This window comes from Onychomys torridus, chromosome 7 (genome assembly GCF_903995425.1).
Source record: "Onychomys torridus chromosome 7, mOncTor1.1, whole genome shotgun sequence".
NCBI classification, from domain to species: Eukaryota; Metazoa; Chordata; class Mammalia; order Rodentia; family Cricetidae; genus Onychomys; species Onychomys torridus.
Genome location: NC_050449.1, coordinates 78,896,419 through 79,040,597, shown reverse-complemented (window position 1 = coordinate 79,040,597; position 144,179 = coordinate 78,896,419). Strand labels below are relative to the sequence as shown.

At 39.1% G+C, this 144,179-nt stretch overlaps 1 protein-coding gene across 3 annotated transcripts; it reads left to right on the top strand.

Moving 5' to 3' along the window:
• The first annotated feature begins 56,990 nt into the window (after positions 1 to 56,990).
• On the top strand, positions 56,991 to 123,488 carry Ibtk (inhibitor of Bruton tyrosine kinase). Of its 3 annotated transcripts, none has more exons than XM_036192756.1 (29): positions 56,991 to 57,200; positions 62,494 to 63,182; positions 68,207 to 68,303; positions 69,811 to 69,935; positions 73,251 to 73,361; positions 74,977 to 75,147; positions 77,397 to 77,514; positions 77,604 to 77,784; positions 79,550 to 79,673; positions 81,794 to 81,971; positions 83,433 to 83,607; positions 84,563 to 85,165; positions 85,907 to 85,993; positions 86,771 to 86,853; positions 86,933 to 86,970; positions 87,419 to 87,515; positions 90,007 to 90,108; positions 92,375 to 92,492; positions 95,247 to 95,307; positions 95,863 to 95,984; positions 98,535 to 98,647; positions 101,850 to 101,998; positions 103,511 to 103,671; positions 104,809 to 104,901; positions 105,453 to 105,596; positions 113,679 to 113,825; positions 120,537 to 120,608; positions 121,003 to 121,135; positions 122,283 to 123,488. In XM_036192756.1, exons 2-29 carry the CDS (start codon positions 62,862 to 62,864, stop codon positions 122,412 to 122,414), a joined length of 4,056 nt encoding a protein of 1,351 aa, XP_036048649.1. In that variant the 5' UTR covers positions 56,991 to 57,200; positions 62,494 to 62,861; the 3' UTR covers positions 122,415 to 123,488. The 3 variants fall into 3 exon arrangements, with proteins under 3 accessions (XP_036048649.1, XP_036048648.1, XP_036048650.1); XM_036192755.1 differs by having other exon boundaries at positions 83,430 to 83,607; XM_036192757.1 differs by lacking the exon at positions 85,907 to 85,993 and having other exon boundaries at positions 83,430 to 83,607.
• Positions 123,489 to 144,179: the final 20,691 nt, after the last annotated feature.

The window sequence follows — 144,179 nt, the reverse complement described above, 5'->3', positions numbered from 1 at the left end:
CAGAGAAAGCATTTAGAAGAAAAGAAATCCCAAATTACACCAACACTTTTGACAGAATTTAAAAGGAAGAATCAGTAAAGCCAAGAGAATATTTTAAAATGTGGAAACACCAGTAGAGTACTAATGCCATGGAAATGACGGTTGGAAAAATTATCACTTGCTGCAAAATGGCAAATGATGTTGTGAGGTTGGATAGAATAAAGGCAAAACCAAAAAAAGCTCATATGTTATGGTTTGATAACAGTGAGAAAGAGCACACGCCCTACACACACTGGATAGCCAGGAGACATAGAGTAGAACCAAACATGACTGGTAAAACAAAACAAAACAAACCCAAAAGCCAACAAAATAATTCCTAATGATATTCTGCTATACCCACAAATCAAAGTCTGGAACAGTAGTCATCAGACAGGCTTCTTCTGATAGCAGACTGAAAGTAACACAGAGACCCACCAGACATTATGTGCAGAGAGAGTCTAAACTGGAGGTCTCCATTAGATCTCTACCCTATGAGAGGGGGAACCATGTGGAAAGGGGTAGAGAAGATTATAGGAGTCAGAAGGGTGGAGGACACCAGAAGAACATGTCCTACTGAGTCAACTAAGCAGGGCTAATATGGGCTCACAGAGACTGAACCAGCAAGCACGGGGCCTCATGGGTCAGTATTAGGTCTTCTGCATATATGTTGTGGCTGATAGGTTGGTATTTTTGTGGGACTCTTAACAGTGGAAGCAGATGTATCTCTGATTCTTCTTCCTGCGCTTGAGACTCTTCCTCCTATCGGGTTGCCTTGTCCAGCCTCGCTCAATATGAGGACTTTTGCCTTGTCTTATTGTACCTTGTTTTGTCATGTTTAATTGCTCTCTCTTGGAGGCCTGCTCTTTTCTGAAGGAAAACAGAGCAGGATTGGGTCAGGAAAAGAGGGAAGTTTTGAGGAACTGGGAAAAATGGAGGGAGGGGAAACTGGTCTGGGTGAATTATATGACAGAAGAATCTATTTTCAATTAAAAGAAGAAGAAATAATACATGGAGGACACAGTGTATCCTGCACAAATTCACTCGACAAATATGCTGCTATGGAAAAAAAAATTGTTACAGGAAGTTGAGGATAAATTGGTAAGTTAGGACAGATAAGCTTCTCAAGTAGGGAGGCTGAGATGACTCAGTCAGTAAAATATGAGTGTCTGAGCTTACTCCACAGTAGCTACATAAAAGCCAGGTGTAGTGGCATTTGCCTACAATATTAATGTTGGGAGGATCTCTGAGTCTAGCCTAGACCAATCCATAAGCCCCATGTCCTCGTGAGAGACTATGTCTCAAAAAGCAAGGTGAATGTGCCCAGTGTGGGGGCACAGCCTTTTATACCAGCACACATAAAACAGAGGCAGATAAATCTCTGTAAGTTTGAGGCCAGCCTGGTCTACATTGCAAGTTCCAGGCCAGACAAGGCTTTATAGTGATAGTCTATCTAAAAGGAAAAACACAATCAACCAAAACAACACACATGAAAACCCAAGGAGTGATACCTGAGGTTGACCTCTGGCTACACACCACACACACACACACACACACACACACACACACACACACACACACACTATAGTATTTAAGCCATGGAAGGAAAGACATAAAGCATTTGCTTTGTAGGAAACAGCATCCAAAGAGAATTTTTTTTCCTTTTTTCCCCTCCTAGGATAAAGACTTCCATAGTTTTTAGGCAGTGGCAAAGGGCCCGGTAATTGAATAAAAATAATACTATTATAAAAAGTGGAAACTTCTTTATTTAGAGAAGATTTTCTCATAAAGGATAAATTTCACAGAGAGATAATGTGACAAGTTCAATAAATCAATAACAGAAAGTAATATGTAGATTGAAACATCTCTGGATGAATCTTATTTATGAATCCACCTACAATTTTTTGGAAAGTAAATGTTTCCGCTGTGGGCTGCTTTCAATTCACAGTTCTTTCTCCTTCTAAAATGAACAAGAATTCTTGAAAGAAGTGAGCAGGAACCTAGGCAGTTTCACCTAGATTGGATTATCACCACTTCCCCGCAGGTTTTCTGATTCTATAAGAATTATAAAGAGGAGGAGAGGAAGAAAGAGGCAGACAGACAGACAAAGAGACAGACAGAGACAAAGCCTCTTCTAAAGTATGTGGAGATAAGTGGCCACACAAGGGTCACAGAATGGGAAACCGGGGAACAGAGGCTAGCTTGGATATAGCAGAGGCTAGTCTGGCCACTCCTAGTCCTGACCAGGGATTTAAAGAATGTGTTGACAGATTCTAAGTCAGATTTGAGCTTTGCCAGTTGTCCTTCTATTTGGTAACCTGGAAGCTTAGGAAAATTTAAAGGCCTTCTTGTGATTTTTAAGCACAGCTCACTCTGCAGGCAGGGGAAGGGGGCCATTAGCTGGTTCTCTGGTCTCTCCCTTGCTTTCTCAGATGAGCTCTGGATCTCAGGTCCTGGGAAGGAAGAAGCAGCTGAGGGAAATGTGGCCTAGGTGGAGTCAGAGAGCAGCATACCTTAATGAAAAGCTTCTCTTTTGAATTCTCACTTTCTTCTTGGTCAACTAATGTCACCAGGAAGGAAACCAATAGGCCAATTTCCCACTGTTTCGCTAATGACTGATAGTGGTTTATTATGCTATCCCTTCAAGCTACTTACATGTGAGGCAGAGAATTCACTATAGCACTGACTCTGAAGCTAAGAGTTTTAAGTGCCTTGGGATGCTCTAGGAAAAGATGTGCAAAGACTCAGAACTCCTCCTAATGCTTCCCCAGTTATACCATATAAACAGCAGCCTACACTTAACTTTGAGAACCCTTGGCAGGCTCCAAAGCTAAGGATGCTAAGAATCATGATCATGTGACCAAAGTCCTAATCTGAAACTCTGCCTTGTGGGAAAGTCTTCACGAACTAGGGAAACCAGAAAACGCTTCCTTCCTTTGGGTGGCCCCTGCGTTGGATTATCTTTGACAACTAAATGGATCATGTTCTCTTCTGACACCCATTAGCTAAAGTATATTGCCCCAACAATTTTTTTTAAAATATGAGAAAGAAAGAAAGATGAAGAGGTAGGGTGGAATTTGCATTCTATAAAGGTAAATCCTCAGCCCACTTTCAGGAAGTAAAGGAATTTCGTTGTTGAGAAATTTAGCCCACAAAAGCACTAAACAAATATGGGTTCACTGAGTGGTATTATTTGTAGAAAACACTCTGCTCACTATCGTGTGGTAATACAAAAGGGGAAATAATAGCAATTACCAAGGAAAGCACAGGCATGGGGGACACACACATGTGATCCTTGTGTGTGTCCACAGTAAAGTATGGACAGAGGCCCGGACAGTCCCACCTTGCTTTCAAGCAAAGGCACTACCAAGCTCTTGTCCTTGTCTTTGGGCAGTACAACTGCCTTCAAGAACAAGGCAAGGTGTTTGGTTTTGTTTTTTTATCCGATTCTTGCAGTCACTCTATGGTGGCATTGAGTATTTTCAGGGTAGGGGCTGGAGAGATGGCTCAGCAGCTAAGAGCAATGGCTGCTCTTCCGAAGGACCAGGGTCCAATTCCCAGCACCCACATGGCAGCTCACAACTGTTTGTAGTTCCAGTTCCAGGGAATCTGACACTCTCATACAGACATGTCAATAAGGCAAAACACCAATGCATATAAAATAAAAATAAATAAATCATTTTTAAAAAGAAAACTTAAAAACAAGTATTTCGCAGGGCGGTGGTGGCGCATGCCTGTAATCCCTCCCAGCACTTGGAAGGCAGAGGCAGGTGGATCTCTATGAGTTCGAGGCCAGCCTGATCTACAGAGCTAGTCCAGGACAGGCTCCAAAGCTACAGAGAAACCTTGTCTCAAAAAAACAAACAAAAAAAAAGTATTTCAGGGTAGCAGAGTTTCAGAGAAAAGAAACTCAAAGGTTATGTAGCAGATGGACAGTTAGGATGCAGGAGGGAGAAGAGCCAGGACAAAGCATCTCAGGTGGCAGCATAATTGGCTTGAGCACAATTCCATGACACCCTCTGTCTGTGGACACTCGGGTCCCTCAAGTCACAGTCATTTCTTACCTTTTTCATGTGAAAAGCATCTTCAGTTGAAGTGCCCACCACTCCCAATTACCTCACGTATGTGAAAACTACAGGTGGGTGTCATTAATTTCTACATTATTCTTCATAACGAAGATTGAGAATAGTGGGCAGAGCAAATGATGGGTGCCCCTGCTATATACAAAAGAAGACTGTGCAGTGCATAGGTGATGCTACTGGCGGCTGGTGTGGAACGATCTATGCATCCACTTCCTAGGACTGCTAAAAACAAAGAATCACCGACCGTATGCCTTAAAAATAACACGAACTCACTATCAGTTTTAAAGGCTAGCAGTCAAAAATCAAGACGTTGGCAGGGCCGTGTTCCTGCCAAAACCCGGAGCAGAGAATCCTTTCTTGTCTCTCGCTTGCTTCTGGCCGTTTGTCAGCAAGCCTCACGGTGTGTTTGCCTCTGTCATGTTTTCAGTCCTCATCTGCCACTCTCCCTGTACGTCTCTGCACCCACCGCCTACAAGGATAGCAGTAACACTGGACAGAGAACCCACTGTTCCAGTATAAACCAAGATTAATTAATTATATTTATAGCCAGCAGATTTCCACATGATGTCACTTTCTGAAGTACTGGGGCTTAGGATTGCCATGTACCTTTAAGGAGATACAGTTCAGCCTGTAACGATCACCAAGCTAACGTAGATGAAGATAGGAACCTTCAGGGCAGAAAACACACTACCTTTGTATAAAAAAATTAAAAAATACACACAGGCAAACCACACACATGTGGAAACCTGTTGAAATCTACCTACTGAAGGATAATTGGGGTGCTAGTGGCTTCCACACAATACATCTGCACAAATGCCAGAGATGACATGGAGGAATCAGGCTTTTTTTCAGTCGCTGCTTTTCTGTGCTATTTGAATTCTGTGTCATTTTTTTTTTCCAAAATGCTCTCTGTGCAGCTTTTCTTCAGCTAAATCTACTTAACATGCAGTTCCATCAAATATTTGGAAGAAGACTTCTATCTCCTTCTTCTTCTTCTTCTTCTTCTTCTTCTTCTTCTTCTTCTTCTTCTTCTTCTTCTTCTCCTCCTCCTCCTCCTCCTCCTCCTCCTCCTCCTCCTCCTCCTTCTCCTCCTCCTCCTCCTTCTTCTTCTGAGCTGTTTTGGCAAAATGAACCAGGGAATTCACTCAGTTTGATGCTATTCCAAACGGCTGAGTGCAAAGAGAGAAACCAGATTGAGGATGAGCATGAGCTCAGGTATTACATGGTCAGCATCAAAAGCTAAGCAGAGACAGGGACGATATGGAGTTAGAATTTTCCTACAGAACAAACAGGAGCATGAGGCCAAGTGGAAGTCAGGGTCAGGAGTGGGCAGCAAGCCTGCAGTGGTGGCTCTGACACAGCGTTTCTTAAACCTGCCAGGCCTGAGAATCAATTATCTTTTTAGCAACAAATGCCTAGGCCCTGGGGACTTGGGCTCAGTAAGCAAGCATTCTGTTCTTGGGTGAGGGCTGCTTTTTTAATGCGCAGAAAGAAATTTTGACAAACACTGAAGATAAGAAAAAGAATCCCAGTTGAGGACAGGACACTTGATGATTGCTTTGGTATTACCACTTTCTCTATTGAAATCAACCTTAAAGCTAACCTGGTCCTAAGGTGTGGGTGGTTCTGAATGCTGAGACGGCCCACCAAGCTGTCCCATGGGTATTCTGTCCACATTCCCGCTTCTTTCCAATTACTCTGATACAAAACCTTTTCTGATACAGGAGTCTACTTTTTGCCCTGCATCATTAGGTCAAGTTGGAAGATGGTCATTTTGATATTCTAAGGGATTTAAGAAAGTAATCCTCAAATACTAGATCTAGAGTATAATTTGCAGTGGGGAAAAAAAAAAAAAAAACTAGGTCTTTCAAAGATACAGAATTAGGAAGCATGCTGCTGATAAGAAAAATGCAAACTATATTTTAATGTAATTTGCTTTAAAATAACCCGTTGCTAATATGCTAGCTAAATAGAACTGGTAATGAAAATGAATTTATAAAATACTAATAGTTATTTTCTTCTAAGTGTTTGAAATTTGTCATAGTTAAGGATCTATAAACTCTTGATATAAAGAAATTTACTTAATACATTGAGCCCACAATTCATAAAGTGCATTTCACTTCGTGTATCTTTCTCATATTTTAATTATTGAAGTAGTCTTATATAGCTGGGATTCCAAGGAACTTCAGTCTGTCTTCCCCATGAGATACGGCTATTTCTAGATTCATTTGTTTATTGAAAAAGCATTTATTGAGCACTCAGTGGAAGAACACCTTAGACACATTTTTCCATAAAGTGGAACATTAAGGAAATCCATTTAATTGTAAGGATTTTATAAAAAAAAATATCAAAAGGGAAAAAAAAGAAATTATTAAAGAAATAGCACAGGCATGGTTTTCAGCTATGAAAAATAAGTTTCTAAATTGAAATAAATACCCACTACAATGAGTAATTAGTAACATGTAATAATAGTAATTACTAGCATATTTATAGTAATAATAGCTCATATTAATGGAGGGTTTGCTTGTTTCAGGCACAGGCTACCACACCTGACGACCTGTGTTTGGTCCCTGGTACCCACATGCTAGAAGAAGAGAACTGATCCCCACATGTCCCTCTGACTTCCATACATGTGCCATAGCTCCTAAGTACCCATACACTTACATGCACATGTAAGTAAATGCAGCAAAATGTTTATCAGTTGATGAGGTCACATCACGTCCATGCATGTAAGTGTTCGATAAATGTCTGTTAGGTTGACTTGAGTATTTGTGTATTCACAGTTGTACATGTGTATAGAGTAATCTAATTATTTCCAAGAGAAAAGTTTCCCAGAGTAAGACACAAAATTCAATCAACTGTTCTCAACTGTGGCAGCACATGAGGAATATGGGGGATTTTTTTTTTTTAAAGTTCTGGTATCATACACAATAAAGTATTTAGGAGTGCAGCTGAATCCTAAAAATCTTTCTTGATGCCAATGTGTATAAAGGAATGAGAATTATTCCTTTAGAACATCTGTAGCTTTAGTTCCTAAACCTCCTTGGAGATCAGCAGCGACTTGAGAGCTTCCTAAAATAAAACTCTATCCCTTCCAAACCCAAATGGAAGTCTGCATGGTACTCACACCACTGATGCTGATTTTTCTCAATGGATTAGACTTAATTCACAATGGTTCATAGCTTGTTGTAGGTGATCCTTCCTGCTAGAGGTAATCGTCTGTTTAAATGGTACTGATGAGCTGCCCTTCCACTCTGGTCATTTTCCTCTCCCTGCAACATCTCTTCCCTGCCCCCCACCACCTCCACAAGTCACAATTCCCCCCTGGAATGGAGACTTGGGAGTTTTTCACAAGATGACAGCTACAATCTGAGACCTGGCGATTCGAACTGAGTAACGCTGCTGAAATGCGGTAGGGAAGGTCACCACTGCAAACGGTGGTGTGGCTCTTTCACCAGAAACAGTTAATACTAAAAGGTAGCTTGACCCAGTACTTTAAATACTATTTTCGTCACAAGTAAGCACAGATCAGTTGCTAAATATAATTATAAGCTGAAAGAAGCTCTGCTGGCCGTGTTTCAGACTGGGGTATAATTCTGACTTCACTCACAAGCAAGTAGAAATTAAAGCTTGTTCAGAATGGTCAGCAGAGGCCCTGTCACCTGATTTCTATACCTGTGCTTTTTTTCAACTCGAATATGCTCAATTCTTTATGGAAACTTTTTTCTTTTTTCATATAAATAAAAATAAATCTTTATTTAAAAGTCATATTTGGATATAATTACTGTAATTCATTTTGAGCATGTACAGAACTTTTGGCAGTCAAGACTTAGGCCTATGAAGGAAGTTGACATCTGTGTCTGTAGGATTTTATGTCATGACTTCTGCAAAGAGAAACAGTGAGAAAAATAAATACATGAACACCTAGGTCTCTTATTTAATGGCCCTATTTCTTTTTGAAAAAGATGCCAGACTTCGTGTTTTAAGTGTACAATTTTTTTTCCCCAATGAATATTTCTCTTGCGGAACTAGAACATCTGGGGTAGTGATTATTCTAAGAAACCAGGCCAGTATAATTTGTGTAATAATTCCACATGTTACTCTTGTTTGTAATTTTCCCGCATGGAAATAAATGGCCATGTTTTTTAAAAAAAAATCTATAAATTTCCCACAAAACTGCCAGCAGTTCATCTTTGAAATGGATATTTTATATCTTATAAAAATGCCGAACAGTTGGGCGGACACAGAGGAAGCAGTTAGAGGTCTCCCTTCCAATGTGGCTATTTACCATGTGCATGTTGACATTCATGTGATGCCACAACAAGACCCAAGAGAACCTTGCTGGACAGAAAGCAAAGGTTTTAGGCAGAATAGCTAAAAGACCAGAGTTATTCTAAGATGTGATTGCAAGTAATTAAATGCATTAAAAAAAAAAAACCCTGTTCAAACCAGTAATTCTCAACCCATGGGTCACAACCCCTTTAGGGAAATGAAGGGCCAGATCATGCATATCAGATATTTACACTGTGATTCATAACAGTAGCAAAATTACAGTTATGATGAAGCAATGAAAATAATTTTGTGGCTGGGGGTCACCACAGCGTGAGGAACTGTATTCAAGGGTCACAGCATCAGGAAGATTGAGGACCACTGCTCTAGACTCCGCAGAGGAAACTCATCTTTCTCCAACTGTGTGTTCCACAGTCTCTTCTACCCTTGTGACCACCAACCCCTTCTGCTGTGTTTAAGTAGATGGAAGCTACATTTTGAGAGACAATTATAAATTCCAGAGTCCTACAAAAGGTAAAACCCAGGTAAGAACTTGTCTAATCAAGTCTTAAGATGTTCTTTTCTAGCCCTTTCTCCACCACAAACTTTACAAGACCTCGGGCACTTCTCAGAGCCTCTATTTCCTCATCTATGAAATGAAGGCATCAGTCAGAACTCTCCATGACTCTATGTTTCTACACTTCTCAGATTTAATATTCATTCAACATGGAAAATATCAGAAACATAAATTTTTATGTAGATCTTTGGAGAAGTCATTTTGCTGCCAGTAGCAGATTTTTTTTTTTCATTTTGCAATCTTCAAAACTCTTCATAGCACAGCTAGGATGCATACTTAAAAAGCAGAAAGTAGGACCCTGAGCATCCTACTGAATCAGAACCTTTAGAATGGAAGTAAGGGTTCCAGAATGCGTGCAGCCAAGGAGAGTTCCAAGAAGAAAACACATCTGTGGTCGAAGGACACCAGAAAGAATGCTCAGTCTCTCTAGGCTTGAGAGAAATGGACATTGAGGCCGCAATGAGATACAACTGCAGACTTAGGAGGTTGACTGTTATCAAAGAGAAGAGGGGACTGGGAAAATGACTGGGGTTGAGAACACTTGCTAGGCAAGTCTGAAGACCTGTGTTCACATTCCCAGAGCTGATGTAAAAAGCCAGGCTGCATGTGCTTGTCACCTCAGCACCATGGAAAGCACAGACTGAAGCTGGCTGCCTGCTAGCCTAGCTCCAAGCTCAGCAAGAGACCCCCCCTCTGAAGAGAATTAAATGCAAAGCATTGGAGCTGGATACCTGACCTCTTCCTCTGGTCTCTGTATACACACGAATACGTGCGTTTACACTCACGATGGACATACACGACACACAAAGATGAAAGCTTAGGGATTGGCAAGAAGGAAAACGTGTAAGACAGGAAAGTCTCATACACTGATGGTAGCAGTGAAAATTAATTCAGCCACTTTTTTTTTAAAAGATAGTATTGAGGTTTTCCCCCAGACCCCCAAAAAATATGAAAATAGAACTACCATATCCCCCAGAAATTCTACTTCTGAGTGTGTATTAAAAGGACCTGAAATCAGCATATCAAAGAAAAGATGTCTCGTGTTGCAGCCCTATCCACAATAGCTAGAATATGGAGACCTCTTGAATGTGCATCAACAAATGTGTTGACTTTTTAAAATGAGGGGCGCACTGTGGATTATATCCATGCTTTGAAAGACAGGGAATTCTGCCATTTCTGACAGCATGGATTAACTTAGAGAACATTATGCTAACAAAAATAAGTCAGGTGGAGAGAAACAAACACTGCAGGAACTCACCTATAGATGAAATCAAATCAAAAGCTCTTTATTGGCGTCTGGATGGGAGGGGATGGATGGAGAAAGGGGAGATGTTGGTCAAAGGGCACAAGGTTTCAATGAGAAAGGAGGAATGAGTTAATGGTGTTTTATGGTACAGCACTGTGATGGCAGCTACAGTAGCTAAATAATAGATTCTAATTCATCTCACAAAGAAATGGCAGCTGGCCATTGATTAGTTTGATCATTCTAGAATGCATATACACATCAAAATATTACAATGCCCCATAAGTACACACTATAATTTGTCAATTTTTGTAAAGTGTGTGTGTGTGTGTGTGTGTGTGTGTGTGTGTGTGTGTGTGTAATGAATTCCTTAGGGATACCTGTTTCCTCTGAGGTTTGAGAACAACTGAGAACCTGAAAATAAGTCTTTGAAGAGGGAAGGAGCCGGAGACAGTGGAATAGTAGAATCCATCTAGTTTCTTCTCTATTGCTGTGTTAAAATCCTCTGACCAAAGGCAACTAATGGGAGGAAAGAACTTATTTCAGCTTGCTGGCCACAGTCCATCATTGGGAGAAGGCAGGGCAGGAACTCAAGAAGGAACTAGCAAGCAGAGCTGTTTGCCATCTCGCACAACATTACCTCTGATGGAGGAACTTACAGAGAAAGTATACCAGAAACCATTGACGAACACGACTTGCTAGCTCACTCTCTTGTGCAACCTTACCTGGAAACGGTGCTTCACACAGGAGGCTGGCCCCTCCTCCCTCCAGCAACAAACAAGATAATTCCTTACAGATATGCCCTTGAGCCAGTCAGATCTATGTAATTCTTCAGGTGAGTCTCCCTTCTCAGGTGCTCTAAGCGGTGTCAGGTAAAGCTAACTAGAACTCCACCCCCTCATATTAAATGAGAAAGAAGCAAGTGGTGGAGAAACTGAGGTCACATAGGGAGAAGCTCCTGGAGAATGCCGCTCCTCATCAGCATCTCCCACCTGGGCTGCACTGTGTTACAGACTCGGTCTCTAGTGGCAGTGGGATTGCTGATGCAAACGTCCCTTGAAGTCACTGCATCACCTCACTGGATATGCTGGCTTTGGTTTTCTGTGATGTTGGGTCCCAGAAAAGCAGCTGAAGTTATGTCTCATGAGTGAGAAAATAGTGTTCCTAGAGAGACAGAGAGAAAACTGAAGAACACGGGGTAAACTTAAGATTTCTGAAGAGTTTTGGAAGCCTGGAAGTAAACCTGTTAGTGAATTCACATATGTTCATGCTATAGTTAGTGTTTTGCTCAAATTTACTTTGTTTTGCTTTTCATGTGTCTACAATTCTGGAATGTTTAGGCTAGTTCACTGATAAGCCTCCGTGAGAAAACACATTCTTTGTCACCAGGATTGTATGGCAATTTTATGTTTTTACGTGTGTGATCTTGGAAACTTATGCAGCATCATTGTTCTTTTTACACAAATGTGAATTTAAAATAGAAAAAGGGAAAAATTCCTCATCATTTGGTATCTAAACTTGTGATCAACCATCAGGTCTGTACTTTTTCAAAGGAATTTTGAAAGCAACAACAAGAAGTGTGGGCATTTACAAAACCAAATTAGTAATTCTGTATAAGGTTTTTAGAATAGGACCAGGCACAAAATAATTATGTGTCCATAGTGTTTTTACTGTCCAAATAGAAATAGCCATTAATAACTTGCTTCTTGGAAGGGGAAAATGGCTCAGTGAGTTCAACCCTTGTGTGCAAGGATGAGGATCTGAGTTCAGATTCTCAGCATCATCATACGAAGTCAGACCTAGTGGCATAAATAACCCCAGCGTTGGGGAGGCAGAGGTTTGCAGATCCAAAGGTTTGCAGGTATCAGCCTACCCAAACTGGTGAGCTCTAGGTTCAGTGAGAACTTCATGTATAACAAATGGAGAATGGTAGTGGAGGATATTGGATGTTGATTCTGTCCCTCTTCTATGTAGGTGAGTGAACTCCCACAAATGCACCTACATATGTATGACATGTATACATATATTCATTGCACACACATAGACAAATACCACACACACATATCCATGCACACACTATCTTCTTAATAGATAAAGGCATGCAATTTTGGTAGGATGGATGGATAAATAGATCTTTCTGGATTGTTTGAGGTGGTCTTGGTGATAGGTCTTGGTAAGGCTTAAGTCAAGGTTTTAAAATAACCATAGCTTTGGTTTTTAAAACCTACTTTATTTTGTGTTGTGATGCAGTTTACATATTAAACAACTATAGTAAAATTATTTGATATAGGATTTTGGAGAATAAAGAAGAGGAAGATCTCAGGTAGGGGAAAAAAATACCTTTCTCCCAGGATGAACAGGAAGAATCAGTCTTCTCTAGGGACAAGCCCCTGATAGATTATCCATCCCAAGGATTCAATCCCAAACACGCACACACGAGCAACACCATATCTTACATTGTTTCTTCTCCCAGCCTCGTGGCCTTTATAACTAAATTTAGGTTATTGTAGACTCTTTTCCTTTTATCACATGCATCTATCCTACCAATCTGATTTAGCGTAAAATAAAGGAGTATTTCTTGCCCAACATAACAGCTGAATGGGTAAAGGCTCTTGCTGCCTGCTGACAAGCCCACTGACCTGAGTTCAGTACTCAGGGTAAGAGAGGACTGACTCTTCAAAGTTGCCCCTTGTTTTCCCCATATGCACCATGACACATGTCCACTTCTCTCAGAATAAATGATAAATCAGTGGAACAAAGGTATATATATTAAAGAACATCACTGAATATACCTGTATTCCAAGCCTTTTCTTTCACATTATTGGTGTCCAGGGATGCTTGTAGAAGAAATGAAAAAAAATTGTATGAACGATATTTTTCTAGACCCTGAAAATCCATTAAGGGCTGAGCTAAATGTCTTACATGAAACATCTCAAAATAAACCTAAAGATGCAAACTACAATGCCCCTGTTTCACAGATGTGCCTAGAGAATATGACTCAGCTTACAATCACACAGCCTGTACTTAGCAGAGATGATAGCACAACTCCGTCTTGTCTGATGCCAAAGCCTTTGCTCCTAACAACCATCCTGGCCTGAGAAACTATGAGGGGGTGTCAGAATGAGGGCAGAGATATGGCAGATCATACAGATGTGAAATCCATTTCCATCATTAGGAATTCATATATGACAATGAATTTAACTAAGACAGGAATGTTGGATAGTAGCAAAAACTCAATTCCAACTAGCTTAAGTCTGGGAAGAAAATACTAATGGGTTGGCTTATTAACTGTAAAGGTTGTTAGCTTCCAGAAGAGAATCAGTCTACTTTGGTGTTTGCTTTATTATGTAGACTGGCTGTCTCCCTGATGAAGATGATAATTCCTGGCATCCTAGAGTTACTTAGTCTTTGTAGTTGAGGACTTCAACTAAGGAATCTTCTTCCCCAGGCATTCACATCAATTCCTTTGTTGTTGTTTTTGTTTCACATCAATTCTTAAAAGAGAGTCTGGTTGATCTTGGATCACATGCTCATTTTTGGATTAATTACTATTTAGGGTAACTTCAGTTCTCTTGTTAGCTAGCCCGAGAATACAAAGTTTTAAAAATGACCCTTTAAAGTAGACCACAATACTTGGACAAAGAAATATTTAGCTTATTCTTAAACTATAGATCAATACTCCTGGATAGTAACCTCTTTCCCTAAAGTTTTTGTTTTGTTTTGTTTTGTTTTGGTGTGTGTGTGTGTGTGTGTGTGTGTGTGTGTGTGTGTGTGTGTAAATCATGGATCTACAGAACCATTGCTTCATTCTGAAAAGAAAACTTACCTTAAGTTTAAGAGCCATTCGACTGGAGAAAAAAGTGGAATGAACTATTTTTATCTGAAATAAATAGGTCTGGTAGATTGAAAATGATCTTTAACTTGGAAACTCTCCTGACAAGTTACCTACTGACATGTCTGCCAAGAGGCTCATCTTTGTCTTCCACATCAAGATTCTTCTCTCCACCCTCCTCCCCCTGGCTAGTGCTGGGAGGATGTCTTGTATTAAGGACTTGAAGCTAGAGCTATAGACAAACTCACCCAGGGACTCCTTTTCCATTCTTCCCTCTCTCTAACTGCCTAGAAAAGCAAGCTTTTAATTCTCCCTGGAATTCTCTGCATTTCTTCTCATGGAGAACTCTTATTATGTTGCATCTTATGTATTTAAGTGTGTGTTTCCTCATTTTCTTTCTAACCTTTATCAGTAGCAATGTTCTTAAGCCTACATTTACTAATGTTTTGTGTGTTAATGGGAGCTACTATCTGTTTAACATATAGTGCTGATCAATAAATATTGGCTGACTGAATGAAAGCATTACTATTATTTGTAAAGTGGTAATTCTCTGGTTTGGTAAAAGACAAGAGAATAGAATTCAGAAAAGCATTTGGTAGGATGCAAAGCATTATGGACATGCCAAAGTTAATGTCTCACTATGTAATCATATACTTAAGTGCATTTCATACTAGATTTTGTTATGAAGTAACAGAATCAAATGTTTCAAGGGGCAGAGAATGCATACATTTAGTTGAGTTTGGCAGTCAAACACTCAGGTTCCACTGATAGCTATTCTGGTTGTTGTTACTACAATGAATGCCTGTAACATGTAGAGGTATGACACAGAAATGAGGTAGCATTCATAGAAATCTTTCACACTCTTGTCATACATAGAGAAATCAAGCTGGAACTGGACTGGAAGCTTCCTCCCTGACAGTTAGCTTCATGGTGCTGCAGAGTGATGTGGAAACTGCGGAAAGAGGAAACTCACTTGCAACACTTAATAGCAACCAAGTAGGCAACAGTTACCTACTAGGGCAACAATGGCATAACTTGTGTGGAAGTAACCAACCACTTTCTGATTATATTTGAGGCCCACTACACAGAAGGAATGCACACCTGGTACTGTAAACCTAGTCAAAGACCATGGCTTTGAGTATCAAAAACCCTCAAGGGGAACATACTACTTTTGTTTTGTTAATTGGAATGATGTCAAACTTCCTTCTAGATATTTATGTTTATATACCTAGATTAGTGCTATTCTCAGCCCTAGTCAGAGAAACTTCTGTTTCCTATAGGCAATAGTTGATGCATAGACCCATACCTGATCAATGAACTGAGAGTAAGTGGCTGTGGGTTACCCAGCCCTAAACGGAGCTCAAAAGCTCTTTCCCTCTCTCCAAGGCTCAGGAAACATCACAGAAGAGAGAACAGGAAGAGTTTAAGAGCTGGATGGAGTATGTGAAAGAATTCCATAAAACTGTTATTTTTAACACGGCATAGAACTTACATCCATGAACCTACAGCAGCAGTGTCTACCTGCACAAGACTGGTCCTACCAACATTTCATCTTGGATGGGGGAGGGCTCATAAAGCTCCATCCATGCCTGAAGAGCTATAGGCAGCTAATGATTGCGGAAGGAAAGGAAATCATTCCTCAGTTAGGTAGCCACTAGTATTCTTGTAAATAACCCCCCACTCATGCTCAGGCCGGAAATTCTTATTGAATTCTGTGGGCCATATATACACACATCCAAAAGGCATGAATATAAGATAGTCCATGTCTTACATGGGAGAGAAGAAAGGATTTGATGGAAGGGAGAAAGAAATGAGAACTATGATTAAAGAACATTAAAGCATAAATCTAACCAATCTTATCAATAAAAGCCAGGAGTCAGATATCAGGGTAAAACCTGAAAGATCAGAGAAGCAGAGGAGCAGCCACAGTCGCTTCCTTCCTCTTCTGTTCCTTCAGTCCAAAAGGGCTGAGATCCTGTCTCTGCCCTGCCTTATCACTTCCTGTCTCCGCCCTACCTTATCCAGTTCCTGTCTCCTCTCTGTATAGACCTCCAGACCTCTATGATTAACTAGTGACTAGCTCCTCCCTCTGACTCCAAGCAAGCTTTATTTGTCAGAACACAAACAAAATATCACACAATAGGACAGTGTGTGTGTGTGTGTTTGTGTGTGTGTGTGTGTGTGTGTGTGTGTGTGTGTTATCATGAAAGAGTAATTAAAAAGAAAAAAAAACAAAAGAAAAAATCTCTCATGCCATTGTAATCAGACATGAGGCTACAATATCTGATGGCTTCATATGCTGGATATTTAATTGCCTCACTCCCATAACTGATAACTGACACTGAAGTGTGGACCAGAGTGCTGACATGTGGCTTCCCTCAGATGAAGGTCTGAAGAAGATAAGATTTCCTATACACCCCTTGGTTGACACTAGGAAAAGCACCACAAAAGAGCAAGGTGGAAGCTGCATGACCTTTTCTGACCAAGCTTCAGGAGCCACTCCCAGTGGATTCTGTTAGCAAGAAGTGAGTCACTGAGGTCAGCTCAGTTTCAAGAGAAAGGAACATATTTGAAATTCACCACTCAAGTTCTACCACCTAGCATTTGAGTAGGCAGAGGAAAATTATCCTTTTGAATTTTTCTATCTGTAAAACGTGGCCCTTTGAGGATTAAAGGAGATTATGAATGCATTTATCTCAGTAAGCTTTCAAATTTTCTTCTATTATTGAGAAAAGATACATGGGGGAACCCTCATAACCAAGAAAATGGCATCCATGAATTCTATCACCCTATTAGAGAAGAACATCACTGTCTTGTATTTCTCTCTAATAATTCCTTGCAAACCTCCCATGTACTGTAGGAGTATATTTGAAAAACAACAAATTCTAAAACAATTTTTAGACATAATCATTGCCAGTTCCAATTAATTAACCCAAATGCGAGTTTGCTAAACCCAGTTCATGGGTGTGTAACTATCAAGTTCTTTCTCATATAACTATCTATCTATTATTAGCTATATGTATTATATGCAACATTGTGATTCTGTCAGGCATATATGAAAATATTTTACCAGAAAAAAAATCTGTTAGTTATTAAATGATAAGATGTTTTATTAGGCAAAGAGACAACACGAGAGACTGGGAGTTGATCTTCCTCTAATACAAAAGCAAAATCTTCAGAGATTATTATCAGAGTCTCGGCTAAAATGTCACACTGAGTCAATAACTAGACAGATAATTAGTGAAGAACAGCAAAATCAGCAACATGGGTGGGGACAATCATCCTTATTATTAATTATTATCTTTGATCAATTCCTTGTGGGCAATTAATTTTATCTAGCAGCACTCAGGGTTGGTCCTTTCTGGTTTTTTGCCTTTCACAGACCAAGAAATATTAGATCTTAGTACCGGAAAATTTCCCACAGAAATGTATTAAAAGGCTTAATCAATAGGAAACCCTGCGTAGTATTTCTGTCTAATACAGAAATGATTTTACACAGAGATCTCAAGAATCCCCAAGAAGCCTCTACCCTGGATAGCTCATAGCTGCAACCATTCTCTCACACATTACCGCTATCCCTGAGAATCTGTGACAGACCTCAGTGCAGTCATTCTCTCACACATTTCCACTATCCATGAGAATCTGTGACAGACCTGGCTTTGTCATGACTTTTGTATTCAGCATAAATTTTATATTCTAGAACTTTCCTCCATAGATGGATCTTGAAATTGACAAAGAATTTCCTCTTAACTCTCATTACATTTTTCTCATCTCTGGAACCCTTTGCTCTGTTTCTCAGGCACTGCCTTGCCTTCCAGAAGGCTTCTGCACTAGAAAATGTTTCCCATGTAATGCAAGCATCTGGAGCATGCTCTCTCTATCTCTGTCTCTTTCTCTGTCTCTGTCTCTGTCTCTCTCTCTCTCTCTCTCTCTCTCTCTCTCTCTCTCTCTCTCTCTCTGTCTGTCTCTCTCTCCTGCTGTGTTGCTAGGGGGAAGGGAAGTTAGATTCTTTAGCAGTGCATTAGCAGTGATAACCATCTGTTTCTGGGACAATATTCATATTTTGGGCACAGCTGTATCCCTTCCCATTGGGTCTTTCAATGGCCTTACTTCACTTTCCATTCTCCCAGTGACTCATGGTCACTGTCCATTGGGGAGACTATCCTAATCTCTGAAACTTCTTCTCGGTTGCCTTCTATCTACCCTGCCTCTTCTCTGAAATATGGGTGATGAATAAAGATCAATGTTCAGAAAAGAAGGTAAGGAAAGAAGGTAAATGTTTTCCGTGCTTCCACAAAGTTGGTGTTCACTCTTTATTACTCCCAGAGCCCCAAACAGGCTGATTGAAAGAAAGCATGGGAGATGGGAGACAGACACTGTCCTGTGTGTGTGTGTGTGTGTGTGTGTGTGTGTGTGTGTGTGTGTGTGTGTGATTTATTGTACAGTGACTGAGGTCAGGAAGAGACTTGAGAGGGTTCTGGGAAACTGGAGGTCTTTGCTATAATTTAGTTTGAAGTTGACAGGCAGCTACCACAAAATCCTCCTGGTTCTGAGAAAGATGGCCTGCCCAATCTCCTCATGGATGCTACCACTGCTTGAATAAAGACAGAACAAATGCATGATAAATAATAATCAGTGTGTAAATTATGGCAGCAGCAGAATAAATCAAAGCAACCAAGAAAACTGCATCTAAGGAAAGGTTTGAGTTAGGATGTTCTGTCTATTGTGGTTTAGTATCCCTGCAGATAGGCAGATCTCCATACGTTTAGTCATTTTACAATGAGTGACTTCTGTTGTATTATCTTACTTTTCCATATTAAGTGCCTTGTGGAGAATCACAAGTATAAATGTTTATGAATTTTTCTCGTGACATTAATGAAAATTAAACATATATGCCCAAAATATCAATACCCAACTAATCTTACTATTTAAAAACTCAACCATAATCCAGCTTAATTAAATTGATAGCTATCTTTAGTTCAGAATAATTCATTTCAGAACAGACAAAATAAAAAAGCAGATATTAAGCATGAAGGATTCCTTTACTACACTTATTAGGAACATGTCAATCATAAAATGGACAAGACCAGATTCTTAAGCCTTGAAACAGTGATTTCTTGTCATAGAAGCTTTTGTGGAAAGTATTCAAATCAAAACTCCACATGTAATTGACTATTGTTTTCTGAAACAAGCAAAACTTTCAAAATTATTCTAAAGGCTACCAAAGTAAGATGCCGCTTTCATCTTCCAAAGTTTTTCTATAAAAATAAATGCCATGCAGTCCATGGTAGTGAATCAAAGACTATAGACTAATTACAAGCTCCCATTGTTTCTCTGTTTCAAAAATAAATCATAATGAGATAAATCACCACGTTATTTCAAATCAAATTGTGTGTGCGTGCTTATGTGTGCATGTGTTCACATTGTGTGTATGTGTTGGTGTGTATGGTGTTGTAACCCACATTGGGATTTCCTCTTAAATACAATTCTGGGGTAGATAGTGAGCAAGAGATATACAGCAAACACACGGAAAGGATGCTTTAAATATCGAAATAAGTGAATTATTTGGGGTTTCAGATGTGATCTGGGATGAGAATTTTCTTTCCTGAGTCCCTACAGACCATATGATCATATTCACCCAAATATCACTAATGAATATAAACAGGAAATTAAGCCTGTGAACTAGTATGTTCTCTTTATGCATATTATACCGAGCACTGAGAAAGTGAGAGTTTGGGAGAAATGATTGGAAATGATTCTGATGACAGTTTTGGTAATAAGCAGTCCTTGCTCACTGCCTCACCATCTCAACACACTTAGACACAGTTCTCCAGGCTGCTCTTGTCTTCCCTGGAAGGGCTATCGCTGTCCAAGGTAAAATCCAGAGATTCAGCTGGGCCAAATGAAAGAAAATGTGCAACAGAACTGGTCTATATCTCATGTGAGCTACGTAACCTTGAGCAATATTTCATCTTTCTGACCTTTAATTTTCTGCTTCATAAGATGGAGATGATCAAACCTTGAAGAAGTTTGCTGGTAGGATTAAATAAAATAGTGAGCATAGAGTGGTGACTCTAAGTAAATACCCCCTGGACTTTCAACATGTTCCTTTATTCCCTTATTAATCACACATGATGGACCAGAGTAGAAATGCAGCTTCTGGTCATCCAAAAATGAGTGAGATGAGAACGTTCAAACTGCCCTCAGAGTAACTGAGAAGGTAAATGCTATGGAAACCCAGTAGCTATTTACTCCAAAATCCAAAATAAGGGTAAACAAAAGAAGCCTTCTTAGGAAGGAAGGAAGGAAGGAAGGAAGGAAGGAAGGAAGGAAGGAAGGAAGGAAGGAAGACTTGTAGAAAAAAAGTACTAGTCACCAGGTAGATGCCAGGAACACAGACAGACAGGAGAAGTGCAGTGGTTCTCAACCTTCCTAATGTTGTGACCTTTTAACACACTTCCTCATGTCATGGTGACCCCCAACCATAAAACCATTTCACTGCCACTTCATAACTACAATTTTGCTACTGTTAGGAGTTGTAATATGAATATCTGATATGGAAGATATCTGATATGTGACAGCCCCCCCCAAGGGGTCATGAACCATGAGTTGAGAACCACTGCTCTATTGAGAGAGATAAACAAGAAAATTGAAGACATGCCTAGGACAGCTCTGACAGCAGTGCAAGCATGGAGACTGGAAAAAGCTGTTGGGTTGACCGATGACCTTAGTTCACATGGTATGTAGCCCTGAAAATCCTTCCTTGGAAATTTCTCAGTTCTACAAAGACAGGACAATTGATCACCCTAGCTCTGGGACACAGAGCAGGCTAGCTAATGTAACCTGGGAGAGCATAAACTTATTGAGATCCTGGATGAAGGAAAACATTGGCAACACTCATTAAGTGGGGGCTTGGGTACACAGAAAGACTAGGAAGCACCGTGGCGCTCATGGAACATGGTTCCTAGAGCTCTGTGGAGAGGAACTGATACAGATATATCTGGACTTTTGTTATCTGGAGAGAGAAGGCTGACCAGATTACTGCCTATAAGGATCTTCTATTTCAGTAAGAAATATGACTGAATGCACACATCATTGTAAAATGAACCATAGAATGACCCGAGAGCAGTTCAGGTAAAACTGATTGGAGGATGTTATGGGGCAGGCCTGGAGTAGGTGTTCTTGACGATCTTGGGGTGACTTTATAGAGTAAATAACCTGGGAGAAAAAGTGGAGGAGAGCCGCAGGAGGGTGCAGAGAGAGAGGCGCCACTGGAAAGACAACCCTGCTCTGCGGGAGGGAAGCAGAAAATACACCTGGCACCTCGCGCTCCGGCAGAACAGCTGAAGTTATGATGAGGAGTGAGTCATTCCTCCAGTTTGACTCTTTCTCCTCAAAGTTTCACTCCCACCAAATATTTCCCGAGAATTCTGCAAAACAGACTCAGCTGGAGTTAGCTCCACTGCAGCTATACTTCTTCTTCTTAATTAGGCTCACTAGCTCTTTCTCCAGTTGCTCTTGGTCATCACAGTGTTAGCACGAGCTGAGCTGGCCATAAGCATGTCAGTAACCATCTTCTGGGTGTTTGTTCTCCACAACAATTACTTGAATACATGTGGTGGTTTGCAGGGGAATGGCCCCTATATGTAGATGTAACCATCTTGTTAAATAAGAAACACAGAACCAATTGCAGAGTTAAAAACCACGAGGTCAGAGCAAGAGCGGAAAACCTTACCCTTCACTGCTTCTGCTGTCCTTCCTCTCCGCAAGAGACCTACTTCTGTGTGTCCTGTCTTTTTTTTTTATAGACTTTCTGTTCTGTTTTCTCATTGTTAGTAAACCCAGCCACATGACCTCCTCGTCACTGCCTGTCTGTACAGACCTCCAGGTCTTCTATGGTTGGTATTGAGATTAAAGGTGTGTGTCTCCATGCTGGCTGTGTCCTTGAACACACAGAGATCTACCTAGCTCTGCCTCCCAAGTGCTGGGATTAAAGGCATGCACCACTACCGCCCAGCTTCTGCTCTGGCTTGCTCTGACCTCAAGGCAACTTTATTAACATACAAATAAAATCACATTTCAATACAAATAAAATATCACTATACCTATAAGCTCATATATTTGAAAATTAGCCCCCAGTTGGTGTAACTGTTTGGGAAGGATTAGGAGGTGTGGCCTTGTTGCAGGAGGATGTGTCACTGGAGGAGGGCATTGACATTTCAAAAGATTCTCATCATTCCCAATATTCCCTCTTTGCCTACTGCTTACCTTCAAATGTGAGTTCCTGGCTGTTCCTGAAGCCAGGCCTTTGCTTCACCATCATGGACTCTGACCCTCGGAAACTGTAAGCCCAACTAAACGCTTTCTTCTATGAGTTGCCTTGGTCATGGTGTTTTGTCTCAGCAACAGAAAAGTAACTGAGATAAGGAGCCGAATGGGAAGCGATAGCTAAGTTGAAATTGTGTGTTTTTCTAGTGATCTACTTCCTGTGTCACTCAAAACTCCCATAAATTGAGTCACACTGCTGAGCCACACTCCTCTCCCCACCTCCAACTCTCCCATAAAACACAGCCTTCACGTCTCATTTCTCAGCAAAATTATAAGACATGTTGGGTGTATTTTCACATTAATAATATTTTAGCTAACAACACTTTGAAGAGCCTACAGACCATTTACCGAGGAAACTAAATTATTTTAAAGACTTGTGTCAAAATTAATGAGCCAAAGCTTTTCTAAAGTAGTAAGCTAACATTTTATTGTGGGTAGAAGCGTAATTCCCCAGTATCTGAAATTCAGCAATCCGTGTTCTTTCTTAATTACTGAGAGTAAAAAAATGTCATGCTCTGTATTTTTCCATAGTTTTGGTGGTAGCCATGTCCTCTCTATAAAGTAATTCAGATGATTATGAAGCCCTTTTCTAGTGTAAATGTATCCTCAGAACATCATGGAATTATTGCAGATGGGAAATAGAATTTATGTACTTGTTATCAAAAAATAAATGTGGAGGTTAACCTATCCTTTCTTTTGGCTGTCTTTTTGCCTCTCCTAATAGGTGCTCTTGGCACCAAGGTATTCCCAGCTGCTGAGCAGCACACATTCTGTCTGAACAGCAGGCTGACCTTTTCAGAAAGGAGCCAGTGTTTGTAGGCTAAAACACAAAGGAAGAGGAAGGAGTCCACTGGGTGACTATGTGCAAGAAGGAAGGTCATTACATCCGCAACCCTGACCATTCTTCATGTTTCTCCATTCCCCCTGGCATTAGACTAGACCAGTCATACTGCTGCTGCAGACACTGAGATGGCCTTCTCAAGCTCTTTGACATCCTAAAATTCTCTCATTTCCTGGAGAAGGGTATGCAGAGAGGAAGCAGTAGATGGCACACCAGCTGTGTGGAATACAGCCCCACTGCTCTTGGGAAACAGTGCCTGCAATCAGCCTGCTTCAGGAAGGCAGGTGACCTGGGTTACTCCTCCCCGCCATCCAGTCACACCCATACTATTTTATATGATTATAACCAGATGTCCTCAATTCCCCAGGCTCCAAATACACTTAACCTTTCTTCCCTAAACTTTTCTAAAGTCTTTACCCTTCCCTTAACTTAAAAAAAAGGAAATGGCACAGAATCTGCACTTATCCATAGTTTGACTTTTCATCACAGCTTTGCATGCCGCTTTCAAATATTCTCTTCCTTTCTCCGTCCTTTTTAATTTTACAATTTTGCTTCTCAGCAACCCACTAAAGATTTCTGTGTGTGACTTAAAAGAAATATTATAAGACAAACTTTTTCCTGATCCAAGTGCTGTGAAATTATTTGCATATGTAATCTCTTCCCAAGACTGCTGCTAGCAATGGCCTTTTCATCCCCAGTTCTCATGATGTAACAAAAGAATGGATTATGGTATTACTGATGGAACACTAAGCCCACGGTCTTCTGAGGCTTCAGCAGTTTTAATGGCAACCAAAGGAAATCCAAATTATACATTCTTTCGTGAGTGTATTTCTGTTTTCTGTTTCCCTTTCCTCTATTATCAACTTTCTTACCTTTTTGTTACTTGGTTTCCTGTCTGTCACAGAACAACCCTAAAGCTGCTTTTGAACCACTTTCAAAGCTAGTCAGTATTCATTAATAGAGACATAAGGGATTGATGTATTGCTTTGTAAGGTGGTTAGGTTTATCATTAAAGATTTATTTAAATTAATAAACCACCAATTTCAAAAAGCTGAAATGGATTGCCTTAGTATTTTGTGTTTATACAGCGCCATCTAGTGGCAGATAAAATTTAAAACCCCACGCCATTGGGTCTGGCTTAAAATCTCCAGAGCTTTTGGAGATTTTAGTTAGTTGGTTGGCTTGGCAGGGACTATTTCCCACTTTTCTCTCTCTTTTCATTGTCATCAGGAGTTTGACAGTCTAATTTGTTTTGTGGAGCACAGAAAAGACCAGTCTATTTTAATATTTAGAAGAACTATTGCCTTTGAACTTTGGACTTCTCTATACTTTTACCCCTACCTGTCACGAGAAAATAAAAGACATACTTTGCTGACACTACTAAATCCAACAAAACAAAAGCTCTTGCTTCACTGCTCTCTATTTTCAACCCTTTTGACTTAATCTGTCTTCCTCAATTTTTACATAGAATGGGGTTTTTAAAAGGTGTCTCAATTATACTTTTTGAAGAGATATATGTATGAAGATAATAACCAGGCTTTAGAAGCTGACTCACTATTAGCAAGGTTGAAAATCAGTAACAACCTTCCCTCTGTCCACATGGAAAGAAAACATCGAAGATCCTATACAGACCAGAAACTTCTTACATGATTTGTGCTTCTCAGAGTCTGTTTGCCTGTTCAGAGACCTTGAGCTTGTCCTTGAAGACGACTTTGTTTCAACTATGAGTTACTTCCAGGATGAGGTCTCTCTCTTCTGTTCCCACCTCCCTGGCTGCAGCGGTTCCAAACCCTCCCACCTTTCCTAGTGTCCCTCTTCAGCTGCTCCTCTCCAGCCCACCAAACCTGTAAGTGTCAATTGACACCTATGCACAAACACTCACACACCCTGCGGGCACGTCCCCTCTGCCTCTGGACACACACTCACACACCCTGCGGGCATGTGCCCTCTGCCTCTGGACAGACTCCCTCAGGATCTCTTCCATCCTATTATGCCTTCTTACACTGTGCCATGGTCTTGTGGATAAGCTGATAGGCATTAAAACAAATTAAAACATAAAACACACTGGGAAAAACCTTAAATGTTTTGACTAACAGGAGACAATGAAAGAAATGACGTTTAGACTTCACGTGATGTCTGGTGAACTTCCTAGTCCAACCCATCAGCTGAACCTCCCTCATTTGATTTACTGTTCTTCTTAGGGTTCTTTGATACTCAGGAAAAGGCTTCTTTGTCTTTGCCTTTTCGTCACTAGGATACAAAAATGAGTATTCTTTTTCAGAGTGGCAGATTTTCAAACACATTCACTGTGTTGATTAGAATGAGACTAGGTGGCTGAGGTGCAGAGACAGTTCTGTTGAAAAGTACTCTAACCCGTTGTTCTTCATTTCAGCTAAACTACTCCTGCAGTCTCCTTTCAGAAGGGGCTTGGTGAGCTCTTGATCTCTTCCAACGCCACCCCCAGACTCTTAATTCAAAGGCTCTCGTTCTGTAGACAGCATTAGCAGTGATTTCCTAATTGGTGGGGAGAACTGACAAGCAGTGAAGTTTAAATGGTTGTTGGGATCCTTGTTGATTAAAGATTTTGAAATTAAACACCAGTTCAGTACTCCGTGTTATTTGAAAGGACCAATCTTCCACAGCAGGAAGTTTTGTGGAAGAACGCCAGGCAGCATTCACTTTCAACCTTCTCTTGTAGTGCCAAGTTTATTATACATTAGAAACGGAACAGGATTAAGCAGCATATTTCTAGAATGTAATCATCTAATTTTCACATCAAGATCTGAAGGCAGTTTAATTATTTTTTAATTGCATAACCAGACCCTGTTATGATACAAGATCAAGATGTGATGAATACACTATGTTACAACCTTAACTATTGCAACCAAAAAAAAAAAAAAAACCCTCTCACTTTCTTACACATCTGCACACACACATACACACATAAACTATATACAGAAATGTATTTAAAGTAATATATAATCTATAATCCTTTGTTGGTATCTCTCCTTTTTGAGTGGTCATCCACTCAAATTTTTCCAAGGGATTTTTTGTTTGTTTGTTTTAGAAAGAAACTTCCCTCGGTGTTGTTTCAGTTTATCTACTTATGGGGCTTTCTAGGAGCCTATAAAATACTGTGCTGATTAGTTTTTGTCAGTTTGGGACAATGGACCCTCAACTGAGAAGATGTCTGTCTCCATCAGATTGGCCAGTGGGCAAGTCTGTGGAGCAACTTCATGCTTGATGTGGGAGGATCCAGCCCACTGTGGATGGTGCCGCCTCTGGTCCTATGTACAAAAAGCATGTGGGCAAGACATGGAGAGCAAGTCAGTAAGTAATCTCCCTCCATCGCTCCTGCTTGAGTTTCTGCCCTGACTTCCCTCGGTGATCCATTGTTACCAGGATGTGTAAGCCAAATAAACCCTTTCCTCCCCAAGCTGCTTTTGGTCATGGTGTTTATCATTGTACTAGAAAACAAACTAAGATAGTTTATTGTACTTCTCTTAAAAGCAGAACAGTGAGACTCAGTAGTAAGGAGGAGAATAATTTGATTTGAGAGGGCCCTCCTCCTCCTCCTCCTTCTCCTCCTCCTCCTCCTTCTCCTCCTCCTCCTCCTCTTCCTCTTCCTCCTCCTCTTCCTCCTCTCCTCCCAGAATCCATCTGCTCATAGCTGGCCTCCGTTCTTGTTGGCTGCATGGATACTGAACACACATAAGGTGTCAAGTAGGGCTTCACATCTTCTTCCCACTTCAGAAGAACACAAACGTCTCTGTAGTGTTTTAGACATACTTTATACAGTGTGCAGATTTCTAATAAAAGTTTATAGAGTTTATGGGTAGAGCTAAGAGTTAAGGACATCCATCTTAAGAGACAAAATCAAAGTCTGATCATTCTAAGGGACAAATGGTGCCTTGTATTATACTTCTTATCTTATGGGGGGTTTTGTGCTCTAGCTACTTAAGGAAGATAAAGAGATGTTTACATCTTCATGGTCTAGAATTTAGTTCAACATAGGCAATAGGACTGAATAGTTTAGAAAAAGAACAAGTGATTCCTGTGGGTTACAGTAAAAGGAAGGCTCAGTGTCAGGAACCTGGACCTTCTGGGCTTTACCAAGACAGGAAATGAGCTGGATTAGGTAAGGACTCTGTAAGTAGAGACCCCAGTGGGAGACTCTGAGATGGGGATTGATCTCTGTGTACTAGGAAGTATCTGGACAGAACCAGATGAGGGACCAGACTTCTGATAGTCAGTCTAATTGGGAAATATTTGTCAGGTTTGGATGGGAGTAGGACCAGAAGTTTCTGTAATACCATGAGGTACCAATGATAAACCAGCAGAGGTGTAGACAGACAGTGCTGTTGTGGGATATTTGTACACTGTGAAGATGTATTGCTGTAACTGCTGTAACAAAAGCTGAATGGCCAATATCTAGTCAAGAAGGATATGTGAGGTCTCTGAAGAGGAAAGGCGGAGATACCAGCCAGATGAGGAGGAAGCAGGGTGGGCAGTATGGAGATGAGGTAATGAGTCATGAGAACGTAGATTAAAATATAGGTTAATTTAAGTTATAAGAACTAGTTAAGGCTGAGCTTTCATATTTAATAAGAAGTCTCTGTGCTGTTATTTGTGAGCTAGCACATCCCCCCCAAAAAATTCAACTACACAGTGTGTCATCAAGGATAAACAGCTGTGTCTGTGGACTAAACAAGGTTGTTTTTTTCCCCATTCAACAATGAAGGTTCTAGAATGATAAGAAGGACAGGCTCTGTTCATCCATCTTTCTGTGACTAACAGTTTGATTTGACACAGCATGCTTGTGTTCCTATCTTAGTGGCTAAGATTTGAAGAGAAGTATACCACAATGACTATGGCTCATGTATCTGTCTTATATCAGATGTCTTACATCAGAGTCAAATGACGTATAGAAGATTTACACCCCAAGGGAGATTTTTCAATTTTTGGGGGGGAGGCGGGATTTCAAGACAGGGTTTCTCTGTGTAGTTTTGGTGTCTGTCCTGGATCTTGCTCTGTGGACCAGGCTGGCCTCGAACTCACAGAGATCCGCCTGGCTCTGCCTTCCAAGTGCTGGGATTAAAGGCATGTGTCACTGTCGCCTGGCTCCTAGGGGATGTTTCTAAAGTAAATAGTAAATATATGCTTATAAATTTATGTATATGTATACTTATCTTCAAATGTACAATTCATAAGTATAAAATATATTATGTAAAATATAAATCTGAATAGTTACACACTCGATGTATAATATGTATTGTTTTGAAGTAAAGGCTTTATTCTCAGACATAAGCCAATGCTTCATAGTCCCTAGATTCAATAGTTTTTTCAATCATTCTTTCTGTACTAGTTACAAATGATTCTGAGAGTTTCTGAATTTCTAGAGGAAAAGCTCTTTTTTAACATTATATGTTTTTATTCTTTGAGGATTTAGTATGTGTATATAGTTTATTTGGAACATACTCACTCCCCATTTCTAACTCCAGCTCCTCTCAGGCCACCTCCAACATTCCTCCCACCCAACGTTATGGCCTCTTATTCTTTTCTATAACTCTCTGAGTCCAATCACTTCTTACCATGTGCACATAAGCATTGGGGTATCCACTGAAGCATGGCAACATGCCAGTGGCAGCACCCCCCCACAAAAAAAATGACTCTTTTATTCTCCCAGGAGCCATCAATTACCAATATCTTCTCATGTAGGAGTGGAGCTTCATGGGTCTGATGAAACACCCACTCCCATCCATGCTGGAATTCTAACTGGATTGATCTAGTACAGGTATCAAGCAGCCAACCACAGCTGCTGTGAATTCATCCGTGCAATGAACATGTTATGTCTAGAACACAGCATTTCAGACTCTCCCTCTCCATCCTCCCATTCTGACATTCTTCTCATCCCTGCTTTATTCACTATGTTTTTGAGTATTTAGTGTGAGCAGGAGTTGATATAGATGTCCCAGGAGCTGATATGGATGTCCCATTAGGGCTAAGCATTCATTGTCACAATTCTTGGCACTTTGTCTGGTTATGAACCTCTCTGTATTCACCACTGCTCAGAGCAAACATTAGCTTCTTGGACGGAGGTGGATAGCAGCACAAATCTATGAATATAATGTATAAAGATACTTAGAAGGCAGCTTGACAACATAACCATTTAGTAAAATAACAATAATAGGATCCCTCAGAGGTCCTATGATTCCCCCAGCCATGGGCTTTTGACCAGGTTTATACTACCAGACGTGAGTTCCCTCCTGTGGAGCAGGCCTGGATTTCAATTAGAAAGCAGCTGGTTAACCCCCCTAACTTTCATGCCACTTTTGTACCTGTGGGCACAGCTCACTTGTCAGGTCAGTATACAGGATCTAAGACCATCAGTGAAGCGCCACCTTCTAGTACTGTGGAAGGCAGCCAGCAAAGACAATTGATCAGTTCCAGACTGGTTTATTTATGTTCTACAACCAAAGCATGTGGCATCTTCAGTAGTAGTGTCTTATCATCTAGTTATGGTGAACAACCAAGACCAATGGCAACAGCCTATGTTGTTTGTGTGTGTGTGGGGGAGGGGGACGACATTGTTCTAGGCTCCCTGACCAATAACTAAAAAGGAGATATCCTAACACTGAGATTTTCACTTAATTAATTCCTTATCTTCTAGCATTGTCTACCCATGCAGGACATCTCTGTTTAAACTCCTCTTTTTTTTTAATTGTATTTTTAGTTAACTTATAAAGTAGTGGGTTACCATAAGGCTCTGTTGTATATCCATAGTTCTTAGTTTTAATTAACCCTCCACCCACCCCTTCCTCTCTCCCATCCCCCATCTCTGCTTATACATTTAAATCCCAGTAGCTCTGTGTTCTTCTTTTTCATGTCAAATACACTGTACTATCCTCTCCCCCATTAAGACCGCTTCCTCTCTGACATGCCCTCCTTCTGGGTTTCTGACCCCTAAAGACTCTGCAAGTTAAACATACAAACCTAAATTTCAAAGCTAGGCTCCACAAATGAGAGAGAATATGTGGCATTTGTCTTTCTGGACTTGGATTTCTCACTTAGTATAATATTTTCCAATGCTGTCCATAGAAGCAAAATTACTCATCTTGTCCTTTGTTTTTCTGTCTTTGAACCTTTGAGCTCTCATCTATACTCTAAAGTTCAAGGTGCATATTAAAATGTTCAAATAAAGGCAAAATGGAAAAGATATATTGTTAGTTACTTGAGAATGATGTGCAGATGAAAAGTACTAGCATTGAAGAAAAAGATGTTTTAAACAGGATACAGTCATGACTCTCATACAAGTGTAAAATTAACATCAAAGACTTTGTACAGCTTATACTAAGCAGAGAAGCTGGGCAGTGGTGGCACACGCCTTTAATCCCAGCACTCAGGAGGCAGAGGCAGGCGGATCTCTATGAGTTCAAGGCCAGCCTGGGCTACAAAGTGAATTCCAGGAAAGGCTCCAAAGCTACACAGAGAAACCCTGTCTCAAAGCAAACTAACAACTAACTAACTAACTAACTAACTAACTAACTAACTAACTAACAAGGGAAGCAATAAGATCCTACAACTGATTCGTAGAAGGATGGAATTGATATGCATAGGTAAATGTGTTCTTGAACTGCCTGAGATGGAAACTGGCGGTTTGAATGAGAATGGCCACCTAAGCTCCCAGGTTGGACGCTGGGTCCACAGCTGGTGGAACTGTTTGGGAAGGATTAGGAGGTGTGGCCTTGTTGGAGGAGGTGTGTCCCTGGGGGTGAGTTTTGAAGTTTCAAGAGCCCATGCAGGCCCAGTGTCTCTTCCTCTCTGCCTGCTGCCTGCAGATCAGGATGTAAAGCACTCAGCTGCCACTCCAGCACCATGCCTGTCTGCTTCCTGATATGAAGATCATGGACTGACCCTCTGGAACTGTGAGCAAGCCCCCAATTAAATGTTTTCCTTTGTGAGAGTTGTCTGGGTTATGGTGTCTCTTCACAGCAATGAAACAGTGACTGAGACAGGAACTCAACCCTCAGTACAGCAGTGTCGTCAAGAGTATCAAGAGGTAAGACTTCATTCAAAGTGTGATCGGGCCACTAGGCCTCCGCCGCTATTAACAGATTAATATCATTATGTCAGGATTGTATATCAAAAGAGTAATTAGTAGATAAAGGTGAGCTTTTCTCTCTCACTCCCTTCCCCCTTCCTTTCCTCCCTCTTTCCTTATTAGATGACACAACACAGCAAGGAACCCCTTACCACATGAAGACCTCCTTGATTCAGGACTTTTCAGCTTCTAGAATTATAGGAAAGGAATTCTTTTCTGTTTTTGTTTTCTATACAGAGTTTCTTTGTATAGTCTTGGTTGTCCTGGAACTGGCTCTATAGACCAGGCTGGCCTCGAACTCATAGAGATCCACCTGCCTCTGCCCCCCTGAGTGCTGGGATTAAAGAAGTGCACCACCACTGCCTGGCCACAAGAAAGAATTTCTTATTTTTTATAAATTACCCAGTATCAGGTATTCTGTTATAGTATCACAAAACAGACTACAATATTCGGTAAGGAAAGGTAGTTAGAGGAACCAGTCTTCCTACCACCTGAAATTAACTTCCACATCTATCAACTGGAGCTGATTACCACCAGCATTACTCTTAGTCATCTAGATGATGGGAGACCAGTGATCTCAAAGAATCAGCCAAGCCACTTTGTTCCCCTTTGTAGCTGTTTACACATCCTTTTGGTCCAAGTCAAATTATATTCAATTTTTGTCCATGTTGAAGACATTGAAGTTATATGTTGCTTTCAGATGCTCAAAAAAATCTTTGCAAGCCCCAGTTATTCACAACTAACTCCAATTAGAAATTTTCCACAACCCCCTTCAGGTGACTATGACAGTCATTTGTACCTTGACAACTCCTTTGTCTCTCATGGGAGTGTTTTGCTTTACTATCAGTGATATACTTATGTATCTATCTTATTCCATATACAGAAAATTAAGTGGGCTTGTGGCCCTTTGCAGTGGCTGTCAAAGTACTTATATATGTAATGTGCTCAATAGATAGGTGTCATTCAGTCTACTATCTCTCTTATATTAATGTAGTTAGTTATGGTGAGCTTTGCTTACAGGTAAAGATAGCAGCTTCCCAAGTGAGTTCTTGGAATCTCTTCCTCCATACTACACAAATTCCAATTCTAGGCTTTTTTCTTTAGATCTAGTCTACTCACCAGTCTCCCTCTCTCTCTCTCTCTCTCTCACACACACACACACACACACACACACACACACACACACACACACACACACACTATGAGTGACTGGAGCAATTGTACCCCCAGATTTACAAGTGAATTTTGGCAACAAAAACATCAGTAGAAAGAGTCTACATGAGAGCATCACTAACCATTAGCCACTGTTAAGTTCATCATTCAGAAGCTGACCTGCTTGATAGATCCAAGAGAACAATGGTGAGGGATAGGAAGTAGATTCTTCTTTCAAAGATGGAATGAAGAAGCAGAACCCTTGGACTTACGGGTGTGCTGTGTCAACAGCAAGTGAAGATGAACAGGACTTTGGGGTCATTTGTGAAATTTCTTCAGTACTATTTTCTCCTTTGAGCTTAGAAGTTTAGGAAAAATAATCATTGATAAGCATATATTAAATTTATTAAAGAGAGAAAATATAGTGTTTTTTTTCCTGGGTCTGGATTACTTCACTTAATATAGTTTCTAGGTCCATCCATTTACCTGCAAGTTTCATGATTTGATTTTTTCTTTACAGCTGAATAGTATTTCATTATGTATTTGTACTACGTTCTCATTATCCATTCATCTGCTAAAAGACATTGAGGTTGTCTCCATTTCTTAGCTACTGTGAATAGAACAGCAATGGAACATGGCTGAGCAAGTATCTGTGGAGTAGAATCTCTAGTCCTCTGGACATATGACATGGAGTGGTATAGCTGGGTCATAGGTGAGATTTATTTCTAGGGGTTTTTTTCTCCACAGTGATTTCCAGAGTGGCTGCATTCTTTCTGCTCTCTTTTATCTGCAGTTCTTAGTTCTAAATCTTCAGGTATGAATATACAACATGGAGTAACCCCAGAAACCAGGGAATTATAAAGGGGGAGGGGGCTAAAGGGGGAAACAGTAGAATACAGGTGATATGAAGCTGAAATCAGAAAAATGGAGAGGAGGCCTCCAATTTGGGAGTAGGGAGGGGGGCCAATACAGAAGGGAAGGGAGGAGGGGCAAATAATACTAAGGGTGTCTGATGAAGCCTCAAGGAATCTTATTACTTTGTATTTACCTAAAATAGTACAGAATATACTAAAGCCTAGGAACATATATATATATGTGTGTGTGTGTGTATATATATACATATACATATATATACACATATTACATATTCATATACTTATATATTAAAGGGATTTGTGCTACTAGGACTATAGACTACCAAAATCTCTCCAGTACTAGGCACGAGAAATCTCCTTTAGAATGACTGATTTTTGTAGCTCAAGTGACTCACAACTCACAGACTATGGTTGTTGCTCCTAGTTGCCTCTCAGTAGCTGAAGGTAAGCTCCCTCAGTGCTGAAGATATTGCTAGAAGTCCAGGAAGTCTGCTGTGAAGCAATCTCGCACAGAAATGGCTGCAGAATGAGATCTCAGCAATGGCAGTGGTCCTAGACATGCTGTCTTGGCAGGACTGAAAACCCACACAGGGTCACGCCTCAGGACAAGGAACACAGGCAACTGATGACTGCCGAGAGGCAAAGGGAGCCTCCCCCAGGCATGAGTCCCCTAGGTGATTATCCAATACAAAGTGGTCAGCCCTGAAACCACATACACACAAACAGCCAAAACAGATTCACAAGCTGTATCTGTATTTTTATGCATACATATACATAAGTGCATATGTATATGTAACAAAAATAATTGGAGAAGAAGAGACTACCAATTTGAGAGTGATGGAGAACATGGAAGGAGATGGAGGGAGGGGACTTGGGGGGATAAGGGAAGAAATGATGTAACTATATTTTAATTAAATACATAGAAATAAAAATTTTAAAATATTAAAAATAAATTTATCTTTTTAGAAAAATGTATGTGTATGTGTCTGTGTGTGTATAGGTGCCCACAGCAGTTAGAAGAGAGAATCAGATCCTTTGGAGCTGGAAGGTTAAATGCTGCCTAATGTGGATACTGGAAATTAAACTCAGGTCCTCTGGAAGAACTACAAGCACTTTTAACTACTGAGCCTTTTGACTACCAGTGCTTTTAACTATTAGCCCTTGCATTTAAAATTTTTAAGCCTGACTTAAAGGATACCTCTTATATTTTGAAACACAGGTTAGATCATGTGTGGGTTGGTATTATACTGAAACCCTTCTCTCTCTCTCTCTCTCTCTCCCTCTCTCCCTCTCCCCCCCCCCCGTTTCTGTCTCTGTCTCTGTCTCTGTCTCTGTCTCTGTCTCTGTCTCTCTCTCTCTCTGTGTGTGTGTGTGTGTGTGTGTGTGTGTGTGTGTGTGTGTGTGTGTGTGTGTGAGAGAGAGAGAGAGAGAGAGAGAGAGAGAGAGAGAGAGAGAGAGCATTGCTTGAGTGCATGCATGCACAAATGAATGCACCTTTGAGTGCTTTGAGGCCAAAGGAGAATGCTGAATGCTGAGAGTCATGAAAATATTGAGTGTCCTGCTCTGTCACTTTCCACCTTTTTCCCCTTAAGACAAACTGTACCTGAAGCTTGCCCTTTCGGCTTGACCAGGAAACCCTAGCAATCTTCCAGTCTATACTGCCAACAACACTGGGGTTATTGGCCAGGCATGTGCACATGTCCAGTTTTTCACATGGGTGCTGGGGATTAAATTCAGATCCTTAGGCTTGTGCAGCAAGTGCCCTTACCCACTGAGCCATCTCCCTACCCCCACACTGATGTTTTCTTGAAATCATTAGCAATTTGAATAGACAGGAGGAGCTTAAAATATTTCCTTCAAAACTAGAAATAAGTGCATTGGACTTCAGAAGTGGTTGGCATCACTGCATAAAAGATGCTTGGTGTCAATTTTTTGTGCAGTAAATGGATCTAGAATTCCAGATTAAATTATTCACAGTTTGAGTCAATTAGCTTTTGATTCAATGCCTATATCTTTAATGACAAAGTTATTCCAGGAAAAGTTGAGCATTGGAAAACTTTTTCCTACCTAAGATTTCCCTGAAGGGAAGATGTGAGTCATTCTGTACTTACATTGGCCAATAAAACCACAGTGCATATCTGCTCCCTGCAGATTTTAATTTGCAGCAACAATAAACTGCAAGTAATGGGCCTTAGGTTAAATGGTTGAACATAAAGTTCAAGTCAGAACTGGGATAAAAGGCGCCTTGACAAAAGGTGAAGTAAATGTCATAGGCCACATGGTCTGGGAGGTCTCACAGAAATCCACCTCCCATCAGGTAGCTGACTTCCAGCCCACACCCCAGATGTCACCAAGTGTGCTTGTACTTAGTTCAGTTTTTGCAACCAAGTTTCAGTACACACAGCCTCTGGGGGTAGCACAGAAATGTTGTATTTTTGTGTTGTGAAAATATGGATTTCCCTTCAATCCTGCCCCCACCCCCTGCACACACACTTTAAGTTACACTTTAATCTTCAATTACAGTGTTTGGGCTGATTTCCCCTGTTTATTCATAATTTTCAGTGTTTTTTCTTTATCATACTCACTCATTTTTAGACTTTAATTTCATTTTTAAACAAGTAACTTTTGAGAACCATTGGATTCTCAATGGATGTGATCCCAGTATTTTTCACAAGAGAATCCCTGGTATTAGATGGTCTGCTATATTTCAAGGAGGTAATGGGTGAGTTAGGAAGAAAATGAATCAAGGTGCCATCATTGGCTGCCTCCTTTCCTGGCACCACTCAAGAGACAAGAACTCCAGCATGCCAGCTTCTTCTGAGACAAAGGGCAGGATCGTTGGTTAACAATACCCTATGCACAAGAAATTTAAAAGTTTAAAAAGCAGGTAGAGTTCAAGTATGATGAAGGGAAATCTCCAAGCTGTCGGTCACTCATTTTCAAGCTCTGGCTTTCATTGACAAGAAGTGGAGTAGCCCGGCTGTTCAGTGAGAAATGGAAACTGCAAGCTGCATGTAACAAAGGGCAGCAGCACTAAAGGTAATCAAGGCCTTACACTGACCCAAGGATAACAAAGCTGAAGGTAAGCTGGCAACAATAAACATAAACATAACTAGTTAGTTATTATCCTTGAGTTACAAGAAGCAACTTCTAGGTAACAGCTGGGTTAAATAATACTATGGTAAATAATTTTCACCTTCATTCATCCAGAAAAATGGAAGGCTGCTTTTTCACTTAAGACTCAAGTGCCAGAAAAAGAGAGCAATTGTGCCCCTTCAATATAGACTATGAGGAACAATGTCCCTGGGTATCTTTTCCTTTTTTTTCCCCCCGCTTTTTCTTAGTATGTCCATCTGGTCTTCCAGGGTGTCTCTTTTTTCACCTTGTATTGTCTGTCAGTTTTCCATCTTCCAGAACTTGCCAATATCACCAGTGGTAAGCCTTGCTGACTTTCTCTTTCTTTCTTTTTTTTAAAATTATTTATTTATTTATTTATTTTTTCCGAGACAGGGTTTCTCTGTGTAGTTTTGGTGCCTGTCCTGGATCTCGCTCTGTAGACCAGGCTGGCCTTGAACTCACAGAGATCTGCCTGGTTCTGCCTCTCGAGTGCTGGGATTAAAGGCGTGCACCACCATCGCCCAGCTTTTTTATTTGATTCCAATAAATTGCCCTTGAGTTTCCTTCTGTGTCTTTCCTTAAATTCTTTTATCAGGAGATAAAGACATGAAAGGAGACCTGGTACCCCACTACCATAGCATAGACGTGGATTATCCATGGGCTCCTCCACAGAATAGTCCTCAATTCCTGAACTACCTGGCCCCTTTGCCCTATTTCCTCTTCTAGAAATTGCGAAACAGTTCATTTCACAGTTTGCATTTCCACACATTGCTATGGAACACTGGGTAAGGTCTACTGCTGGAGAGTATCAGGATGAGTAAAACAAGATTCTGAACTTCAGGAACCTCCCAGGGAAAGCAAATAAATAAACATACCACAGGATGATTTAGATAATCCACAGCACAAAACACTGACTCCCAAAGAATTTCAAAATGGCTTATCAGAAGAAGAAACACTTAAGCCAGAGACTTAGCCAAGTCTTGAAGAACAAATAAATGTTATCTAGACAAAGATTTCCAGACTCAGAAGAGGCCAAAAGATGAATCAATGTTCAGAGAAATTGTTTGGAAGAGTGACAGACTCATCAAAGCTGGTCAGTGAAACTGGAGTTGGGGAGATGATGCCTGATGGAATGGACAGTTGGAGAACACACCAGAAGATATCATAGGCAAGAACATATTCGGAAGCAATTAGGGCATAGGATGATACTACCACATCCGAATCTCAGAAATACAGTTCTAGAAAGGACTCTAGGCCATCCATACCTTGGAAGAAATAAGTCTGGATACAAGGAAAACCATTTTGTGAATATTTGAGTAATTCAGAAAAAGAGTGAAGGACACAGGTATGGATTTCAGAGAGTCCATAGATATAATAAGGACTACGGTAACACTTGTGGCAAGAATCCACCAAAATATACCTTTCATTGAACCAACTGTCTTCATTGCTTATTACAACAGGGAGGCTTCTCATCATGAGGAACTAAGGAGTTTCAGAATGATGGTATTTGTTTTGAGTAATTCGAGACATAATTTAAGGAAGTGGACTTAGACAATGGGGTAATTCTATGTTTGGGAATTTCAATATATTTTACATCTATTAGCTGGAGAGGGACTGGGTCCATTTTTGTGGGTATCTAGTGACCTTTTTTGTACCCATTTTGTCATGGTTTACATTGTGTAAAGACAACTAATGTTTAGCCATGAGTAAATGAGTCAGCAGTCAAAAGATAATGATTTAATGAGGTTTGTTTCTTGATTTTTATTATTAGAATATTTGATCAAATTAATAAACTGAGGAACAACACAAAACAGAGAGTGGAATCAAGAGGGAGAGATAACTAGAGTAATGCTAACCCTGTTGGTGCACTCCAAATATTGTTTGGTGTCTTGTTTTAATATGTACTGGCTAAAATATGAGAACATCAAAGAAATGTACTACTTCTCTACAGTACATTTTCTGTCTGTCTAGTAGCTACTAATCTCCACTTGGTGATCCATGTGATTCCAAGGAAATTCTTCCTTTTTAGATCCTATGGTAATGTAAGTCTGAGTTTCATTTTACATTACTCTGTCTTTCATGGCCAGAGGAAATAGTTCCATGGTGTATATATGACCGATGAGCTTGACTGTGAATATTAGAACATACTCTTTATTGCCCCGGCCAGCGGGGTTTCAATGGGGGTAAACCACCTGTGGGAGCGAATGAAAGGAACAGAGGATATGAAAGACAACAGCAAGACAGGATTCTAATCAAGCTGCAAATTTTATTTTTCTCAGCAAGGCTTATATAGCATAGGAGAGGAGGGGCAGGAAGGAGGGAAGGGGAAGGGACGTGAAAGAGGTGCAGAACGTGGGAGACATGCAGGTCCTGCAACTGCAAGATGTCGGCTAAGGTCACTGGTCAGGGGCCATTTGTTCTGTTGCTAGGCTACCTGACCATGGAATGCTCTTTACTTTCAGTTGTCATGGAACCTGACTGTGGAATGTTCTTATCTTTGGGAGCCCCTAGTTAATAGACAGGTGTTACTGCTCTGGGGAAGAGCAGTGGGCTTATGACTTATTCCCTTGCCTAGCTAGTACTTTTCCATGGTTCATGTTTGATTCCTGACATCTTGGTCCTTGACACTTTATATTTACCTGTTCAATATTAATAAAGAATGATTTGCTAAGGGCATCTTGAGACCATCAGGGTCTGGTATGAAGGTAGGACCAACCCCAAGAAAGAATGCTGAGAGAAAGATAAAAAGAAATTCAGCCTTGCTCACACTATTTGAGCTAAAAGATTAGAATTCACCTGAAGCCAATTTAACTTTGGGATTTTCACTACAAGTGCATTTTGCTAATTGAGAAGTCTAACTTCACTTTCCACAGTTTATAACTTTGAGCCTAAAGTAACTACTGTATGGAGTGGACAAAGGCATGTGTTGCCACACCTGGCAACCTAAGTTCAATCCCTGGGACCCTCTTGATGGAAGAAGAGAAAACAAAGATAATCTCTGACCTCCATATTCGTACACAAATGCACACACACTCCAAGATAAAATAAAATAAATCAAACAATAAAAAGAATGGTTAAGATGATGGTGACAGATTGAATAGATAGAAGAGCACCTGGCCTATTTCACTAAATTAAAAAAATCAACCAAGGTTTCCATCCAAAATCTTACTTTCCTTGTGATCATATAATTTACTTAATTTAAAATTAAAAACAAATTTACTTGTAAATACATTATGCTAAATTTTGTGAGAATGTATCTAGACTTTTAATTCTAATTTTCATATTATGTAACCAGGGACCCAGTCCTCTCTCTCTCTGTCCTCTATCTATCTATCTATCTATCTATCATCTATCTATCTATCTATCTATCTATCTATCTATCTATCTATCTATCTATCATCTATCTATCTATCATCTATCTATCTATCTATCTATCATCTATCTATCTATCTATCTATCTATCTATCTATCTATCTATCTATCATCTATCTACTGATCACTTCTATCTCTGTCTCTCTGTCTCCCCTTTTCAGTCTCACTTGCCTTCTCTTCTTCCCCCTATTTACATGTTAAAAGCTTAAGAAAAGACAAAAGGAAAGCCCAAGTGAGCTGGTCAGATGGCAAATGCAGTGGGGTTTGGGAAGCAGAAGGCAATTTGCCAGTCAGCTGATATGGAGCAATTACAGAAGATTCCTCCAGAGTTCCTTCTTTTTTCTCTGCTAATCTGTTAGTACTAGAGCAGGCAATGGGCTTATTCTGCTTCTGATATGGGAGATAGGAGTATTTGTATCTGTGACCTTCTGAGCAAGTCATTTAACCTCTTCAAACTTCATCTTCCTCATTAAAAATATTCTTATTCTAAGATTTAAGTGATACATAATAATGCACCTTCATCACAATATAATAAATCACTGTTACCTGTAGTCATTTCATTATGCTGTGGGACACTTGAACTTACTCTAAGTTTGTTTCCATGTCTTTTATCTCAACTTACTCCATTCCCTTCCCTTCTAAAGTCCCTAGCATCTAGAAAGATCTCTTTGCTTCCATGTTGTGGAATATTAGTTTAAGGTGTGTTTCATTCATTTATACTTTGGAATATTTGTTTAATGATGCAAATATGTGTTGCATTCTCTTATGTTACATTTATTTAACTCTGCAAATCTGTGTTACTTTGCCTGTCTGAAACACCTGATTGGTCTAATAAAGAGCTGAACGCCAGTATCTCGTCAGGAGAGAGGGATGGGCAATGCTGTCAGTTAAAGAGAATAAATAGGAGGAGAGATCTAGGCTTGAGAGAAGAGGAGGAATGAGAAAATGAGGAGAAAGGAGGGCACCAGGGGCCAGACACCCAGCCATACAACCAGCCATGGAATAAGAAGGGAAGAAAGACATATAGAATAAAGAAGGTAAAATTCCCAGACACAAAACATAGAAGAAGAGAAACAGGTTAACTTAAGTTCAGTTAGAAAAGTAGGCTAGAAACAAGCCAAGCTAAGGCCAAGTATTGATAAATAAGAATAAGACTCGATATATTTATTTGGGAGCTAGATGGTGAGCACCCAAAGAGTTAAAACATAAAAACAACATCATTTGGTCTTCCAATGTGAGGTTCAAATTTCCACATAGGGCCTGAGAAAGCTGGAAAAAAAAGTAGGATACAGCTCTTTTAAGAAGTTCTGCTGTACATCAGAGCACTTAAACAACGTATTCCCATACTAAATAAAAAAAAAAAAAACTAAATAAAAACACTTGCCACAATACAGGGGACTGGCATTCCAGATCTGAGCGATTGAATGCAGTTCTTGGTCACCTACCTCTGACCAGGCCTGTGAGCTTTAGACTTGACTTTCACGTACTTGGGAAGCAGGAGGAGCCAGCCATCAAGGGTTACAGCTGGTCTTCCCTGGGCTTGGCCATTATCTCAATTTTCACAGGGATCCTAAGGATGCCTTTGCCCACAGACTACAGGAAGCAATCTAGAGAAGATGACATCCACATTCCCAAGAGATGGTGTGGGTGATTGTTGCTTATTTGGTGGGCTATGGATGTTTATTATCATTTAGGAGAATATAGGATAAAAAGACAGTAATTAGTCTCAGATATTTTGCATTGGCATGGATTTTGGTATATTGATACAAATTTAAAGTTATTTTTGTTATTATTGGCATATTGATACAAATTTAAAGTTATTTTTTAATACTGTATATATGTTTCTACTCTTGTTTGGGGTATTGTGCTTACACAGCTCATTTAAAAATGCAATGTATCATTAAGAAACAAGGTTAGTAGTTAATCTATAATAATCAAACTTGTATTCACATTAGTTATGTTTTCAAGGTTAAACAGGTATATTTTAGACAGATAAATGATTTTCAAACACTTCAAAGACCTACAGAATATGGCATTTAGGATGTTTAATAACCTAAGGTTTTTCGTGACACATCTGCTCCTGGCAGCATCAATTTACTTCATAAAAAAGACTGATGGGCATTGAAGAAACTCCATATGGAGCTTGTTTTCAATGTGGCAAGGCTAGCCATTTGAACAAGAAACTGCTCTTGCTTTGACTGCTGACAGTGTGCTGTACAGACTGGACCAATGGGATCCAGGAAAAAGACTGTTGAACTTTGCCAAGACAAGGCAGAACAGTCTTTTGAGATTCCTGTTTCACAGAAGAGCCTGCCAGATATTCTGCAGGACACAGAGGAAAGCAATTGATGAACTTTGCCAATACAAGGTGGGACAGTTCTTCAAATTTCCTGCTTCACTGAAAGTCTGCCAGATGTTCCTAGGCCTGTAAGTTGAAGATGGGTGTCCCAATACTGCAGAGGAACTTTGGGTAACTGTCCAGGAAGCCAGATGTCTCTGATATTACATCCTTCTGGGGGCTTTGATGGAGTTAAAGACTAAGTAGTTAGAGTTAGAGTTTTCCTTACATATGATAGAAAGTAAATTGGGTATAAAACTTTGGAATAACTAAGATAAAATAGATAATAGAGCATTTTCTCTGAATTTACTAAATACAAATGGACTGAATATTGTAAATGTAATTCTTACTTGATAACTGTTTTTGTTGTATATAGTTTTACTATGTTAAAGTTAAAACCTTCATTTTTATTTAGACAAAAAAAGGGAAATACGGAATATTACTTTAAAATGTGTTATATTCATTTATGTTGTGTAGTATTTGCTTAATGATGCAAAGATGGGTTGCATCCTTTTATGTTGCATTTGTTTAACTCTGTAAAGCATTGTTACTGTACCTGTCTAAAACACCTGATTGGTCTAATAAAGAGCTGAATGGCCAGTTTGCTAGGCAGGAGTCAGGGACAGGTGGGGCTTCCATGCAGAAAGATTAAATAGGAGAAGTCTAGGCCAAAAAGAAAAGGAGAATCGAGAAAAGGAGGAGAGGACGATGCCAGGGGCCAGCCACCTAGCCATGCAACTAGCCAAGAAGGGAAGAAAGACATATAGAATACAGAAAGGTAAAAAGCTCAGAGGCAAAATGTAGAAGAAGAGAAATGGGTTAATTTAAGTTAGAAAAGTTGGCTAGAAACAAGCCAAGCTAAGGCTGGGCATTCATAAGTAAGAATAAGACTCTGTGTATTTATTTGGGAGCTGGGTGATGGGTCTCCAAAGAGTTAAAACAACAACAACAAAATCCCAAAAAAGCAACACTTCTACGAAACAGACTTTTGTAGATTACACAGGTAAGGAAGAAGTATTTGTGTTTGGATCCCTGAGTACCATCATGTTCTTTAGTTCTTCAGTTCTTGTTGCTGCAAATTATTAGCTTTCAATCCTTCATGGCTAGACAAGATACATCTGTCACCTTGGTTGGTTGGTACTGTGCTACTGTGAATAGTACTTTAGTAGTAAACACTGGGGTGCAGGTATCTTTTGATACAGTGATTTCACCTCCTCCAGCTGGATTATATAGCACTTCTGTTTTTAGTTGGAGAATCTACAGGATTCCGTTTTTGCTGTATTCATTTATATCCCTACCCACAATGTATAAGAATTCCCCTTTATCCACACTCTCACTAGCGCCTGTTATGGTTCATCTTTAAAAAAAACAAAAAACAAAACAACAACAACAACAACAACAAAAAAGTATGGTCACTTTAAGTGGGTTAAGGTGCTACCTCATTATGATTTTGATTTTCCTTTTACTAGGAATTACTAATACTGGGCATTTTTTTCACATACTTGCATCTTCTTTGGGGGAAATGTCTGTTGCTCATTTTCAGTTACATTATTTTTCACTGCTGTTGAGTTTTTGAGTCCCTGACACATTCAACATATTAATCATTGGTAACATGAGTAATTACCAATTCTGTAGAATGCCTTTCCACTCCATGTTATTTCATTTGTCATGCATGATCTTCTTAATGTAATCCCATTTGTCTGCTTGTCCTCTCTCCCTCCCTCCTTTCCTTCCTCATTTTTCATTTTTTTTTCTTGAGAGATAAAGTTTCACTATGTAGACCAGACAGAAACTCAGAATGCTCCTGCCTCAGCCTCTCAAAGTACTATGATTAGTGTTTTTGTATCATTGCCTTGCTTATAGAGTCTTATAAAATAAGTATTGCTTATAGTTATCATTGAAGTGTTCTCTGTGCTTTATTATAGCGGTTTAGTAGTTTCCTGTTTTACCTACAGTGCTTCAATCCACTTTGAGTTATATCTTAATATGGTGAGAAATACGAATCTGGTTCTATATCCATTTCCCCCCGATACTGTTTATTGCTAAGACAATCCTTTCTCTAATGTATGTCTTTTGTTGTTGTTACTCTGTGTGTGTGTGACTGTCACTGGTCAGGGAACGATAGCTACATGGGCTTGTTTCTGGTTCTTTATTCTGTCCAATTGATCCATGTGTTGGCTTTTATTCCAGATGCATGCTGTTTTACTGACTGTGGCTTTACAGTCTGTTTTATGTCCATACTACACAAAGTGATTTATAGGTTCAATACAATTCTCATGAAAAGACTAACAACTTCACAGGAAATTTAAAAATCACAAATTTAATACAAAAAAAAAAACAACAACTATGAAACACTGAATAGTCAAATCAATTTCAGTGAAAGAAAGAAAGCTGGAGTTTTCACAATGACTGATCTCATTTAAATTCTTTCGAAAATATTTTAAGGTTCCACTTCTTTCCCATAATTGTAGAAAACCAGAACCATAAACAGGAAACAGAGGATTTCAAGCACCTCATAAATGGAAAGTACTAGAGAGACACCTAGAAACAAAGTGTGGCCTTTGACTGACATGAGCTGCTTCAACTTCTCTGTTATTGTAAAAAAAATCTAAATATCCCATGGTAGAAACTTTAAAAAGTTAGAGAAGAAACAAAAACCAAGCAGTGTCCACCCCTGACAATCCCTTCTCCCAACTTCATTTTGGGGCATCCCCTTTGAAGCACTTATGTATGACTTTAGGAAGTGCATACCCGGACACTTGTTACTAACAAACACAAAGCTAGGACCGAGAGGAAGGAAAAATAAAGCTGACAACTTCTATATGTATCAGCCTTAGGTTCTATTCAAGTTATATGTGTCTGTGTTTCTATCTTCATAAAGTTTATCAATTTCTTCATAATTGTAATCTAAGTACATGGGGTATAAAGTCCCAACATCGACACAGATTCTGTGCTAGACAGTTTTAATTTTCAACCTGACACACTCTAGAAACACCTGGGAAGAGTTTCTTAGTGAGGAATTATCTAGATCAGGTTGGCCTGTAAGCCAGTCTTTGGGGAACTGTCATGGTTGTTAATTGATGGAGGAAGAAAAGTAGTTGAGAGGAAGTAAGCAAGTATGTGTTCATTCTTACCCCGCTGTGGACTGTAGATGTGACTTGACTACATGCTTTGTTTCTGCCTTGACTTCTCCAAAATGATGGTCTGTGACTTAAAATTGTAAGTCAAGTCAACACTTTCTTCCCAACAGTCCTTGTATTTAGATTATTTTGTCACAGCAACAGAAATGTAATCAGGACAGATTCTTACCCACATACCCACATAAACATTCAGTACAAAGCAGTAACAATGGAAATCACTAGAATGTGGATTGGGGTACCCTCTAAGATACTGCTCTGAGTTTCTCTTTCTCTCCTTTTTTTGAACTTACCCCAAATGTAGGTCCTATTTCTTTTCCGAACTACATGTTTCATTTTTCCCTTTTGCTTTCTCCCCTAGTATTTTGCTTGACTTGAGTGTCACTGCTCATCACCATATGCAGAGGGCAACAGTAATGCTGTGTTTGGCATTCCCCTGTCCCATCAGGAGAACTGTCCATGGAGTTTTCATCTAGTACCAAGTGTGGGCATGAGGTTAGGACAGTGCTGCATATCACTACATTAGTGAAAAAAACAGGAAGAGAAATTAAGGACCTTGGCACAGGTGTAAGCATAAACATTTCAGTGTCCTGAGTATTTCAGAATGACACAAAAGGCCGGCAGAATGAGGGCCTCCAACCCCCACAAGGCAAAGTAGGCTCCTGTCCATTCTGATGCTAGTGTTAACAAAGCTGCTGGAATCAGCTCATGGAAAAGATGTTCCTGAGGCATATTAAGCATCCATTAATTAATTCTTTCCTTGTATCAACTTTATCAGTGGCTCCAGTGTATGAAGACAAATTAGCTTTACTTATTGCTGTCCTAAATCTCTTAGGAGATAATGACAGCTAATTGAAACTATCAGACTAAAAATCAGTCAGTATTCAAATCAGCAAACAAGAACCCACATTGTCTAGTTTAAGCAGAAAAGTAACTAAGATGGGGGAAGTTTATCAAATCTCCAAGAAAGCCTCACAGAGGGTAGAGGGCCTATAAAGATTAGGCTAGAGGGCTTCAAGTGAAAATCTTCATTCCTGCTTCCAGAGAGGGGAAAGGAAGATTTCACCCACACACTTTCAACACTGGATTCAGCATTCAGTTAAATCTGGAGGCCTTTCAAAATTATATGCATTTCCTTACTTTGTACTTTGAAAAGAGTGCAGATTCCCAGGAAGTTGCAGAATTGGCTCAGAGAGGCCCTTTCAAGCCATCCACTAGTGTTACTCAGTGGTTACAGATTACATAAATGGAACAGATTTAAAAGAAGAAAATTAGTGTTGGGGTGTGTGTGTGTGTGTGTGTGTGTGTGTGTGTGTGTGTGTCTAGTTCTGTATAACTGCATAGGTTCATAAAACCACAACACAATCAGGATGCCACTCTGGTCCACTGCCATAACGCTTTCCTCCATACTTCTCCTTTATAGTCACACCCTCCCTCTCTCTTCCCTTACCACTAGCAATCATCCATCAATCTTCCTTTTACTCTGTTTTTATGGTCATATAGTGGAATCATGTGGTCTTTGGAAATTGGACTTTGGACTCAGCATGTTACCCCTGAAGCCCATTCATCAACAGTGAGTTCCTTCCTACAGCCAAGTAGCATTCTGTGGAATTGACACACCTAAGTATGTTTAGACTTTTATCCACTGAAGGGCAATCTGTTGTTTCAAGTTTTGTGTTATTACAAGTAAAGTATTGGGAATGTGCCTGGGCAGAATCTGCCAGTGTTTAGTGTTGTCCCATTCTTGGATATTTTCTTGTTATGAGTGATAGTGCTCCAGCTAACTTTGAACTCTTTATGTAGATCAGACTGGCTTTGATCTCCTGATCCTCCTGCCTCAGCCTTCAGAGTGCTGAGATTACAGGCATGTTGTAAGGCCCAGCCCTGTAAAGTTTTTAAAATCAGTGTCTTCCTTCACTGAGTTGCTCAGCAGAACCCAAGCAAAAATGGCTTGTTCTAATGAATCCTTCGTTATCCTTGGCACCTAAGTCATTTTGGGTAGATCTTCTGACATAGAGAGTGGATAGAAGTCTATAATGAGCCCCAGGTCTAGCACTGAATGTCACTGAGTCTCACCCTCTGTCTTGTTTTCATATATTACTGCACTCTCTCTTCCCACCAACACTTGTATTTTGAGACAAATACCCAGATAGTATAGTTTTATCTGTAAACATTTCAGTGTATGTGTCTCCAAAAACTAAAATCTAAAGAAAAAAAATTAAAAATAAAAACCAAAAACCTAAATGCCATTATCTGAATTCCACACTTTGTTTTCCTTTAGACATAGAAATGATTTAAAAAAAAAAAATGCTTGAATGCCAACAGTCTATTAGGAAGGAGGCAAAACCGGTAAAGACAGCAGAGGAAATTAGACAAGAAAAGGAGGGTATAGATCCTTTAGAATGTGTGGACCCAAAGAAACTGGAAGTGGATTGCTCTCCCCAGGAATTTCTCCTTTGCCTGTAAAGAAAGTCATCAGAACAGAAAACAGAACTTCAGTAGGAGAGAATGCCTTCAGGAGGGAGATGCAGCTGGCAGTGGCTGAGCTCAGAGTCGCCCACTCTCAAGGGTAAGGTGGGGATGGTGGTACCTGGGACCCACAGCATCTCCCACAACAGGCCTAAATTTAAGGAGCCATCAGTCATCTTCACAGAATTTCACAAATTAAAAATAGTTTACACTTGGTGTGTCCAAGTCACGATCAAAGGATGTCCATACACTAAAAATTATTTCTAGCTTTTTTCCTTTCTCTGTTAAAATTTTAAAACATATAAGAAATTTAGAATTCTACTGTGTACAACTGGATATCCATTCAGATCACACCGTTAGCATTTAAGCATACTTTATCACATATCCATAGGCTTTTTCTCTTTTCCTTCTTGGATTCTTAGCTGCATTTCATAGAAAGTTGTAGGTATCCCCTTATCCTTAATTCAATTGCCTTAAATAAAATGGCATCTTTTTTTTTTTTACTCAAGTTCATAATGCTTACCACTTTAAAAATTCTCCTTTGATAGTTATTTTTAATTTTTAAAGTTAGTAATGTACATGAATATGCAAGTACCTCTATATGTTGAATTAGAGTCATTTGGGTACATACTCAAGAACTAGCTGACTCTGTGAAGGCCTGGACTTAACTTTACAGGCTCAGGAATATACCACGATAACTTGACCGGATACAGAGCAGTATCCTCCTGTATACAGACATCCTGTCTGCTGTTTAAAGGAAAGCTTAACAGGATCCAGATACTCCTGAAGACATCCTGTCTGCTGTTTATACAGGAAAGGGAAGCTTAACAGGACTCTGTTTGTGGTTTATTGCCCTTGGAGATATCTAGATAATCCTGCTGAGCAGTCCAGATAATCCTTCCTGTTCAGTGGGTTGTGGTTCCCTGCCAAAAGTCTAGACCAATAGTTTCAAAAAATCACCTGGCCCCTTCTACCTAATCCCAAGTTGCCAATTCCTGGCTTGTGGTTTTCCCTATAAAACCGTCTACACCTGGGCTCATGGCCTCACCATATTTCCTTCCATCTGCCATGGGGGTGGCCCAGGTTGAACCTGAATACAAGGACCCTTATGTGCTTGCATCAGAAACTGGCTCTTCTTAGTGGTCTCTGGGAGTTTCCAGAAACGGGTACAAGAATCATGCTTTCTATTTTTAGTTTTTTTTGAGAAACTACCTGAGAGCATTTGAGGTGTTTCCATCTCTACTGTCTTCAATTTCTTTCTTTAGGGTTTTAAAAATAAAGGTTTATTTTATGTGTATGAGCATTGTGCTTGAATATATTTATGTGTGACACATGCATGCCTGGAGCCCTCAGAGGCCAGATGGTTGTCAGTCCCCATTTTAGTATTTGTCTTTGTCACTGACCTTTTACTGTGAAGTGACCCCATGACCAAGGCAACTCTTACAGAAGAAAGATTTAATTGGATACTTGCTTATATTGTCAGAAGTTTAGCTCATCATCATCATGGAAGGGAGCCTTGAAGCATTTGGGCAAACACTGGAGCAGTAGCTGAGAGCTACATCCTGGTCCACAGGCAGAGAGACAGAGACAGAGACTGGGCCTATTGTGGGCTTTTGAAACCTGAAAGCCACCCACCCTGCCCCTGTGACACACTTCCTCCAACAAGGACATACCTCCTAATCCTCAAATAGTGCCTCTTCCTGATGACTAAGCATTCAAATATATGAGCCTCTAGAGGCCATTCTTATTTAAACCACCACAGTACTCAAAACTCAACCTAGGTTCACTGCTAGCTGCATTTCTTTCCCAAAAGGCGTTCTTTACAGGTGAAGGAGATATTCCTTTGAAGAGCAAGTGCTCTTAACCACAAGGCTCTCTTCAGCTCCTCTTCAAAGTCTTGAAGTGACCAGTATACAGGTTTCTTCCTTCTTGGTTAAGTTTATAGCAATGAGTGGTTCATTTAAAAATAAATAAATAAATAAATAAATAAAATAAAAAGCAAAACAGAGATATATCAAATAATTCCCTACTGGTACAATTTTTATTTTACTATTAACGTTTATACTATTTTGAAGGTATTGTAAATATGATGTTTTCTGATTTCTTTCTCTACAAGTTGGTTATTGGCATACAGAAGAATCTATTGATTTTTAAATGTTGATTTTATATCTTTCTACTTTGCTGAAAGTGTTTTTTAGTTCTCAGAGTCTTCTGAGGGAGTCATAGGGTTTTTTACATGTAGGAATGTGTCATAGTTAGGAATAAATTGACTTCTTCCTCTCCTTTGTGTATCCCTTTTATTTCCTCCTCTTTTATTTTTATTCAAAAATAAAACACAAGCTTTGAGCACTATGTTGAGTAAGAGCAGAGAGTGGGTACCTCTTCTAATTTTGTTTCTGTTGCTGTGATAATGTATCTGGGCAGAAAGCAAATCAAGGGAGAAAGGGTTTTGGTTTGGTCTGGCCTCACAGTCCACTTTAGCAAAGAAGTCAAAGCTGGGACTCCAAAGGCTGGGACTCCAAACTGCTAGCTGCATCATGGTGGGAAAAACAAAACAAAACAAAACAAAAGACAAATGCACAGGATCAGCTGACTTTCTCTACTTTTCCACAGTATTGAGTCAAAACCCAGGGAGTGATATCCCCACCACCACCACCACCAATTTGCCTGACACAATACCCCATTGATTTTCTCTTCCTAGGTGATTTGACACTGCTGAGATTAACAACAAAATTTAACTATCTCAGCACACTTGTCTCAATCCTGATTTTAAAGAAAATGCACAGGTTTCCCTTACTAAGTGGAAGGAAGGTTGGCCACAAGTTTGTCAAATACAGTCTTCATTATATTAATATATATTTCTTTTCTCTCTAGTTTCTTAGAGATTTTATTGTTAAGATGCTGAACTTTGTTAAAAGCCTTTTCTCCATCAATTGAGATGCTCATGCAATGTTTGTGTTGTCTATGTATTACATTTATTAATTTTGATATGTTAAATTGTCCTTGCATCTCTGGAATGAAAGCAACTTGATCATAGTACTGGGTCTTCATATGTCCTTGAATTCGGTTTACAAGAATTTTATTTAGAATTTTTGAGTCTGTGATCATGACAGAAATTGGACTATAGGTTTCCTGTTGTATAATTTTCCCAGTTTGGGTACATGGTAATGCTGATAGCATAGAATGAGTGTGGTAATGTACCTTTCCTTTTTATTGTAGGAACACTTTGAGAAGCCTTGGTGTTAGCCTTTCTTAGAGATTTCAAGGAATTTGACAGGAATCCATAATCTTGTTTGTTTGTTTGTTAGGAAGCTTTTTATTACTGCGCCAATCATGGTTTCGTTTGCTTTGCTTATATCCTTTTAATTTAATTTTGGTGAGTCATGTTCAGTAGGAATTTATTTCTTCTAGATTTTCCAGTTTTTCTGGAATTTAAGTTTTAAAGTACTTCCCAACAATCCTCTGCATCTGTTGTAATAACTTCCCCCTTTCTTCTCTGATTTAATTAATTTTCATCTTCTTTTTTTTAACTTTGGGAAGTTTTTCTAGCTCGTTTTGTTTTTCAAAGATGAACTCTGGTTGAGCTTCCTAATCATCCTTTCAGTCTCCATTTCATTAGTATCTGCCTTCATCTTTATTTCTTTCCATTTACAACTTTTGGACTTGCCTTGTCTTTGTTTTTTTTTTTTTTTTTTTTTTTTTTGAGGTACACCAGTGGGTAACAATCAGTTACCAGTGGGTTTTTTAAAATTTTAATTAAAAAAATTTTTATTTAACCACTTACAGCTATAAACATTTCCCCTAGAACTGCTTTAGATGTGTCCAGAATAGTCTGGAAAGTTGTTGTTGGTGTTGGTGTGTGTGTGTGTGTGTGTATGTGTGTGTGTGTGTGTGTGTGTGTGTGTGTGTGTGTGTGAGACTTGTTAGGACTGACTACTTGGGATTAGATAATCTATCAGCAGCTCATTTCTGGAGAAGACTGTTTATTCTTCATTAATTGCTGTAGCTCTTCATTTAGTGGTAGGACCTTGTGAGATTTTTTCCTGACATGTTAACTGGTATTGTCACTGTGCAGGTGTGGGGGCCCACAGAGGCTTTCTAGTAAGGCCTTACTCAAGGTCAGAAAGTCTGAGCTTGCTTTGCCCAGTAAGGCTGCATAATAGGATGATTTGACCAAAGGTGTGTTTACCAAGTGTTTTTATAGGTCTACACTTGTTGGTACTTTATACCTTGACCTTGAAAGTCTTTTGCCTCCTTCATTGCTGATGTATGAAAAAGCCCATCATGAATAAACTTGGAGTGACTGGGTATTGACCCAGGGACCTCCCAAAGCTATCCTGTGTCTCTGTCATTTTCTTCATCTACGCCTATATTTCTTCCTATTATTTCTCAGTTCCTCACTCCTCCTTCATTCAAGAACCCTTTGACAGGTCAGGGCTGGTCCCCAACATGTAGGTCTTTTTGTTTTGATTTTGTTTTTCGAGACAGGGTTTCCTCGAGTAACAGCCCTAGTTGTCCTAGAACTTGCTTTGTAGACCAGACTGGCCTTGAATTCACAGAAATCCACCTGCCTCTGCCTCCAAGTACTGGGATTAAAGGTGCGGGCCACCACTGCTGGCCTCCTGCAGGTCTTCTTTAAGTGACCATGTTGTCAAGGTTTTGTGCATGCAACTCCTTGTCATATGTAGCAGACGCTCTGGTCCTCTGGCTCTTACCTTCTTTCCACCCCCTTTTCCATGATGTTCCCTGAGGCCTCAGTAATAGGGTTGTGTTTTAGATGTATCAGTTGCATATGGGCAACCCCAGGTCAGTTGTTCTTTGCATTTTGACCAACTGTGAGTTTCTGTGGTGTTCTCCTCTGCTGCAAAACAGAACTTGCTTGATGAGGGGTGAGAGCTGCACTCACCTGTGTGTATACAGAAGAATACTTAGACCTTGATGAATTGTGTCCTTTATTAATATACAGTGGCCATAAAAAAATCTTTTTTAAAGTTTATTCCACCATATATCAGCATTATTATACCAGCTTATTTTCAACTTCCACTCATTTTATAAATCGATTTCCATCCTTTGACCCAGATTTCCTGGATGTATACCAGTGAGGTATGTTTCTTAGAGACAGTGGATAGTTTGATGTAGTTTGTTGTTGTTGTTTTGTTTTTAATCCAGTCAGCTAGTTTGCATCTCTTTGTTGGTGAGTTGAGATCATTTACACTTAAATGTATTATAGAGATGTTTACTAAGTCCTAAGATTTTCTTATTGATTTGTCTGGTTAATTCCATGATTGTTTCTCTGTCTCTCCCATAATCTCTCTCTACCCTACTTGTATTAGGAATATGCTAGTTTAGTATGTTGGACATGTGAGATTCCTTCTTACCCTTCATTAAGTTATTCATGCTTGGCTTGTGCTTAAGTCTATCTTCCTCCTCTATGTATAGTATTTCCATAAGTATCCCTTTGCAGATTGGTCATCAAGAACCATAGAATTTGTGTTTGTCTTGGTACACCCCCTATCTCCATCTTTTTTTTTTTTTTTTTGGTTTTTTGAGACAGGGTTTCTCTGTGTAGCTTTGCGCCTTTCCTAGAACTCACTCTGTAGAGCAGGCTGGCCTCGAATTCACAGATCCACCTGCCTCTGCCTCCTGAGTGCTGGGATTAAAGGCGTGCGCCACCAATGCCTGGCCATATCCATCAATTTTAAGAGAGCTTTCCAGAGTGTAACAATTTTGGTTGACAGTTTTTCCCTTCAGGTCCTGAAAAATATAAAAATAATAATAAAAAGATAGTAATGCGATTCTGATGCACTTGCTTTTGTAGGTGATTCAGAGTTTATCTCTTACCACTTTTAATATTGTTCTTTCAACATGAATGACTATAACATGTCACAAAGAAGTTCTTCTCTGGTCATGTCTACTCAGAGTTTTAAATAACCTGTGTTTGAGAGTCCATTTATTTCTCTAGACTTGGGAAAATCTCAGTGAGTAGATTCTCTAGATCTTTAATTTTCTATCAGTTCCTTCTTCTATCCATAGACTCTTCAGATTGGTCTCTTGATTATATTCCAGGGCCCTTGAATCTTGTGGTCATGCTTATTTATGTAATATATACTCTACCTCATCCTCCATCTTGGATTTCTTTCCTCTGCTTGGTTAAGCCTATTGGTGAGAATTATTCTTGAACATTTCTTTTATATCCACATTTTTCTCATCTATTTTGCTGAGTTTTGTTTTTTTTTTTCCTGTGTCCCTTACTTTCTTCTCTAGGTCCTAGATTGAATTCATCTGCTTGCTTGTATTCTCTTTAAGTTCATTGATAGGTTTTACTAGTAAACTTTTAAAATCTTTAGCTGATATTGTACCTATTTCAGTATCTTTAGATTCAATAATCGAGGAATTATAGTTGCAAAGGAGACTCTAAGGGAGTGATGTTTATGTTGATGTGTTTTTTTATGTTTCTTGTGTTTTTGTGCTATGGTTTTTACATCCCTTCATTGGAATCTCTCTCAATGTATTTTAGCTGTATTTGAGTATTTCTGTATGTAGAATACTTCTCCTGAGTGCTCAATACCCAGTACTACTCAAGAGAGGAAAAGATAAACTATTGTAACAGCAACATTAAACTATGCAATAAAAAATACAACAAAATCAATTAAATCTCAGTAGTAGACAGAAAATGGCAAAACCAAGGTCAAGTCTGGTATGAGACAAACAGTCACTTAAAGTTAACATTGCCTTAGATGAAGAAAGGAGTGAAGGACTCAGAAAGCCGGAGGAGAAGCCAGGCTAATGAAGAAAGCATAGAGAAGGAAAATGTGATGGAAGGAAGAAGAGGAACACAGTTAGCAAGAGAAAAGGGGAAAGAGCAATTCCCCAGTAGTGAGAAAGCTCCAAAATAACATTCGATGCGTGGCAGAAGGGAAAGACAGATAGAAAACACAAACTTTTACAACCAGTAAGATAAAATCCAAAATGTTACTAAAGTAGACTAGAAAGGAAAAAGGGGGCAACAGAAAGCAAGTAGGAAAAGTAGGCCCCAAAAGGAAGATTGCCTAGTGATGAAAAAAATGCATAAAATTTTTAGACAAAGGCATGGAGGGGAAAAAATACTTAAAAATGTAATGACTTACAAATATTGCTGAACCTGTAGTAAAATAAAAAGGGGAGAGCAGAAGTTATGGGAAAAGAAAAGAAAAAGAAAAAAAAAAAAACGATGAAGAGTTGGATCAGTGTCTTTCTGTCTCGTCCAAAGGTAAGCCAGGCTATTTACTTTCTGGTGTAATGTGGTTAATTTTCACCTTGAGGTAAAAGCGAGGTAGTTTCCTGTCAATCTACAATAAAAGGTTAAATTTTCATTAGCTTGGAGTTTAACTGACTCAGTCACCTATAACCACTACATTTATGATACCTATTGGTGCCACCAACTAGCATTCCTTTTGGGCCCAACAGTGTGTAAAAATATGAAGCTCATGCTGTTTGTGCCAGGGACAATAATATTACGTCAGAGTATCTCTCCATTTGGTCAGCACCATGACAACTGTGGCAGGTGGACTTCTACTTTATAAGCGGTGTTCTAAGGTTTTCTTCTCTGCTACTTCCTGAAGCAGGATCAGTTCTTTGCCTCACCCCCAACTTCCAAGACATTCCTTGGCTCAATTCTGTCCTTTCTTTTTCTCCATCATCCAATTATCTTCTACTTCTACCTAGTTTGTCATATCTTTGGGAAGTCAGATGAAATCTGTAGTACTTTAGTATATCTCTTCACGTGTTTGTTAAAGTTGCACTTAATTCTTATGTGTAGGATTTTGACTATAGGAACATTTTATACCCCCGTGTTTACAAGTGGTTGAAACATGGCAACTTCCAGATGAATGAATACTTAGAATAATACAGCTAAGGACATACTTTACGTATAAAAGTTAGCCGTGTGTGTGTGTGTGTGTGTGTGTGTGTGTGTGTGTGTGTGTGTGTGTGTGTGTGTGTGTTGTTACTGTGTTTGGCACTCTATTCAATGCTATCAACACATTTTCACCACAGCAAAACGCACTTTGCAAGATGAGGAAATAAGGCTTCAGGAAACCCAAAGGACTTACTCAGATACAAGGAAGAGACAGATAAAAGATGTGAACTCAGGTCAACATGTTTATTTACATTCTCAGGTTTGGATCAGTGGGCTTCTCTGTTCATGAATGGGTGACTATCCTACACAGCTTCAGGTCATTGCTTATACATTACAGACTGGTTTTTGTTATGCGTCAAAGTAGGAAGTAGGAAAGCAAGGAAAGTTCTTGTACTGGGAGAGTTGGGGAACTGGGTCTCAGTTTTCGTTTTTCCTTCACGCTGATCTAGCAACTCAAGGTCCTACAAAGTCTACAAAACAGATAACCAGGCTGAGCCAGTATAACAAGATATCGAGTTTAACTCCGTTTAACAGATTAGAGTGCCAGGGGCTCATACGGGAACACAAGCAGGGCAGAGGTTCAACCAAGTCCCGGCTCCTCGTGCTGTTTTCTTCTGAGTCATGCTACCCCTCCCTGAACACATGTTTACTAAGGCGCCTCTGTATCAGACTTCAGCAGCAGCATGTTTTCTATTCTGGACTGATTATTGGTTTACTTTCCTCCCTAACAGTTTCCAACTTTTAAAGTGGCCTTTAGATTTAGATTTAAAGCGAGAAAACCTATTGCAAGTCTGTCCTCAGGTACCTAGTGGTGTGACCCGAGTCAGCAGCTGGTCGCACAGTGGCGATTTGAACAACCTGTGGTGCCTTTTGGGAAAGGGATGACACTCAGACACTCCGGGTATAACAGGGGCTCACAGAGCAGTAGGGCAGAGCAGCAGGACTTGGGAAGAGGACACCCCTGGTTTCCCAGTCACCCCACTGCTGGGGATCCGGGAGGCAACTTAGCTAAGGTGTCTATGCTTGTACTGAGTGGTGACGGGTGCTCGGGCATCCAGCCAGGTCCTTGTTTTCTCCATCCCCGCCTTATCATCCCTTCCGAGTCACGACCAGCCGGGAGACACAACTACTAGGATGACATCTGCCATCTAGGAGGGACACCACGGGTTCTGAGTCCAAGGCGGCAGCCTGTGTCTACAGCCCCAAGCCCGGCAGGGTTAAGTTCCTCTGGGACCCTAGGGGCAGGCCACAGCCGAGGTGCTGCCACGCTAGGCCTTATGGGCAGGCCCCGACCAATCACCGTGGGGCATACACGAACTCCAGCCAATCAGCGCCCGTCTTATTCCTGAGGCCCGCCCGCTCTAGCCCAGGTCCCCGAACCCCGTCCCGGCGCCGGCATTCGCGGCTGTCGCTTGCAGCCGCCTCCGGAGCCGACTCAGGCAGCCCGGTTCCTGGCTCCCCTCGTCGTCCCCGGTCGCCTTCACTGAAGATGAGTCCCTGCGCGGCCGCGCGCCTTCCCAGCGGAGACCCCCGGCGCACCTTCATCTAGCGACTGGTGAGGGCGGAGGCGACGGCGTCCCGCCAGCCCGGCGAAGGGAGCAGGCTGGGCCCCGGGGAGGGGACTCGCGGAGGGGTGGCTTCGAGCTTCGCGCCGCGCGTGGCACGGGCGGGTGGCCTGGGAGCGCAGCCCCGCCGCCCCCTCCAGCTAATGAATGGCCTGGTCCCGCGGAGTGCTACGTCGCCCGGCTTCCCGACACGCCCTCCAGCGACGTTGCAGTTCTAGTTCCGAGAGTTGCCTGGCGTCACTTCCCTTGGAGCCCTTCCTGGAGGCGCCGTGTCCCCTAAGCGCTTAGTGGAGTTTACCAATTTTTTTTTTTTTTTTAGTTCACGTGGGCCTTGCTGAGTTTGCAGGAGCAGGTCTTGCAGGAAGGTGTGCTGCTGGGAGGAAAGGGACTAGGTCTGTTCTGCAGAGATAGGCTCAAGAGGCCTTTGGTTCGTAGCTATCAGGTTGCAAGGGAATGCCAGTTCAGAGGGGGAAATGGCCAACCCAGACCGTACGTAGGCCATGTTTGACTAGGTTATCTGACATTCTAACGTAGTCATAAAACTTGAGTTGTGTTAGCCGGAGGAGCAAAAGTTGAGTAGCACCTGTTTCTGTTGACCTCGAAGTAGGACATTTGAAGAAGTTCCCCAGAAATACTGAGAAGGGTGGTGCTTTATTTATTTATTTATTTTTTTAAATAGATAGTGTGGCTACCTCCCTAATGCAAATTCGCAGGCATTTTTGGTCAATTCCTGACTTATTTGTTGAAATACGTTCGTTTGTTTTTATTGTTTTAGAAACCTACTTCATGGTACAGGAGGTCAGAACTTTTTTTTAAACGAGTTTTCTAAAAATGTTTTTGGCAAACTTTAGTCACATCGCAGCTTCAAGACAAACATTAATTGGATATGTTGGTTTTCATTTTTAATAAAACTTGTTTGAAGAACTTTCAGTATGCTAGTTTTTTTTTTTTTTTTTTTGGTGATGATTTAACTTCACTTTTTAACTTTCAAGATGCTCCTGGATTCCAAAATTCTAGACTGAATAAGTATACCTATTAAAGGATGTTGGTTACTTTCAATGACACACTAGTTTCTTATTACAGGGAAGCAATTCTTTGCAACATCCAGATGCACTTATTTGCTCCCTAAATTGTGGGCACATTTTCTGTTATGAAAATAAGATAGGCATTGAACTACACAAAGTTTCTAGGTCTTCTACACAGAGAGTATTTGAGAACAACATTAGATTGCAGTATTAATAGAGCCAAATTACTTAATGTCCTAACCATTGTAAGCACTTATTTTTAATTAATTAATTAATTAGTTTGTTTGTTTCGAGACAGCGTTTCTCTGTGTAGCTTTGCGCCTTTCTTGGGACTCACTTTGGAGACCAGGCTGGCCTCGAACTCACAGAGATCCGCCTGCCTCTGCCTCCCAAGTGCTGGGATTAAAGGTGTGCACCACCACCGCCCGGCTAAGCACTTATTTTTTAAAATGTGTTTAGGCTTATAACAACTGATCTTTGATTATGACTCATAATATGTAGCTTGAAACATTTAAATTAGTAAAGATACAGGTGTACAGGGGAGGTATTTTGGTTCTAAAGAGCTCAGCAAAAACAGTCTTGCTTCCTGACGGTGAAGATGATGAAGAAGGATAGCATGCTTCTCTCTCCCTTTCTGTAAGGATCTTAAAAGCCCTCCATGTCGGCAAGGCGTAGATCTCCAAAGGAGGTTATTGTCAGTAGTTCACAAAGGAAGAAATGGAGGAATAGGGAGCTCAAGTCGCTCGTCTATGGTTCTAGTGTAGCAACCCAGATGACAGTTTTCTTGACTATACTATATTACATCCTATTGACATTCCTAACTGTGGTGAGAGAGCCAGTTGATTGACAAGTGGTTGATTGACAGAGTACTCTTCTCACTGTATGATTTTTAGGTAGGTTACTTGTTTGCTCATAGTAAGGTGAAGGTAGTAATATTTATAGGGTCAGTAAGAAGGTTGAAATGAGACATAGTTAATTTATAGTTAATTTAGGTAAAGCTCTGTATGTATATGTCCATATGAAAGTTCAAAAGATGGTAGGTATTTTTATAAGCACTGAGAAGTAGCCTTTTAAAGATTTGAATGAAGAGTATTTCAAAAAGAAAGGGCCCTAATATATTATTGATGTTTTCTGACTTATCAAGATGTCATATTTTCTCCCTAACTTGTTAGATGTTTGTGCCATGTGCATAAAATATCTCATTAGGTTTTAGAACAGGTCAAGAGATACTTTAAATCTTTTACAAATGAAAATATTGAAGCTTCACGAAATTAAGTGGTGTGTTCAGGATCCTTAGGTAGTTACATACTTGTGTTACTAGCTCAGGTGTCTTGAATTCAGAATCTGAGCGTTGTGTGCTGCATAATACAGTCTTAGTTCTTGTTCTGTTTCTGTGGAACACCATGACCAAAGGGACTTATAGTTGAACTATTTAATTATGAATGGCTTGCTTACAGTTTCAGAGGGTTAGTCCTTGATCATTTTGACAGGGAGCATGGCAGCAAATAGGCAGACATGGTTCTGTAGCAGTAGCTAAGAGTTCACATCTGATCCTCAAAATAGAAGCAGAGAGAGAAGGGGCGGGCAGAGGCTGACCCAGCCTGATGTGGGCTTTTGAAGCTTCAAAAAACCCACTCCCAGTGACACACTTCCTCTAACAAAGCCACACCGATTCCAGCATAGTCATATCTCCCAATTCTTTCCAAACAGTTCAACTGACTGGGAACCAAGCATTCAAACATTGGATCCTTTGGAGCATTATCGCTTATACCGCCATAAATACCTATGCTCATATGAAACTCTCTACCTAGACTTCCAAGGATATTTATTTCTTTTTTGAGAATTTCTTACATGTGTATAGTGTCTTTTGATTAAACCCACTCACCATTTCTTCCCCTCTGATTCCTTCCCTGTCCTTTCTACCACTGTTCCCTTCCACTTAAATGTCTTAAGCACACACACACACACACACACACACACACACACACACACACACACCACTTAGACAACTTATGCTTCCTGTATGTGCATGGGTATAGGGCCATCTACTGGAGCATGGGTAGCCTCTCAGGAGCCACACCCCTGACTTTCTCTATCAGCCATCAGTTGTCAGTAGCTCCTCAGCTAGGGAAGTGACTTCATGATTACCTCCCTGCCCCACACTAAGATTTTGTCTGGCTTTATTGTGTTCAGATCTTGTGCATGCAGTAAGAGTGGCTGTGGGTTCATATGTGCAACCATCATGCTGTGTCCAGAAAAAAATGCTGTGTGCTACCTCTGGCTCTTAAATTGTTTTATCCCCTTGTCCACAATGGTCCCTGAGCCTTGGGAGGATGGGTGTGAATCAGGTATCTCATTTGGATATCTGCACAGTCTCTTATTCTGCATGCTGGCCAGTTGTGGGTCTCTGTGTGAATCACCATCTACTGCTAAAAGAATCTTTTCTCATGAAGGTTGAGTGAAAAGTCCTTAGAAGTCTGTTAAAAGTTATTCTCATTTAGCAGAAGAATAGTAGTAGATTCTCAGCTAGGGCCTGTGACCTACCCAACCATTAATTGGCCCCATTAATGGTGCCAGATATGAGTTCTATCTTATGGAGCAAGCCTCAAGTCCAATCAGAAAGTGTTTACTCCATAACATTTGTGCCAATATTACAACAGTGAACATACCTTGTCAGGCTGGTTGTTGTAGTTCACAGGGTTAACACTTGGTAAGACTGTTGATTACTGTTAGATAAAGCTGTTTTTAACATGAGAGACATTGTTTGTTTGTTTGTTTTCTTTTGTTTGGGATATATTAGGGGAGTAGGTGATCAGATTTGTTTTAAAATAAAATTATAGATGAATGTAAGGCCTGTGAATCATTGTTCAGAACTCAGTGTTGACCTGCTAAGATCTTTGTGGCAAGATCGTTGGGGCTGCACCATTGCCAGTACCTAAGCTAGCTAACGCAGGAGCCTTGCATTATCAATCCATCCTGCCTTTAGGATTCGGTGCAGTGGTCACTTCAAACACATAAGGCGGTCTAACGTTGTCTAACGTCTAACCTGTCCTGATGTGGGAAAAGCAGGAGTAGTGCGGGCTTTAGAGCTTGAAAGAGTGAGATCAGTGACTTGACTGTTTTGCTGTATATTGTGTTTAGTTTTGACATTTTAAACGACTTGAGGCATCGGTTCCTTTTCTTGGTGCCAGTTAAATGCCAATGATTTTTTATTCTTTTAGGTTCAAACTGAGATTTTGAAGTGGGTTTGTTTGTTTGTTTGTTTTGTTTTTGTTGGTTGGTTGGCTTGTTTGTTTTTGTGGGACTGTGTTCAGTTAAAACTGTAGAGGTTTGCAGAAACAGACCCGGTGTTAGAATTAGAACTCAAGTAGTTTGTTGTTCTCGTTTCTAAAGGGACTCATCAGAATAGTCACTGTCAGAAAGCCAGTTAGATCTTAGACTTCTGATGTCGGGACTTCAAGTGGGCGTGGAAATAACAAATTTAGACTCTTCCATATTTGTATCTAATGTTCTGAAGTGTCCCCTGAACACACAGTGGACTCTGGCCTGTCTCTAAAGAGTCTTGTAACTGTTTTTTTTTTCCCCCTGTTCCCAAAGAATAGATAGCAAGCAAAGGTTTACACACCATGTAATAGGGAAGGTTTTGTTGTTGTTGTTGTTGTTATTTTATATAGCTTTAAGAGTTATATTGAATGTCATCATCATCATTTTATACTTTGAGATTTCAGATCATATTTTTTGTATGTGATGATTATAAAAGAATACCCTCTTATGTTTTCATGGCTTCATTTTTTTGTCTCTGAGCCATCTAAAATTTATATTAATACAGGTATAAAGTATCAAAAATTATTTCTTTCCAGATAGTACTCCAGTTTTTCTGATGACCCTAGATTAATTATTTCCCCCATGACAAGGGGCCATTCAGGTGAGAAGACACATTGCCTGCCACAAAATGAAGAGTAATGGGTGAAGTTTTGGTAATGGTTATGATGTAGCTTTAGGTGGTGACCTTTAGGAAGACATTCTCTTGAAGACAATAGATTTGAATGTGTTTATAGCTCCTGGGGACTTAGCTTATAGAGTTTAAAAATACAGGAGATAATGAACATTCTGAAAGAGACCAACATGGAAAGTTGATAGCTTTTTTTTTTTTTTTTTTTTTTTTAATGAATGAAGGCCATTTAGATGTGGAGTTACATTGTAAAGTACTTCAAGAGAGTTAGATTTGTAATTTTGCTTTTACTTTGTTTTCCTACAGGTCACCCTCGCAATTATGGATATTTGAAAGGCTCAGACGGTGTGGAGGGGGAGTTCCCCTCCTCACTCCCCCTTGGTGCTTGACTCCAGGAATAATTTATAAACTGGGATTTTTAAAAAAAAATTAAAGAACTTGTATTTGATATGAACTTTATAGAACTATTTATAATTTTTTGATTTAAGTGCCAAAAGATTATACAAAGACATATAGTTTTCTATAATTGTTGTGATTAATTAAATTATAACCCCCAGAGGGTCATATCTTCTCAATAATTCTTCCTGAATAGTATCCTTGTGTCCTAGCTTTTCATTTTTAAAATTTCCTTCAGTGACTGTTCTGAAGGAATAAGCAATATAAAAGCAATTAGGATGGATTCTGCCACCCCTGACTGCACATCAAAATGCCGATCCCTGAAGCATGCTTTGGATGTCCTCTCTGTGGTGACAAAGGGGAGTGAGAACCAGATCAAGGCCTTCCTCTCCAGTCACTGTTTCAATGCTGCAACTGTCAAGGATGCCTTTGGCAGGAATGCCCTCCACCTGGTTTCCTCCTGCGGGAAGAAAGGCGTGTTAGATTGGCTTATTGAGAAAGGAGTGGATCTGCTGGTGAAAGACAAGGAGTCAGGCTGGACAGCCTTGCACAGAAGCGTTTTTTATGGGCATATTGACTGCGTTTGGTCTCTAGTGAAGGTGAGTGTCAATTTATTTAAAACTTCTTTAGGCATGTGCTTTTCTTTTTCCTTTTATTGAAAATAGATTTTTCCCCTCACATTATATATCCTGATTATGGTTTCACCTCCCTCTTTTCCTCCTACCTCCTCCCCATCTCCTATCCAGATCCACCTCCTTTCTATTTCTCATTAGAAAGTAAACAAGCCACACCTTTAATCCTAGGTTTATGCCCTTATTCCTAGCATTTGGGAGACAAAGGCAGGCAGATCTCTGGGAGTTCGAGGCCAACCTAGTCTACATTTTGAGTTCTAGGACAGCCAGAGCCCTGTAGTGAGGCCCTGTCTTGAAAAAAAAAAAAGAAAGAAAACAGGCTTCTTTTGGATGAAAAAAAAAAAAAAATAAAGCATAATGAAATAAAACAAAAACTAACCCATTGCAATTGGACAAAACAAACAGAAGGAAAAGAGCTCAAGAAAAGGCATAAGAAACAGACCTACTCGTTTACACACTCATAAAAACACACTAAGCTGGAATCTATGATATGTACACCAAAGACCTGTAGAGTAAAAAGATAGAGAAAATATAAAGTTAAAAGAAATAAGGTAAATTTTTTTTAAAAAAAAGGTCCAATATGACAGATGTGACATTATGAGATAAAGAATCTCCAGTGCTGCCATTGAGTTCATTTTCTCTGGCCATCTACTGTGAACGTACAACTACTTCTTTTCAGCTCTAGGACCCCATCTGGTGGAGTGTGGCAGGCCCAGTGCGTGTTGCCTCAGTTTCTGTGAGTTCCTACCTCTCCTGTCCTGTTGCATCTAGAAGTTCATGGTTCCTTCCTGTCCTCCATCTCCTCTGACTCCCACACTCCTTCCACCTTCTCTTCCACAGGGTCCCTGAGCCCTGAGGGGAGGGATTTAACGGAGACAGCCCATTTAGGGCCGAGTGTTCCAAGATCTCTCACTCTGCCTATTGTCTGGTTGTGGGTCTCTGTATTTGTTCCCATGTACTGCAGGAGGAAGCTTTTCTGCTGATGGCAGAGCAAGGCACTGATCTGCTTCCCTGACTGGATATTTTCTAAGAGAGGTTTATATGTGTTTGATACTCTTACTGCTATAACTTATCTTTAGATTTAAAATCCCTTATATCTTACTTATTTACACATTTTATGTAAAATTTCAAATACACATCAAAGCTCACAACATACAATGAGCTATTGTGCAATTTTATGATATGGGCACTGTATGCTATTGTCAGAAAAAAAAAAGAACTTGAACAGAGTTTATTTGAACAAAGAATGGTTTATTAATTGGGCAACACCTAAAACCAGAGAGGTTCAGTGTGGAGAGGTAGCTTAGGGGCAGAATACTTGCCTAGCATTCTCAAGGCTCAGGTTCCCACTTAATGACTTAAATTATCATTGACTACTTTACAAGGGTACTGGTTGTTTAGCATCAGAATTAATAGTTTTGAATAATATGTCTACTTCTTATTTAACTAGAATAAAATGTTTTTAGTTTAAAAATTTGATAATTAAAATCAGCTTAATTTATATGAAATTTCTCACTTGGTAGATTCCATGTAAGTTTGTTTTGTGAATAGCCAGATTATAAAGTGTTTTGAGAAATACTCAGTGTTATGGCACTAATGAATACTGAGTCATTCATTCTCAATGTGTAACTTTTCTTTATATAGGCATTTTTTTCAAGTTTATGCAGGCCCAGAAAATACTAACCAAGTCTTTCTATCCTCAAGCAATTTGTAGTCAAATTAGGAATCTTACCATTAGTATTTTCAGTTGTTTTATTTTTTTAAAAAACAGTTATTCACATAAGATATTTTTTGTAATATATTCTCATCAAAATAATTTCTAATGTCTATTGGTAGTACAATATCATCCTTCTGTAGCTAAATTCTGTAAGTGCCCTACTTACCAAGTCATCTTAGATAAAATTCCAAACATGGGACCTCAGTTGTATCTACAAGAGGGGAGTAGTAGTCCTTTCTTCTCTCTGCCCCTTGTCTGTAAGGAGCATCACCAATCCCTTTTCTGTCCCTGTGGGGAGCTAAAGAACTAAAGCATCAGTTGGCTGCAGTCTTCTCTTCTCACCTCTGAAGCCTTGGCTGGAACATTGCTTTGCTGATAATTCTGTTGAGCTTTCGAGGGCTCTTTGGTTTTCTTCTGTCTGCGAGGTTGCTAGGCATATGTCTATATTTAGGGCTTCAACTTGAAACAGTTGTGATTTGGCCTGAATTTTGGACTTTGGCTTGCTTTAGATTTTCATGGTAGTGTGGGTGTGTACTGCTCTGAGAAGTTGGGAATTGTGTTTTGGCTTGCTTAGCTTGTTTTATCAGAGCCCTTGTTGACCCCTGATAGATAACTAGCAGTAAGTGAAGTTCACTGATAAGACATTCCTACCAAATTGTTCTTCCAAAACTGTTCAGTGTTCTCATGTTGTAAGATACCTGCTCAGCATGTCTTCTCCTTTGGCCTTGCTATTCTCCTTTCAGGGGAAAGGGATACAGGACTAGTCCTTCATTGAAGGGCTTCATGTCAGTTCTCTGATGTACACCGTAGTCCTTGAGGTGTTACTTGTTGACAACAAACACTATAATCATGAATGCAGGTTCAGTGAATTTGCATCTGATAAACTTCAGAACTATAGAAATTTTTATGTCAAATGCCAAAATAAATTGCTCAATAAATATACACGCATACTGTCAACACTATCAGTCCCTGATTTAGAAATACAAGAGACCTTAGCAGAACTCTTTGCCTACATAAAGTTACAATAGAGGTAACAATCTTAAGTAGCCTTGTTTAGACCGTTTTATTCCATGATGAGATTGAATGCCAAAGGCTTTATGTTTATAGAGTTCTTCTGTTTAAACTGTTTCATTTGTAATACTGGGGTGAGCCTAGGGCCTCACACATGGTAGAGAAGTACTCTGTGGCTGGACTGTACTTAGTCTTGTTTTTAAATTTCGAGACCAGATTCCATTTGGTTTTCCAAGCTGAATTCAGACTTGTAAATCCTACTGCCTAGCAGGGATTGCGGGCAGGAGTCACCCTGCGCCTGGTGCCGTTGTATTTTTATACTGCTGTTTACTCACTGGTCTGGAAGAACTTGCTTTGATTTCTCCTATTGTTATGAAAACCTAATAGAATCCCAGAGTTGCACGGGTTGAATGGCACACTAACTGCAAAGTATTTAGAACAAATATCTTTTGAGTATATGATACGTGCCATATCGTGACCTATGCATTACAGACATTGTAGTGAACATGACTGAGCTCTTTTTTTTGATTGAGTTTTTATACTAGTATGGGGAGATAGGCAAGAATCAAATAACTAAATATAAATGGAAAGTGCTTTTAAAATATTGTAGTGTTAGGGTTTTGTACATAACAGAGACCAACAGTGGTAACATAAGCAAAAAGATCTTAGGGTGTTAGGCACTCCACAGAGGAGATAGCCGGAACATCCAACTGACTGTAGACTTGGAAACAAAAACTGCGTTTTAAAACTAAAATAGAATACGCACAAACTAATTAGAAGAATTGATCTGAAATTTTTCTGATCTTCTTCTAAACCCCAGGAATAATAATTTTTACCTTGCAGTTTTAGGACTACATAGTCAAAATGAAAGCAGATGTTAGTGTTTCCAGTAGCATTAGGGCTCTGTGATGAAATGATGTAGAAAGCCTATCTGTTGTCCATAGAAAACCATCACAAACTACTCAGCCTCTTAAGCCTGCTATCTACTTAAATGCTATTTTGTAAATTACACAATTGGGGACATGTACAGAAAGAATTGATCTTAAGTAAGTGGCATATACTATGCTCAGCATATGTACCTTAAGCATTCAAGATAAATATATTAGGAAGTACAGAAGTCCATGACGGAGCTCTAGAGAAGGAGAGTCCAAAGTCTTGCATTCTGTTGAGAGGTTGTTTCAGACAGTACAGATATATGTGGTAAGTAAGGTCTAGTGGGAATACATACAAGGTAAACTTTATGAGTCCGAGTTACTGAGTTCTCATTTGTCATGCTTATAGTTTGGAATAATGTGCATCTCAGACTGCCTTTTTTATAAGACCAGGGCAGGTGAGATGAAAGAGCTGGGGTACTGATGATCACATTGTAGGAGGCAAACCCTGACTACTACTGCCATTGTTGTAAAATCTTTGCAATCCTTATATTTATAGACATGAAATCTGACTATGAAAAATGAGTGTGTCTGTAAACATGCTTAACTACATGTATACAGATGTAGGTCCTTCTAGACAATCAGATCTACCTTATTTGTTTTGTTAGAAGTTACTTTAACAAAATACTTGAGGTAAATTACCTTATGATGAAGAAATTTTACTTTGGTTTATGATTTTGGAGATTTCAAACTCATTGTCCCATTGCTTTGGGACTGTGATAGTAAAGTACCAGGAGGCTGTAGTGGAGCACACTACTCACCTTGTGGTGTTTACAAAGCAACAAAGAAGAAGAAAGCAACATTCTGAGGTCCTTCAGAAGTACAGGACCAGAGATGGAAGAGTGGCCACTTGGCCCTACCTGTCAAATGTTCTTCTACCTCCTCCTAGGTGTCCCACAGTGGAGAAGTATTACTTTGAAAAACTGTCTTATGTACTTGACTTCGATTTAAAATGTTACTTCTGGGCCAAAGAAATGAATGACTCAGCAGTTAGGAGTGCTTGCTGCTCCTTCCGGGGCTGGGGTTCATTTCCCAGCACCCACATTGGGTAGTTCACTGTAATTACACCCCTAGGGGATCTGATGTCCACTTTGGCATCTGTAGGCACCTGGATGGACACACACACACACACACACACACACACACACACACACCAAAAACAAAATTTTAAAATTTACTTCTTTTCTTGTTCTACCAATATTTGAGCATTTGATGAGAGATAATTATTACATGGTTATCTTTCTTTTTTCAATGTGTTTATGGTGATTATTTGATTTGATATAGAAATTACTGGTTCAGAGGATATTGATAATATGTACTTTTTTTTCTAGCATGGTGTTAGCTTGTATATTCAAGATAAAGAAGGATTGTCACCTTTGGATCTTCTTATGAAGGACAGGCCAGCTCACGTTGTATTTAAGAACACTGGTAAGGATAGCTTCACACAGTCAGTCCAGCAAGGTGCAGTTCTGGAAACTCCTATTTTTTTCGGATTAAGATACTGAGGATACATTTATTTGTTTGAATATCTACAAAGAACTTTTACTTTCACACCTGTTGATTTTTTTTTTTTATTCATAACATCTTGTTTTGCCTTTTTAAAGTTGTGTCTTTAAGAGTTAAAGCACAACCCAAAGGGTTGGCAGTTTATAATTGTTATTATTGTAAAGCCATAATGTGCATCCAGAAAATAACATCAGTACCCAAAGTAACTGAAAAAAGTAACTGTTTTACCTCAAAAAAATTACCAGTTTATTTAGTAAGTGTCTGTGTGTGTGTACACACATTGTGGATGTGTGTGAATATGGGCATGCTTATGTGACAGAGTGCACATGTAGAGGTCAGAGGGCAGCCCTGGTATTGGTTCTTGCCTTTCACCTTGTTGGAGATGCATGGCATCTGCCAAGTGAGCTGTTGTGCAAGCTTCTGGGATTCTCTTGGTCACCCATCTTCTTGTTGGAGTGCTGCGATTACAGAAGCTCACTCCATGTCTGGCTGCCCTGCATCCTGGGGCTCTGAACTTAGGTCCCCTCACTTTTGTGGCAGGCACTTTTGCCCACTAAACCATCTCCCAAGTCCTGCTTGCCCAGATTAGTGCCACCTCTTCCAGCTTCTTTGCCCTTGTGAGTTTACCGGAAGGGAGAGGAGGATTAAATGGGGTATTGGTAGTTTTTATCTAGGTGAGAACAGCCACCCCCACCTCCATTGTACATGACAATCACAATTTCATTCCAGAACATTTTTCAATCTTCCAGAACAAAACTGAAGACTTACCACAAACTCTTCTCTGATTATTTTTATATCAGTTTAAAGGCTCTTTCCCTAATCATTGTGATTTTGTGTATCAAGAGTGAACTGTGAAAGCTAATGTTAGTATTGGATGTGTTAGTTCACACCTGTAATCCCAGCACTGGGGAGGTGGTAGCAGGGTGAGGAGGTCAAGGCCATGTTGTGTTACATAATACATTCAGAGACCATTCTGCACTCTGGGAATCCCATCTCAATCCCTCAGTTCCCCTGAAAAAGAAAATTTTGTTTAGTTACTTATAGTAACAGTGATACCGTGCTCACTTTTATAAACACAGGTATAATTATAAATCTTAGATTTTCTTGGAAACAAGATGGACAGGGCAGGTGATGGTTCTCTCAGCTGGAGGTTGTTACCTCAGTGAGGGCCAAATGCTGTGATTGTTCACATCAGATTCTCGCTTTCACTGTGATTTGGATTTTTTGAGTTTTAAAATTTCCTAGAATTACATATACTGTGTTAATAGATTCATATTTATAAAGACTGCAATCTTTCTAAATATGGAAGCTAAGTTAGTTTCTGTTGAGTCATGGTTCAGGTAAACTGATGATTATTGTGTATCTATAATTAGGCTAAGTTGTCATTTGTTTAAACTATAACAGTATAAAATGTTAATTTTTGTTTCAGATCCCACAGAAGTCTATACTTGGGGCGATAACACAAACTTTACTTTGGGTCACGGAAGCCAGAATAGCAAGCATCACCCAGAGCTGGTGGATCTGTTCTCCAGGAGCGGAGTTTACGTCAAGCAGGTATTTTGAAATATCCTCTGTGTACTTTGGGAGATAAGAAAGTATTGTATTTGATAGTTTGGATTTTGCACATTTTTATTCCTGTGAAGCTCTGATAACACCTGAATGATGAACTCCATTAGGAGTTTGCTGCTTTCAGTTTTTACTGCGTTAGCTTCGGTCATCAAGACGAAGGTACCCCGGACATATGTGTAGTGGGTGCTGAGCCAGTTATTTCTCGAGTGCATGGGTTGCAGGTTGGTGTTAGTTTTGGTACATGACCCTGAATTCTTAAGTGTGAGTGAGTGTGTGAGTGTGCATTTGAGCTGGTAACTTAGGAAGCTTTTCTCCAGGCTCTCTGTCCCGCTGCTGAGCGACATGTTTGACTTCCACAGACTGCCACCACTGTCGATCTGCTCCTGCTCTCTGACATTGTGTGTGTGCGCGCAAGTATGTGTGTGCGTGTATGTGTGTGTGTGTGTGTGTGTGTGTGTGTGTGTGTGTGTGTGTGCTTACTGTGTTTAATGTTACTCTTTCCAAACTTCATTTTCCTTTTACATTCACAGTCTTGTAAGGTATTTAAATTAACAGCCTGAAGTCTTATTTTTGCCGCACACACTGTCCTCACTTTAATGCTAAGATGTTTACATTGTATGCCTCAGATCCCATCATTTGAGCTCATCTTTGTCTTAGGAGCTATGTTAATCTTTGTTACTATAAAGAAATGCCTGAAAGGAGGAAAGATTTATTTTGGATCAAGTTGTAGAGTCCATATTTAGTTAGTTGGTTGTGGTTTTTGGGTCTGGTGAGATAGCACAGCCTGTCGGAGACTGATGGAAGACACTGCTCACCTAAGAGCAGCCAAGAAGCAAGGAGTGTGAAGGAGAGGTGGTATCCCATAGTCCCCTTTGCGGGCATTCCCCTAATGATCTTTAACCACCTACTCGCCCACTTGTTGAGTTCCTACCACCTTTTAGTAACACCAGCCTGAGGACCAAACCTTTTACACAAGAGGCTTTGGAGAGCTTAGTAACGTACTGACTTCACCTGAGGTCACATACCACTACAAATCCTTCGTTTGTATTTGAAAATGGAATGTTCTGTTTTTAAAATTATTGTGTATGCCTGGCTTGCCTGTGACAGTGCTGGTTTTGATGGGTTTTCTGGTGGAATTGTTAGTGTCATTAACTAAAGTAATATTTGGATGTGAATGATACGAGCACCATATTAGGCCCACAGGCTACATTCTTTAAATTGAAAGCCAAGCTCTGGTGGATCATAGCTAGCAAGTTGTTTGTTTGTTTGTTTGTTTGTTTGTTTTAATAAAAAAGTTAATTATAGAGAATGTTCCGTTTTGAAAGGCCGGGAACAGGAGCTTTTATAGGAATGGGAAGAGCCTGGAGAATGCAGAGAATGGTAGGGTGGTGTCATGAAAGCTGTCTCTAGACCTGGAAAAACCTTACCGTAGTGGAAGGACAGCATGGGTGGGAATATGAGTCAATAGTGGACATGAGGAGATGGGCTGTCCGAGCACAAGTGGAAAAATGCACAGCCATGCCGTCCCTTGGGCTCAGTATGTGTTAGTCTGAGCAGGTCCTCAAGGGTTTTTACAGTGGTATGCCATCCCTTCCGTTTTTTGTCTAAGAGCATAAAATGGTAATCTTCATAGGTGTTAATGACTGACGTTTAGAGTATTCGAAAGATGTTTTTCCTTTTCTAGCTTCTATGTGGTAGAGCTAGATTTTGTGGTCTTGAGGAGTGGGGAGCTTTTGCCTGCAGTGAGGGAATAATGGTGCTACTAAGACCTAGAGAGTGAGTCTACCTTCTGGTCCTATTGTATTTGGAGTATAAGAAAATTGAGTCTGTTCTACTTGATGGTATAAACTTTAGAACAAGACTTTAAAAAAGAAAATTCACTAATGAAAGGAAATAGTATTATTTGTAAAGAAATTGAGGATCAAGGGAACTTTATTTACTATAGAACATGAGTAAGGCAAGCTGTGTGGACAGGTGTGAGAAAAGAAAAGGTTTGTAAATTTCAGTCCAGGAAGCGGAAGCTGGATGGGAATATTTACCCAGCACAGTTGGATGAAGAGCCAGCCCCTTTACTCACTGAAAAAGGAGCTCTGTAGTATAGCACCAAATGAACTGAACATCATGGGGCAGAGATAAAATCGTTACATATCCTAGAGAACTGAAGTGAAAAACTGTCTAATTGTCTAAAAATTCAAAACATTAAGTTCTGGTATCATGGGTTGTTTAGTAGGAGAATAAAAATGAATATATAGTTGAACCAAATATATTTGTTTTGACTCAAACAATTTTTTTTCTTTAAAAAATTCTATCTATAAACTTGGATTGGCTTTTAGCCTTTCTTTTATTGTATTTGTGGTACAGCTAAATGAGTATTTTATATTACTTTTTTTGGACAGGCATGTGTTACAGAACTCTGAGTCACCCCTTGATTTCTATAGCTCAGTTTATAGTTTTCTTATCTTCCGAAGGACCGTGCCTTTCTGGAGAATGATTCTAGGATTTCTTCCTTTCTCATCTTTGTGCATCTTAGAGGAAGGAGTTGTAGAGCAGTAAGGCAGAGTGACGGAATGCTGGTGTGAACGCAGCAGATCATGGCCTGTGGGGTGGCCTGTGAGCATGGGCATGTCTACAGCTGCTGTGAACTGAGTGTCGCTGCCTTCTCACGATGCAGTAGTCTGCCTGTTTGAGTATGCTTATTTGTGGAGTATGTGAGTGCCACGTGTGTGTCAGCAGCTGGTTGATGTTAGGCACCAAAAAAAAGAAATGGAAAAGAGAAAGACTTGAAAACAAATACAGAATTCTTTAAGGCTATGTAATGATATAAAAGCTATATTTGATTAAAAAAAGGATACAGGGCTTCTCCAGCTGTGCATTATCAAATCTATTTTCTAAAAATACTCTTTTGATGTTTGACTGTTTTATTAATAACACAGATTCTGTTTGATAATCTTACTCTCCATTTTGCATTCTGCTCAGTTCTTGTTGTTTAACACCTCACTAAACTGGAAAACAAAGGACAATGATTTTGTCATTGAGGACTGAAAGCTTACACTAGATTACACTATATACTTCCCACTATAATTGCTCTCTTTCTTCCCCTCCCATGTATTTTATAGGTATATTTAAAATGAGGCATATATAATTTTTATTTTTATTTAGAACACTTGTAAAGAGAATAGTATAGTGAATACCCCTGAACACATTATCTAACTTATACAATTAACAATATTCCTCTTAAAGAAATGAAATAAATGTTTTTTTTCAGAGAGTTTTAATAACATAATTCCATTTTCTCCTTAGGTGGTGCTTTGCAAATTTCATTCAGTGTTTCTGTCCCAGAAAGGGCAGGTTTATACCTGTGGGCACGGTCGTGGTGGACGGTTAGGCCATGGAGATGAGCAGACATGCTTGGTAATTGAGTCATTACATAGTAGACATCAGTAATACCTTGATGAATTGAAAACATCAATTAATTTTTTATCCTAACTATAAAGCAAAATAATGTTCAAAATTAGTAATAGTTTTAAGAAATCTGCTTTCTAGTATATAGCATAAAAATTAAAGACTTAAATAAAAATGAAAGGATCTCAAAAATTGGCATAACAGCAAATACTGAGTAAGGAAAAATATATGTATTTATAATATATGTATATGTGTATATATAATATATGTATGTGTATGTGTATATATGTTATAGAATTGAAATTAAAGGTCAGACTAATTGTAAAAACCTTTCTCTGAAGAAATACAGATTTTTATTTCCTTAAAATATGCATGATCTAAAAAAGTGAAAAATAATTTTATTATTAGAATGTTAGTTTTTATGTTAGTGGTAATTGGAAAAGGCTGATTTTTTTTAAAAATTATTTATTAAAGGAAAGAAAGCTATAACATTACTAACCTCCATTTCTTGGGGATTTGGTGAACTGTTGTTACTTACAGTGAACCTCACAATGGTCTGGTCAGCTGCAAGGGCTTCTGTCTATATTATGTGCATTACAGTAACACTAAGAAAGCAGTCATTTATTGATTGCCTAGTTCTCAGATAAGGGAAATGAGGAAAAGTTAAAAATTTGATTGAGATCAAATAGCTAGTAAGTGGCTGATGTGAGCTTTGAGTCCAGTATGAGTAACTGCAAAGAAATAGGATAGTGTATGTTTGGTTATTAGTTAGGGTTTCTGTTGCTGTGAAGAGATACCATGCAAGGCAGCTCTCAGTGGAGAACATTTACTTGAGGTGGTGGCTTACAGTTTTAGAGGTTTAGTCTATTATCATGACAGGGCGTGATGGAGTACAGTAGACATGGAGCTGGAGAAGGAGCTGCTATCTATTGATATGCAGGCTACAGGAAGTAGACTGTCTCACTGGGTGTAGCTTGAGCATATGTGAGCCTTCAAAGTCTGCCTCCACAGTGACACACTTCTTCCAACATAGTACGCCTACTCCAACAAGGCCCTACCTTCTAATAGTACCATTCCCTTTGGGGACCTTTTTTTTTTCAAACCACCATAGGCTCCTTTTCCTTTTATTCATGCCACTAAATTTGCATTTGGGATGCAGTAAGAAGGACTTAAAAGTCACTTGAGACCCACCAGGTTGGCTAAGCAGGTACTGCTAGGCCCGACATTATGTGATTGGTGCTCGGATTCACAGAAGGAGACCCCACAAGTTTTCCTCTGACCTCCACATACGTGCCATGTGATGCACACACACACACACGCGCGCGCACGTACATGCATGCACACATACAAAGAAAAAATTTAATAAACAGTTTTTAAAATGTTTTAAAACTCACTTAAATTATTTGATTGAAGTTCCCTACTGGTCTTCTATTCATTTTGCTCATAAACCATGAACATAATTTCATTAGTTTACCTGCCCCTTGATGAGATGCAGACTTTGCCTTTGGAAGGGGAAGTCTTCTAGTCGTACCATTTTAGATGTAGTGTCACAGAGTCTGTGTGCATTTTTACATAAATGATCACTACTGACTAGTATATTATAATAAAATTAACTGTGCCCTAGGTTCCCAGGCTTGTGGAAGGATTGGCTGGTCACAGTTGTTCCCAAGTGGCAGCTGCCAAGGATCACACTGTTGTGTTAACTGAAGATGGATGTGTTTATACATTTGGTCTCAACGTTTTTCACCAACTAGGAATTATTCCCCCACCTTCCAGCTGTAATGTACCCAGACAGGTAAGCTTCTGTTTTTAGCCAATAAGGTGTCTATTTGCTTATAAAATTTATATAGATAAAAGATGTAGCTTATTAATGGAGCAACTGTACCTACTTAATTAACTTCTCTTCAGTGATATGATACTTACTTCTCTGATGTGGCATATGCAGCTTGGGTCCTGGAGGCCTGCCTGGTTAGCAGTACCAAGAGAAGGAAGAAAGGACAAACAGACATGTGTCTAGGGAAGTTAGGATGGGATCAAGTGGCAGTGTGCTTACTCTGATGAGTGGTACTACTACCCCCGCATCCTGGAACCTCAGCATGCACATTAGGTGCAGCACAGGGGAGGGCTAGCTGGTCTTGGTAGGAGGTCTCTACATAGTCCCAGGCTGTGAACATCCAGGAGGAGGAGAAAGCTGCAGTTGTTCATAAACACTCATACTCAAGCTCCTGCGGGAAGCTTTGCCATTGTTCTTGAGCTTCACCCAGGTGAGGCTCTGCTACTCCTGTGGTTGAGGAAGTAGAGCCCTCTACATGGCTGTGCCCATGTCAGCAATACACATTAGCTCAAGACCTCACTCAGGGTTTCCTCTGCTCCCTATGTTTTTCTTTTTCCATAAGAAAATGACAGTACAAATTAGCATTCATTTGAAGTTAAAAATGAAAGCACAGGGGAAGTTATGCACTTGGGAGATTGCTTATTAAATTACCATAGAGTTAACGTTAAAGATGAAAAAATAATTACTTGTAATTGTGTAAGTGTACCTGAGGGCAGGTGCCTTTTGGATGTCAGGAGAGTCTCTTGGAGCTGGAGTTATGGGTGGCGGTTGTGAACTGTCCGACATGGTGCTAGGAACTGAACTCAGGTTCTCTGCAAGAGCAATGTGAGTTCTCAACTCCTGAGCCATCTCACCAGCCTGCAGATTTAACTTTAAATGTTTAGAAGCTGAGATGAATGTGGTTTGATTTTTTTTCATTTTTGTTTTCCCTTTTTTGGTGCTAAGAATTGAAGTCAAGGTTCTTGCAAGTTAGACAGGATTTTTACCACTTCAATTTACTCTCAGACTCAGATTTTTGAGTTTGAAACTTGTTTTCCTTAAAAAGAAATGTATCAATATAACATATACTTACACAAGCAAGACTCTAAGAAAAAAAGCCTTTGCATTATTAAATGTGTCTCTATTCAAGTGTCACACTTGCTGACAAGAGGGTATGTGGGTCAAAGTTCACCATTCTCTCACTCCCCTCAGCACATGACCACCATCAAAAAGGTACCTGTTCCCAACATTTAGAAACCTTACATGGAGTACTCAAAATTGTTTTATTAAACTCATCACCCGTGACAGATATTTTCAGTGCATCACACTTTACAACTTACATGTCTTATGTGTTAAATTCCCTTTTGGTTTAATCCTTTGTATCTAAAACTGTCATTGAATTGACAGTTTTAATTAAGTGTATAAATCCTATTTTTTCTTCTGAATTGCTAGTGGGTCAGTAGTATTACTCCAGGATATTTGAGTGTAGTCTCTAGTCTTATTGTCAACTTGTGGGTATTTGGTTTTGTGGAGTTCTTTAGCAGCAGCAAATGGATTGCACTCCTTTTTTATTGTCATTAAATGGCCACCTTGGAATCCTAGGTTGATAGGGAAGCTTCGATTTCCCGGGGTCACATGGCAGTATTTGAAGACAGTTTCAGCAGGAGTGGGATGATGGTGCTAGCTAGTGGGTAGAGTCCAGGAATGCAAAAGACAGTCTTTCATGAGAGAAGATCATCTGTGCCAAAATGTCAAGCGTGTTACCATTGTGAGATCCTGGATTTGGTAGATTAAAAATGACTATCTATCTATCTATCTATCTATCTATATATATATATATATATATTTTTTTTTTTTTTTTTTTTGAGCTGAGAACCGAACCCAGGGCCTTGCGCTTGCTAGGCGAGCGCTCAACCACTGAGCTAAATCCCCAACCCCTGTATATATTTTTTCAGAATGATTATTTTGTAAATGTTTACTATTACTAAAATCGTAATGATTTGAGTTTTATACAGTGCTGGTTTAGTTTGTTACAACTGATCGCTGAAACTGGCTTCCTCAATGTGTCCTGCTGATCTGGGTCTTGGTGTGATGGGGAGGTGTGTTGGTGGCTGAGAAGACAGTGGTTGTGAGGAGGATGTTTATTACCTGGTGGACTGTACCTTAGAGAAGATTGCACTAGATTTTAGATCCGTAGTCACCTGCAGAGTCTTACTTCTCATTTTGAATAGATACAGGCAAAATACCTGAAAGGAAAGACTGTCATTGGAGTGGCAGCAGGCAGGTTTCATACGGTGCTGTGGACTCGAGAAGCCGTTTACACACTGGGACTGAATGGTGGACAACTGGGTAAGACATTTTTCATGGCAATATCTACAAACTACAGTCTGATCTTGGAATAGGTATTTTATGGTTTGCTTATTTGTGTAAACTTTTAGGTCACTTACTGGATCCCAATGGAGAAAAGTGTGTCACTGCCCCTCGTCAAGTCTCTGCCCTTCATCACAAGGATATTACTATGTCTTTGGTAGCAGCAAGCGATGGCGCCACTGTCTGTGTTACCACAAGGGGAGACATTTACTTACTTGCGGACTATCAGTGCAAGAAGATGGCCACTAAGTATGTATATTTCTGGAAAAGAAACCTGTCATTGTGAGAACTGATTTTAGATCTGCTCACCAGCATGCTGTGCTTCACAAGAAGACAGAATGGAAGGGAAAATTAAGCATGGTTTTCTTTGATGAGTTTTTGTTTTTGGTTTTTTGACAAGGATCTAGTAGACACATAAAAGTTTTGTTTGCAAATTGTAGAATACTGTTTTTGAATCATATTTAACATAAGCTATGCCCCACAAGGTTTAGTTTCCTTTTTAATGTATCTGGTACACATAATTAGACTAATCCTCATTCTTGCTTTCTATCAGGGTCACTGTTTTGTCTGCAGACTTTACTGTCTTACCCACTGTTTGTTAAAACAGTTGCTTACCATAAACACTCTTTCCAGGCTCACTCTTTACATCTGACTGGTGTGCCGCTAATCCTTACCGTGTACACTGTAGCTTGTTGTGTTTACCATGCTGCAGTAACATGCAGTGAACTAGCTGTTACTTGGGATATCAAAGAATACAGAATCAAATTTAGGTATGGGTGCACATGCCAACTATAGCTCTCTGCCTTTCACTTATCATGTGTTTCACCTGTGATTTTGTTTAGAGTGATACAAAGAGCGGATGTTTAAAAATAATTGGGAAGTAATCTTGTGTTCCTGATACATTATGGTCTTTAGTCATTTATTAATTTTTATCTGATTTGACAGTGGTGTATTGTTTTAGGTCTTCCAAAGTATTCACCTTTTGTAGAAAATGTTTTTTGTTTCAGACTGATATTTAAGAGCAATATTTGAGCAATGTTTCATTTTGTCATATTTCATTAAAGTAGGGAATAGAAGTGTATAAATAATTTTTTACACAACTATAACTGATTTCCTGGAAAAATATAACTTAGCTCTTGGAAACACAGAGATTTAAATTTGAGTGCAGTGAATGTGTTCTTGCTTAGGCATGAAGGTGATGATGAGATGGTGACTTCTTCAGAGTGTTAAGACATCAGGTTACCATGGAAACTTCCCTGTCTGACATTGATTGTAGGTTGCATTTTAGTTTCAGAATCATGGAAATGTGATCACATGTGTTTCTTAGAACCAATTAAGTAGGTGTGAGTTGACTTGTAGAATGTTAAGTTGTAGTTTTTAATTAACATTTATAAAACATTTTAAAGTTTCCCCTGAACACATGAAGTTGTATAAATATACCTTCCTTCCAAATTTTCACTAAGAAATTGTTTCAGTACAGATTAAATTACTACATTGTAACTTTGAAAATACTGTTTTTTCAAAGCAAGTAAACTTTCTGAGAGGTAAGACAGTTGTAAAGTAGCAGTGGGCAGGCTCTACCCTATGTTTTGCATGTTAAACACGCAGAAGAACAAATGTGTGGCTGATGGATGCGGTATTAGCCGAGGCGATGACCTTCATGGGATGTGTGACTGGTTAGGATCAGCCATATTCAAGAATTTCTGGTTTTTTTTTTTTTTTAAATATTTTTTTTTTTCTGTTAAGATATGAGCATATTTAGGAGTTGATAGCCTTGCAGTGAATGAAACTCCAAGTGAATGTGTACCTAGCAAGTGGGGTTTGGGAACCCATGGTGCGCGAGGCTCTGAGAGGAACGACATGCTGTTGGAAGGAGGAGCTGCCTGGGAGGGACTCAGGGAGGAGAGGGGGCTCTTCCTGCTTTTCTCGACAGTCATTGTTTGAGTTATTATTTCTATAAAATTAAGCATGTGTGTTTTAGAGAATGCTAATTTATGATTTTTTTTTCACTCAGACAATTAAACTTGAAAAAGGTTCTTGTGTCTGGAGGTTGTATGGAGTACAAGGTTGATCCAGAACATTTGACAGAAAATGGGGGCCAGAAAATATGCATCCTTGCTATGGATGGAGCTGGAAGGGTGAGTCTCCGTTATGTTAAAGGCTAGTAACACGCTTTGCATAGAGGTGATAATGTGATGTATGTGGCCTGGTTTTTGACGGTTGCTGCTGATGCTCCTTCCCTTCTTTGACATGCTCGTGAGGAGCCAGGGTTCCAGAGACACCCAGGACTGTCTCTAACCTACCGGTGCCAGTACTGTTGCTAAACTGCAGCCTAAAGCTTCATTTCCTCTTCTTAATATAAAAAACAAATAGTTTGAATTATTTGGTATGTAAGGTGAGTGTCCATAAACAGAGTTGAAAGGTGTAGATGGAAGATAATGTCATATAGTTATTTTTATAACAGTAAACAGGCAATATATTACACATTTGGGCCACAGTTGAAAAGATTGTCCCCAATTACAGTTTTATATCAATGTACACATAGTGTATGTGTATAGAGATTATGATACCCTTTATTCTATTACATATATAAAAAATATTGTGCTTTTAGGTCTTATCTCTTAACTATAATTTTCATCCCTTTTACAAGTATATCATTGCATTTCTCTAATGGAACTGCCAGTTTTAGATGTTTTTAATTTTTAAATTATGTGTATGAGCACATGCTGTGGTGCACTTCTATGGAGGCCAGAGGAAAAGTTTGGGGAACTCCTTCTCTTTTTATACTATGTAAGTCCTGTGTATTGAATGCAGGTCATCAGACTTGGCAGCAAGCACTTCTAACTAGTAACCCATTTCACCAGCCCTACCTAAAATGTATTTTAATTATATATTTAAGGACATGCTTAATATAGGTTCATAATTATATTCTAAATTATAAATATTTTAAATTTTAAATAATATTATAAAGTTTAAATATATTTAAATATAATGTATCTAACTTTCATATTAGTAATACTGATAAAATTACACACTGGTTAAGAAAATAGTTTTCTTCTGATAAAATAATGACATGATAAGATATTTTGTGAGGTTTACATAGTGATATGAAGCTTCATATTTTAAAAATTGAATAATCATGTCTGGACATGTTTGTCAATACTACAGAGTGCCCCTTCCCTCCTCATGGACCGTCATAGACTTTAGGAAGGCACAGTAGTGCTTTCCTGTAATCCTAGCATGCTGGAGGCTGAGGCAGAAAGGTTGTGAGCGGAGCCCATGCTGGCTGCATAGGAAGATGTAGTGCAGCGTGGACTATTTAGAAAACCCTGCTTCAATCCTATCCCTCAAAGATAAACAGATACAAGGTGTAATTGCAAAGCTCCACCTGCTGGTATATTTATAGGCACAAGTTGTAGCCATTATTTTCAAAAATTGATTAGGAGGAGACAGACTTTGGAAATGATCAGTTTTAACTGGTGGAACACTCTTTAATCCCAGTAGTTAGGACAACGAGACTAGGATTCATAAATTCTTAGTCTAGCCTGGGCTGTATAGTAGGCGCTGGGTTTAAAACAAGTCAACAGCCCCTCCTTCTCTGTCAGCAGTTTTGAACTTAGAACGTGCCACATGACCAGACAAAGGCGTGGCTTCGCTTCTGTAGCTGAAGTTGTGCAGGACAGCCCAGCACCTGCCCCTCGCATCCTCTACCTTAGCACCTCTCCCTGTCCTATTCCCAGGACTTCTAGGAGTCACCGAACTGGGGTGACCTCTTTATCTAAGACTTTGTTTTACTTATACAGTTAAGTGTATCTTCTTTTTACCCTTGAGAGTGGGTCGGATTGAGTTTGGTAATTACCTGACATTAAAGTGTTGGCTCTAACATTTTAGTATGCTATAATACTCGAGCAGGACTGTTTGCCCCAAGCAAGTCATATGGAAAACAGCTTCTCCTTGGGGGAGTGCCATGGAAACACATTTAATACTTCATGTTGCTTAATCTACTCTCCTGAAGGATGTAATACTCCAACATCATCTTGATTTTTTTATTGTAGCTCTCTCTCTTTGTTTTTAAGATTTGTTTATTTTATGTGCATTGATGTTTTGCCTGCAACTATCTCTTTTTTCCTGTGGAAGAATAATCATTGAAACACACAAGTTAAGACTTTTATTTTGACAGCACTCTTTTTAAATTCAGATTTCGCTTGTTCTGATGCTGTGTTGCTTTATATTGTGCTGTGGTTTGGCTTCATTTTAGGTGTTTTGCTGGAGATCACTTAGCAGCTCTCTGAAGCAGTGTCGATGGGCCTATCCACGCCAGGTGTCAATCTCCGATATTGCTTTAAATAGAAATGAAATTCTGTTTGTCACACAGGATGGGGAAGGATTTAAAGGGAAATGGTTTGAAGACAAAAGAAAGAATTCTGAAAAGAAAGGTCAGTTTGTATGATTGTACTTAAGAACTCCAGTCAGCTGTTAATGTGACGGTACTGCTAGGTTTACCCCTAAGCATTGTGTATTTGCCTTTGTGATTAGTTCAGTGTCTATCTCCTGTAGATAGAAGGTCACTCACGGTACAGGGCATGGGTATTCCTCTCTGTTGTTTGTATTTAATGTATTCTCTGGCACATAGTGGTCCTTAGTTATATCCTCTTGAACCAATAAATTAATTGTTACATGCATACAGTATATCTTAAAAACATTTATGATTATTTCAAGCATTATAGATTCTTCAAAATTATAAAAAAAAGAAATTTTACATAATATTGATTTATTGTGTTTTATTTCTTTATAGATGACTCATGTCTGTAAATTAATGATATAAAAATGTGGGAGATGAGCTCCCTATTGCCAGGCATCATAGCTTATAGAGCCAAAAGACACATTTTATTTCAAAGTCCCCTGAGACAGATAACTAATGTAATGTACACATGAGTTTCTTAAGAGCATAGGGATGGGAATAACAGTGTTAGAGGAGGCTTAGTAAAGTCCAGGAGACTGAAATAGACTACGTTTGAAAGTGTAACCGGAGCACAGGTCTGTCTTGTAAGAAAATTTGCGAGTCTTGAGTTTTACATCACTCTTTAGTGGTCTGATAGAATTCATGGTCTCATGCACCCTCAGCTGCACTTTAGTGGTTTCACCCTATACCCTTCCTGTACATCTAACAGTTACCAAGTTGTGCTACTTCTATCTTAAATGTGTTTTTTTTTAGTTGTTCCTTTCTCCTCTCCGGATTGATTGCTACAGTCCCAATCTATATCATCTTTTATTATTTCTGTGTGTGGGATTAAAGTAATAGAGTCTTTGTGTATATTGTCTGATTTAAAATCTTTTTGTGCTGCAGCCAGAATAATTTCTTTATAAGTGCCATGTCTACATGGAAACATTTTAATGCTTTGTTTTTATAGACTGAATTTGACTAGTTATTTCTCTGAGGTATGATTTCCTTCCTAGATTGGACTATTGAGGGTCGGGGCATTTCAGTCCTACTGGCTCTTGATTGCCCTTTATTGGTGATCACTGAATCACAGTAGCACAGTGTGGTCATTGGCGTATTTTCTCAGAGTCTGCAAGAGAAAGGAGGGAGCTTGTGGCGACCCTTAGGGTCATACAAAACTGATGTGGATAGAGCTACCAGTGTGAAAGGTGACTTTGGCTGCAGTGTGGAAGGTGTTTATTGGGAGAAGAAACTGGCTAATACTGAAAATTCTCTGTATGTGTAGTAAGTCACAGCACCTATCTGTGGAAGATGGAGAGGTTCTAAACTCTTCAGAAGGACTTCATGTGTACTTCTATATTTTTCACATCATTTTTATTCCAGTTGCTCCTACGTCTTTTTAATAATTTCATTGCAGCCTTGATTAATGATAGTTCATTTATTTTCTTTTTAGCAGACATTTTACCAAACCTACGTCATCCCTCACCAGATGTGTCTTGTGTCCCCGACACAAACGGTGTGTGTGAAAGAATCCGGCTTGAGAAACTTCCTTTTGCCCATAGAGCTGTTAGTGTCAGCACAGATGCAAGCGGGTGCAACTTTGCAATCCTACAGTCAGACCCCAAAACAAGGTATAACGGTCTTTAATACATTCTGTTTTTAGAAGGAATAATCACTAGGCCTTCTTCTGTTTTCAGTAGCTCCTGATGCAAATTAAATTGAGGAGCTGTTACCAAGGTCTAGAGACCATCAGAAGCGAGTGTTTGTTACACTGGGGATAGTGTATGTTCCTCTACTTTATAACCTGATTTTGAAAACATTCAAGAAAAACACACACACCTACATAGGGGCTGCCTTTAGTACATGTTAGACTTGGGGTTCTCAGATTCTGAAGAATGGATTGTAAATATTTCTTTAGGTAGTATAAAATTTCTGACTCTTAAATGTGATAATTGACAAAAAAGAGGTGGTGTGGTCACATGTTGAGTAGAATCCCAGTGAACATGTTCTAACTACATTAGTAGAGAGAGAAGATAAACATCAGGGGCATTTTTGAAGAGGGAGGAGGGCCTGGAAATCAGGTGATGATCCATTTTGGTTTGCCCAGGTTAACAGTATAGCACTGTGAGTGTCCTAAGCTGGGAACGCCCCCAGTCCAAGGCAAAGCAAGAGCATCAGTCTCCTTCCTTGGTGGAGTGAATGTAGATGAACAGGTTGTGATTATAGGCATATAGCACTCGGGGTTTAGAATGATATATTTTTACAACTATTCTTGATCTGTGATCTTCTTTTCTTAGTTCCTGTTTTTCCTTCACTTGTAAAATAAGTTATGTAAGAAAGGAAAAACTTTGGAACTTTTCTTATTTTTATTGTTTTCAGTTATGTTGTTTAAACATTATATAAAATCAAATAAGAAAACCATTAAAGGGTAATTAAAGTATTTAATATTTTTTGGGTGATATTCTTATATTTAGAAAACACCAGAACATTTCTAAGTTTAAGTAAACCGTTTCTTTTCAAGGGAATCAGCTTGGGATCCATTTTCTTGTTTCTTCAAAGTAGTAATTATCTTTGTTTCATTTCCAGCCTTTATGAAATTCCAGTTGTGTCTTCTTCATCCTTTTTTGAAGAGTTTGGCAAGCTTCTGAGGGAAACAGATGAAATGGATAACATCCACGATGTGACATTTCAAGTTGGCAACAGACTCTTCCCTGCTCATAAATACGTTTTAGCAGTGCGCTCTGACTTCTTCCAGAAATTGTTTCTTTCAGATGGCACTTCTTTAGAACTGACAGATGTGTACCGGAAGGATGAAGATGCTGCAGGGTGCCATCTCTTTGTGGTGGAGAAAGTTCATCCCGACTTGTTCGAATACCTCTTACAGTTCATGTATACAGATACCTGTGACTTCTTAACTCATGGCTTCAAACCCAGAATACTCGTGAACAAAAACCCAGAAGACTGTAAGGGCTCCCCAGATTCTCATATGAATAAAAAGAATTGCCCTGCGGATGATAACCAGAAGGCAGCATTTGAGGTTTACAAAAGCAACCAGGCTCATACATCTAGTGAAAGGCAGAAAAGCAAACACAAATCTTCCAAAAAGGGAAAAGGTGTTGGGGAAGATGATCCTGTAAGGATGTTGCAAAATGTTGCAAAGAAATTTGGCCTCAGTAATTTGAGTAGCAGGTACAGTTCCTCATCCTCTGCTTACCTCATTCAGTCCTCCTGTGAAGTAGTTGTTGCTTTTTCTTTCTTTCCTTATACTCCCCTCTCTGCCTTCCCTTTTCCTTCTCTCTTTGGGAGAGAGGTACTGCTGTTTTCTGGTACAGTTACCACTTAGGGACTAATTCATTTGAAATGAAAGAACAGAAAGGTTGCTGGTGGGTCTCAGGTGCTATGCCCTGAGTGTGTATCAGGGAGAGTGGCGAGTCCTGTTGTGTGCTGGAAAGATCTTGGGTGTCAGAAAGACCTACACAGTGTGTGCTTTGTCTCAGACCTCAGTTTCACAGTATGTAAAGTCCTTGTGTTGTTGATCAAGACTTGCCATTGAGTTATCAGAGTGTCTCATGGCACTTGTCACATTATGAACCAGCACATAGGCTCTTTCTCTCTCAGGCTTTCATATGAAGCTGCTTGTGCTGGAATAACCGTTGTCGTTGATTTGGGGCAGGGAGGACAGTGTACTGTGATCCTACTGGAAAATACAGAAAGACTGCGTTACAGCTTTGATTTGTCAGTAATGATATCAAGCATATTTTAAATTCAAATTAAGACTGATATATTATAGATTGGAATGAGGTTTGTTGATACTTTCTAGGAGAATGACAGAGCTGTTTAACTGTAAGCCTGACTGTTAGATTTTGTTGTGTGTTGGTCTTAGGAGAAGACTATATCCACCTGTTGTTAATTTACATTTTTCCTTGATAGGTTAGATGGAGTCAGATTTGAAAATGAAAAAATTAATGTTATTGCGAAGAAAACTGGTAATAAACTGAAGCTAAGTCAGAAAAAATGGTAAGTTAGTAAATGAGGATCAGCCTTGCATATGTAGATTTTTGGCTCATGGAAATGGAGCTGCTTGCGGCTTTCATGAGAAGGGAGATCACTTACCTCTGCCACTTTAGGGCTTTAGGAAGCCATTGAGTCAGACAGAGCACTAGCTGCTCAAGTCATTGACAGAGATCATTCTTTCAGGTTTATTCAGCTGAAGAGAGGGATTTTTAATTTTTGCTTTTTTCTTAGTTGTGAATCTTACAAGTGAGGTTTTATGCAGACCTCATCCCTCCCAATCAAACTATTTATGTATTTTCATTATGATTATGATGGTTTTGCTTAGTATGCCTTTTTTTTTTCCAGAATAAATAGACTGTATACATTGTTAAAAGTTTTATGTTAAATACTTTATAGATGATAAGCCTTGAAGAAGGATACTGAAAATTTCTAAGGATTGCTTGGTGTGCAATAGGATGTTCAAAAAAAAAAAAAAAGAATTAAAGGGCTTGGAGTGTACCACTAACTGCCACTAATACAAAAAGAAATCAAGTGCAATTAAAAAGAAAATCAAATGGAAGGGTTTTAAGTTTGAATATTCAGTTCTCCTAAAAAAATTAAAGGTGATGTGGCTATTACTGTCTTTCCTGAGATCGTGAGAGATGAGGTGCATGTGAGTGAGTGGTTCTACTCTTGCCTCCATTTAACTAAGATTCAAGTTCAGCCAAATCCTTAGGCTTCTTTACCCCTATGCAAATGTGAAGAAATTGATCTGTGTTTGAGTAAACTTTTTTTTTCCAGTTCATTTTTGTATGATGTTACCATGAAGTCTGTGGATGGAAAGGAATTCCCCTGTCATAAATGTGTGCTCTGTGCAAGACTTGGTAGGTGGCATATTGTTAGCTGCTGGGTCCTTTGTTTGGGTTCAGCTTCTCTGTTCTCACTGCATTGTTTTTCTTCCAGAATATTTCCACAGCATGCTGAGCAGCTCGTGGATTGAGGTAAGGTGTAAATAGAGAGTGTGCAGGCATCTGCATATCTGGAGTTAGGGGTTAGACATTAAGACATTCAGAATCGGAGCGTGGTATTTTGGATTAGTTCTTCATTTCTGTGTTGCCTTATGTGTGTCTAAGTTTGCTAGAAAATACCATCATATGGAAGCTAAAATTATTGCCATAAAGCTACTTAAAAATCACAGTCTCACCACCATTATTGAGACACACATTAGGACTGTCTTTGTGTGTCTTGTTTTCTGAATGTTCTATGTCCTGTTTTCATGTTACATTTTAAAATTAAGCATCTCATTTTAGATTTGTATTTTATAAATTATTCCAAGGGTTTTTTATGTTACTTCCTGTCCAAAGTTTTCATAGTACTAGATCAGCTTAGAGTTTGATAGTATTTTGTTGTTTCAGGTTAATGAGTTTGTTTTGTCTTATGTGCTCCTAGGCCTCCAGTTGTGCAGCTCTGGAAATGCCAATACAGTCTGAGATTCTGAAAGTTATTCTGGACTACCTCTACACTGATGAAGCTGTGGTGATCAAAGGTACTAATGTCATAGGAGAATGATGAAATCAACAGGAATCATAGTTTCCTCTTGTGCTGTCTTTAGAGGTTTAATTTAAAAAGTAACAAGTTATTATATAGTAATCAGCAGGAAAATTACATTTTCATTGCCCTGAATCATTTAGAATTGTGTGTCATGGTTGAAATTAATGTAGAAATTTCATCTCTAGCTAGCTCTGTGTTAAGATTGGTGAATACAAGGAGTGTAATTTTTGACAAATTGTCTATGAAATTTCCTCTTTCTAATAATGTGTCAGCAGTGAGACAGACTCAAAGGAAGTTTGTGAAGGAAGTGATTTGTGCACGTTGTCAAGCAGAACTCATGCTTTGATTGTGGCTCTGATTTGCTGCATTTCTTCTGAATAAAATTCGTGGGGTTCATTGTGCCATTAGTTTTTAGGCACAGATGTACATTGAAGATTTTTTAAAGTGAAAAGACCCTCTTTGCAAGAAGTTAGAGTCGAGCGGAGGCGAATCAAACTGTGTTAGAAGACACCGTGTCTGTGCAGGGACAGTACCCCGTCTGCAGGGGAGAATCTGGGCGGTCCTTGTTAAGATGCTTTCAACTGAGAGTGAGCGGCAGAAGATTTGTGTACCTGATGTGAAGCTTCAACTTCAAAATATTTACTTGTTATTTATATATTTGAAATGAATAGTCTATTTTAAAAAGAAATGTAGATATTTCTTTTTAAAAATTGAGACATTCATATCTAATAAATTACACATTTCTAAAGTACATATCTGTTGTTATAATATAAAATTGTGCCCTTGTTACTGTTTTCAAATTGTGCAGTATTTTCACCTGTAGATTAATGTGAGAAAGCTGCCATTTTAACAGTAACCTGAGTATAGGGCATTGGGTGTACGACCATAGTTTTAATCTGTTGATTTTCGTGTATAGGTTTTGCAGTTACTTCCTTTGTCAAAATAATTATTCTCAGAATTCTTTTTGCCATTATTTTAAATGGAAATGTTTTTTGTCTTTATTTCTTTTTTAAAGTAAGTGTGTGTGTGTGTGTGTGTGTGTGTGTGTGTGTGTGTGTGTGTATGTTGTAGGTACTCCTAGAAGCCAGCTGAGGGTGTCAGATAACCCTGGTGCTGGAGGTCAGGACAAATTATTGGAGTTGGTTCTCTCCTTCTACCCTGTGGGTCTTGGGGATTGAACTCAGATTATCACACTTGGTGGCGAGTGGATTAACCAATTCAGCCATTCTGCTAGCCCTTACTATGTTTAGAAAAAGTGATTTTCTACTTTTCTAGTTTTAGGGGAGGTTTTTACTATCAAAACAAGCCTGTTTTAATTCTAACTCAATGTCAGTATTAATCAAAAATATACTTTATAGTCTCCTTTCCACCTACTTTGTTCTGTTGTCATTGTGTCTTTATATAATAGTGTGTGCCCATCAACGTAGTCTGTTATTAATGTATACATTTTTGAAAAAAATTGTGTCATCAAGGAAAAAAATAATTTCTACCATTGTTGTTTGGTTTGTAGTTATGTTTATGATATTTTGTCTTTATAATTTAATTGAAACTTTTTGTTCTTGAAAATTTCATGCATGTATACAATGAAGTATGATCATATCCAGCCCTGCTTCTCCCCGCCCCTCCTCTCATGCATCTCCCAACTCTCTCCGCTCCCAATGCCTTTTGTTTTTCTTACTTGTTTATTGTTGATGGACCACTAAGTGTATGTAGTTAGTGCTTCCCATGTGTATGGCTCTGTGGCCCTGCCCTGGAGAATGGATGACTTGACTCTCTGTTTGTTAGTCTAGGAGTATTTCCTGATGAAATGGGAAACTATAGACAAGTCAGACATTCTAGTAGCCTTTTGCACTGAAATAATCACTTCAGATTGATCATTTTATGGTCCCATGGTGAAAATGTATGAGCCAGGTGTGGTTAGTGGTTAGTGCCAACTTGATAGAACGTAGAATTAACAGGGAGGGGGATTGTGCTCGCCAAGGATTGTCCTAAATATGGCAATGGAGACAGGAAGACCATTAATTAAGGTAGAAGAACCATCCACTGTGGGGGCAGCATCCCCTGGACTGGGGTCCTGGGTTGTCTGAAGAGAAAAGGGGGCTGAGCAGCAGCATGCATCTGTTACTTTCTTCTCACTGGTGACAGTGTTACCAGCTGCTTCAGGCTGCTGCCACCTGACTCCTGCTGTACTCGAACTGTGAACCAGCTGGAACAAACCCTTCCTCCCCAGGTTGCTTTAGTTGGGGTTTTTATCATAGTGATAGGAAGAGAACTTTCAATACCAAGGCATTTTAGGGGACTTTTTTCTAGTTGTCCACCTGAAAGGTACAGATAATTTGATGTGTTTCAGTTTGTTGTAGTTGTCTGTCGGACATGTAGGGAAGAATCGTAAGCCTCTGTACCTTGATGTCTTAACTTTTTGTTTTTTACTAGTAAAAATGGTTACAGAATAATAGTAATTTTTTTCTTTTTCTTTTTCTTGTTAGAGTCTCAAAATGTGGATTTTATTTGTAGTGTTCTTGTAGTGGCCGATCAGCTTCTCATAACTAGATTAAAGGAGGTTTGTGAAGGAGCGTTGACTGAAAAACGTGAGTAATTGGAATTAGAGTACTACCATGTTTTCAGATTGATCTAGTTAGTGTACTTTATTGTATTAGCTTTATTTTTCCATTATGGTGAAACACCGTTGTTATATGTGTGTGCTTTTAAAAAAGTCAAGATGGTTGGGCATGGTGACACACACCTTCAGTCCTAGCACTTGGGAGGCAGAGGCAAGTGTATCTTTGTGAGTTTCTCTATACAGAGAGTTCCAGGCCAGAGCTTCTGATCTACATAGAGAGTTCCAGAGCTGCATAGTAAGACTGCCTCAAAAGCAAACAAAAAACAAAGAACGGGCAAGACATTTAGATTATTACATGCCATCATTTGTAAACACATTCTTTCCTTAGAAATAATTGAAAACATACACACCTTAGATTTAGAAAATATTTTTATTAACATGCTGTGAAACCGTAAATAATGACAGTGATATCCAGTTTATTTGGGGATTTCAATAGTGAAGGTTTGAAGGCAGGCTATTACCATTATCCTGGTCTTGATTGCTTACTTTTTCTTTTTTTTAACCAACCCTTTTTCTGTTTGCTGGAGATTTTATATACTTCTCCCTTTACCTTATCTCAACAATATCAATGGACTTTTTCATCTTAGAAATGAAATATTAATTTTTATATATGGTTTACCTGTTGTACCCTGCTTCTTCTAGCTGTAGAAATGACTTAGCTGTGCAGGCCATGTGTTTTCCATTTGTCCACTGTTTGGTTCTCACTGTGTTGAGCTCAGTGTTACTGATCCTTTCAGTACCACAGAGGTCTTGAAATGCCCTTTTTCCTTTCTTCATCTAGATAATTTTGTTTATTCTAATATGAAAGTTGCAGTTTTCATAACCTGATATGCAGACTTTTAAGCCAGTTTTATATGTTTTAGTTCATGGCTACTTTGGGAAATATGGAAGAAGTTCTGCTAATTTATTTATTTTTTTATTTTTTTTTATTTTGATAGGAGCTTGCCAGGCTCTCTCGTCTTATGGGCTGTCTTCTTGATTACTAATAGGCAAATAGCCCTGAATTTCTTTCCATAGGCAAGAAAAGATGCTATAGTAAAGGACTTCCTGTGGCACAGATGTACAGTATGCACCTAGGTACTCTCATTGACTCAGTGGTCTCTGATGACCTCCTGGGACATTCCTTCCTAGTCTTAGCTGCACAGTTGATTTTACTGCTAGGTAAATTCCTAGCAGAAGGGTTCCATGGAAGCCTGTCTAGTCATTACATACATCATTTCCAGCTAAAATGGTTCAAGGAAAGCTTTTGTGTGATCTGCTTTTGTTTTGTGAGATGATTTCATCAGTTTTAGCTTAGTCAGAGGGAGGCAGAGACTTTGACTGTGATTGCAGCTTGTGACAGTTTAGGGGAGAAAGAAAAAAGAAATGGGAGAAGACAGGCTGTAAAAAGCAGCTATATTCTTCTGTTGGCTGGAACTCAGTATAAGTAAGAAGAAGAGAGTTTTGGGTACCTGGAGTTACAAGCAGATGGAATATTCTTGGAGGGTTTCGAGCAAAACAGCATTTCACATAGATAGAACATTACTAAACGTTAGTAATCCTGAGCTCTTGTATAGTTTTATGCACTGGCATGGACAGTACTACAGTAAGATTTAATTATATTTTCATATATACAGACTAGTCAACATTTAGAATTAGCTTGACAGTTTCTCCTAGACTTAATGCCTGTTTTGGTTTGTAGTTGTTGGTTCCGAGACAAGATCTTACTATGTAGCCCAGACTGGTGAATGCATAGAAGTCCTGCCTCAGCCTCTTGAGTGCTAGGATTGATTACAGGGTGTTCACTACTATGCCCAACTGTCTTTTTTAGTGTTATAGAATACTGTTGTACTATGTGAATGAAAAGAAATGTTCACTGGTGAAAGTGAAGAATATTCAAGGCTTTTGGGAGGAAGAATGGTAGTTGTCATATTTTTGGTTGTGAGCTATCCCTCCAGCCCAGAATGGTAGTTCTTATGTATATGCTTTCCGCTAACACGAATACCCTTGTGTATTTTGTTTTCTAAAACTTTTGTGTATGCAAGCTTATTTTTTCCCCTCAAAACCAGTCAGTAAAAATTACTTTAAAATTGTAATGAAACTTGTTTCTGTGTTCACTTCAACATTCCTTTCTTTATTTAGAGAACAGTTTTCTTGTTTTAAATGTTGAAATCTTGTAACTTTGGAATGCAAGTATTTCACTCGCTAAAGTATATCACTTTTCATCTAATTTTGCAAATCTCTTTTCTCTGTAGTTACCCTTAAGAATGCTGCTATGCTGCTGGAGTTTGCAGCAATGTACAATGCTCAGCAGTTGAAACTGTCTTGTTTACAGTTCATAGGGCTGAATATGGCAGCCTTACTTGAAGCAAGGTTGGTTGAGTTCCTGTGCTGTATGATTTTTGCACAAGCAGATGTTTATATGTAAATAAAAGATGGACTTGGATGTTAAAAATAAATAATGTATTTACTAAGATGGAAAGAATTTGACAAATGCTAAGGAGTCATCACTTTCAGAATTATAGGTACCATGAAAACTTCCAGTGTTTCTAACAGTGATTTAAAAATTATTTTTTTGAGACAGGTTCTGGCTATGTGGCCTAGGGCAGCTTTATGATCCTAATCATTAGGGTTATGTTTATGAGGCCTGTTTATACCTGAATTCTTTGTTTTTGGTTTTTAATGAAAAATTTTAAACCTAAAGAAGATAAAAATTTTACTTCTCACTGTTAAGTCAGTGGTAAGAAAAATGAGGCTACATTCGTGAGCAAAAATTTTTGGAATTGGAGTCTTTGGTGCCAGTTTGCATTTTAAGATATTTAAGATAATTTATCTTCTCCTTTGTTCTGTGTTTTGTTTCAGTAATAATAATAGCTAATACTGCTTATTATATATGTAGTTTTATATTTTGTTTGAGTAGTTACAATAATTAGTATTTAGTGTTTTATATATACTGATCATTTTTCTAAAAGTGTTACATATACTAATTAATTTTCACATACTTGTGAAATAGTTTTTCTTAATATTCTTGTACTACAGATGAGAAGGTGTGGTGATGTTTTATTTGTGATCTAACAAATAAAGCCTGAAAATCACAGTGTAGAGCTAATCCACTAGTTAGCCATAGAGGTCAGACAGTGGTGGAGCACACCTTTGATCTCAGCACTTGGGATCTCAAGCCTTTTATCCCAACACCAGGGAGGCAGAGACAGGAAGTGATATGGCTGGGTGGAGAGAGGAATATAAGGCCACAGAGATAGGAGCTCAGGCTCCTCAGGTGGTGGCTGTGGCTTGCTTTTTTTGTCTCTCTGATCTTTCAGTATTTACTCCTATAGCTGACTCCAGTTATATATTATTAAGGCCAATTAGGATTCATGCTAAAGAAGGCTTGAGGAACTTTTGTCCTTTTTAATTTGGGAGGAAAGAAATGAGAAAATCTTGATTATTACAAATGATAGCAAATGACATGGAGGTGCATGCCATTAATCTTAGCAATCTGAAGGCAGAGGCAGGTGGATCTTTGTGAGTTCAAGGCCAGCTTGGTCTACATAGCAAGCTCTAGGCCAGACAAGGCTATATGGTGAGACTGTGTATCAAAACAACAATAAAATGAATAAAAAAAGCAAAACAAATAACAACTTAGCTACCCACTTTGCAAATTCAATATGATCTTTAATTAAACTTATTCTAAAACATTGAAATAAAGTTCTCTCTGCTGTTTTCTTAAGATGAATCACGAATGGTCCCAATCACGAGCTAGGACTGATTTAAAGAAAATTCTATTGCTATTTAGGAATTACTTTGTAATTTTTAGAATTAAAATTAAAATATATTAGAAGCTGGTTAGGTTTCTGGACTTAATTTTATTTTTGACATTAGTGATTCTCTTGAGAGCTGGTTTATTATTCAATATTGTGAGATTAATCTCATTCAGTTTGTCAGATAAGAGGCTACCAAAAAAATAAAACAAATATCAGTTCTTTCAAAACTACTGTAATAGAAAATTCTATATCACATGGTTATTCTATTATACTAAAACAGATGCATCCTCTGAGCCACTACAGGATAGATAGCTCCTGCTGTGGGAATGTCTCTGAGCAATTTTACATGAGTAGACAAGCATAAATTTGAGTGTAAAGTTAACTGTTCTTAATCAGGTATGTGTCTGCTAAAAGTGAAAACAACATGTACAGAAATATTAAGAAAAGGAGGGCTGTATCAAATTCGCTTAGCATTATAAGCTAATGTAAGTAATTATCCTACAAGTGTTGAAAACTTGTGGTACAAATTTGAATATGAAAGTTGCTTTGTACTAGTTGTAGAAATAAGCTTTAAAAAACAACAGTATATGAATGCATACACATAACACTATATATAAAACAACATACACACACACAAATTGATGTAAGCTTTAAAAAACAACAGTAATGAATGCATACACATAACACTATATATAAAACAATACACACACAATTGATGTAAGCTTTAAAAAACAACAGTATATGAATGCATACACATAACACTATATATAAAACAATACACACACACACACACACACACACACACACACACACACACAAATTGATGTAAGCCTTGTTTTAAACTTTCATTGATGCCTAAAGTATCTTTTGGAACCTGTGAGACTTGAATTTATAGTTGATGTAATCCATTTTTCATTTTATACTGGAAGATGTTAAGATTCAGAAGCAAAGTAAGCTCTTCTTGGTCATGGAGATAGTTGAGAGTAGTGATAATTTTAGGTAGAACCTTGATACTCTGATGCTTAAGGCAGTCTTCTATCATTATACACAGTTAGACGTTACAGTTTGCAGAAGAAGATTGAGAAATGAGGACTTGATATCATGTTACAGAAGAAAAGATCATGTTTATTCCCCTTCCAAAGACTTGCTTTAGTTTTATCAAGATATTTGTATAATATGTGTGCTGGTTACCTGAAATCCATAACATATAACTACATATTTCCAGAGGGAGTTTTCATAGCTAGTGTATGTAAACTTGAAAAATAACTTTGTTACTTATTTGACAACTTGAAATAAACATACTTGACAATCCTGATAGCTGCTAAGTCATTTGAGTTTAAGCTAAAATTTATTTCCTGTTTTTCAGGTCTCTTGATGTTTTAAGTGAGGATGTTTTGAAAGATCTTTCCACATTTTACCGAAAAATGGTAATATTTTTGTTTTCTCAGTATACTTTTTGTAAGCTAAGGTATTACGGTAGTAGAATATTTTAAGGTGTATTACTTTTGTTTATGTTGACTTTGTTTAACTCTGAGCTGTGTTACTGTGCCTGTCTAAAAAACGTGATGGTCTAATAAAGAACTGGCCAATAGCAAGACAGGAGAATGGATAGGCGGGGCTGGCAGGCAGAGAGAATATATATATCTCTTATAATTTCTTTATAATAAAAATTGCTGTTTCAGAGTTTTAGTTACAAAGGTCAGGACAGTACATACAGAGCATGGGTTCACATGACCCCTGAGAGATGGATCAGTCTGTACTTAATAAGAAAGTAGAACTGCCTTTCAGCCCCCACCCCCAATGATTTTATATAAAATGCTTTTTATTGAATCTATTAAAAAAATTTCCCCATTGTATTTGAGAGTTATTAGGTATCCTAGGCTTTTCCTAGTTAATGTTATTACCTCACAGTATAAGTGACACATGATATCAGTTTTTAAAAGTCTTTACAAATTTTATATTTACTGTTTTTCTTTCTATAGATTCCAGCAATGGAGAGAAGAGTCATTACACCATATCAAGATGGACCAGATATTAGCTACATGCAAGTAGATGATGGCGATGTCTTTTTTAAAGAAGAAATAAATATGGAACCAAATTACTCGTAAGCCCTGTTCTATTTTTTTCTTTCCTTCTTTTTCTTCTTCTTTACCCCATGGGACGCCTGACACTTTATATTAACATTGGAATTATAAATTGAGACTTTCTGATATAGGAAGTATGAATGTGCAGTTCAGTTTTGATACAATACAAAGTAATTATACATGACTGATGTTTTAAATCTAGACTGTTTAACATGTAAGTATAAAAATACTGTAGCCTTCAGATAGACATACAGGTTAGTCAAGTGGGTTTATCTTAATGACCTCCTCCAAACCTCCTGAAGTCACAGTGAAGACATCTAAAAAGGCATGCTGCTTGCCCTAGACAGGAAGAGCAGCAAAGGTGCCAGGGGTGATCAGGAGATGCCGCTGGTGTTGGCTGTAGAGTAGTGGCTCTATAGTATTGACGGCACACAATTTGAAACCGTTCTGGAAATGCTTGGCAATTATGGCAGCCCAGCTCCTGAAGATTAGGACAAGTAGATCCCACCCCTTCCTGAGCCCCGTCCAGTCAAGTGATTGTCTCTCCTCCATCTTGTTGGAAGACTACAGGTTTGTACTCAGGAGGCTGGACTAGAGAGCATCCAGAGAAGAATGTAGCAGCCATAGATGGGGTTATATTTTCTCAGGAGTCCTCTCTGTAGACCTGGATTGCTTCAGTAGATGGTGACTACACTAACTTTTTGGCATTGTGAGAAAATCCCTGAGAAAAACCAATTAAAGGTGAAAGGGTGTACTTTATCCTCCAGCTTCCAAGGATTTGTCCATGTGCTATTGGCTCCTTTGCTATTAAGGCCGGTGGCAGAATGTTACAGCAGTGCCAGCATGGCAGAGCAGGGCTGCTCACCTCATAAGGCCAACGAGAGAGAGAACAAGAGACCAGGTCACAACACACTCTTCCAAGGAATGCTCTGGTGATCTCATTTCTCCAGTTAGGAACTTACTTCTGAATAGCACATTAGGATGTAAACTCATAAATTTGTTATCCCATTGATGAAATTGGACTCCTTATTATCCAAGTCTTTTCTTGTGATCCTGTTTTTGAGCCTTACTCCATCTGGGACTACTTTGAATATATGAGTCCTTGGGAGGACATTTCATATTCAGACCCCACAAAAATTCAGATTTGGGAGTCCATCACCAAAATGTGGGTCTAACAATTTTGACAACCTTTGCATAGAATAGATACCTAATTAGTATTTTAGGCTAATACCTTATTAGTATTTTAGGCTCACATCATAGGTAGGGTGAAGTCTTTGGGCATTGAGGTCATCTATGATAGACAAACAGCTATACCTCATTGAAAAAGTATTCTTGAGTTCTAGAAGTGTTCTTTTAATTACTTTCTAAGCTTTTTTTCTGATGTGTGATATCATTTTGGACAATAGAATTTAAACATAATATCCTTAAGTGTATATCATATATGATATTAAAATTATAAAATGCATTAACATTGAGTTAAATAATTCATATTAACTGCCACAAAATGATATATTCACAGCTGGCTTGCATGACTATAGTATATAATGAGATGTTAAATATTTCACTAAAATAAGATAGTTGTTGCCCTCACAGATACCTACTTTCCCTTTCCTGATTTATAGTACTTAATTCAAGCAATAAAACATTGACTCAACTACTCTCAAAAACCACCACACGGGCTAAGGAGGTGCTTCTGTGGGAAAGAACACTGCTGCACAAGCATGAAGGTCTGAGGTGGGACCTCAGCCCATTGTTGAAACCCAGGTCTGGCCATAGTCCTGGAAGTCCAGCAGCTCTCAGAGGTTAGAGGCAAGAGCCTAGGTGTTAGTGTGAAGTAACACAAGCAAATGTTGAGAGAGCTTGTCTCCAGGGAATCCAGTAGAAGGAGATGGAGCAGGACCCCTGATGCCATCACATTGTACAAACAAGCATGCACGCACGCGCGCACCAAATGTTTTTATTTGAAGATTATAGTTAATGTAACTATGTACAGTGTGGTACCTTTTTTTTTGGAGAAGGCTTTTTTATGAGGAGACGGGGAAGAGGCCCAGTCTTTGTCACAAGTTTTCCTTATCATAGGTAGGATGCTGTTCAGTTCTCACTTCCTCGTGGTACAGATGTATGTCCTCTTTCTTGTCTTGGTGAACTTGAGGGTCCCTTTGCCCTTGGAGTTCTGGAGCAGCTCTGTACCATGCTACATATGTGTGACTAGGCCCATATCTCAGATCAAGTCTTAGTGAACTTGGTGTTCTTGGGAAGTGCCTGTGGAAGTGAGTGGTTCTCAACCTGCTTGTGTTCTCCATCACTTGGCAGCCCTTGTAGTAACTCTTGGGGATGTGGTTGCACAGAGCTGTCAGTGCTGCTCTTTGTTGGCTGTTGTGGCCAACGTTGTGTGTTTTAACTTTAACAGTAATTCTGGGGCTGAAGCACAAATAGATGACACGAATGAGTAGCAAGGTTGGTGATTTCCCCTGGTCTGCCTAAGCGTGTGAATGCTACCTGCATGTCCTCACGTGGTTTGTGCTTGACCAAACTCTTTGCCCTTCAGTTCTATGTTTGCATTTTCCTAGGGAAGCAATGTTCAAGAAGGCCAAAACAAGAGCTAAAAAGAAGCCACGGAAGCGCTCTGACAGTTCTGGAGGCTACAACCTTTCAGATATTATTCAGAGTCCGCCATCGGCAGGTTAGTATGCTTGAGCGTATTTCTGGTCTGTGTGTAGAGGTCAGAGGACAACTTTTAGGAGTGATTTCTGACCTTCACCACTGTGTAGGTTCCAGGGGTCAAGTTCAGGTCATCATGATAGGTGACAGAAGCCTTTATTTGCTGGTCCATCGGCCAGCCTTATTTTGAAGATTTTTTTTATTAATTACTGCAAATATAAAAGATGCATGCAGGCACACACAACATTATGAACACCTTTATACTGTATTTAGACTCACTGTTAATTTATCGCCACAATTTCTTCCTTCTCTCCCTCCCACCCTTTCCTTTCTGTGGTGCTGAGGACTGACCCTGGGCAGCATACATGCCAGGCAGTGCCCTGCATTGTAGCTCTGTACAGATTGCGTCTTACGAGAAGCACAGTTGCTTGTTGCCCACAGTGGTCCTCTAAACATTCCACACAGTGTGTGTGTGTGTGTTGACAGAGCTGTTTTTAACTGATCCGATTGGAATACTTTGTAGATATGCTCTTTCTCATAAATAGTATAATAACACTCTCTTAAGAACTCTCCTCTAAAACCCCAATATCAGTATCAGATAGTGAACACAGTTGGTTAGCTTTACCTAGTGTTAGCATCTGTATCCAGAATTGCATGAGTACTCAGCGGTGTTGTCAGAGCTTTGTTTCATCGTTGTCTCGTGTTCTATCAAGGGTAACACTGCCTCTGCTTGTTAGTGTTCTTCTAGCTGGAACAGTATCCTCCATGCTAGTTGTTTTGTGTTGTTTTCTCAACCGTTAGGCTAGTTGTTTTCTATAGTGTCCCTTACGTTAGATTCATCTGATCTATATTTAAACTATGCAAAATGTTAATGGTTTCTTTAGATAAAATTGTGAAGTATGACCAGAAAGTAATGAGACTATAGTATGGCTTTTGAGGAGGAAGGTGTGTCTGTGTATGGCAACCAGACTTAATCTGGTATATTTTCTGTCACATCATTCACAGGCAGTCTACCCTGTGTATTGACTTGTCCTTAGGAAAAGATGGCTGTTATGCAAGGCAAAGAAAGGATGAGGTATTTGATATTTGTTACAACTAAAGGAAATAATGTCAAGAATAATTGGTTTAAGTAACACAAAAGATACTTAAAAGGAGAGATTATTTGCCTAGATTGATTTATGAAGCATTAAAGGTAGGAATCAGGAGATCTAGAAATAAGAAAGACATATCTGAGGGTCTTTCCAAGCATAAAATTCTGTGATTTTGTATTCTCTGTGGACTGCTTTACTAATACCCTGAAGACAAAGCATAGGTAGGCTGGTAAGGGTGAGTAAATGGTCAGACAGTTGTGAGACTGGGGGTCTTTCAGTTACCTAGTGACTGAAGGAAAAGTAGAGACTTAGATTTGCTTTAAATAGTATGAATGTGTGTGAGTGAATGTGTGTGTGTATATATATGTGTAGTAGAGAGTCTCATGGACTAGGGAGTTGTTTAGTGGGTAAAGCATTAGCTGTGCAAGTGAGGACCTGAGTTATAACCCTCAGAACCCAAGTAAAAGCTAGATGCAGAGCAGGAAGATATGAAATCCCAGTGCACCTCTGGGAGATGAGACAGACAGTAATCCGTTTAATCACACAGGCTGGCTAGCTTGGCCTGGTATACATGGCAAGAAAACAACAAAGAAATCCTGCTTCAAAGAAGATACAAGGTGAGGACAGACACCCAATGTTATTATAATCTGATCTTAACACCTTTGCTATGTCGTGTTGAGTCATGCTCACACATGTGGATATAAACACACACACACACACACACACACACACACACACACATACATACATACATACACACACACACACACACACACACACATATACAATCTTGGCATTTCAAAGCTGGAGAAGATTAGTGAAGAAATACTTTATGCCCCTTACTTTAAACTTTTCATTTAAACATCACGGAGTGGATCTGGAAAGTTTATGATGATCTGAGATAATGACAAAAGGAATAAATAGTATTTGCTCTCTTGAGTCAACTTCCATATACATTCTAATGTTGCATAATTTCTGTGGCCCAAGCAGATAATGATGAAAGGGTGAAACTTAATTGGGGACCAAAAGGAACATTTGAGTACAAGGCACGTTTCATCAGAAACAATTGTGTAGAGACCTGACATGGATGCTGATTCTTAAAGTTCGATGAGTGATCCTATTAAGGTGCTTTGTTTTGACCAAAAATAATTGCTTGCCATGTCAGTCATTTACTTGATTGTCTTGATTTTAGTGGGTTTGAAGCATACAGTTTTAAGTGTAATACATGAAATTAAAATTTACTTAAAATACCTATGAAAGTAGGAGATAGTTTGGATGTCGTTGCCAAGCTTTTTTTAGTAATAGACAAGAGAAGAAGGCTTCGGTGTGTGGTGATCTCCTTAAAGGGATAACACTTTTCTAAATGTATAAGAGTCAGCACATGTAATTTTTAATCAGTTATATAGCTTTTATAGCTCAGATAATGTCTGCATCTTCAGGTTTCTTTTGGCACTTCATATAGATTCTAATTAATTTGAAATGCATGAATTATCACCTGAAATCAAGTAGGAGTTTATTTTGTAGTATGTGTGTGGTGAACCTGAACTTAGGGATAACAGAGGTGAATGAACATTTTGGTCATATCTGGGGGTAAGATAATTAGCAGTTTCAAATGACAGATTTTTTTGCACAGAAAACAAACTGACGAACCCTCCAACAGGCTGCCGGTGGGGTCAGTAGGAGCCTGTGTTCCTGGGCTGTCTGCTGGCACAGATACCCTTGGGTACTTCCTGTCTCCCAGCTGAGCCATTGCCTCCCGCAGAGAACAGCTGAAAATGACGGGCAGGGATGGGGTGAGGAGGAGTCTTCTCTTCTTGCCTTTCTGGAGGAAGGAAGTTAACCATCTCTTCAAAACAAATGCTGTGGTGCTCTGTGTTGATGAGATTGATGAGTTATTCGAGACTTAGGATGAATAAACAGTTGTGTTACTGTCTCCTCCGTGTTGATCTTTCACTTCATGTCTTCGTCACTGTGGCTTAACTAGTGTGCTGTTAGTGTGGCGAATATAATGTAAGTGTTAGTGTAGTCTGGAGCAATGAGCTGCTTGCTTCCATTTAGCTCATTGACTGAAATGCATATATGCTTACTATGTCTGGTTAAAGTTTATTTACTTTATTTTATTTTGCATTTTAGGATTATTAAAGTCTGGTAAGACCAACTCTGTGGAGTCTCTTCCAGAACTGTTGACCTCAGACTCTGAAGGAAGCTATGCAGGAGTGGGTAGTCCCAGGGACTTACAGTCACCCGATTTTACAGCAGGATTCCATTCGGAGAAGGTCGAGGTTGGTCTGAAGTGGCATTGTTTTCTCACCACGTGTTTGGATGTGCCCTAGCTCTACCTTAGTTCTCATTATATTCTCTCAAAGTTTCAAATGCTTTTTTGGTGTTAACAAAAAACCTAAAGCTAATATGTATAATGTATGTTTTCTTCCAGAGTTACATAATTAGTCTTTAAAGTTTTATTTATTTAGTATACAGCATATATGACTTCAGGCCAGAAGAGGACACCAGATCTCATTACAGATGGTTGTGAGCCACCATGTGGTTGCTGGGAATTGAACTCAGGACCTCTGGAAGAGCAGTCAATGCTCTTAACCACTGAGCCATCTCTCCAGCCCTTATTTATTTTTTTTAAAGACAGGGTTTCTCTGTGTAGTTTTGGTGCCTGTCCTGGAGCTCTCTCTGTAGCCCAGGCTGGCCTCGAACTCACAAAGATCCACCTGGCTCTGCCTCCCAAGTGCTGGGATTAAAGGTGTGCGCCACCACCGCCCGGCTAGTTATTCTAATTGCAGAAATTTTAATTCAGTTTTCAATCCTTTATGATTTCATTTCTAGTCTTTTTGCAAGTAAAATATATTGATGATAAATATATTGATATAATGTGGTATTATTCAATAGACATTCAATATTATTCAATGGAAAGTGGCTATATTTTAAGAAGTGGCTATTAGAACGAAATAAAATTTATCAGAGAAAAGTGATTTTGAAAGTAAGCTGGTTTCAGCAGTGGTGGTCTCTCCCTTCCCTGGTGTTAATGAACACAGCCAGCCGGAAGCTGTTCTGCTGGCCTGGCTGGTGACTACAGCTGAAGCACCCCTCCTGGGCTTGTCTCTGAGGAGGCTTTCTTCTCCACATCCATTAATACCTCTTCCACAGCTTTTCTTTACAGGAAGGAAAATGGTTACATGTTTAGAAATTGAGTCATTTTCATACAATGTATTGGAACATCTAGGAATTTCTGAGACTATAAATTTATTCTTATGAAGTATTCAAGTTTCATGCAGACGTTTAAAGGAAATTATTGTTTTCATAAGGTTAATCTCAAGGACAGTGAGGTGTCAGGAGGTGGAAGGTGCGTAGTGAATGTCTTGTGAGGATAGAAATAGTACATGTGCCATTGAAGACCTTCCTGAGCCTTTTGTAATAGCTGTGACCTAAAGCCCCCTGAAGTGTCAATATTATTTACTTTCATTTTATTTAAAATACTATATCACAGAGTAGATTATAATACATTAGTACCACATTTTCATGTCTAAAGTGAATTTTCTTTCTAAAATAGGAATTTTAATTTTGTTTACTATTTGTCTGAGTAGAATTTTAAGGTGTGCACTTACTTTCCAGTGTGCGCAGCAGCTTGTAGTAAGTGATGAGGGTGAGCAGGCTAAGTGGTGGGCCTGGAGACAGAAATGGCAACTGCTAGCTGATCGGTGTCATTGTGTCATTGACTATCCACCATGCTAAGCTACTAAGTTAGATGCTTGTCATTACTACTTGGGTTCTCCTTTTTCTCACAGGGGAAAGCTAAACCATATGTGAATGGTACACCTCCTACATGTGCTAGGGAAGATTTAAAACCATGGGAAAAATCACCAACGTCTAAATCTGCTCCCCAGTTCATTCCGAGTAACAGAGTCGACACTGCAGGCTCTTCCAGTTGGGTTGCTGGCTCTTGCAGGTATGATGTTCTTTTTTTTCTCTTACATGGTTTCCTCTCCCATATCTCCCCTCAGATCCTCACCTACATTCCCACCCATCAAACTCCATGCCTGCCTTCTCTTTCTTTAGAAAACAAACAGGTAACAAACAAATAAAAAAAATCAGCAGAATTAAAACAAAAAGAAAAATTATAGGAAATATACATAATAGATACATACATACATACACACACACACACACACACACACACACACACACACACACGCACACACGCCCGCACACGCACACACACACATGCACACACACACCTATAAAAACACAAAATCAGAAATCATAATAATATAGGCAAAAGATACAAAACATTTTAAAAATGCTCAAACAAAGCAGTATAAGACAAAACATCTACAAAATCACTATTGAGTTCATTTTCTGTTGGTCATGTACTACTGGGCATGGGGTCTACCCTTGAGAGTGATTTGTTTCCCTAGTGAGACTCCATTGGAGAAAACTAGTTTTTGCTTTGCAAGCATTTGTCAGTTGGAAATATATATATGTAATAGTGTGAATTATTCTTAGCTATATCATAGAGTCACTTGTATCAGAAACTATTTCTAGAGATTCTGGTTTTTTTCCCCTTAGCGGTGCAGCTCCCATACCCCTAAGGGCCTCTTTTTTTCCCCTCAGAGTACAGCTTTCCCTCTGGGGTGTGTCTTCAGTATTGCTGAGCACCCCCATAGTTTTTGAAAAGTGCCTGCTTTTGTTAGTAGTAGATGGTAGTAACAATTTCATTTGTTTTTGAAAATGAAATGATTTTCAGCTTCATGCATCTGTAAGAATAAGATTTTTATTAGAATTTTAGTGAGTTCTTTTGCCTAATTTAGGTGATCTAGGACTTCTTTTGTTTTGTAAGAATAACTTCAGGTTATTGCTCAACTTGAAGGCTTCAAATTATTTGGTAATGTTATATATGTATCTATGGGAGTAGCTGTCATTCAAAATATCTTTTTTTGAGGGTGGCTGAAACTAACAAAATGAATTTAATTATTAGTCTATAAGTTAATTATCAGTTTTATATATAATTTACAGGTTCAGTTAAGTTTTGTGTTGGGCATTATAGGTAATGAATGATGGTTTTTGTTTTGTTTCTGTCTTTTAGTCCCGTGAGTCCTCCTGTTGTGGATTTCAGAACCATCATGGAAACAGAAGAAAGTAGACAAAAATATGGCGCAGCACCAAAGTTAAACTTAGGGTTAGTTAAAAAGAAAAAAAAAAAAAAAGACAAAAGACCATGTTGTGTTGTATTTCTGTCCTACAGAATTGGAACAACATACTGGATCTTTCCTATTATTTTTGTGCAGTTGATACAATAGTTATAAAGCCCCCTGTAGGTACCTCAGCATCAGAACTGTTTGCTAGCTGTGTGCTGATGATTGAGTTGGTCTGATGCGCTGGTGCAGTAAAGTCGGTGGTACATGCCAGAGGGCTCGTGTACACTTGTCACTGAAGTGATTGTCAGGAAGTGTTATTTCTGAAGAAATGCACAGCCTGATGCGAAGTCTTTTGAAAAGAATGCTGTTCTGGGGGCTCATGTTTAATCACTGTTTGATCATCGTCAATATAAGCTGAAACTTTAACTTTTGAAATTTAATAGAAAACATGTTACGATGACCTTGATTAAGCAGAGATTAATGCTGAGGGGTTTAATTTTGTTTTGAGGATAATGATTTCTTAGGAAACTAAGATTTCTTAGAAGCAGTGAAGCCAGTAGAAATAATTGGTTTACCCTAATTTAATTTTTAGGAAAATTATTTCTCATGGAGTCAAACTTTCTCAGAGGCAAAGGAAAATGATTGCATTGACCACCAAAGAAAACAATTCAGGAACAAACAGCATGGAACCAATTCTAACAGCTCCTTCAAAGTCCCCCAAGCCAGCGAACGCATGGTATGCTCTTGTTAATGTTACAGAGGTCTTCCCCTGGCTTCAATGGCAGTTCTTGGCTTCTGAGTTTCCCGTGCATGTGTTTCTAAAGTCCTTTTAAATATTTCATTTCCCCTATTGGCTTTTAACTTAAATGTTGGAACTTGTGCAGTACAGACTTCTAAAGTATTTTCATTTTATTATGATTTTAGATGTATTAACAGACATCATGGTTTCAAGAGTGTGGATTTACTTTTTACTTTCAGATATCATTCTTGCCATTCTGTAGTTTCTGTTGAAAAGAGATTCAGTGTTTTATTTTAAAGTAAAGAACAAATAGACTAAAATTTCAAAACAGCAAGCTTGATCTTTAGTAATCCGACCCTCTGGTCCTTCTGTGTGCATCCTTGGTTGTCTCACATGGGACAACTGAAGCAGCCCTCCGTTGTCTGAGCAGTGCTGTTTGACTTGGTGTCACATCATGGCAGTTTGGGCCATCACTGTCTTCCCATGGTGGCCACATTGCTAGGATCATCTCCAAAGATAAGCTGTGTGAAATGTTGTTTTGGCTTCCTTCATAGTCTCCCTTTTTGGAAACTCATGTCATAATGCTTAGAACCAGTTTGAGAGAAAGGTCCATGGGTGGAGGGAGAGAGGGGAGGGCAGGGAAGGGGCAGGAGAATCCTGTCTCAGGATTTAGGGGGATTCCGTCAGTGTTCATGCCTATCACTCTGTTCCTGAAGGGTTTTTTGTTTTCTGTTTTCCCACAGCTGAAAATGTAAATTATTTTGAAGAGAATAGCAAATAATTGATTTTGTTCTGAGTGTCTACCAAAGGTACCAGTAGGTGTGAAGCATTGTCAGTGAGAAAGGAAGCAAAGAGACAAGAAATGGGAAAACCCAGCTAAGAGTTGTTAGAGATTTGAGGTGGCACTGAGGTGTTTCTCTAAACACAGGCAAAACCCAGGTGAAAACCACTGTCGCAATTTTGTATGTTACTGTCATCTGAGAGAAGCTGTTAAATACTTGAGGATATGTTGAGCTTAATATTGTGGATTTCACTATGTCATCACTTGACTTGTTTTGAAAGCCAGCAGTAAACAATGAGAGAGAGTTTCAGGATTTTTCCTGGCAACAGCTTTCTTGGTGTCTGTGTTCTGTGGTCTGTCTCATTTGCTGTGGTGCTTTTTGGTCTTTATATAGTGTTCATGATTCAAATACTATGATAGATCCATCTACTCTGTAAATGATTCTGTTTGGTATATATAATTCAGAAATATGATTCCTTGCAGTCTCCCTTTTAGGACCCCACATATGTTGGTGACCTTTGGTGTCTTTCCCTCATCTCCAGAGATCTTAGTTTTCTAATGGGCAACTTCTGCTTCCACTGGCAAAGTCTACATATTTAGGTGCTGGTATTCTGGAAGCTGGTGAGGGTAAGGAGGTTAGTGCTGGTGCTCAGTTCTCAATATTTGGTATATATTTTCACATGCTGTACCATTTCAAGTTGAGACACACAGCACACAGCTTATTATTCCTGTTTTCCTTTTGACTTGTGACTTCAAATCAACTTTTCCTTGTGCTAAGGTAGGTGATATCTGGTAACCCAGCCAGCCAGACCACAGGGTCTGGTTCCAAGGGTGACTGCAGCAGAAAGGAGTTTGTGGGGTTTTGGTCCTACTTATTCAGTCTTTCTACACACTCAAACCAGCTGTCCCTGTGGCTGTCTACTGCTGCTCGTGCTGGCCTCAGGGTGCAGTGGAGTAGGTCTTTATTCTGATGATTTTTTTTGAGCTGAGCATCGAATCCAGGGCCTTGTGCTTGCTAGGCAAGCGCTCTACCACTGAGCTAAATCCCCAACCCTATTCTGATGATTTTTGTGTTCCAATTATATGGGATTTTAGTAAAAGTAATGACATGGATGTTCGAATTTAGTCGACTCTCTTCCCCAGTAATATTGCACTGGCAGAGTGAGCTGAGCTCCAGGTGGATGGCACTGTCTTCCTGCAATGCTCGGGGAATTGGGTGTTGCTTATCAAGGAGAGTTCTAGGACTATGGGGAGAAAAATGCTGTTAAGTTTGGCAGAAATATGAAGATATTTTCTTTGAAAATAATTGTGCTATGATCAATTATAAAACTTAAGTGCAAACAAATGAGTGATTAATTTTTTTATATCTTGTATTTTTGGCTGTGAGCCTAGCCTTTAACGGCTGAGCCATCTCTCCAGCCCAATTTTTTTTTTATATCTTATCAAGACAATTTATATAACTGACCAAATATAGATTATTTTGACTTCTAAGTAGAAGTGAATCTACTGAATTAATTTATTAATATGATTGAAAATAAGTGAATTGATTTATGTTTAATGTTCTTTTATAATTTTAGACTCAACTACATTTCATCTTAAAGATTTTATTTTCTTTGATGCTAGAGATTGAACCTAGGACCTTAGGTTTGCAAGGCAAGTGCTCTGCCATTGCTGTGCTGCAGCACTCCTTTAGGATGTTTCAAAACTGCTTTTCTATGAAATTCTTTAGGATATATTATACATTGCTTGTATTTATACTCATTAAACACTAAACTGAAACAAGTTTTAAAATGTATATGCAAGTATATATGTGAAGATCTCTATTTAGAATAATATACATAATATATGGGTATAATAGGCTGTAAGGCTTTGTGGATTTTTTTTTTTTTTTTTTTTTTTTTGGTTTTTCAAGACAGGGTTTCTCTGTGTAGCTTTGCACCTTTCCTGGAACTCACTCTGTAGCCCAGGCTAGCCTCAAACTCACAGAGATCCCGAGTGCTGGGATTAAAGGCAGGTATGTGCCACCACTGCCTGGCAGCTTTGTGGTTTTATCATAAGTTATTGGCACAGACCAGTGTTGTTGTTGGTTTTTGCTCTTTTGGGGGGCCCGCCACCCAGCTCCCAAATAAAGCACACACGGAGGCTTATTCTTAATTATAAAGTCCAGCCTTGGCTTGGCTTGTTTCTTTCTAGCTTTTCTTAAATTATCCTGTCTATCTTTGGCCTCGGGGCTTTTATCTCTCTCTATTCCTGTCCCTTTTCTTTCCTTCTCACTTCATGTCTGGCTGTGTAGCTCAGTGGCTGGTTGGCTGGCCCCTGAAGTCCTCCTGGTTTCTCAATCTTTTTCTCCCAGATTTCTCCTTTTATATATTCTCTCTGTCTGCCAGCCCTGCCTGTCCTTTCTCCTGCCTAGCTATTAGCCATTCATTTCTTTATTAGATCGTCAGGAGTTTTACATAGGCACAGCAACACAGCTTCACAGAGTTACACAAATGCAACATAAATAAAAGAAACACACCTAAAATAATATTCCCCAATATTATTTTTTAGAAATTTAAAGAATACATTTATATAAAATAATTAGTTAATGGTTAGTTTTTAGGAACTTTGAGGCATGTTTTATGATAAATTGAAATAAATATTAGTTGTTGAATGATTTTCTTGAATTAGTATATGTCTGTAAAGCTTAAATTGAGCTTAAGACAAAAATGAATATAATATGCTGCTTTTGATAGATTTATAATTGTTAATCATGTACAAAATACTTTAAATACAGTTAATCACATTTTCAATATAATACATAATTTGATTTTTAAGTCACACATGTGCTATGAAAACATGTGTAATGCATGGTGAATACTCCTGAGATACCATCCCTTGTACAAGCTAGTTGAAAAGTAATTGCCAGAGTTTAAATTATATTCTAGTTTAGAAAGTAGAAAATAAATCTAAAGTTAGTATTTTAATCTGATTTGTTAGGCTATCTTTACAGAATGTATTTATGATAGTAGTGATTTTGTTTTTTAGCTACTTACATTTCATTATCTATAGAATCACCTAATGAAATTTTACTTTTGTAGATGTTTTTATACTGTCATTAGATTAATGTTAAAAGTGCAGTTAATTAAAGCACAAATGAGCCTGCTAAATCTTACACTGTGGTTGTGGTAGTGTTTACTGGTCTAGTCACATATCCGTGCAATAACTCTATGTTCCCTAGATATAGTTGTACCCCTGATCCCTACAGTTGGCTGTGGCCATGGAAAGTGCTAAATAGAATGGGGTTTTGCATTAGAATGAAGTTCTAGCCAGTTGAATTTTAAAACGAATGTGAAACATTGAGTGTGTGTGGGATCTGGGCACTTTTCATTTTCAAATGTTTTACTTGGAGAAATATATTTTTCACTATCATCTTGTGGAAAATATATGGTCTTTGTGGCCTGGCGTGATGTTTGAATGTAAAATTCTTTTGAGCTAGCTTATGTAAAATAATTGCAGTTATTTAGCCTTTTTGACCTGGAAATTTTATTTATTAAAGTTTCTGAGGCTAAGGAACAGAATCCTGACTAATTTTTGTATAGATATAAATTTCTGCAAATATTTCTCCATAAATTTTCTATGGCTTTTAGGATAGAAAATAGCCAAAGCCCTACTTCAGAAAGAAAAATTGTGGGAAACAAGACTGTTTTACATCTGGGCATAACCAATGGAAAGGCCCGGGCTTGCTCAGACTGCCTAATTAGCTGCTTTATAGATGGCTACTGTGCACAGTTAATGAGTGTGTGTGCTTAAGATATTCTCTAACTGCTCTTGGTACTTTTTAGTAGTTTTATTATCCTAAGCAAAGAACTGTTTTTGTCTGGAAAGAACCTGGCATGCTGTTTACTACATGTGGGAATTCCTAAATTCCTGAGAGAATTTGACAGCTTGTCTTTTCATAGTAGGAGTTACCGAGTAGCTGGATTTAGAAGCGAGCTGTCAGGATCTTCAGCAGAGTCAGTCACTCATGGCCCCTGTCCTTGTGCTGTCCTTACCTTCAGACATGCGTGGTCTAGGGCCAAGTCTGCAAAGGAATGAAGGTGGTTCTTCCAAATGGACTTTGGATTTTTGTAGTGTGTATGTGTGAGTGCGTGTGTGTGTGTGTGGTGTGTGTGTGTGTGTGTGTGTGTGTGTGTGTGTGTGTGTCTGGAGGACAAAATTTTTATGATAAAGTCAAATTCAGATTAATTTTTTAAAACACAAATAGTTTATTAGTTCATGGTTCAAATACAAATTTGTAAAGAAATTATTTTGTCTCCTACTGCTTGAGATTTTATTTATAATAAGTGACCTTAAATAGGGACCAGCATCTGCTGATGAAAGGGTATGTTGCTGGAAGTGAGTGTGGGTCTGCCCTAGACCGGTTACTGAGTTTGTTAGACGTGTGTCCTCCTCTTCTCCACTGCTGTGAGAAGTGCTGTCAGCCTTGAAATTGGGGACCATTAAGGTCTCAGACTTTTTTCAAATTTATTTGCTTTATCTTTTGCATGTTTACATGAAATTTGTCAAAAATAAATATATTATAAACAGATAAAAGACTGATGGACTTTTGTTGGTAATTATCTTAAATTTGGTATGCTCCGAATCATGAGCATAGTAAATCTTAGGGTTGTTTCAACAGTTTCCATATATATATAAATAATATATATATATATATATATATATATATATATATATATATATATATATTCCTAAGTATTTTGTTTGTGAAGCCTCTGTTGACTGAATCTGTCATTTTAATATGATGAACTATATATATATATATATATATTGATTGACTTTTTTGGGGTGTTTTTAGTGTTCCTAAAAAATTCCCCTTCTTAATTGTATATTGTTGGTTTTATAAATCACTGGACACTACTGTCACTCTAGAACATCCTCACTGGAATATTCTCTTCAACCATGTGCCCTTCTTGTTCCAGAGCCAATGACTGCTCATTTTCTTTGTTGTAGTGGATTAGTTTTACCTACTCTACAACATAATGCAATTAGAATATATGTAATTGGAATATAATATGTAATTTCAGTAGAATTGGAAATAGGTGCATTTTCTGGTTTTTTCCACTTAGCCTGTTCTGCAGATTTACCTTTGTTGGGTATATGAACATTTAATCTTTGGTAATAGATTTTTTTAAAATATATTTGCCCGTACCATGTAAATTGTCACACTTTTCTCCACTGAATTGTTTACGGTAGTTCCTTGTTACCTTTGTAATTCCTGTGGTGCATTGAATTATCTATTGTTCCATGGCATATTTTCCCTACAAAGCAGCTTCAGTGTTTATTGTCTGGTTCAGGGGTCTTGGCTCCCATCTAAAACAGTCAAGACCTGTTTATGGCTTCAAAGTTTTGTTTGGAGATGTAGGCTAGCTTGACATTTTTCTTTTTCTTAGTATATTAATGATTTCTTTCTATTGCTTTTTGGACTCCCTTGTTTCTGAAACAAGCTAGTTATATTCATATTCTGATGTATTTCTGTGTCTGCTTTCAGAGCACCCCACGCCACCAGCACCAAACACATGTGAGCAGTGCACATACACACACACACACACACACACACACACACACACACGCACACACACACACACCTTTTCCAGTCTTGGTATCAAACTCAGGGCCTCTTGCATGCTAGGCGTTATGTACCACTGAGCTAAGTGTGCTGGGCTCCAACTTTTCCTTTTATCTTTAATTTAAAGCAAAATTTTAGGGTTTTTTTTTTGTTGTTGTTGTTGTTGTTTTTTTGCATTTTGGCCATTGTCTGATTTCCATTTTTGTCTTCTGTATATCTCTACTGGTTCTAGTCCTCCTGTAGGGAAATCTGTAGGTTAGCCACTTAATGTCTCATAACTCACCAAGGCTGACTTCAGTTAGTAGCAGTCATCTGTCTGTTCTTCACATTCAACAGTTCCAATGATTCTTCTCCTTTAGTGACTTTCAGTCTTCAAGCCCATCCACTTAACTGTTTTTAAGCATTGTGTTTCACTTTTGAAATGCCATTGTTACTTTGTCACTTCTTTTTCTCTGCAGCATTATTTATGTCATTTAATTCACCCTGTCTGAGCTAGGGTTTCTATGGCTGAGATAAACACCATGACCAATAGCTACTTGGGGAAGAAAGGGTTTATTTCTCCTTAGCAGTTCCACATTCACAGTCTATCTTTGAGGGAAGTCTGGGCAGGACCTCAAGGCAGGAACTGAAGCAGAAGCCAGGGGGGTTGGGGGGATGCTGTTTACTGGCTTGTTCAGCCTGCTTTTTTATGCAACCCAGGACCACCTGCCCAAGGTTGGTACCATCCATAGTGGGCTGCACCTTTCCTCCTCAGTTATTGATCATTGGAGTGTCTGACAGACTTGCCAGTCTCATTGAGACAGTTTTTCAATTAAAAGTCCCTCTTTTCAAATGACTCTAGTTTGTGTCAAGTTGACAAAAAGCTAGCCAGCGCACATCCCAAACATAAACTTGCTGCACAAATATAGTAACTATTTTAGTATCCTTGCTAATTTTTAACATCTAGAGTTTATCTCCAGTTCAGGTATCTAGTAATATCTTTTTCTTATGGTATAATTTTCATTGGTGCAAAATTGACAAAATTCTAATACCATAATGAAAATTATAATTAAATCATTGTATATTCTCCTCTCTTATTTTTTTGCATACACCTTGAATAGTCATTTAATGAAAGTGTTTTCTTGTGTCTTAGTTTGCTTTTCTTTTGCTGTGTTAAAGCAATGAGCAGGACTAACTTGGAGAAGATAAGGTTTGTTTGGTTTACATGTCCCAGGTCCCAGTCCCTCACTGAAGGAAATCAGAGCAGGAACTTAGAGGCAGGAACTAAAGCAGAGGCCATGGAGGAAAGCTGCTTATTGGTTTGGGCCCCATGGTTTAGGACCACCTGCCCAGGGCAGTCCAACATTGGGTTGGGCCCATCTGTATCATTTACTAAAGAAAGCCCCTCACAGATTTCCCAACAGGCTAGTCTGATAGAGACATTTGTATCAAGTTGACAACAACAACAGAAAGGTTAAATATATCATGTCCTGTTCAGCCAGGCACACCGAAACTCTGCTGAAATAAACACTTGTAGGAGAGGAAAAAAAAAAAATCTATGAAGCTGGTCTGTTTTTAAATGTTTTTGTTGAAAAATCTAAGAAATTGGTTTTTATATTTTTTTAGTCTTTGATAGTTTCATGCTATGTATTTTCTTCTTGTAATGTCCCTTTGCAAAGTGTTATAACGTGCTCTTTGCTTTCTTCTGCAGGGCTTCTCTGCACTCACCTTCATCCAAGTCATTCCGGGATTTCTTACTAGGAGAAAAAAAACCTGTTACTGGCCATGGTTCAGGAGATCGTGTCAAAAAAGTTGGTTTGAAAGGAATCGAAAACTCTCAGGCCCTAAATGTTGTGAGGTAATAAATTCAAAACTAACGTATTTTCTACCTTAAAATATTGTCTGGTAACTTCTTGTTCTGAAATGATGTTAAAAGTGTACGGGGCAGATGTTATAGCTTCTTGTACATTCAGGATTAAAGTTAAAAAGTCCATTTCCTCTTTCTTTTTATTTTTAGTTTTGGTAATGGTTTTGGAGATATTGCTTATAGTAAGTGTCATGTTGAAGCCATAGTTGAGCTTTGGCAGATGTCTACACCCATGATGTGGTCACATATACTCAAAGGAGTGAATATAATCACTGCTCTTAGAGTCTGCCTCCTGTCCCTTTTCCCTAGCAGTTACCCATTAATTTTTGACAATCTAGAGCTTGTATACTCTCTAGAATTTCATGTCAGTGGAAACCATGCAGGATGTAGCCTTTTATAAAATCTGACCTTTACTTGTTATAATTATTTTGGAACTCATCCATGTTGTTGTATATCAGCAGTTGATTCCATCCACTCGCTGAAGCGTTTCTCTGTGTGGATCTACCATAACCCACCTCCATGTATCTGTTAGTGAACTTTGGGTGTTTCTGGTTTGAACTCAAGTTAGTATTTATTTATTTAATTCTTATTTTTTGAGTCAAGATCTCATAGCCCATGCTAGCCTGGGACTTCTTTTGTTGTCTCAAACTTGTGATACTCCAGCCTTAGCGTCCTGTGTGCTGGATTACAGGTATGCACTACCTAATGTGGCTCTTCTAGGTATCTTTTATACTGATTTTTGAAGATGCTTCATATTTTAAATGCCTACCTGATACATGAAAATCTATCCATAATTTAATAGGAACATTTTCATTAAAATGCCTTCTCTAATATGGTATTTTTTTTTTCTTTTTGCGACATGGTCCTCTATATTCCAGGCTGACCAGCCTTGAACCTACTATGTAGCTGAAGATGATTTTGAACTCCTTGTGTTCCTGTCTTTACCTCCCAAGCACAGGGATTACAGGCCTGAGCCATCATCACACCTGGCTTCTTAGTTGTACTTACAAATGAACATTCTTGATTGTTAGAAGGCTAGAACTAGGAAAAGTTTCAGGTTGGTAGGAATCACATGCACACTTCCCAGACTGTGAAGTCTAGAGTGTTAATAGAGAGAAAATAGATGCTGTCATTGTGGCTGGATTAATGTTTTATGCAATGACAGACACTTGTGATTTTTGTTGTCAAACCAATTTTTTTCCTTTACGTAAGTCCATTTTTAAGAAGTCATTAGTAGGTCTGGAATCCCATTATTTGAGAAACTGAGGTAGGATTGCCATGAATGCCATGAAGCCTGGGCTTCATAATGACTTCTAATGTAGCTTGGACTACAGATAAGGTCTCAAACAAATATAACAGCAACAGCAGAAATGTTCTGTTCATTTTCAATACATCAAACAGGTGATGTAACTCTGGTTAAAACAAGCAGAGTTGCAGAGGTGTTTGGCCTCAGTTTACTTACCCTGCCATGAAGATAGCCCTGAAGGGCCCATCAGAGACTTTGAACAGCAGTTGCATCTGAGAGCTTCTGGTGGATGTGAAATTTAAATATGGTTTTGTTGATATTGTTGTTGGTTTTCTTACTGCAGGCAGGTTCATTTAGAAGCACCATTTTTGAGTAATTTTTTTCTTTTATAGTAAAGAAAATCAGAATCAAAAGAATCAAGTTACCATCCCCCTAGCTCTTCAAATAATTTTAAAAGGGGAATGTTATTTTAAATTGAACTCATACAAATAAAAAAACAAGCCTTTTCACATATAAATGTACCAGTTAAAGTTTTAATGTTCATTATCCTTTTTATTACCTCTTTCTGCTTTAGAAGCCTTTTGAAGGTTAATTAACATTTTATCTCCATTCCTCTTTCATGACTTTATTCTAGTGATTACCCCACCATTTCGAACTCACACCACTACACAGCCAGATTTCTTATAAGAGCTGTCAGTTTCCACTTGAATTCATTTGGATTCTGTTCTATTACTAACTAAAACAGTCGGGCTAACTTTAATAGTGTCCTGCTATGGGACTGCTCATGCTAGAACTCATAAGTGCAGATAGTTTTCTCGTGAATTTTCTGTACTTCCTACACTATCCATACCATGAGCATATGTACTATTATCCGATAACACATTGCAGACTACCTTCATATATGATCTGAACTTCAGACTTACTTGTCCTCTTGGCCTTTCCATCCTATTTAGATCTCCAGAAACACATCAGACCTTATGCCCAAAGACAAACTTTTCTTCATAACACTCTCATAAACCCAAAGTCAGACAAACTGTAGATATATCATAAACAACCTATTCTTCCTATTCGTTATTGCTTAGTAAGTAGTGCTTGCCAGTCTCTGTTTTTCTCAGTAATAGCCTATCAACAGGATACAGTTAGTTTAGCTGTTGACTGTGTAATACATACACTAAATTTCAAAACCAAGGCTCTTACCCCCACTCATACCATCATGACCTTTTACCCTAGTTAGAAGTGTGACACCATGCCTAGTCTTTCTTCCTTTCTACCACTACATTGAGCCAATGTTTTCTCTTTTAAAAATACAGAACTTACTGCTTTTAGGATAAAAGAATTCTTTTGTTTATTTGTTTGTTTGGTTTTGGTTTTTTGAGACAGGGTTTCTCGGTGTAGCCTTGATTGTCCTGGAACTTGCTCTGTAGACCAGGTGGCTTCAAACTCACAGAGATCCACCTGCCTTTGCCTCCTGAGTGCTGGGATTATAGGTGTGCATCATCACTGCCTGGCCAAAGCTAGAATTATTAATGTGGCCTTTAAGATCCACATAGCCTGACTTCTGACAAGTTCTTTTACTTTGTCTTAGGAAATAATCTCTGTTATAGTCTCTTTGAATATCTCTTGTTCACAACTGTCCTTCTTTGTATCACCTTAACTGTGATTCCAACTCTTCATTGTCTATTTAATCTATTTATTTTAAAGGGTCTTCCTTCCTTTAGTTAGTCAGTTCTTGTTACTTATTTCTGTTATGTGGTTATAGTTGTTGCTAATGATTCTTTTGTTTGGAAACAGGATTTTAGTATATGGTTCTAGCTGGCCTGGAATTTGCTATGTAAACCAGGCCAGTCTCAAACTCAAAGAGCTCCACCTGCCCCTGCCTCTGCCTCCTCAGTGGCTAGGATTAAAGGTGTGAGCCAGCTTATTGTCCGATGTATGTGTGCTGCATTTGTTTTTGTAGCAGTATTGCTAAAGCAAGGATGATGTCTCTCTTTGCTAGTCATTGCACACATATATTTAGAATGGGCATTTAATGAATATTTGGTGATTGAATAAATAAATGAATTAAAACTAACTCCTTTTCAAGTAATATTTGTTTTGAATGTCATGAATTGGGTATCTCTGATGCACAAATTTGAAAGTATAAAAATTAAGTTTATTTTTTATAGTATTTTTCATTTTGAATGCTAGCAGTGTCCATTAGGATTTTAATTCTTCACTGAATACGTTGCCATTGGTCATGGAACTCAGAAAATCTTAAGGACCTGTGCTTTGCTCGTTGGTCACTAGAGTGTGCTGTCACATTGGAACTTAACTGTGAGAAGTATGTGCTGTTGTGTGACTTTGGAAGTTTGCGTTGAGAGATCGTGTGTCAATAGCTTGATAGTTGATGTGGGAACTAATTTTTGTGTAGATGGTTCTCACTGATAAGGATATGGAAAAAAAGCGTAGGTTGTGTTTCGTGTTTTATTTAACCATAGAAAACATGTAATTCTCCAGTAAATTTTTCAAAAAGGACATATAAAACACAGCAGACAAACAAAATATCAAATTATGGGATACCTGGTAGGGGCAAAGCGTTGTACTGACTTCTGTTGGGCGTATATAAAACTATAATGTGCAGGCCCAGGCCTTACTAGATTTGAAATCTGGTTAATAAGTGAGACTGTGTAGACATGAAGTTACCCGCCAAGGCAGAGTAAAGGACAATGTAGTGCAGCATGGAAGAGGACCCAGAGAAGGGGGAGTCAGACATGCTGGAAGTAAGGAAGAGAACAGCTCTGGCTGCTGCAGACTGACCGTCCTGCTCTGCTGTGGGAGCGTGCGATAGCAGAGAAACAGCCCATGGCAGGACTTATCCTTTTGGTGTCACAGACTTGGGAATGCGGACTGAGATCTTTAAAGAAGAAATTGACAAATAGGAGAAAAGACAGCATACCCCAGAAACAGTGGGAGAAAAGCAGGAAGACAGGAATGCTGGTGGTCCTCAGGGGTTCGAGTGTAAGGATTGGACTCAGCTGAGGAAGGGTCTACACACCACACGTTATATCTTAATTGTACAAAATGTGACTTTCAAAAATGCTTCACCCCCAAGGCAGTGGTAAGCAAAGAAAGGCAGTGTCCGCTGGGGATATAAAAATGCAGAAGGGAAGGATTTTGTGTTCTGTGTTTTAGTTCTTTGTTCCATGTGGTTGTTTGTTTGTTTGTTTTTTGTTTTCCTTTCACCTAAATAACTGTGTCTCAGCACTAGGAAACGTGAGCTGTGCTTCTAATTACATCAGAAACTATTCCTGGAACAAAATTACTATTGTTGTTATATTAGTTTTATTATTAGGAAAAATTTTAAAATAAAGCTAGTATAAAATCTTATAAATAAAAAATATTGTCTAAAATATAGCTTAATTAACTTCTAAAATTGACAGTACTTTTTAATTTAAATAAAAATCTTTAAAGAATATTTTAGATAACCTTTTGGTAGTTTTTAAGAAGGCTAATTATATACAGATTATGTATTGGAATGTCTGGTTTTGTTTTTATATCTGAAGCTTACTAATTTTATATTATTTGGAAGCTTAGAACTCTTAAAAAATACTAGTTGTTTTATTTAATAGCTTTCCTATATTTTATGATGAAATTTTGATGGACTCCCAAGTTGTTTGGATAAAGAAATGATTAATATAATTATCCATTAAATATTATTAGTGGAAAGAGTTGTGGGATTATAATATTATGAAACAGATTTTTGCCATTTTAAAATTTTCAGAGGACTTGCTCACCAAGCGCTCTCTTGCATTAAATCTACAGTCCCCAGATTGATGTTTCAAACATCACATCATAGCCCTTTCTGAATGTCATATATGAAGGGCCACAATACTCTATCATACAAACCTACTGACACTTCTCGTAAAATACGAAATGTTATGTAGAATTTTTTTTTTTTTTGGTTTTTCAAGACAGGGTTTCTCTGTGTAGCTTTAGAGCCTGTCCTGGAACTCGCTCTGTAGCCCAGGCGGGCCTTGAACTCACAGAGATCTGCCTGCCTCTGCCTCCTGAGTGCTGGGATTAAAGGTGTGCACCGCCACTATCCGGCTAGAATCGGGTTTTTTTTTGTTGTTTTTTGTTTTTTTTCAGAGCTGAGGACCGAACTCAGGGCCTTGTGCTTGCTAGGTAAGCACTCTACCACAGAGCTAAATCCCCAACCCTGAATTATTATTTTTAAAGCTTTAGTTTACATTGATTTAATAAGCCCTGGGTTTGAAACCTCCTTAGACTGGTAATTTTCTTTTGTTAGCCAGCTACACACCATTTTTTTAATCCTTTATTTGCTAATATTAATTGTAGAAAATAGCAGATTTCCCTGTGACATTTCCATAATATAACTATGTTGTACTTTGATCATATCTACCCTTTACTCCTCTTCAGTAGTTGGTAACTACTGATTTACTGTAGTTATCTAACAACTTAGTAATTATCGGTTCTACATTATTTGTGCATCTTTGAAAGTGTCAATACATTTTAATTGGTTCCCAGAACCACCAGGATAGATAATTTTCAGCATCTGAAGTGTGGTTGTTGAATGAGTTGTCTCCAATAGACTCAGGCATTTGAATACTTGGCTCCCCACCTGGTAGTACTGTTGGGGGAGGCTTTTGAAGCATGGCCTTGTTGGAGGAAGGATGTCTCTGGAAGCAAGCTTTGAGAGTAACTTGGGGCATTTCCAGTACACTCTCTCTGCTTCCTGCTTGTGATTGAAGAGGTGAACTCCCAGCTTGTTATTCTAGCCATCATACATACTCTCTGTGCTCTGCCATCATGAATCTTAAACCTTCAGATCTACACAAGAGGGTAACATAAATGGGAAATAGTCTATTCTGATGGAATTAACTTGGATGGAGAGCAAATGCAACTTCCCTTGGTGAAGTCCTTGGGACGATCTCACAAGTCAGACCAGGGCTAGAGAGCAGAGGGGCTTGCTAGGGTGTTAAAACCCAATAAAAGAACAAATGTGGGCAATACCTTCATGTATTAGTCTCTTTTCTATTGTGATAAAGCTCCATAACCAAGGCAGTTTACAGAAAACGGTTTATTTGTGTTCCAGAGACAGAAACTCGTTCAGATCGTGTCCTATTTCCTATTCTGTCTGTCATCTAGAGCATATCACAGTATGTTAGTACTGAGTGCTAGTTACTCATACGGGCCTTCGTACTTCTCATGTATGCCTGATTACCATATATAATGATGAACATCATTCGAAAAAGACTGCTTCTTACGATGCTTTCCCTGTGTGGCTCAGTTCTCTGTAGATTCCTTTGTTTGCTTGTCTTTCTTAAGCTATGTCTGACTGCAAACAGTAATTTGTCTCTGAGTTAGAAGCTTATGTCTCTGCTGTATCTATTAATAAGTAGTGTTACTAATATTACTGAAAGCCTTAATCCCAATTTTTGGAATTTGTTTTGCAGATGTTCAACTCATGGAACTCCAGGACTAGAAAGCAATCATGTTTCTGATTTTCCACTTCTAGAGAGTCCCAAGTAAGCTTAATTACCTGTGGGCCTCAAAAGCTAAGTTGGTGCTGTACATTGACACAAATACATGTTTAAGAAATGGATAATTGGGTAGTTGAAATTACTAGCCTGTATTGTTTGAATATTCTCTTTTCTAAATAAGAGTTAATTATATCATTCCTGTTACACCTTTACTTTTTAGAATTTTCTAAAATTTTATCTGTAATATTTATTTAAGTAAAACAATAATTTTCCTTTCCTGTGTTTTTCCCTCACCATTCTATAATTTCTACAGAAGTGTCCAGGTTACATTATGTAATGGTCCCTGGGGTGGGGGACAGCATTGCTAAGTATTCCATAGGGAATTTTACAGGCAGAACTCTGAGGACATGAATGAAAGTCCTCATTGTCATCCTTCCAGCCCCTGGCTGTCTTCCTCGCTGGCTGCTCCGACGACAGTCGCGCCTGTCACTTTTGCGTCGATTGTAGAGGAAGAGCGGCAACAAGAAGCTGCGCTCCTCAGAAGTCGGGAGAAGCCCTTGGCTCTCATTCAGGTGAGGGGCACACTGGCGTGCTTCAGCTCGGCAAAGACTGCTCTCCATTTCAGTCCAGGTCATGGGTTTGGTTGTTATTGGTTGTATTTTTGAGGCAATGTCTAACTCTCTAGTCCAAGCTGACCTTGAGCTCCTGGCTGTCCTCCTGCCTCTGCCTTCCAAATGTCATATTATTCGTGTGACACCACATCTATCCACAGGTCTGTAGGACACTTTATTGATTGGCTTGGAGCATTTGACTAGATCTACTAGATAAAAATTTAAGTGCATGTAAAACTAGACTGAAATATCCATTAACTTAAGTCATTAATTGGGGTTATTCAGGATAATTTGAACTAGCACATTGAGATCCGGTTTCTGTTTTTAGTATTGGCAATGCTCTGGGCTGTTCTAAGCTTTAAAAGAATTTGATGATGTTTACTGCTCTTCAAGTTTCTACTTAAGCTTATAGATTATAGACAACAGAGACCATCTTGGGCTTAATTTATGAAAAAGAGGATTTATTTGAGAGATGGAAGATTTCACAGACATGTCTAAAAGATTAGAGAGGCAGGCTGGGAAAAGATAAGCCCCATGACAGTGGAGAGGGCAAAAGCAAGTTGTAGAGGAGTGTGCAGTAGCAGGAAATACCTCACAGGTGAAACTGCTACCATGAATGGATCCCAGAAAGTCATTTCAGTTTCTTTTCCCTTAACTTAAGATTCAAATTGAGGGGATGGCAGATGGCTCAGCAGCTCAGAGAATGTATTTCTCTTCTTGAGGACCCAGATTTGGTTCTCAACACTAACTTTGGTTAGCTCACAACCATTTAACTCCAGTTCTAGGAGTTCAGAAGTTCTCTTCTGACCTCCCAGGTCATTGTACACACACAGGAGGTGCACAGACATGCACTCAGACACTCACACATGCACATAACATTTTTAAGAAGAGATTCGAATTGGAGTGAGAACAGGTATCTGATTATTCTAGCTCAGACTCAAGGTTTCTAGCAAGGGGCGGGACTAGGAAGGTTTGTGATCCAGGTCTGCTGTGTTGTGTCTGTGTAAAGTCTCGGTTCCTCCAAAGGAAGTCAGAGCACTGCTAAACCCACGGATGTGTCCTCCTTCGAAGAACGAAGCAAACCCCCTCTTCACTTCTTTTCTCCCAGGTTGAGGAGCATGCGATACAAGACTTGCTGGTTTTCTATGAGGCATTTGGCAATCCTGATGAGTTTGTCGTCGTTGAAAGGACACCACAGGGGCCTTTGGCAGTGCCTATGTGGAACAAGCATGGGTGCTAGCTCCCTGGAAAGAGGATGCTTCTCCCAAGGTTGTGGGTCTGCACTGACATGAGGAGCACCAGTGCACCAGTGTTCTTACATGTTTGGGAGCAATTGCTCCAGTCAGAGCAGATGTGGATGTGACTTCTTCCCGTAGGTTATAATGTTTGTGTGACACATGAGAAGTTTTTCAAATTGTGATTTTAGTAGCTTTTATGTAAAGATGTGTCAGGAAAACATTAGGTTAAGGTTGGTTGGATTGTTTATTCTAAATTATCTTACACAGGAAAATATGGGTGAAGTATAAAGTTTAGGAATGATCCATTAAAATACTGTTTATCATTTTAGAATATGGAGTAATTTAGAAGAGTTTGCCACATATGTTTTAAGTAAGATATTGATGAGATTAAGGCAGGAGCCTCAGTCATTACTTCTGATCCACTCCTGGCCAGAATGTTCTGTTTGCCACAGTGGATATATCTTTTGTTGCTTTTTCACTGGGCTGTTAATGTCTTAGGCCCCTTTAAAGTTGGACCTGGTGAAATGCTGTGTTCTTCCTAACTGCTCTGGACATTTTGGTCAAGAATCATCACTTCTATGGGAGATTTGGATTCATGAGTTTGTGTTGGGTGGGAAGGTGGCAAGAGAGGTCATGAGTGCCTAATTGTGAAAGATTAAATTTCTTCAATGTTGGGATTTTCCAAAACAAACATAGGATTGCTGAGTAGTTTGCAGAGTGGTTGTTTACACTTCCTTCTTAGTGCTGTGTGATCAGAAGTTCTGTGAGCTGGGATTATATGTGGACATGTCAATTTTAATTATCTTCTTTATAGTATGCTGTTTGGTTTGTTTTTGAGTGTTTAAAATGAAAAGAAAAACATTGTCAAAATGTGAGCTTTGGTATAGAGAGAGACTGAGAATGTCCATGCCTGAGTTCTGGGAGAGAATCCCTGGGCACATGTGGGCCGTTCACTGCTTGACTTCGGTTGATGGGAAATTGGCTGAAGCTACTCAGTGTTTCAGTCTAGCTCTACCCACAAGCAGCAGACGTGTAAGCAGACGTGCAATAAAAAGTAACCTTGATCCACTTCCCTATGAATGTGTGTTTGATTGAAACCTTGAGGAAAGAATTTCTAGCTATTCCTACTTATTTCTCTTATGTGCCACACTGATAGCCAGTGTATATTTTTATTCTGCTAGAAATCCTGTTTTGTGTTCCATATGTTTGAGTAATTTGAGAAAAAATGACTTTTACGATTTTTTTTTGATGTCAGTAAAGAAGCTTTCTGAAGTCATAGGCTTACTGGAAGCGTTGATACTCTGAAGAAGAATGTAAGTGGTGTAAGTGGTGCTTTTCTCTGTCTTCTGTCCCTGTGATGCATCTGTAGGAGTCCTTGTTGCAGGTGGGAGGTGGGAAGGAGGAGCTGGGGCTGACCGAGCTGGGGACCCTTGTCCTTTCTTATAAACCATGACCACATGGGAAGAAAGTCTCCTGCAAGAAAAGTGGAAGATAAGCCCTGCTGTGAACTCTAGTTTTTCATGAATGAGTCCATGAAGATGACAGCTATTATATTGCCTTGAAAACCCAGGAGGATGATGGTAGTTTTTCCTAACAGTACTTTCTTCCTGTAGTAACTCATCCATCTCTAGTGCATAGATTCAAGAGAATCCAATAGAACTGAAGAAAGTCTGTGAATCATCAATTGAAGTGATCAATGGGATGGAGAGGCCCTTTAAGACTCACAGATCCACCCCCACCCCCGCAAAAAAAAAAAAAGCCGGGCGGTGGTGGCACACGACTTTAATCCCAGTACTCAGGAGGCAGAGGCAGGCGGATCTCTGTGAGTTCGAGGCCAGCCTGGTCTCCAAAGTGAGTTCCAGGACAGGTACAAAGCTACACAGAGAAATCCTGTCTCGAAAAAACAAAACAAAACAAAACAAAAAAGACTCACAGACCCAGAGTCTAGAAAGGTGATGGTATAAGAAACATTGGGCTGGGGAAATGCGTACCAGCAGCAGAATGTGCTGAAAGTTTGTGAAATCAAGAAACTACAAGTCAAGTGGAGTGAAGTTGTTGACAGAATACTAGGATTGGGTCTCTAAATTATAAAGACAAGTCTTAGGAAAATCCTGTTTCTCGTGGGAACAGCTGCAATCTGAAGCCCAGCCACAGTGGGCAGCTTGTCTGGGCTCTTCTGGAGGGCAGGGTGCAAGTGTTTGCTTTTTAAGGTAGGGATTGATGTCATTTCTCACAATTTTAGATCTAAAGAAGCCATGTTGATTTACCTCAGGCGGTTGGTTTTATATACTGACGGACTCGAAGTCCAGAAAGTGAGCAATGAGAATGATGGTTTCTGTCTTTGTAGTATGGTTCTCTAACTACAGCAGCCTGTCTCTTTGAAACTGTCATTTATCTATAGAAGTTAGCCAAGAAAAAATTATAGAAGACCTCTTAATAAAGCAATTACAGTCCAGAGACTTCCAGATTTTCAATATAGATAGGTTTTCAGGAAAAAAATAGAGCTATCTTCCAAGAAGAAATTGGAAACACTGATCTGAGACATGCTGAAGTCTAGGTGTTCTATCTTAAGATAATGTCAAGCTGTGACATATCAAAGCCACCTTGGTCCTATTATGTGTCCCTTTGCTCCCAGGCACAGGTGGTTCATTTTCTAGCTGTTCCTCTGTTGTTCCGAGTCAGCCTTTGACTTGTGTTGAAGTGCTATTCTACTATTCCCATTCTTTTGTTCCTTAGTCATCTACCCAGATCATTCAGGCCGAGCCTGTGGGACATTCCTTGCTTCTCTGTTTCCCCATCCTATACACTTGCTGGTCTCAACATCTATCACCCTGTCTCCTCCATATCTTCTCTCTTCTCTGTCCTATGTTGTCCTTATTACTTCTAGTGTCTTTACTGTGTTTTATATCCTTTAAAATAAACCCAAACTTTTGGTCTCAAAATCCTTTTACTCTCATTTTAAAAGGATTTATTTATTTGTATATGTGAGTATTTTGCCTGCTTCTGTGTATGTACACTGTGGGTACATTGCCCCCAAAGGCCAGAAGAGGCATCAAAGCCCTGGAACAGAGTTGCAGATGACTCTGAGCAGCCATGTTGGTGCGGAGAATCAAAGACAAACACATCTCCATCCTGTTTTCCTTGTTCTGAGTGGATTTTCTACTGAAGTCTGAAGATTATTTTTCTCTCATGTCCTGAACTAGAAATTATGCTGCACACTAAACGGTTCCTGCAAAATATCTAATTGAACAAAGGCACATCTCCTTCAATCTTTCATCATTTCATTAGCCAACAACTCAACCTAAATCCCTTGTGTGGTAGGTGGATCATTTTCAGTCTCTGCTATTTATTTATGTAGCCAGGTGAGGAGAGTGTGACTTCTGAGATAGGGAAATAGTCCTTGCATTCCTACACTTGGCAAACTTTGATGTACAATAATAATTCCTACTTGACCAGAGTATGGAATACCACCTGCTGATTCATAGAACATAGCAGGTGGTGAAGCAGATATCACAGATGCAGCCAGTACAGTTCCTCAGCAGAGAAAGACTGGAAGAACTGTGGTATGTTAGAAGACAACTGCTTTGTAAGAAAAAAAGAATTCCAACTCTTGTATTAAAATACACATGGTTTGTAATTCACTGTTAAAGTGGGTGTTTTCATATGCATTTATCATTTTTAAAAATACTGCTGAGCTTGCATGCCCCTCATGTCTACCTATTTCTCAGTAGCTCCATAAGGCATTCTCTCAGTCCTCTTATGTTGATTTAAGCTCAATGGAAATGTGTCCTTAGTTCCTTCTAAGGGAAAAACTAGCCATCAAAGTATTACCTGAATCAGTAGAAAATGTTCGGCAGTAAAAGGCTCCATTTTAAGTATGAACAAGTCCAGGCCTTAAAAATACACACACACACACACACACACACACACACACACACACACACACACACACACCACTATAAAAAACAATCTGATTGCAAAATAGGGGAAAACCAACTGCTGTTTCGCCATATGAGGGGGTAGAGTTGACAGGTAAGCTCATGACAACATGTTCATTAGCTAGTAGAAAATAGCAATTAAAACCACAGTGGCATATCATTGCACACCTACCACCGTGGCTAAAATGAGATATAGTGAAAACAGCGAGTGTTGATGTGGACCTGGAAGAAGTGGGTTTGTTAGTATCTGGTGGGAATGAAACATGGTACAGCTGTTGTGGAAAACTGACCTTGTGACCAACAGTTGCACCTAAGTATTTTTCCTAGAGATATAGAAGTTTATACTTACACAAAACTTGTACTTGGATGTTCTTCTTAGGTTAGTTGTGATTGGAAATTGCTGGAAGCTAACTAGATCTCAACCTACATCCCTTGCATTGTGGGTGGATTGTTTTCAGTCTTTGCTACTGTTTACTTATGTAGCCAGGGCTGGAGACTTCTGAGATGGAAATAGTCCCTGAATTCCTACACTCTGCAAACTTTGATGCATAAACAATGGAAAGGAATGAACTGTTGATACATGACTCCAGCCAACATAGACACCAAGGACTGTACAGCTGCTGGAAAACAAAGTCAAAAGATATATTGTATTTAAAAAATCATCAAAATAAAACTATAGAGGATAACAGATATGTGGTTGCCAGGACACAGGTGCCAGTTATGGCAGGGCCCAAAATCCAAGTTACCCACCCAAAAGAGATAGAATGGTTTTCTGTCTCCATTGTGGAAGCTGTTACATGGAATATGCATTATGGCTGGGCGGTGGTGGCTCGCATTTTTAATCCCAGCATGCAGGAGGCAGAGGCAGGCGGATATCTGTGAGTTCGAGGCCAGCCTGGTCTACAGAGCAAGTTCCAGGACAGGTTCCAGAGCTACACAGAGAAACCCTGTCAACAAAACAAAACAAAAAAACAAAAGAAATGCATTATATAAAAGTGCTCTAAAATGAATACAGGCTAAAAGATGAAAACAGTAAAGTCTACCGAGCAGTAATAGATGGCCATCCTTTCCTGGTTTGTGCATTGTGCTAGGTTTGTGATATGCTGTAGCTCTTGGGATGTTGCTGGTGGGAGAAGTTAGTTGATGGTTTTGTGGGACTGTAGTGTTTTTGCATCTTTCCCTGAGACTATAATTATTTCAAACTTAAAAAGTTGTGGGGTTTTTTATGTTTGGTTTTCTTTTAAAAAAAAAAAAAAAGCTGAAATAATAATGATTATTGCTCCATCTTGTTCATGGGCTACATAGTCCCTCAGGTTTTGAGGACATAGTGGTACAGAGACCAAGAACTTGGAATCCTTGAGCCAGTAAATGCCATGGTCCCAAATGATTACCTATATCTTGTTTAGGGCACTGGGGACAGGACTCAGTTCTTGTTATTGCTTGGCAAGAACCATCAAGGCCCCATCTCCATTAACTCCATTAATGCCAGTCTTTGAGGGCAGAGAATTTATTTACTGCACGTGGAAACTATCAAAGAAAATGTCAAAGGGCAACCTAAGCAGAGACCCACTATTGAAAACAAGGCTACTTTGAAGGAACAAATAAGTGAACTTTGGGGTAGGCAGTGTCTTGGGTTTCTATTGCTGTGATTAAAAAAATACATGACCAAAAGCAATTTGGGGAGAAAAGGGTTTATTTCATGTTTATACTTTCACTGAGGTAAGTAAGTTAAGGCAGAAATTCAAGGTAGGAACCTAGAGAGAAGAACTGAAGCAGAAGTCATGGCAGGCTGCAGCTCACTGGCTTGCTTCCCAGGCTCATGATCAGCTACCTTTCTTACACCTGCCAGGACCACTTGTCCCAGGATGGCACCACCCACACTGCCATCTCTCCTATCATTAATCATGAACATGCCCTTGACCTGCCTACAGGCCGATCTCAGGGAGACATTTTCTCAGCTGTGGTCCCTCTTCCCAGATGACTCCCGCTCATGTCAAGGTTGAATCTGATCCAACTGGTCCTGTGAGACTGTCAGGTCCTATAGATGGCTTTCAGAAGTAGATGAAATGGGCAGATTCTTAGAAAGGCTCTGGCTTGGGACATTGCTGATGGCAGAGAGCAAGTGAAGGAAGATAAGGCAAGTCAAGCAAAGGGCAAAGCACAAAGAAAACCATCACTTTGCTCCTCACCAGGAACATTGGGTTGTGCTCCCTTTCCTTTGCTGTGGCGTCTCTTCCACATGCTTTCAGTTAAGAAGTGATTCAGAATTCTCCACCTCGTTATATAGCAAAGCTACTGATTTACTAAGCAGTGTAAGGTTATATTTAGGTGGAATCAAACCACATCTGGCAAGTATAGTCACTGGTTCTTGAAGAGTGTGTGTGTGTGTGTGTGTGTGTGTGTGTGTGTGTGTGTGTGTGTGTGTGTGTGTTATGTTACTGAATGTCAATGTTCTTCATGGTCACTGCACAAGGAAGCAAGTTTAGTTTGTAATTTTGTTGCTATCAGAAGAACTGAAATTTCCACACTGATACAAGAGAGCAGATTTTTTTTTTTTTTTTTTTTTTTTTTTTTTTTTGCTTAGGAAGACAATATATTTAAGAGTGGTATCTACTTTTCTACTTGGTACATTCCATGACCTGCCAACAAATCATCTAAAATATCTCAGTAACTGAGTATGCATTGTCAGGCTTTGCTAACTGCTGTATGTTTTAACTAAATAAAAAAACATGGATTCTGTTTGCATTCTGGAAATCAACCAGGAATCGCACCCAATCTCTTCTGAATATTAAATGAAGATCTTAAAGGTCTGGGGAAATTGCTCATTGTTTAAGAGCGCTTGCTGCTTGTGTAGAAGCCTTGAGTTTGGTTCACAGCACCCACATGAAGTAGCTCACAACTAACGGCCTGGTGACTCCAGCCCCAGGAGATTTGATGCCTTCTTTCCTCCCAAGGCACATATGTGGATACCCACAGGCACACCACACAACATACATATAAGTAATAATAAAATAAATTTTTTTTTTAAATTTTTTTTTAGACAGGGTTTCTCTGTAGCTTTGCACCTTTCCTGGAACTCACTCTGTAGACCAGGCTGGCCTCGAACTCAGAGAGATCCACCTGGCTCTGCCTCCCGAGTGCTGGGATTAAAGGCATGCGACACCATTGCCCGGCAATAAAATAAATCTTAAAACAAACAAACAAACAACAAAGACTAATGGGCAGGTGATAAACTGCTTTGTTAACTTGTCTTCACCGAGATAACCTTTGTTGTTGACTAAATCCACCAACAGATGTTTATAATCAGCAGTTCTGTGCGTAGGATGGAACAAGAGTGGGACGGCTTGGTTTGATAATGAAACAACATCTTTAATGTCATAGAGGTGATTGCATTCTATAGATCAATTTGTGCAATCAATATTGTGCCATGAATGCCTTTCATTGGAGGGGTAATATAATGCATAATACCAAATAGTAATTTGCCTATACCAGAGCTTACTGACACACACTAAGTTTGAATAAATGCTTGACTTCTTAGAAAGAAAGCATCCTTTTTAATGGAAAGGCCTATATCAAAAAAGGGTGTGAAGGGGTGAGGTGTTTCAGCAATACTTAACATGGATAAAAGCACAGTAGAATTCTAGGAAGACTGAAATTCTTTGCTTTGGTAGTGAGGACTGCAGGGTTTTTGCTGTGTTAATTATGCCACAGCATTGATTCTGTGCTTTAAGTAGACCCCATCTTGACACCTAAATGAACCTCTGATGTAGCACTTCAGGACTTCCACAAAACAGCTTTTCCCTCTATGACTTTATGCTATATTCCATAAACTATCAAGTGGAAGCTTTTACCAATCTTACCTACTCACACCATGACTTCACCGTTCACAGCAAGTTTATCAGTTGGGCAAAAGTTCACTCAAACAGAAGAGCCAATGTGGCCTGTGTCATTTGAAGTCTCAGTGATTTTAAAGGCTCCTGTTCTCTGGACATAAAAGAAGCAAAGACTTCCCAGTTCTGAGGTGTCACTGATAAGGGCACCTGATGACCTGCCCATTGCTTGTCTCACAGGAGTGCTGTGTGAACTTGTGCTTGGTCATCCTTTTTCTGAGCCCCATTGTGAAGCAAGAGGAGGTCACTCAGACCAAACAGGGCTTGCTAACCCTTCCCTGCACTTGTAGACTCTTGTAAGCACTGTTAACTAAATTGCACAGACTCTAGGCATCCTTCCTGGAATGCTAGAAATAGCATCCAATTCTTTGACTATTTCTAGATGAAGTGAAAAACTGTGGTAAGCAGCAGTATTGTCACCATGCAAACCCAGGACATATGGGAAAAGTTAAAGATGTGGTATGCCTGTGGGTTATAATAGATGTGAGCAAGATGCTCATTTACCAATTGCAAAGAGTGCTAATGTTTAGGCATCAAAATGGAACTCTTCCTGGGACTTGCTTAAACTTGCTTTCTAATTTCTTAAAATAGTTTTGGAACCTATAGTTAAGATATGAATAGTAATAATCACAATATTGATTTTGCTTTTAAATTGAATCAAGAAGTAAAGTTGACAAACATTCAAGCTTTAAGTAGGATAGACTCACAGCCTGTCAATACAGTCTCACTGGAGTTGGACTTGGGTGTTTTGTGTGGGGTGCATTTTGAATGTTTTCTGTTAGAGTTTTAATTAGGCAGGGACTATTGCCTTATTTATACTCTTGCATGGTGAATGTCTGGAAAGGCAATTCCACTTGCCCTGAATTCACTGAAGCTGTAATCCTGTGGGAATGTTTATCATACCACATTTTCTGTCCCTCTTTCCCTAAGGAAAACTATGGGAACCAGTCTCTCTGGGGCTTTTTTGTGAGTCAGTGAGCAGTCACCTCTAGTATGTTATTTGCAGGTGCTAATGTGCCCACCCCCTACCATCCTGGGAAACACATCTTTATCACTTCATCTTGAGATCTTTTTCCTTTAAATGAGGTCTCCTTCTGTCTGTCTGTCTGTCTGTCTGTCTGTCTCTGTCTGTCTCTGTCTCTCTCTCTGTCTCTCTGTGTGTGTGTGTGTGTGTGTGTGTGTGTGTGTGTATGTGTAGAAAGAGAAGGAGTTATGCACATAGATGTTTCCATTTGGTAGGGGAATCATGTACTATTTCCAAGACTGAGACATCCTGTGAGAAACAGATTTCATTAAAGAGCCTGCAATGACAGGACAGGAATGGTTTAGATTTAGCACTGGAGGGAATACTGCCTCTAGGTAACATACAAGTAAAATGATCCCAGATGTTTCATCTGATGCCAGCTGTGCAGCCTTCTGGATAAATCATCCCACTGCATACACTTCAGAGCGTGTAGTGCAGTGGTCCCTGTCTGCCTCAGAAGACAAGCAATCATGACAGTGCTCTCATCCCTGAAGGATTAGTTCCCTTAGGCCCTGTCCATCACAGCACTTCCTGTGGTATCCCCTCAGCTCCAAGCTCAGTGTGGTACAGACCAATCAACTCTGCCATTGGGATTGTGCTACCGAGTACACCAGCCAGTCGCTCCTACTTATTTTCCCTGGGACCCGGTGAATCATTGTTTGTGCCATTGTACACTATGTGATTCATTTCAGGCTATTTTTTGCCCAGTCTTAGAGCAATGGCTCATTTGGGGAAACAGCTTGCTCATCTGTTAAATGTCATGGTTCACAACATTGTACTTTGTCGTAGGAACCCCATGTTTGCTTCACTAGGGATTAGCGTAGTTAAATAAGAAGATGACAAAGAAATTGCTTTTGTGTGGTTGAGACTATCCAGGCCTCCCAGGCGCTTATTTTAAGACAATAACTTTCAGAGCTTTTTACGGTGATGACATTGTCAAGCTTTATAATTTCATTCCCTTTGCTTTTATCAAGAGACATGTGTGCCTCAAATGCGGAGTGTGAAATCAGCACCCGCTTAGTAATGTCCTCAGGATGAATGTGATTAGTGGGTCTTCCCATTTCCTGATGGCCTCCCTTATGCTCCCTTCCGATTTTTTTCCTCTTTTTTCTTTGTACATTTTGGAGCTAGCGAATTATTTCTCCTTGTGTGCTCATTAAAATTTATGACAAAATAGTTTTTTCACGAGAAGTATTGTTAATTCTATCAGAGGAAAAAAAAAATGATTCCTCTAATACGTGCAGAGATGATGGAGTTCATCTTCTCCAGAACTATTAAAGAAGCTAATAGCAGTTGTTCTTATCCAAGGAGCAGAAAAAGATCAGAAATGTCTATGACTGTTTCTGCTAGACAGTGTAAGCACGGCCACCTTCCTACCTTGGCAAGGATTCCTAATGGCCAGGCTGGCTGGGGTCCGCAGGCAATGTTGAATTTTCTCAGCAGAACAAAGAAAATATTTTTCCAATTGCCTTATTTAATTGCACTTGTTTTTCAGGACAAATTTTAGTTGTTTTTTGTTTGTTTGTTTGTTTTGTTTTTTATTTTAAATGGGTAAGATTCAGCTTTTCTTAGATAAGGAAATAGATTATAAAATACTTTCCTGGGTCAGAAAAAGATTCCACCTCTCCCTAGGATGTTGTTGAGGCCCAAATGCCTGAGAAGTTTAGGAGAAATGGGACAGGAGAAATTTCATATCCTAGCTCAACGGTTGCCTGATGAGCAGAAAGGCCTTGTTGCCTGCTCAAGGGTTGTCTTGAATACAGAATTGCTTTCACAGAGAGCTCCCACCTGAGCCGTCACTGCCTAGGGAGAAGCTGCCATCCCTGCAGCTGCAGCCCAGAGAACCCAAGACATGGCCTGCTTTTGCTGCGTGTTTTAAATTAGCTTCGTCAAGCTATAAATATTTTTAGTAATTTTTAAAATATGAAATATTTCTGTCTACACCAGAAGGCTGAGTTGTGCAACACAAATTAATTTCTTATGGAGGTGAGCTCTGGAGAACAGCATGGAGGTGTTTTCGACTCTGGCTAGCCTGGTTGCTTCTAACTGCTGTCACGTGATATGCTGCTTAGTTGGTTGTTTGTTTGTTTGTTTGTTTTGTCAACTGGACACAATCTAGAGTCATCTGGGAAGAGGGGACCTCAACTGAGAAACTGCTTCCATCACATTGGCCTGTAGGCAAGCCTAGGACATTTACTTGATGATGGGTGTAGGAGGGCTCAGCCCACTGTGGGCGGTGCCACTCTCGGACAGACAGGTGGTCCTAAGTTGTACGAAAGTGCAGGCTGAGCAAGAGCAATATAGAGAGCAAGCCAATAGGCAGACTTTAAGCTGAGAGATGTAAGAAACCCTTTTGTCTTCAGGGAGCTTTTGGTGACACTGCTTATCACTGAAGCAGAAAAATAACGAAATCACTTGCCCTGGGCATTTCTCAGGTGTGAAATTCAGATTCCTGTCTATTGATTCTAATGACTTCTGTTGAATACACACAAGGGCCTCCTGGGAGTGTCCACTCCTCAGGCAAGCATCCTTGTGAATTGCCAATCTGACTGGCTTTGCCTCAATTCTTAGTATTTTTTTTTTAAACTAGCATCATTTCTGTCTTCTTCCTCCTCATGTTTGATGTCTCCATTTCCCTTGTAATATCGGTGAAAATGCTCTACTCCCAAGAACCTTTGCTGAAAAGATTTAAGAAACATCGAATTATTCATCCCCACCACTTCTCTCTTCACCATGTAAGCAACATGAATTATATGTACAGCCTACCTGTGGCGTTCACAGGAGATCCATCAAGGTGCTCTTAGAACAGCAAACTACACGCTGGGTTAGAGTGATACAGAGTTTGAGAGGGTGGAAATAAAGTGACATGTGCACAGCCTCCCTCCCTCCCTCCCTCTCTCCCTCCCTCCCTCCCTCCCTCGATTCCTCCCTTCCCTTTCTTTCCCTTCCCTTCCCTTTTCCCTTTCTTTTCCTTCCTCCTTCCCTCCTTCCCTCCCTCCCCACTCTTCCTTCCTTCTTTCTTTCCTGCCTTCCCTCCCTCCCTCTCTCCCTCCCTCCCACCATTTGATTTTTACTATCTTAAAACATGGACAAAGTAAGAGATAATGAAGAACATTCTAGCCAAAGCTGGAGTTTTGAGCTGAACAGACTTGAGCTGGAAAGATCGCTGTGCACTAAAGGTGTTTTGTTTTTTGTTTTTTACCTTTGGGAACAGTTTTAATGTTCACACAAGAGAATCTGGTAACCAGAATTCCATTAGCGCCTTTGCAGTATTGCCTGGTTATCACCCTTTATTTCCATGATCAAGAAAACCAAATCATATAGGGCCAATACTACTCAACAATCTTCGTTTTCTGCTGGTCCCAGAGTGGGTGGAAAAGATCCAAGTAGGAACACCTAAACAAATTCTCCCATATTCAGATGACTGCATTCTTATTATTTGTGGAGTTGTTTCTTGTATTATGATGGATACAGCCGGCAGAAGTTATGCAGTCCTGTTTTTTTAGTTCTAATGATTATGGAGAGCACAACATAAAGGAAATTGGGGTGAAAATTCAGAGTTAGCATCAGTGTAATGAAATGTAGAAAGCTTGAAAGCTTTGGGAGAAAATGGCTGACAGAAATAAAAGGCCTGATTTAGTATGACATGGAAGTTTCCCCTCTGGAAACAGAGTGAACAGAAGTGTCAGTGTATGAAGATGCGTGTATGTCAGCCATGATTAGTGCTGGAACAGGGGCTGCATTTTTACATGGCCACCAAACACTGCAAAGTTAAAATGGCCCAAATTAGAACTTTCTAATTTCTGTTCTTTACTCCCCAAACCTATCTCTTGACTATATTTCTCTTTCCCAGTAGTGGCATCCATTCAAAGAAACTCAGTTACTCAAAGAAAAAACAAAAACAAAAACAAAAAACCTCAGAGTAATTCTTAGTTCTTTTTTTATTTGCTATTCCTCCAACCACAATATATGTCAATCTACTTCCAAAATATATCCCGGAGACATCTCTGTTTGCTCCATTGCTACCACTTTTGTACCTCAAATAGAAGGTTAAGTCAATGACTGTTTTAATGACATAATCCTAATTCCCTCCTCTTGTTTGAAAACAAAAATAGGAAATGACCATCATAATGTAAGGCCGTGAGGCTTCGAGGCTCTGGGCACCTAACAATGTCTAATTGCCTCTTGTTTCCTATACCCTTAAAGGCATCAGGAAATGAGGGAGCTCTTCTTGACAGGGAAGAGAGAGGAAAAAAAGGTGTTTAGTGACTTTGGACATGGTGAACTTTCCCCCTTCGGAGGTGATGGCAGGGCTTATGAGTTAGATTGTATGTTTATAGGTCTCTGGAGGTATGTTACCTTCTCCTTCCCCATTTCCTCTCTGCCCGAATTCTCCTCCATAAAACCATCTTCAACCATGGGAACCTCAGAACACAAATACTTATGGTACTGTTGTTTCTCAGAGTAGGACTTCCACTTCAGATTACTTGTGGAGGGAAGAATACCAAGATAATATTTCTCAGTTTCAAGGGAAATTAGTTTAGAGACTAGGAATGATCAGAGCTATTCTTTTCTTATTCCTTTTGTAGATTGGACTATAATAAAACTTTGTTGAGAGTTCATTTACTATTGATGAGGCTCTTTTCTCCATGTGAATTTTTGGCTCTGTTGTTGAAAGTCAAATGAGTGTAGCTGCATGGGTTGATTTCTGGGTTTTTGATTCTGTTTCATAAGTCCACATGTCTGAGCTTGTGCCAGCACTATGCTGTCTTGTTCCTATGGCTCTGTAGGGTAATTTAAAATAGGGTATCGTGATATCGCCAGCATTGCTGTTCTTGCTCAGTAATGCTTTGGCTATTTGAGAGTCTCTTGTGCATCAATAGGCAGTTTTGACTTGCATTTACTTGATGGCTGAGGATGATAAACATTTTTCCTGTTGTTCTTTTTTTCCTTTTGTATTTTATCCTTTGAGAATCATCTGTCCATTTCTTTCTTAGTTAGGGTTTCTATTACAATTAAACACCATAACCAGAGTAACTCAAGGAGGAAAGGGTTTATTTTACCTTGCAACTTTCAGGTCTCACTCCATCACTGAGGAGAGTGAGCATAAAAACTCAAGGCAGGAACCTGGAGGCAGGAACTGAAGTAGAGGTCATGGAGGGGTGCTGCTAACTAGCTTGCTTCTCATAGCTTGCTAAGTCTGCTTTCTTATATATCCCAGACTACAAACCCAAGATGAGCTGATACTACCCATATAAATTATTAATAAAAAATGCATTACAGACATTTTCTCAGCTGCTAGTCCCTCTTTTCTGATGAATCTAGCTGTGACAAGCTGTCATAAAACTAGCCAGCACAATTTCATTTGTGCGTTTATTGATTGGAGAGTTTTTATTTTTATTTTATTGAGATCTTTATATAGTATAAATTTTAATCACTTTCCAGATATGTAGCTGACAAAGATTTCCATTCCATTCTGTAAGGTGTCTCTTCATTCAGTTCATTATTTCCTTTGCTATATAGAAGCTTTTTAATTTTATGTGGCATCCTTTAAGAAAATCCTTGGTTATGTGAATATCTTGAAATAGTTTTTTCTGAAGCACTTTCACTTTCAGGATTTGCATTAAGGTCTTTGATGTGTTTTAAATTTACTTTTGCTATTAACCACTCAAAATGACTATCATTAAGGAAACAAAAACCAAATCCTGGTCACGATGCTGGGGGAAAAGGAAAGTACACTGTTGTTGGGGCTGTAAATTAGTCTAGCCACTATAGCAATCAATATGAAGGCTCCTTCAGAAACCTTAAAACAAAAATAGAGCTACCACACGATGATGCCGTATCACTCCTGCAAACGTATCCTAAGGAGTCTAAACATACTACAGAGGTATCAGCTTGTCTGTGCTTTTCATGGCACTATTCAAGTTATAAATTAGCCTAGATGTCCATCAGGCTGGAAAGGAAGATGTAGCATATACCCACATGGTATTTTAATCAGCTGTGATGAAAACTCAGTCATGTCATTAGAAGGAAAGTAGATGGAACTAGAGATTATAATTTTAAGCAAAATCCAGAAAGACAAATACAAATTTTTTCTTATATATTGATTTTAGATGTTTATCAATATATTATTTGTCTTTGTCGGTCTGTCTCTCTGTTTCTTTGTCTCTGTCTCTCTCGTGTGTTTGTGTGTGTGTGTGTGTGTGTGTGTGTGTGTGTGTGTGTGTGTGTGTGTGAAAAGGACAGAGACTGGTGGGGAGAGAGGTAGGGAAAACATAGGGGATTAAATATAGTTAAAGTATGTAGTTTACTTGACTGAAAATGTCTAGGAAACTCGCCACTATGCACAGTGAATATGAACTAATTAAAAAACCTATCAAAAGGATTTCATTTATTTCAACTGCATATAGTTAAAAACTCCCTTCAAAAAGAATTCAGGAGCTGAGTGGTGGTGGCGCATGCCTTTAATCCCAGCACTCTGGAGGCAGAGCCAGGCAGATCTCGGTGAGTTCAAGGCCAGCCTGGTCTACAGAGTGAGTTCCAGGACAGGCACCAAAATTACACAGAGAAACCCTGTCTTGAAAAACAAACAAACAAACAAACAAACAAAAGATCAGGAGACATTCTATTTATTTAATTTCAACTCTAGTAGCATTGAGGGACATTTTGTTTTTGTTTGTTTGAGACAGGGTCTTATTACATTGCCTTGGCTGGCCTGGAGCTCACTATGTAAGCCAGACTGTCCTCAGACTTGCAGGGATTCACCTGCTTCTGCCTCACAACTGCCTCCCAAACCAGCATGAAGACTACTTTTAAAGAGGACCCCACCCCAGGCAAAGTAATCCAGTGTCAACTAATGTTTATAAAGTAAAATAACCATCAATATGTTTTAAGTAGCAGGATTATAAAATTGTTCCATGCCTGAAGAACTTAAAAGTATTTTAAAGAATTCCTAAATATGTCTTTTTTCGAGATTTGCTTATTTATTTTAGGTATGTGGGTGTTTTGTTTGCATGGTTTGCACACCAAAAGAGGGCATCCAGTCCCAGGGGCTACAGTTGTAGACAATTGTGAGCCATCATGTGGGTGCTGGGAATAGAACCCAGGACCTCTGAAAGATCAGCCTATGTTCTTAACTGCTGAGCCATCTCTCTATTCCCTCCCCCAGAATTCCCAAATAAGTCTTAAACAAAAATGTTAAAACTGTGACAAGTAAAAGAACTAGGCTGACAGTTTTGCAACATTGGCCGAGCTTCCACAGCCATTTCTAGAGCTGGACTCTTGTTCTTTATTCAATATGCATGCTTCCATTCTTCCTAATTCAAAATAACATGAACATACTTTCTATTTGTTTAATTAATACTGAGATTAATAAATATATGAATCTTATGTTGACATTTTGAGAAAATATATTAAAATCTTACCCATCTCTGTATTAGCAATTATTTTTGTCACTGTTAGTATTTGTATGAATAAATGATTCTGATTATAGTTAGAATACCTTTTCTAAAATTCTCTTTAGAACCCAAGAAAACAGTAAAATCTACAGGGTGGGAACAGCTAGACAGTGTTCTTGAAATCAGGAGATCATTAGCTTTAGATATGGTTTAGATTGGATGTGGGACTCATAGACCCCACTGATGGTCTAGATGGTGGGAAAATGGAAACCAAGTCAAGTTAAAATAATCTCTAAACTTTGGTCATCAAAAAAGTAAGTAATAAGTGTTAGCATTTACTGGAATACTAGAGAAGATACTAGATCTAGTGATGGCAGATGGCCATAAAGAGTTCTAGCTTGGGCATCTCACATTGGAGTGTGAAACATAATTCCAGAAATGATGTGTGGGGTAGTGGCATCCTCTTCCACCATCATTTCTTTCTGATCACCATGTGTGACACCTGCCATATTTGGAGGGCTCTGGTTCCTTACTTGGAGACTAACATAGGTTTGATGGGCTGTCTCTCAATATTTCCTCTCCTATATCATAGTCATTGACCCACATAACATAGACTTAAGTCATTCTCCATATGATGTTGATTTATTCAAGGGAATTCGAAGTCTGTAAAATATTTGGCAAATAAAATGTTAATAGCCTCAGTTTCTGTGAGCTTCTATATAAAGAAGCAGTTCATGTCTTTCTGAGAGCACCAAGGAAGCTGCCAAAATCACTCTTCCTAATCATTTTGTATGGCATGGTTTGGGGATATGGAGTTAGGGCTGCTGCAGTGACTTGGCCAGTGTAAGAGACACTGCTTTGAGGATGAAGCTAACAGCATGAATGGATGAAGAGATGCAAGGAAATTAACCTCCCAGTGACATCATTGAGCTTCTTTGGAGGGGGGATGGGTAACATCAGCAACATGAGCATGTCTTTGAGCTGTTGGAATAATCCAGAGGAAAAATAGAGGAAATAAGAAATAATTGCACAAGTGGCATTCTTGCAATGGGTTCCCCAAGAATAATAGAATTTTTTATAGGGACAGAGACACTTCCCCCATGGTTAAAAAGGAGGTGGAAATGGCTATTTTATTTTCTGAGTTATGAGCTAAACAGCTATCTTTGCCAAGATGTAGGAAAAGTTATGAAACTGTCCTAGATGTCCATCAACAGATGACTAGATAAAGAAAGTGCATTAAATGTACACAATGGAGTGTGAACAAACATCAGAATAAAATTATGTCATTTTAAGAAAAAAAATGATGGAACTAGAGATCATCATGTTAAATGAAATAAGCCAGATGCAGACAAATGCCACATGTTGTTTTCTCATATGTACAATCTAGATTATATAGAAATAAGGCATAAAAAATAGAAGAGGAAGGAGACCAGAAAAAGGTAGGAGGAGTCAGGAGAGAAGAACAGGAGGTGAATATTGTCAAAGTACATTATATACATGTGTGAAAATGTCACTCAAGCCATTGTTTATTCAATGAATATACACTAATCTTTAAAAATATTCAAATCATGACCTTTCTATAGAACAGAAATTGTCTCTCCTAGGCTCTTGGAAAACTACCTTTTATAGTCATGAGTTTATAAAACTCTTTGGAGTAAATTTCTCTGCCAAATTTTCAAGATTTACTGTGAGGTAGTTTGAACGTTTTGCTGTGAGTAAATGGGTTTGGAGAAGCAAAGGATGGTAGCTGTTTTTTGTGCTCTAAAGTTTAAGGATTATGAAACTGGATTCAGATTCCCTTAAAGCTAGTTTTGGCCAAAAGGAAATTTGAAAAATTCTACCTAAATACAAGAAAGCCAAAATGCATTATTCTTCCTCTGACTCTGAGCACCTATTCACTGTGGCTGCTTCCACACCTGGACTCTTCATTGACACCATCCTTACCTTTTCTTCTTTTAAGACATTTCCTCCAGCTCTTTGATTAGAAAACCTTTGTCAAAAGTTGGAAAAATAATTATAATACTTATCCAAAGCTATAACTAAAATACATATCCCCTAATAATAGATGATGAATAAAATATCTATTCTAGTTCTTTGCATGGTTTAATAATGAGCATCAAGTTAAGAAATTATATTTCAAGATGATTAGTTGTGACTCCTGGTGATAATGAAGTGGAGGCTCTTATTATTTCAATTACAGACTTTATCTAACAAAATAATTCAAGTTAATTAAAGTATTATGAAACCATGTGGAGGAGGAAAGCGTGGGCTGTTGTTTTGTGAACGCACTACTGTGTTAGTGCTCATTTTAGGTAATGTAAAAATAACTTGCTTTGTATGAAGCCACATGGGGACTCAAAGCGCAGCTTCTTTGGTGTGTGGCTTCCCTGACGAGCCGGCTGGTCCACAGGCCTACCACAGAACTGCCTTTAAATCCCGGTGGGGACAAAAGATCCACTTTATTTGGGTGACTATTAACTCTAAGCCATTTCCATTGTCCATGAGTCAAGGAAGCTTTAGCAGAACTAAGAATATATAAGTTTTAAGTTAAGGTGTTAGAAGGATGGTTCCTAGAAGAATAAAACTATACATTCATGATACCAAATTACCTTGAGGATATTTAGTTCAAACAGAAGATTTTGATAACTGCCTATTAACACAGAGTTATTTGGAGTAACAGAAAAGCATATGAGATCCATGTATAATTTGTAATAAATTGAGTAAGAAATATATATTTAAAATTAAATAATAAGTAATAGTTTACATTATATATTCTGTTTGTGTACATAATTTTAAATCCAAATACAGTTTTAACTTATATAACTATGTATGCTACATACATATTTGTGTATATTTTATTGTAACTCTAAAATAGTATGTATGTTATACTGTAATATAAACATGTATGTGTTTACACATACTTTTTATGTATGCATGCATGCTTGAATGTGTCTGTGGTGTGTGTTTATTTCCTTTGGGACATAACTAAAATTTTATTATATATAATATATTATATGTATTTAATGGCAAGGACAGTGGTAGGTAAGCTAGAGTCCAGGTAACTATGGTCTGGGTCGCTGACTTTAAGGGCAGTTCTCTTATGACAAAATATTTGATATGGCTTTATTAATGTGAAGTTGTTCCAGGGAATGCTGTTAAAACATTTGACATGCTTCTGGGTTTTAGCCCAGGAGACTGAAGTTTATAAGAAACTAGGTAGTATGTAATTATAGTAAACTAAGTCTATTACTTAAATTTTAATTTTTTTAGTTGGAGCAAATGATCTCTGTTCCATGTCCAATACACATACACACAAAGAAGTAAGTGCAAGAGGCAAGGAGAGAAAATAAATCCCCAGCCATTTGTTGGTGCCTTTTCTTTTCATCCTCCTTTTGACATTGACTTTGTGTGTGTGTGTGTGTGTGTGTGTGTGTGTGTGTGTGTGTGTGTGTGTGTGTGTTATGTTCATTCCATGGCCCCCATGTGTAGATCAGAGGACAACATGCCAGGGAGTTTGGGGTTTCCTTTCACCCTGTGAGTTCTGGGGATCAGACTCAGGTTTATAAGTTTGATGGCAAGCCCTTCACCCACTGTATCACCTCACCAGCCTCCAGACACTTTTTTCTCAGTAAGAGAAGCCCATGTTCCATTACTGAGATTCCAAAACCTCTCACTGCTTTGTAGTTGGTTCAGATATAGCTGAGATTCAAGTTGTTATTTGTATAAACTGTTTGCTTCTCATCAAATCATCTAACCCTATCTGTGGTGACACATTGGCAGGGACACAAGAAGAAGCGTACAGCCCTGCCAGATGAGCTGCCACTTGAACAAGCAAGGCCTGTGGCCGCTGGGAATTCAGAATGCGTGAAGCTCAGCCAGGGTAGCATAGAGAAGAAAACCAGACAGATCCTGTTTTCTTCTGAGAAAAGAATGCACAATGTGTGTGTGTGTGTGTGTGTGTGTGTGTGTGTGTGTGTGTGTGTCCTTATCTGATAATCAGAAGTTTAGGCAGAAGGTTAATATTTTTATGTAGATTTTTTGCAAATTTTATACATGAGTAATAGACTTACATAATTTCCACCTCTCTTTCCTTCCCTTTCAGCTCCTACTGTGTCTCTTCCTCTCTTGAATTCATGAACTCTCCTATAGTTATTATTGATGCACACACACACATGAACATGAAACACACACACACACACACACACACACACGAATATACACACACAGAGTCAATTGATCCATTTAGTGTTGTTCATATGCACCTGTGTTTAGGACTTCCCCCTTGAACTGAGGAAATAGATTCTCTCTTTCTCGTCATCCATTGCTTTACCAATAGCTCTTCATCTAGGGTGGGGCCTTGTGAAATTTCCCCCGTCTACTCATGGTCATTATGCAGGTCTTGTTTAGGTAACCATGCTGTTGAGACTTCATGGGTGCAGCACCTTGTTATGTCTAGAGGCAATGTCTTGCAGCAGACATCTTGGATCCGTCTCTTACAGTCTTTCTGCCCCCTCTTCCACAAATGTCCTGAGTTTTAGCTGTTTGGGTTGTACTGGAACAACTGTGTCTGGCCACCACATGGTCACTTACTGTCAGCCTCTTAACCAGATGTGGATTTTTGTAATGGTGTTTGCTGCACAAAGAAGTTTCTTTGGTGAAGACTGACAGCTACATTCATCTGTGAGTATAAGGATGAGTAATTAAAATACATTTAGAAGCTGTATTAATTTAGAAAAATGGCAACCATGGGTTCTTTTTGAGGGTCTGTGACCTCTGTAGCCACAGATTGGCTGGGTTAGCAGTAGCAGCCATGAGTCTCCCATTGAGTAGGCCTTGTCCACAGGCAATACAAGGTGTACCTACCCCAGAGAGATTTTCATTTTCTGTACTCTATTTTAATAAAGGCTCTTTAAAAATGTGGTCTGAGGAGCAGCTTGGCAGCCTCCATCCTGGGAGAATGTTGTAGATATTTACACCATTTACATCAGCTTGGCCATGTGTCTTGTTTCAGACAATGGAATGGCACAGAAAGTACTAGGCTCTACTTCCAGCAGCAATGCTGACCCCTGAGTAGCCAAGCTTCCCATTTCACCACATTGATGTCTCCCTCACATGCAAACTCCTACCATGACGCTATCCATGTGTCATGTGTGACACACCTGGGGTGGTGCCTATCAGAAGCTGAACAAGATGAAACTACCCAAGATTAGACTTTTACTCTACAGAACAGCACAGTATATAAACCTTTTCTTTATAAAGTCTCCAGATTGGGGCAGTTCACTATAGCAATGGGGAATGGATTGCTAAATGGTGCTGATTTTCTAGTTTCATAGTCTTGGGCACATCATCTGGACATTTCCTCTGTGGCCCAGATGATATGTCCAAGAAGCCAAGTTTGGTTTCTTGCTTTCAGGCTGTAGTAGGCAGAATTCTACGATAGTCTCCAACATTCAACCCAAGGTGTACATACCTCTCCTCAGTCATCCAACCAAAGAAGCAGAGTGAACTAGTGGATGAG

What these genes read in the sequence shown, in the direction of transcription:
- Ibtk (XM_036192755.1), top strand. Translation starts at nt 62,862, where the DNA reads ATGGATTCTGCCACCCCTGACTGCACATCAAAATGCCGATCCCTGAAG. An exon ending in TGAAGCTGTGGTGATCAAAG is followed by an intron (nt 87,516 to 90,006) that starts GTACTAATGTCA and finishes TTTTCTTGTTAG; the next exon opens with AGTCTCAAAATGTGGATTTT. An exon ending in GCAGCCTTACTTGAAGCAAG is followed by an intron (nt 92,493 to 95,246) that starts GTTGGTTGAGTT and finishes CCTGTTTTTCAG; the next exon opens with GTCTCTTGATGTTTTAAGTG.